The sequence below is a fragment of the Balaenoptera acutorostrata genome, chromosome 15, assembly GCF_949987535.1.
Source record: "Balaenoptera acutorostrata chromosome 15, mBalAcu1.1, whole genome shotgun sequence".
In the NCBI taxonomy this organism is placed as follows: domain Eukaryota; kingdom Metazoa; phylum Chordata; class Mammalia; order Artiodactyla; family Balaenopteridae; genus Balaenoptera; species Balaenoptera acutorostrata.
In genome coordinates, this window is record NC_080078.1 from 83573060 (window position 1) to 83694955 (window position 121896).

The following is a 121896-nucleotide window of genomic DNA, read 5'->3' on the forward strand; positions in this document are numbered from 1 at the left end:
AAATATCGTATGTTAATGCATGTATGTGGAACGTAGAAAAATGGTACAGATGAGCCAGTTTGCAGGGCAGAAGTTGAGACACAGATGTAGAGAATGGACATATGGACACCAAGGGGGGAAAACTGCGATGAGGTGGGGATGGTGATGTGCTGAATTGGGCGATTGGGATTGACATGTATACACTGATGTGTATAAAACTGATGCCTAATAAGAACCTGCAGTATAAAAAAACAAACAAAACAACTAATACTAAACTTTCATTGGGTTATTTGTATGGAAATATGTTAATATAAATGTTTCAGACATTACATGAAATTTCTAAAAATCTTATATTTGTATTTGTATGGAAATATGTATGGAAATATGTTAATATAAACGTTTCAGACATTACATGAAATTTCTAAAAATCTTATATTTGTATTTGGATGGAAATATGTATGGAAATATGTTAATATAAATGTTTCAGACATTACATGAAATTTCTAAAAATCTTATATTTGTATTTGTATGGAAATATGTATGGAAATATGTTAATATAAATGTTTCAGACATTACATGAAATTTCTAAAAATCTTATATTTGTATTTGTATGGAAATATGTATGGAAATATGTTAATATAAATGTTTCAGACATTACAGGAAATTTCTAAAAATCTTATATTTGTATTTGTATGGAAATATGTATGGAAATATGTTAATATAAATGTTTCAGACATTACAGGAAACGTCTAAAAATCTTATATGTTCTGGTATAATGTTATAAGTAATAATCCTAGTTATTACTTTAAAATGTATATCTCAGAAATAACTAATTTTCTTGTCAACTGCATTATTATGAACTTTCATCAAATCTTTAACCATGGTCATTTTTAAGTCTTTTGTCATTTACAGACAGTTCTGGGTGTACTCTGATGATTTTGCAAATATGTTCCTATAAAAGAGTTTCATCTTCAAGAAATTCATGGAAAAAGACTCTGACAAGTACAGGTTTCTGGTAACTGACTGTACTGCTGAACTGAATGAATAAGCATTTTCAGAACTCTAATGAAAAACTGATGAACTCATAAAAGTGCTAACAAAAGATCAAGATGAAAAAAAAGAAATTAATTACATGGGACTGAGTGAACTGATGAGGATGAGTATAATTTTTGTGACTTTCTGTCTGAATTAAAAAAAAAAAATCCCACAAGGACTCAGAGGAAAAGAATATACAAATCAATTTTCACTGCAAAGTAAAGGAGCTGTTACAGTGGAGGATTACTGGACTGAATGTCAATATTATGACATAGTATAAGTGTGTTTCATGTTTGGTAATTGCAATCATTGTTGCTTTTGTTGTGGTCATCCATGTACAATGCTTGGTGTCAGTCTATCTATCTCTTGTAAAAATAAAATACAGTGTGTGTGTGTGGAAAAAAAAAAAAAAAAAGAAAAAAAGAAAGGCCCTCCTTCCCCTGGCCCTCTGGGTACCAAGTTGCCCGGGGCTGTGGGAGGAGCATCCGAGAAGAAAGCCAGCATCAAAAAAGCAGGCGGAGATGCAAGAGGGAAGAGATACGGGAACATATGTGTATGTGTAACTGATTCACTTTGTTATAAAGCAGAAACTAACACACCATTGTAAAGCAATTATACTCCAATAAAGATGTTAAAAAAAAAAAAAAAAAGCAGGCGGATGAAAGAGACGGGATTCCTGCTCTTCTCATTTGATGCCTGCCTCCAGCTACGCCTGAAGCTGGTGCTAAGCCTGGACACTCGGTTACTGAGCTACTGCACGTGTAACCAACAGCATCCTGACAAACGCAGGGGACAATGGGGGGTCGGGGGGTGGAGCAAGAGGGGGGGCTGGTGGGAGGAAGAGGAGAAAAGAGGGGCTGAGACTAAGATGAGGGAAGGGCTCCAAGCTCAGGGAGACGGGCTCTCCCGTGACCTGGTTTACATACTGGGTTTAACACACTAAGATTAGATGTGCAAAAAGAATTAACTAGAAATGAAAACAAAAACTAACCCCTAGAGATGATTCAAGGAAACTTCTGATCTGCCACCCTATTTTACTTGCCTTACCCTCTACATTCTGAGGGTTACATTAGAAACGGAAACGTTTCTAATTAAGGTATGAAAAGGAAGTAGAAAACTAGACAACAAAACCGACGTTTCCAGGGCGGTGAGTCACCCATCCCCTCCTCAGTGACCCCTCCATCTTTAGATGAATCCGTACGGAGCACTTCTGGTCTGATATCAAACCAGAGAATACAACGATGCTAACGCAATCTTTCTGGGCAGCCTCATCCCGAGGGAAAGGTGTGCCTTTGCCAGCGATGGCGAGAAACTCAGTAGGCGGCTGGATCTCCAGCGCCTGTGGACCAGCAGGCAGAGAGCTGTGTCTGCAGAAGGAACAAGGAGGGTCGAGAAGTCTAGTGGGGACAAAATCTAACGTGCATGTGGTCACGGTGCTTGGAGCAATGCATCTCCCTTTGGGGGAGCAGCAAAGGGCTGAGTTCCCCCTCAGGGTTAGCCCAGGACACGAACTTGCGGTGCCTGTAGGGATGTGAACATTTATTCACGTCTCCTGCTCCTCCCCTTCCTCCTCCCATGGCCCCTCGACCTGGGAGCACCATGGGGAGGCGGGCTCCACCATCCCCCTCCAAGTCCACACCCCCCATGCCTGGTCCAAAGCAGGCACTCAGAAAACATCTGGGGAATGAACAAATGGAAGCAACTTGAGACCTCATCTTTCATTCATTCACACAGATGAACATCGCAGCATAGAGCCTGTGGTCATGAACTTTAGAAGCAGACTAGACCTGAGTTCGGTCCAGGGCCCTGCCTCTCACCAACATCGGCAGTTTATTTCTGTTTCCTTGCCAGGAAAAAAGGGAATAATGTTAGCACCTCCATCAAGTGTTGTTGAGAAGTTTCAATGAAATCATACATCAAAGACTCCTTAGCACGGTCCCGAGGGCCCCTTGACGTTATTCCTACTGTTATTATTATCATTAAAGAATGTTAGTGGGTCACTTTATTATATTCTGGGCTCACCCTATGGGGCTTCTTAAACAGAAGCCACCCAAAATCCCCTGGAGATCTTGTGGAAATGCAGATTCTGAATCACAGGGCTGGGAGCGGGGGCCCGGGACTCTGCATTCCTATCAGGTGCCAAGTTGCTGCTGCTGCTGCCAGTCTGAGAAGCCGCCCACAGTGGAGACTTCGAAACTGAGGACAAGACAATTTTCCACAGCTGGAAACTCATAGTTAAGGCGGCTTTTCTTGACAAAGCAAATGCATTGATCCCATCACATAAGGCCAAAGGAAAAGCCTGGGGAAATCAAAAGGGGTCATAATTAGGTAAAATCATCTTCAGTTTTCCGTCTTCAGAAACCATGTTCCATTAGCCCCCTCCTGGCCCAGGCGGCCGTTCCACACAGCAGCCGCTGTCTAAGACGAGGTGAAGCGAGCAGGTGAGTTATCGGTACTGCAGACTTGGGCATGAATCACCCTGCAGAAAAGTCCACCCTCTGAATCACCCGCCACTGAGACGATTCCATCAATACAAAGTCCCAGCAAACAATTCCGAAAGGAGTAAAAACGGGCTGAGAAGCAAGCAAGGCATGGAGCCTCCAGAAAGAGAAAAGGTTAGTAAGGGTGATGAAGGCTTCTAGAACCATCACTGCTGGTTCTAGGTGAGCCAGAAGCACTTAGAGCAGCGGTCCTCAAATTTGGAGGCAGCTGCAAAACTAAAAATTCTGATACCGGGTTATAGTCTTCAAAGAATTTAACTGGTAGGAATTGCAGCTCAGTTACAGGGATTTTTTTTTTTAAGCTCCAACATGATGTTTTGGGGTCAGGCGGGTTGGAATCAGAATGCTGTCATTGCTGGGTGATGATCACCCCTCCAAGCCTGGAGTTTCCCATCTGTGAAATGAAAATAATCACTAGCTTCAGGAAAATGGTGAGCATCACAGATAAAAAGTACAAAGACCTTACTCAGTATATGGTCCTCATTCCTAGGCATTTTCTTGTCAGAATAAGACTCATCTTCTTTAACTGCTATCTTACCTAAAGTCTCAAGCCAATTTAGTAATCACCAGCTTCACAACTGCTTAATTCTTTTCAGAAGATGTTACGCTTCGAATAGCCCACTCAGCACATAAAATGTGTACTCTCTTCCAAGTCTACCTTTCCTTCTTCTCCACGTCTGGGTCTTCTCTTCTGTCATCACAAGTATCTGTTGAGTGTTTAATGAGGACCAGGTACTGTGCCAGCTGCAGGGGATGTCACAGCGAACAAGACAGCCCTGTCTTCAGGAAGCCTAGCGGGCAGGTGAAGAAACTGCCCTTGGACGAGCAACGTCTAGATCCCCTTTCAAAGTGAAAGTTTGCAGGGAAAGGGACAGACAGCCCCAGGCAGTTTGATCTTTTCACTGTGTCTCCTTGACCCAAATGCCTAGCCATTCCGAGTCTCAGTTTTCTCATCTGTGTAATATGAGTGGCTCTTGTTCTTACCAGCTTCCCTGAGCGGGTAAGTGGGACAAGAAAGTAGGAAGGAGCACTGAACCAAGTAGACTTTAAATTGCTCAGGACTTCCCTCCCAATCTCAGATCACTTCCCCAGCAGGGGAAGAGAGAAGGAAGCGATGATCCAAGGAAAAGGCAAACAAATTGCTTCCTGTGTTCTAAAGCTCAGCCAGAAACACTTGAACAGGTAAGAATCTGGTCTACCTCACTTAGGAACAAGAGACAGCTTGTCACTCTCATGTTTTTAAATCAAATTCTGATGACCTCGATTTATTCCAAGCAGGAGCAGAGTCAAGACTCTTTCAATTGCAGACAACAAAAACCCATCTCAAACTGGATTAAAAAAAAAAAAAAAAAAAGGAGGGAGGAATTTATTCGGGCCCTGCTACATCTAGGTACTGAAGTGATGCCATCAGAAATCTCTGTCCCTTGAGACTAATTTCCCTTCCTTTGGCTTCTTTCTTGGGCAGCTCTTTTTCACATGCTGTACCCAATAGCACAAGACTTCTATCAGCTCACCAACTCCAGTATAAAACCAGCTTCTCTGTCCCAATAATCTCCCACCACCCAAAAAAAAGAAGAAAAACTTCAGGCCAACAAAATTAAATCATATGCCCATCTCTAAGCCAGTCACTTTGGCCAGTGCATTCACTCAGTCCTGGATAAAACTCCCACCTAGGAGCTGGGGCGGGGACATCAGCTCTGTGGGCGGTGAGAGGTGGGGAGGGGGTCCCACACAAGACACTTGGGTACTGTTTCCAAAATCACGAACTATCCACTCCCCTCTCGCCCTCCAGCCCTGCCCCAAGTACTTTTGTAGCCTTGATTTGCATAATCCACTCCTTCCTGATGGCTTCCTGGATTCTTCTCCTTCCCTTAAGATATAACTGATAATTTCTAAGTAACTCTTAGCACATTCATTCTAAACTTTTGAATTATCCTTAAAAGATCCTATGTAAAAACACAAATATACATGCTAGAAGAGAGACTTCATTTTGAATTGGGTCATCCTACAGTTTGGTTTCCTTGTCCTTTGTTTCCAACATTCGAGGGCTTACATAAGCTAGTCTGCTAAATTGTTTGTTTCTCATCCCTAGTCTTGTCCTTGGTTTCACAATACCACGAGAGGGCAGCTTTGAATTTTCTGGGCCATGGTACTCCTCAGAACAAATCAAGTGGGTGCGCGTTGTGAATCAGACAGAAATATACGTCAACAGCATCTTAACTTTTAAAACAGTAGTGTGAAGTAAAAATCAGTGGATCATTTCCTCAAATATCACTTGCAATTTGAAACTGTCCTCTTCCACTCCAACTCACATACACAGGTTATCATTAAAAATAAATAAGTTACTCTACTCAATATTCTGTAATAACCGGTATGGGGAAAAAGAATCTGAAAAAAATAAATAAGTTCTTCGTGTAAATGTTCTAGCAGCATTATTCGGTATAGCCAAAAATGGAAAAGCCCAAGTGTCCATCAACTGACAAAGGGATAAACAAAATGTGGCACAACCATACAATGAAATATTAGCCATAAAAAGGGATGAACTATGTTTATAACATGGATGACCTCAAAACTATGATGCTAAGTGAAAGAAGCCAGACGCAAAAGACTAGATTTTGTATTATTCCATCAATACAAAATATCTAGAAAAGGCAAATTCATAGAGACAGAAAGTAGATTAGTGGTTGCCTGGAGATGGGGCTAGGAATGAGGAGTAACTGTAAACAGGCACAAGAGATCTGATTGGGGTGACAGAAATGCCCTAAAACCGGACTGTGGTCTTACTGGATATGATATAATAAGAAATCAACGTTTCGTCTTTGTCCCTGGTTCTTGGCACACGGCTCCTAAAACCCTTGGAGTCTCTGGGTTGATAAGTGTGGTCTTTGTATGTTAATGGATGACTCACACTGGGGGCCCTTAGATGGTTTCAGGGCTGGTGGCCAAAGAGACCAAGACAGGACTAGAAGGTTGGAACTTTCGGCGCCACCCCCCACCCCCCCACCGACCCTCAGCGAGAAGAAAGGGACTAAAGAGTGAGTTACATCCCCTAGGGCAAGTAATTTACTCAATCACAACTACATAATGGAACCTCCATAACCACGCCTGAACGACAGGGCCCAGGGAGCTTTCAGGCTGGAACACACCAAGGTGCTGGGAGGGTGATGCTCCCAGAGAAGGCATGGGATCCAGCATCCCTCCCACACGCCTTGCCCCGAGCACCTCTTCCACGTGGCTGCTCCTGAGTGGTACCCTTTACAATAAACCAGTAAGAGTATCTTGCTGAGTTCTCTGAGCCCCTCTAGTGAATTATCACACCTGAGGGGGATACTGCAGGAAGCCCCAATTTATAGCTCGTCAGTAAGAAGTACAGGTAACAACCTGGGACTTGTGACTGGACGTCTGACATGAGGACAGTCTTGTGGGACTGAGCCCTGGCGTCTGTGAGGTCTGCACAAACTCCAGGGAGTTAGTGTCACAACTGAACTGAACTGTAGGACACCCTGTTGGTGTCCGGAGAGTGGGAGAACTGGTCGGTGTGGGGAGAAAACCCACTTATTTGGTGTCAGAAGTGTTAGGAGTAAAAACAGCGCACTGCACGACTCAGCAAAATTACTAAAAATCAGTGACTGTACACTTAACGTGGGTGAATTTTATGGTATGTAAGTTTTATCAAAATAAAGTTGTTTAAAAAGGGAAACCTGCAAAAGAACAGACAAGTAAATGAGATGCTACGCACGCTGTCCCAGATGCACTGCTCAGTGACCCAGCTACGTGGATGAGCAGGAGTCCAAACCACCCCGGGAAAATACTCCAGTACCTACACTTTTATTGGTGTCAGGGAGGGAGGACCAGTCCCACTTATAGCCAGCTCCAAGAACTCTTCCAGTTGGAAAGTTTTGCTTCGGGCGACTCCTTGGGCACCTGACAGGAGGAAGAAGCTGCAGATTCCAGATGACAAAGGGACCACGTGTCTCACAGCATCGTTGCTCATAAAGGGCTCGTCTGCTCCACTGGTTTGTATCCTCCTAGGGTCTGTTCCCTGCACAGCATGTACAGGACGTGGCAGAGGAAGGCACTGGGAGCTCAGAGCAGCTTTTGAAATGGATCAAAACACTGAAGGCAGAACTTCTCTGGCTTAATGGCTAATGGCTTGTGTGACAGTTTCACTGGGTAGGACAGCCTGACCTTTTGTTTGGGTGGAGAATGTATAATTACCTGAATTTTTTCCCCAGGCAGCAACAATCATGTCTTGTCCCATTTAATTTAATTAATTAATTTTTTTGGTGTACTGAACATCTAATCATTATCCAGTCACAGAAATGTACAGTCAGACAGACTTTGGTCTTTTTCTTTTCCAAAGTTTCGATTTATCCATTAAAGAGGTGTGTCCATCTTATTAAAATTGTTCTTGGATATTAGGCAAACATTTTAGACTTTGAGGATCGGTAACTTTCTTTTTTAAACAAATGCTAGCTTTTCCTTTTAAAAATGGTTTAAACCTTCAAATCCTTAACAGCTTATTTTTTATTATGAGGTGACTGAGATATTTTTTCCCAGCCCCATCTTAACAAATCGCATTACTGTGATGTGGTGGAAACATCTCAGGCTCCCGGCTCAGAGCTGGGTGCTCACCTTGGCTTTGCCACTTTCCAGCTGTGTGACCCTGGCGAAGTTACCTACCTCTCTGAGCCTCACTGTCAGCACTGATGAAATGAGGATGATTTCTACGCTGTTTTGAAGATTAAATAAAATTAAAGGAGGAAAGGAGGTCATCGTTTCAGATCTGTATAAATATGTTTAGTACAGTGACTGGCAAAGTGTCAGTTTCCAACAAGCAATGATGCTTACTGCATCCACCCTGGGTGATGTTTGGAAGATGCCCAGTCAGTGGGCGGTAGACTCAAGATCTAAATCCTCCATAATCAAAATCTGTAACACAAGCTCTTTACAAAGGATGATGTGTATGTACTTCCTAGACCAGTTTTCAATCAGCAGTTGATCCTTAGAACTTGTGTCATTGAGAGCTTGGCCATTCACTAGTTGCCTGTCTTTGGTATGGTTGCTTACCTACTCTGTGCTTCCGTTTTCTTATCTGTAAAAGGGGGATAGTAAATAGCTTCTACTTCCAAGGGTGTGAAGGGAATGAAATAAGCATTAAATTAAATAATTAGTACATTTAAAGCCCTTGGAATGGTACCTGGCACACAGTAAGCTGTCAGTGAATATTAATTCTCTTTCTTGCTGTGATCATTACTGTGTGCTGTGGTCCCTGACTTCACAGCCTAGCATAATGTAGGTGCTTTAGAAATTGTAATTATTAGTACAAACAGGTACTTTCCCCAGGCACAGATAGAGCATATGTGAATATTTCTTTTCAGCAAGAGAAGCTGTCAGTGGTTCTCTACATAGATAGAAAGTTACAAATACTCTTTGTTCTTTAAAGTTCCCGAGTTATACCAACGGAGGCAAGGAGGTGTCACTGGCTCCGGAGAAAACAAAGTGTAGGTTCCTTTGGACCTAGCAAGGTGCCCCGACCTCTGCAATGCAGAGCTTGGGGGAAGGAGGACCAATTGCATAAGAAGCTCTAGACTTTTCTGGAAGAAAAAAGGTTGATAACACAACGCTTCCCCCTGGGATTTTAGTTATAAAGACCTGCCATGTGTATGGGTTCAGGACCCCACAAAGACCCAGGAGCAGGGAAGAGAGAGAAAGGGTCCCCGGAAATAAGATAGCTGTGGTGGTAGGGTTGCCAGATTTGGCAAATAATACATTTCACTCATTCCCTATGTAGGGCTGCAAGACAAATGAGGAATAATTTTTATTATAAATATATCTCTTTCAATATTTCGGATAGACTTACACTGAAAAGTTATAAGTTGTTCATCTGAAGTTAAAATTGAACTGGAGGGGCTTCCCTGGTGGCGCAGTAGTTAAGAAACCACCTGCCAATGCAGGGAACACAGGTTCGAGCCCTGGTCCGGGAAGATCCCACAAGCCAAGAGGTGCGGCCATAAAAATAAATAAATAAAAGACAGCAAACCAGATGTGATCTGTAAGTTGGAACAAGGAGGAAAGCTGTGGACCAAGGAGGGAGAAATGCCAGGAAGGTGCTACCCCGCAGGTTCCCTCCCAGAACCTGAGAGACAGAAGATCTGTATTTGAGATTTCTGTAATAGAAAGAGTAGGCTGCAACCAAGGAGGCAACCCCACAGCATAACATTTGTGAAGATGTGTCTATTCCTTCGTAAAGCGGAAAGACTCACAAAGAACAGCGTATTATATTCTTTTTCAGAAAAAAAAAAGAAATATGGCAAGAGGATGAGCTGATGGACAGGCAATAGGAAAACAGGTGAGCTTTCTCACACGAGGGATGTCCTCTTACAGGAAAACCCAGACCAAGGTGACAAGGCTGGAAAACATGTTGGTTTAACCTCCACACTTACTTCTCCAAGAAATAAAACTCCCATCAATGTGACGCACTTAGAACGAATTTTAACCATAACCCAGACTTGGCTGATCATGAGGGAAATTGCACATGGATGAAGTCATCTGAGTGTAACAAGGATGGAAGATGGTTCTGCCCCAGGGCATCCAGGTTAGAGTAAAACCCTGAATGTAACCACTGTGTAAGAGCTTTGGCCAAAAGTCAAACTTCATCCTACACTTTGGAATTCCTGGTGGAGAAAACTGCTCTGAAAGTAATGAATCTGAGGGAGCAAAAAAAATCAATGATAGCTAATCTCTTACCCCAAACAGGAATCTGTACCAGAGTGAGAAACCCTGTGAGCACCATCAAAGTGGGAATCCTAGAGCCAGAAGTCACATGTCATCAAGTGTCATGGAATTCATACAGGGGAGAAGCCTTATGAACGTAATCACCACAGGAAACCTTTTTCAAAAAAAAAAACAAAAAACACACCTCATGGCACGTTGGAGATTTCATACTGGAAAAAATCCTTTTGGATGTAATCAAGGTGGAGAAATCTTTAGCTGTAATTCATCCCGCAAGAAACACCATCATGGATTTCATACAGAACAGAAACCCAGTGAATGCTTTGAATGTTTGAAATTCTCCCTTCACAATGCACATCAGAGCTAAGGTGGATGTTTATTATTTGCAACAGAATCAGGCCCCCAGCAGAAAACAGGTGGACCTTTCAAATTAAGATGACTCAAATAGGATTTAGTCGAAAAGGTTTTATTCAAAAGTGTAGATGTAAGGAAAGCACAAGGGATGGTGCAGTAACTCAAGGCCCTAAACCCAAAAAGGCGATGAAGATCAAACGGTTAAAAGTAGAGGAGAGAGGTATAGCTGATTCACTTTGTTGTAAAGCAGAAACTAACACACCATTGTAAAGCAATTAGACTCCAATAAAGATGTTAAAAAAAAAAAAAGCAGAGGAGAGAAGTTACAGAAAGACGATTTAGAAAGAGCTGTGGCCTTCTATCCGGGCGGGGAAGACAGCCAGAAGAATTCATACCCCCAACCTCACTCATCTCCCTCCCTCTGAGCTCTCACCAGTGGCCCAGTGGCTGAGCCCAACCAGATGCCAAACAGCGCGGGAGTCTGTGATGCGGTCAGCCTTCCAGGACAGGTGGAGAGAGGTGAAGACGGATATGAAGGGGAAACAGAAGATACGCAGCCCGGCGACCAGGAACCCTAGCTGACACACGCCTGAGAACCAACCTGGGTGCCCTGTTCCCACTGTAGCCCAGACCCCGGTACAGAGCCTGGCTCAGGTGCCCAGAACAGGCACTCAATAGAAATTGTTGAAATGAATAAAGGACCAGCGGAACCAAGGCAAACTTATCCAGCAGGAGAAAACTCAGAACTCCTCTGCCTGACCATCTTTTTCAGGGCCCTTCGGGAGCATAGGAACAAGACACTTTTATAACACACATTTCCTGTCACCAGACAATGACACAGCAGAAGACCGGTAACACAGCAAGAGCTGATGCCCTTAAAGAGAAGAGGGAAATGTAAAAGGGAATCTTTGGGCACTGGATTGGAAGCTTTAAGGGTAATATCTGTAACAGGGGAGACACTTTGTATTCTATCACAAGTTAATCACTAAAGGGATGTGGCCTATCAGCTTAAATTATACATAATGGCCCGTCTGTGGGAACCCTGCCTCCCAGGTAATGAGCATTCAGCTAACATAATACCTTTGTTTAGGGACTTCCCCGGTGGTTCTGCGGTTAAGACTCCACACTTCCAATGCAGGGGGTGCGGGTTCGATCCCTGGTCGGGGAACTAAGATCCCACATGCCACCTGGCCAAAAAAAATAATAATAATACCTTCGTTTAGCTCACAGGAAACATCGTGATCAGGCCCACCTGTGAATGACTGCAGGAAGGAAGAAATGAACACATCCCCTCCAGAGGCTGACTGGAACCAGGAAATGCTTGACTTTATTCCCTCCCCCTTTTAGTATAAAAGAAGCCAGAATTCTAACCCGGGTGAGATGGTTCTTTGGGACATGAGTCCACCCTCTTCTCGGTCTGCTGACTTTCCGAACAAAGTCGCTATTCCTCACCCCAACAACTTGTCTCTTGATTTACTGACCTGTCGTGCCACGAGCAGTACAAACTTGGACTTGGTAACATATCTCAGCAAATCCCCACAATTCTGCACAATAGTTGTTACTTCCCACCCTCAGTAGGTGAGAAAACTGAGGCTCTGAGAGCTTCGGTACATTTCCCCGGGCTACACAGTAAATTGGAGATAGGCTTTGAATCTGGATCTATCTGCAACCAAAGCCTCTGGTTTTCCCACACAGCAAGGCATGGGGTAAACAGTTCAGAATAACTTCATAGTTTTAAGGCAAAAATGCCTCCACTCTGCTGATGTATCACAAACAGCTATTAACATGTTTTCTTTTATAACCACGGATCAAAACATCTATTAAGTGCCACATTCGTGGCTACAAACCCTGCAAGAAGCAAGTTAAATGACTTATTTAGCAACCCCTGGAGTGTTCCTTAACATTTCAAATGAAATGGACAAAGTGCTTTTATGTACGATAAAAAAAATGACATCACAGTAGGTACATAAAAAGGCCATATTTTAAAAAGCATTTCTAATTATTGGCATCTGTGCTTTAATGGAAGATGAAAATCCTATAGCTTACCCCATCGAATACCTCTTGAGAGAGGTGGTAAAAAAAATCAAATCTCCCTTGAAAACCAAGCTACCTTTTCAAACAGTCTGAGTTTCCCAGTAGGACTCAAGTTCCCCTGAAATCTTGGAGGTGGTTTTAGACTGTGAACAGTTCCCTTCTTCTTAATTAAGACTAACTTTTTGGTTGAAATGTCCCCTCCTACAGGAAGCCTGAAGACTCCACCAAGCACTGGTGATCAAGGTCTCCTGGATGCTTTTAGCTTTTATTACACGTAACTCTTTGTTCCTTCATCAAACAAATAATTTGTTGAGCGTCTGCCCATGCCAGTTACTATGCTAGGTGCAGGGAGTAGAAGACAGAGAAGGGCCCTGCTCTCATGGATCTCATACAACCAAATAAATAAAGAAGATATTGTGACAAGAGTTATGCTGGAAATAAAGCAGTTGATATCACTGAAAGTGAATGGAGGGAGGGCAGTGCTGTGCTGGAATATGTTTAACAACCAGCTCTCTTGGGGAGGGGGGATGCCCTGATTTAGAGCATTTGCCCATTTCTTTTGTGTAAATGCTCCTACCATGGCTGATTTCAAGCTACCAACATGATATCATGGAACATGGACTTCGGAAGAGACGTGCAGCATTAGAAAACCATCATATGGGTTTTGTACCATACAGAGAGAGCAGATGCACGTAACTTCAAGAGCACAGACGATACTAAAATATAGTAAAATAATTAGGAAGCATTAAGTCTTGAGTATTATCTTTGTTTTTTGTTTGTTTGTTTGTTTTGGCTACGTTGGGTCTTCACTGCTGCACGCGGGCTTTCTCTATTTGCGGTGAGCGGGGGCTACTCTTCATTGCGGTGCACAGGCTTCTCATTGCAGCGGCTTCTCTTGTTGCAGAGCACGGGCTCTAGGTGCACGATCTTCAGTAGTTGTGGCACACGGGCTCAGCAGTTGTGGCTCGCGGGCTCTAGAGCGCAGGCTCAGTAGTTGTGGCACACGGTTTCAGCTGCTCCGTGGCATGTGGGATCTTCCTGGACCAGGGATCAAACCCGTGTCCCCTGCATTGGCAGGCAGATTCCTAACCACTGCGCCACCAGGGAAGTCCCTATTATCTTTGTTTTTAATGCAACTTACTTAATCATAAGTTTACATGAATGATGGTTATATTTGACGCACAGCTTGCAACATTCTTGAAAGTTAAACAATTGCCGCTCCTGAACCAGTATAAACAAACTCCAATGCACCACTTGTTAGGGGGTCAGGAAGGGCCTTTCTGAGCAAGTGACGGCTAAGATAAGACCCAAGAGAAGGGAAGGAGGCAGCCATGCAAAGATCCTGATGTGAAAAAGACCTTGGCATGGAAGGAAGAGGAGGCCAGTGGGGCTGGTGCACAGGGAAGAGAGAGGGCACATGGTGGGTGTGGCCCCAGAGGGGGATCAGAGGCCATGGTGCAGAGTCATGCAGATGATGGAAAGGGATTCGGTGACATTCCAAGGACAATGAGAAGCCACTGGAGGGTTTTATTAAAAACCTCCAGGAGAATGGATTGTAGGAGGAACAAGAGCAGGAAGACCACTAGGGCGGCTACAACAGTGGTCCAGGAGAGAGAGGATGACAGTTCCCAATATTTGTGCATACTTTTGCAAAAGGTAAGTTTTAAAAGAGCCATGTACATGTTTCTTGCCTGTGCCTCCACAAATGAATTACAATGGGCAGGATATTACTCCCATTTTAAAGAGAAGGAGAGATTTCCCTAGTGGCACAGTGGTTAAAAAATCTGCCTGTCAATGCAGGGAACACAGGTTCGAGCCCTGGTCCAGGAAGATCCCACATGCCGCGGAGCAACTAAGCCCGTGTGCCACAACTACTGAGCCTGCGCTCTAGAGCCCACGAGCCACAACTACTGAGCCCACGTGCCACAACTACTGAAGCCCACGTGCCTAGAGCCCGTGCTCTGCTACAAGACAAGCCACCACAATGAGAAGCCCACGCACCGCAACAAAGGGTAGTCCCCGCTCACCACAACTAGAGAAAGCCCATGTGCAGCAACAAAGACCCAACGCAGCCAAAAATAAATAAATAAATTTATTTTTTAAAAATAAAGAAAAGGAGACAGAACCTGAGGAATATCTGAGGGACTTTAACAAGGTTATGGGGAATGTGAATGGCCAAAGCAGGGCTTGAACAGTGAACTAAGGTGACCACATACCCCAATTTCTCTAGGACCATCTCAGTTTTGTCTTCTGCACCAGGGTAATTATCAATAGCACCCTCTTTCACTCTGGAAATTGTCCAGTTTGAGGTATAAATACAGAATGAGGGAAGGCAAGGACAAACTATGTGGGGTGAACTGGAATTTGAGGTATTGATAGGAACTCATGATTTCTAAAGTGTGTGTGTGTGTACATATACATGTGTGTGTCTAACCGAATGTCAGGATCAGGTGGTCACAAAGCACACTCTCCAACACGAATTTCACAGTGCAAGTTGTCACCGCTATGTAGCCTCCAGGGCTCTGTGGGATAACTGAGGCCCCTTCCTTGGCGGTGGCTAAGATGCCGTCTTGTCTTGAACACTCGGCATCAGAACATAGTAAGACTTCACATATTCCCTTCAGTTAATCTAAAAACTATCAACAAGTGAGATTTTTATTTTGCTTTTTAAAACTACTTTATTGAGTTATGACTGACATTTGGAACACCATACGTATGGAATGTATACAACTCTATGAGTTTGGGGAGAAGTATATGACCATGAAACCATCACTATCATCAAGGCCGTTAACATTTCCATCACCTCCCAAAGTTCCCTCACACCCCTTTATCATTATTATTGTGTGTGTGATAAGAACACTTAATATAAGATCTACCCTGTAGCCAATTTTATATATACAATACATACTGTTAGCTCCAGACACCAGGCTGTACATTAGATCTCCAGAACTTATCCTGTATAACTGAAACTTTGTGCCTTTTGACCAACATTTCTCCTCTTCCTCCTCCCCCCAGCCCCTGACAAACGCCATTCTACTCTCTGCTTCTATGAGTTTGACTATTCTATATCCCATATATAAATAAGATCATATAGTATTTGTCTTTCTGTGTCTGGCTTCCAGGACCATTCATGTTATTGTAAACGGTAGGATTTCCTTCTTTTTTAAGGCTGAATGATTTTCCATTTTCAAATATCCTGTATAATAAATATATTATATGTAATATATTAATAACTTATATAATATGTAAATGTATATATTATTTACATAATATAATTATGTATGTATGTATATCACATTTTCTTCATTTTCTTTATCCATTCACCTTTCAATGGACATTCAGGTTGTTTCCATATCTTGGCTATTGTGAATAAGGCTGCAGTGAACATGGGAGTGCAGATCTCTCTTTGAGATTTTGATTTCAATTCCTTTGGATAAATATCTAGAAGTGCTATTACTGGATCATATGGTAGCTCTATTTATAACATTTTGAGGAACCTCTATAGTGCTTTCCGTAATGGCTGTACCAATTTATATTCCCACCAACAGCACACGAGGGTCCCTTTTCTCCACATCCCTGTTAATACTTGTTATTTGTTGTCTTTTTGATGACAGCCATTCCGACAGATGTGAAGTGGCATCTCATTGTGGTTTTAATTTGTGGCAATTTTTATATCAGACAATTCGCTGCAGCCTTTAAAAATGGGGTATATCTGTTTGTTGACATGCAAAGGGCAACAGTTTGGCTGGTTGTCAGGGACATGGGCTTTGAAATCACACAAAGCTGGGTTCAAATCCCAGCCAGGTCACTTGTAGGCTGTGTGCCTTGGGTAAGTTAAGCCCAAATGTCTTTATCTGAAAAACGGCGATAAAAGTATTACACATCCATGTACAGGGCCATTTTATGATACTACTTTTTTTTAAGTGTAAATATATAGGAAAAAAAGTTGAGAATCTGTTTTTACAAACTGCTTCTGTGTATTTTCCATATTGATTATACATTACTTTAGAAAAACCATAACTGCAAAATGTAAGAAAACTTGCACTTTTTGCTTTATACATTTGGGTAATATTTGAATATTTTGACAAGCATGTACATGTTATTGCTTTTTTTTCATTTTATTGGAGTATAGTTGATTTACAATGTTGTGTTAGTTTCAGGTATACAGCAAAGCATACCTGAATCAGTTATACATATACATAAATATATATCCACTCTTTTTTAGATTCTTTTCCCATACAGGTCATTACAGAGTATTGAGTAGAGTTCCCTGTGCTATACAGTATTTATTGTTTTTTAATTCCAAAAAAATGAAGGGGCAATATTTAAAAATGTAATTAGCATCTTTGTCACTGGAGCTTCAGTGACTAAGGGCATTTGCAGCAAATGACGGCCTTGACCATCCTGCCTCCGCTAACTGAATTCTCTGAAAGGCTTCAACATCACTCAGGCATTTTTGTCCCTGAAATGCTCAGCTTTAACAAAATTCTAAGTTGAAGCATGACCATGAGTCACAATTACAGGAAGGTTTTATAAATATTATGTAAAAATTACCTAAGGCAACTTGGCTAAAACTTGAGCAAGTGGGAATGATTCACCCAAAACAATTATTGAGCGAGGGGAAAAGAGCAGAAACCCTGACAGGTCCTTTTGTTTGAAATCTTCCCACGTTGCCTACATGCAGAATGTTTGGATAAGTCTTCACTTTCTGATTAAATAAGCTTACATGCGTCACCACAGTCACGTTCAGTTCCAACAGCCCAGTGCCAAGACCCTTCCTGATTCTGACTTATTGAGGCCGCCATTTTGAAGAATGGTTTCTCCCTGCATCCAAGTGTATGTTTAAAGAAACTACATCAAGCACAATTTTGTAGGGTAATAGAAAAGTCCAGTGGATGACCGTCTGGAAGCATTTGCCAAGACAGTCATATTTATATCTCTGCCCATCCATGTAACCCTTCTCCTCAGTATTTTCAATAAAATCACATTACATCAGACTTCACCTTCAGCTTCTTCTTCTTCCTTGAACCTCTAACCAGACTCAGCCACTTTTCTCCCATCATTATTTACACCAACTGCCTCCGAAAAAACCCATCCAGTTTCAGCACAATATCAAAAACAAGCTGAAGACCATCCACATCTCCCCTAGAGCCAAGACTTCCTCAGGCATTCTGTACACTTTCAGCTATTATACATTAAACCTGCCTTTCCCAAATCTCAGTCATTTCTGTATCACCCTCATGGTGATTACCAGATCAGTTTACAACTTGTCCAAAAATTGACAACTTTTTTAAGAGGATATCTTTTTAAACTTAAACATTTTTCACAGAAAATGGTATCCATTCCTAAAAATGCAAGAACAGTAAGTACCACTTGCTGTATTCATTAGGGTATGCTGGATTTTGTGGCAGAAACAAGCAATCCCAAATTCTCAGTGTCGTTACACATCAGAAATTCATTTCATGATGGACCAAAGTCCACCACAGTCCAGACAATCCTCTCCAGGGCAGCAGTCCACAACACAAGTCTGTCTGATGCAGTCCCAGAACTGTAGGCTGCATCCGTCCATATCCACATAGGACTCTACAATCACGAATTGGGGAGTTGAGGACCAGCAATTGAATGCTTTCACCTCTAAGTGACAACTACGACTTCTGCTCACATTTCATTGGTCAAAGCAAGTCAGATAACCATACTTAACTTCAAGGGGACAGAGGAATACAACCCTCCTGTGTGTTCAGAAGTAGAGGAGAACCAGACATTGGTGAGTAGTAGAAATGCCCAGCCATGCACATCATGAGAGGATATAAATAAATATATTAAGAACGAGCAGTGTTATTAAATTCCAGCAAGACACGGTTGTCTGCCAAAGGGAGATGGACCAGGAATGCAGAAGTGCTAAAGAAATGTCAGCAGAATAACCTCTCTAAAATGCCAAAAAGGACAGTAACTCCAAAAATAAATACCATGAAACTGACACAATTGTATTTTATTTTTTACATATATATATATTTTTTTTAATTTATTTATTATTTTTGGCTGCATTGGGTCTTCGTTGCTGCGGGCTTTCTCTAGCTGTGGCGAGCAGGGGTTACTCTTCATTGCAGTTCGCAGGCTTCTCATTGTGGTGGCTTCTCTTGTTGCGGAGCACGGGCTGTAGGCGCGCGGGCTTCAGTAGTTGTGGCACATGGGCTCAGTAGTTGTGGCTCGTGGGCTCTAGAGCGCAGGCTCCATAGTTGTGGTGCACGGGCTCAGCTGCTCCGTGGTATGTGGGATCTTCCCGGACCAGGGCTCTAACCCATGTCCCCTGAATTGGCAGGCGGATTCTTAACCACTGCGCCACCAAGGAAGTCCCGCACAATATTATTTTAAAGAAGATTAAATGAGACGGTACATTTAAAGTGCCTTGCTCATTGCTTAAAGACTAAGGAGTGATTCAGTCACTTAATTATTATTATTACTTTCCATTCAGAGAAACACTGTGCAAATATTAATTGTGATAATAATGAAGACCGTACAGCAACACTGAAAATTCATAAACTAAATGGAAACATGCAAACTGCAAAAATGTGAGACAATTACTTCGTAAGAATGTATATATGGCAACAGAGTATTATTCAGCCTTTAAAAAGAAGGAAATCCTACCATTTGCAACAACATGGATGGACCTTGAGGGCATTATGCTAAATGAAATAAGCCAGACACAGAAAGACAGATACTGTATGACCTCATTTATATGTGGGATCTAAAATAGTCAAACTCATAAAAGAAGAGAGTAGAATGGGGGCTTCTAGGGGCTATGGCTTGGGGAAAACAAGGAGATGTTGGTCAGAGGGTACAAAGTTTCAGTTACGTAGAATGAATAAGTTCTAGAGATCTAATGGACAGCGTGGCTACTGTAGTTAATAACACCATACTTGAAATCTGCAAAGAGTAGATCTTAAGTGTTTTCACCACACAGTAAAATTGTTATTATGTGAGATGACGGATACATACTAGCTTGACTGTAATAATTGTTTCACAATGTATTTGTATATCAACACATCACGTTATACACCTGAAATATACGTAACTTTTATTTTTAAAGTTTAAAGATATAAAAATATGTGTATAAACAGGACTAGGAGGAAACTAGTCCTGAGTGTTGGGTGTCTGTGTGCCAGACTCCCAACTGAAAGCTAAGAGCTTTCAGCCTCACCATGTCATTCAATCCTCAGAATTACCACATGCTGGGAGTTCCAAACTCCAGATTACAAATGAGGAGACAGAGCCACAGAACAATTAAAAATCAACTCATGCTGTATAGCCAGTTACTGGAAGAGCTGAGATCTCAACACAAGTCTGTTCGATGCTCAAGCCTGGGCCAGAAAGAGATTGTTTTCATTTCCAGGGTGACTCTCCCCTCTCCAAAAACTCAGATATGCAAAACACATTGTACATCTTTATTTGCTTATATTGATTTTTGAATCCAAGCCCTCATTCTGCTGGGCTGGTAAAAAATTCAGCCCTGCTTATTCTTAGTGCTTCACTAAAATCACTACCATTAACCACAATTACCTGCTCTTTCAGGGTGGTGCACAGATGCTAAGAACCTTCTAGCACCAATTGGGAAGCTGCCCAGAATCTGGCCATCTATCCAGAGTAGGTGCAGCCAAGAAGACCATTCCTGGTATTCACTGCCTTCAGATTCACTCACTCTGCTTCTTCCATGCCAAGGGCCGCACCAGGCGCCTCTGGTGATGCCCATGGCCCCTGCCTCGGATGTGCTCCCCCTGTGGTAAAAATGACCATCCTCCCTAAGACCTGCTGACAGGTCCTGCCGTATTTGGGGGTTTTCCAGGGTACACGGCTCAGGATCCCACACAGGATCCCACTGAGACCCAAGGATTTCTTCCTCCTGCCCCAGCCTATGGCATTCCTTCTTATACCTGGGGAAATGCTCCCACCTCTTTTAACACCTCTCCTATCAGCTTTCCTTCTCTCCTCAAACCCCATTCTTCTTCATGGGCTTAGACCAGGAGCTATGAAGTCAAATGGCTTCAGGGCCCAGGAGGGCATGTAAATGAGTGAAATCCGCAGGGTATAAGGCAAAAGGGAGTGGTGAGAGTGTGGCAAACTGCAGGCCACGTGGTCCATCTAAAGAAGAGAGTTGCTATTCGGCACCAAGAGCTGTCATATGGGAATTTTAGGACCAGAGTTGCCTGATAATCTGATTTTCCTGGGGATCTCAGAAATCCAGATGTTTAGGTGAAATTGCCCAATTTTTAAAATACTATACAGGTCAACCAAAAATGCCCTCTAGGCCACAGTGGACCCTGTGAGGGCCAGTTACACCTGGTGGCAAGATGGCAGCAGCCTGTAGCCAATTGGCTTCCAGATTCAAGTATGAATGAGAGTCTCCTTCCCAGGATTCCCATCCCAAGCCTCCTTGCATTTGATTGGCTCTGATTGGGTCACATGTCATCCCTGAACCAATCACTAAGGTCAAGAGATTATGATGTGGTGATTGAACTCCCTCTGGGTGGCGGGCCACTGGATGAGTTATGAGCTACCCAAGCACATGGTGGGAGGGTGGAGGGAAGATTGCCAAAAGAAAACTGAGAACTGGAGAAATGGATGCTGAGAAGGCAGATGTTCACCATAAGACACTTCTAGAAGCCCTCACTCAGTACCCTGTTTTGCACAGCTGCTTCAGAGGAGCTTAACAATTCTGAAGCCAGTGCAGAAAGACAACCCCCAATTACTGACATTTTTTAGCATAATAATTCAAATAGGGCCAGCTATGTAATTTGCAGGGCCCAGTGAGGTGCCTTTTTCAAAGAGTAGGGGGGAAATGCTGTTAAAGGTACTAAAACATAAAGTTTTTTCCTTTTTTCCGTGGTCTCTCAACTTATCATGGTATCTTTTATTTGCTACGTAATGTCCTAAGTAAGGAAAAATTACAATTTTAAATTGTGAGCATGAACTTCACTGTTTATACTATGCAATGCCAGTTTAAATGCAAATGAAAGGGCATTTAACTCCTCTGTAGAATTACCAGAATTACACAATTTGTATTTTGTAGTTCATATGGGCATATGCAATTCATCCTTACCAGAACAGCAGAAACACTGCGCAAAACTAGCTTGGCTGTTTTTATTTCACTTTTTGATAAATGCACATTCTACCAACACTGTCTACCTTCAGCTACTGATGGGTAAGGAAGACAGAAAGGAAAGGATCTCTGGGGCACCCTCATCCTTCTCTTTCCTCCTGCAGCATCATTTTCTTTTTCTTTTTCTTTTCTTTTTTTTTTTTTTTTTAGCACAACACGGGTCTTTTTTTAAAATTTTTAAACAAAGTGCTCAAATCCAGGAAAAATCTCACAGATGAACTAGAAAAGGAAAGTGACCATTAGAGCCTAATTGAGGAATACATCCTTGGAATTTTTCATTCTTTCTTCGGTAAACATTGTTTACCATATATATTCCCCCATCTGAGAAAGCCTGTAGATGCCGATGAAATATCATTTTTCTTTCTAGTTAAGTGCCTTAAACTTTCAGGTGTTGAGATTAGATACGCGAGACATCATATCAAACTAAATGGCAGCAAAGCTGACATGATCAGCCCAAAGGTAAAACATGCAGCTTAATTCATCCAAAAATCCTTCCTTCCAGATGATTCAAAACCAGTAATGACACTAAACCTATACTGCATTCTAATGAGGCAGCATATTTTTATCTAATTTTAAAATTCTTCCAGGTAGTAGTTGTCTTGGTGTCATGAAGAAAAAAATTATAGTGAAAATCATCGGGTGCTTTTCAGTAATTCTTCAAAAACAAATGTGTCTCAAAGGAGAGAAATAACCAAGATTTCAAGATGCAGAGGAAACAAATAATTTGTACACGTATAGTTGCTTGCAAGCAAAAATTGAGACAATTAAGAAAACTGTATATGAAAAAATTAAGTTCAACACAGCTACAATCTAGTTTCTAATAGTATACCAAAGGAAATGTTAGTACATAATTTTTATTTTTAGAAAAAATTTTAAAGGGTAGACCCATCTAGAGCCCATGAGAAAATTTTGTTAATTCTTCATAAAAAGAATGGTCAGCTCATACAGGGACGTGAAAAAGGATAAGACAGGATCGCTTGGTCACTTGTGTTTCTTAGAACAACACTGTCTTCCTTCTGCCTTCAAAGCGGGTTCTGGTTTGAACAGAAAAATTGGCCTCAAGGATGTCAGTGTCCCTGCCTCTTCAGATGCACACTGCTTATCTTGTCCTCTGAGTCGTGCTGAATTCCCGTGCACTGGGTCCACTGGAATTCACAGGGCATCGTGGAAGCTGCGTGCAAATGGGGCAGCTAGGAACTGCAGCTACTATGCACATTATATGCGTCTCCTCTACTCATAGACGTGTGATTGTCCCATCAGACTTCACTTGCAAAACGAAAGCTCAAAGACGGAATTATTAAAGAGTTTCAAGATGGTGACAGCAGGGCATTAAAGTGAGCGCAGAGCCCCTCTGAACATGGGATCTGGACAGCTGCCCATGAAGCTGGCCCTGGCTTCAGGAGATACAGCATCTCTCATGTTGACACGGACACTGTATTATTCCCGATATTTCAACCCCATCATCACCACCCAAAACAACAGACTCCCAAAAGGTAGTAGTTTAAAATAGGTTGGCAAATAGACGGGAAAATAAAAGCTCTGTAAAAGCTGACGCTAAGTCCAACAGCATTGCCTCTGTCTAATTACATGTTGTTCTGCTCCCTAATGCTCCTTTTATATCCATCATCATCGAGTTGGTACAGACCGAGCTGTGCCGCCTGCTTGTTTTCTCACGGAAAAATGTCCAGAAATAAATCAAGCCACCATGTGTACCTTTGCTAAAGAAGTTTGCTACAGGAGCCTGGGTCCATGAATCAAGGCCCTGGGGATCTATCACTGACCGGTTGTCCACAAAGAAATGACTCACGCTGAGTGCATTTGGAACAAATTGTCTCTTATTTATAAAGCCTCTATGGAGCCCTTGATCAATGCCAGCAACTCTTTTAAAATTCTCTTACTAATCCCCAGGACAACTCTAAAAGGTAAGAAACTATTATCATGCCCACTGTATAGATGGGCAAACTGAGGTACGGAGAGATTCATTAACGCCTGGCAACACAGCTATTAGGCAGTTATCCAAAAGGTCATTGCAATGGTCAGAAAGTCCAAGGTCTAAGAGAATCATTTAGTCCTGTTTTTCTCACCAGGCATAACACAACCCAGCCCAAGAAAATAAACCTTTACCCAGCTTGTCTGAAGCTAATGGAGGGTCCCTCTAGCCCCCTGGTTCCCAGCCCTGACTATATATTGTAATAACCTGGGCTGCTCTTAAATATCCAGATGCCCTGGCTTTACCCCAGACACAACCTCTGTGGGTGGGGCGGACCCAGGCATCAGTATTCTGTAACGCTGCCCCCTGGTTCCAGGGTGTTGCCAAGGTTGAGACCCAGAGGGGCCTGGCCCGCTCTCCCTGGTCGGCGGAGAATGATTGGGCACCAGCACATGAGAAGGGCCACCATTTGGGAATGACATATTTTAATATAACCTGCCTACCTCCTCCTCTTCTTTTTTTTTTTAAGAAATTATTTATTGCACCAGTGATAGCTCTGACCCTAACACTGGCATGACCTAAGGCAAGAGTCCAAATTAAGGTCCACATACCATAAGTCTCAGTATTTAAGTTATAAATCAAGGTAATAAATTGTTAAATAAATATGTTCTATCCTCCTACCTTGACAAATATATCCACCTGACAACAAAATGGAAAAACAAAACAAAACGCGCGTAAAGCAACAGTTCATCCAAACAATCGCGGACATGGACAAATTTGAAATAAATTTCATTTTCTACCAAAGACTGTGATTTGCTCTGGAGCAGGCCTGGGAACAGGCAAGTGCATCACAAAGAATTTCTCCCTCCCTCGCTGGGCTGCCATCTGGCGCTCTCAACTAATCACACGTGCAACCCACAGACACCATTTTCTTTTTCTCTTTTTGAGAAGGGAGGTCTTTCATCCCCCACCAAGGCTCATCTGCTCTCCCAGCCCCACTGGTACCACCTGGGTACCTATAAAGGGCACCCAACATGGAAGCCATAAGGTTTCTCCTGACTTCCTTCTGCCCAGGCCTAGAATCTGTTGCCCTCGAGGTGCCCCAGCTCCCAACCCCACTGACAATACCCCTGGTCCTGGCCACCCTTCTTCCCTTCCTAGACTCAATCTTGTCCCCCGAAGGGCCTTGGCCACCCCTCAGGTCGATGGGGTACCCACTGATGGCACCCAGGGAGGGTGGGCCCGGGGAGAGACACATGCAGGCCCTGTGAGAAGGCCTGGGGACTCGTGACCAGGGTCCTGGTACCCCAGGGTGGTACAAAAGAGAGGGCATGGGCTGGGGTGGACCTGCCCCCTTGGCCCCATGGACTCCTTGCCCCAGTGCAGCCAAAAGTCCCCTCCCTTAGGATGAAAGGATGTTGCTGAGGACAGGGACCATCCTTTTCCCCTACTTGGCACGTGAGCAACAGAGGCTGATAAATGTAAAGAACTCCCAGAAGTCTATACCCACCGGGTGGAGCCAGGATTTGAACTGAGCTCTAACTCCAAAGCCCATGTTTCTAACCTATTCCTTTTCTCCCTCTCCCCACTGTCAAAATGCACCCCTTTTACACGGGTTCTGCAAAGCCCAGCTACCCCGACAAATGTCCTAAGTCCCCCACTGACCGTGATCTTCCCACCCCCCTGACCCGACACGGTCTCTAACAGGGATCAAACTAGGATCTGAGCACCTCAAAAACCCTGGGGTCAGCCTTAGAGGAGAGTTTTAAAAGAATCCATTTCCAAGCTCTCAAATGTCACGGGTGGTCTTTCCAAACCTGGATCTGAACACATTCCTGGTGCCCGCCCAGGGGTGCTCTGAGCGACCCACTCACCCCCTCTCCTACCTTGCCTGTCTTAACCACTCTTCTCCCACTCTACAGAAAGAAAAGCCCACATCTCCCCACCCTGAATTTCACTCTGGTGCAGCATCCCCATGTCCAAACCATCAGGGGCATCACACAAAAAAAGAACATTCTAAATACTGGAGCAAGTGTTGAGAAAACAAGGGACCCAAAAGTCTGGGGATAAATCCTTGCCCGAGTCCAGCAGCTTCCAACTCTCTGCTTTCAACAATATTACAGCAGGACTTAATTGAGTTGTCAGTTCGCAGATCATTAAAAATAAATTTTCTGACAAACCAGCATGTGATTTTTGGCATATAACTCAGAAGGAGTTTAAATAATTGAGTGACATTGCTGTAACAAAACCCTTTCATTTCCATCCACGCAGTGTGAACAAGTTTTCTCAGAACTTACATCTATAAAAAATGAAAACTAAGAACAGAATTAATGCTGAACTCTGTATCATTATAGTAATAAGTAATTTCCTCCTTCTAAACAGCCTTTCTAAAAAGCCCTATCCATCTTAAGAGATGCAGTCCAATAAAATGTTAGTTTTTATGCACAATAATTAGTTCTCATATTTTAAAAGGAATTTGTGTTATGTGGACCAATTATATTAATACTAATTAAAGTGCAAATTCAATCTAGAATTTTTTTTAAGCCCTAAAATCCTTAGGGTGCTAACAGACCATGATTTTGCTTCAGTGTATATATAAGTCTGCTTGCAGAGAACTATGATAATCAATAAACTTTCTGAAGCATAAAAAATATTTCATGACAATAAAACTCTGTGGAAATGAAAAGAAAGATTGTAAGTTCAAGGAGAAAAAGGGACAATGTAAAACCTTAAAGAACTGGTTCATCCATTTTTAAATAAATCATGGTGGGTATCAAATTGTTACGGTGTTTAGATTCCATTAGGTACAATTTTTTAAAACATGTAACATTTCTATTTTAGAACATCAATATTTATAATATGCCAGAAGGAATATTCTTTGTAACCATTCACGCGTACAAAGAAAAATTATGAATGTCAACCTCAAAATGTGCGAGGGGAATTCACCGTTTTTCAAAATGCTTTTGCGTGGCGTGCAAGCAAAAAACTACTGAAACCGCTGGCCTGTACCATTCACTTGGTCGCCAGTGCCACCACCTAGGCACATGGCTCGGTTTGAACGGCTACTTTGTGCTTTATTGTTTGAATTTCCTCACGGCAGCCTTGTTTCTCCAGCTCAACTAGAAGCGGAGTCACAGGATGTCTTGTCCCCCCAGTGTTGGCAAAGTATAGAATAAAGCTGAGCCTTGACGCCAGTGTCTCTTGATCGGCCTCTTTTAACTCACAAATGAAGATATGAGTTGAAATCTCAAGCCTGCGGGCTATTGCACAGGCTCCACGGTCACTTCATAAGCCCCTCTGGGTCTTAACTTCCTCATCTGTAAAACAGGGTCGAGGCCACACACCTACGGTATTGATGTTACAGGATTTTTACAAGGCTCAAATAGAATCATCTTCCCTCCTAGCTTTAACTCCAATTTTTCAAATATTACCTAGCAGCCTATCTGCTTGTACTGAACTCACAAACCCCTCCAAAATAGAAGAGCCAGGACTTCCCTGGTGGTGCAATGGTTAATAATCCGCCTGCCAATGCAGGGGACATGGGTTTGAGCCCTGGTCCGGGAGGATCCCACATGCCGCGGAGCAGCTAAGCCCGTGCGCCACAACTACTGAGCCTGCGCTCTAGAGCCTGTGAGCCACAACTACTGAGCCCAAGTGCCACAACTACTGAAGCCCGCACGCCTAGAGCCCATGCTCTGCAACAAGAGAAGCCACCACAATGAGAAGCCCGCGCACTACAACAAAGAGCAGCCCCCGCTCCCCGAATCTAGATAAAGCCAGTGCGCAGCAACAGAGACCCAACGCAGCCAAAAATAAGTAAAAAAGTTTAAAAAAATAAATAAATAAAATTGCAAAAAAATTTAAAAAAAATAAAAAATAAATAAAAAAATAAAAGAGAAGAGCCAAAAGCCCTCCCCCCCAAAACTCAATGTCCCTAACGACCACCACCCCAAACAAGGGAACCTGTTCCACCTTCCTTCCCCAATGAGCCAAACACGGCCTAAGATTCCTTCACAAAACTCCCAGCTCTCTAAGCCACGACCGACTGATCTGTGAGGCCAACTTCCCTCTGTTGTGTATGACTACTGATTGTTGAGTGTCGGGTATATTGATTATTGAGCTTTCGATGACACCTCCCTCCCGGGAATTCAGAGGTCTCATGGTCGAGCCCTTGGTTCTAGAGACCCACACTCTCTCCAGCACTGGCCTGGAGAGCAAGGAAGGCGTGAGGGTACCAGGAAAAAGGAAACCACAGAAGTGATGCCTCCCTCTCCCCTCCAAAAGAGAAGCTGGGAAATGTCTCCATGTGATTACAGACACTATGCAGCGTCTCTGTTCCTTTTGTGACTCTTCCCCTACAAAGCCCGTCAGTGCTATTTCGGATCTGCCTTCCTGTGGTTTGTTTCAAGAATCTGACTAGGGCAGAATCGCTGCCCTGCCTGCTGCTGCTGTTGTGCAAGAGGCTGGGTTGGGTTCTTTTTTCTTTTCTTTTTTTATAGAATTTTTAAAGGTTACTTTCTATTCACAGTTATTACAAAATATTGGTTCTATTCCCCGTGTTGTACAATACATCCTTGAGCTTATCTTACACCCAATAGTTTGTGCCTTCCACTCTCCCACCCCTCTATTGCCCCTCCCCCTTCCCTCTCCCCACTGGTAACCACTAGTTTGTTCTCTGTATCTGTGAGTCTGCTTCTTTTTTGTTATATTCACTAGTTTGTTGTATTTTTTAGATTCCACTTACAAGTGATATCATACAGTATTTCTTTCTCTGTCTGACTTACTTCACTTAGCATAATGCCCTCCAAGTCCACCCATGTTGTTGCAAACAGCAAAACTTCGTTCTTTTTTATGGCTGAGTAGTATTCCAGTGTGTGTGTGTGTGCACATATACATATATATACATACCACATCTTCTTTATCCATTCATCTCTTGATGGACACTTAGGTTGCTTCCACATCTTGGCAATTGTAAATAATGCTCCTATGAATACTGGGGTGCATGTATCTTTTCGAATTAGTGTTTTTGGTTTTTTTCAAATATATACCGAGAAGTGGAATTGCTGGGTCTCATAGTAGCTCTATTTTTAGTTTTTTGAGAAATCTCCATACTCTTTTCCACAGCGGCTGCACCAATTTACATTCCCACCAGCACAAGGGTTCCCTTGTCTCCACATCCTCACCAACATTTGCTATTTGTGTTATTTCTTATGATGGCCATTCTGACAGGTGTAAGGTGATATCTCATTGTGGTTTTGATTTGCATTTCCCTGATGATTAGTGATGTTGAGCAGCTTTTCATGTGCCAGTTGGCCATCTGCATTTCCTCTTTGGAAAAATGTCTATTCAGTTCTTCTGCCCATTTTTTAATCGAGTTGTTTGTTTTTTTGATGTTGATTGTATGAGCTGTTTATATATGCTGACTAATCCCTAATCAGTCATATCATTTGCAAATATTTTATACCATTCAGTCTCTTCAATAAATGGTGCTGGGAGAACTGGACAACTACATGTAAAAGAATGAAATCAGAACATTCTCTAATACCATACACAAACATAAACTCAAAATGGATTAAAGACCTAAATGTAAGACCAGATACGATAAAAATCCTAGAGGAAAACATAGAGAGAACCCTCTTTGACATAAATCACAGCAATATTTTTTTGGCTCCGTCTCCTAAAGTAAACAAAATAAAAGCAAAAATAAACAAATAGGACCTAATTAAACTTAAAAGCTTATGCACAGCAAAGGAAACCTTTGACAAAACGAAAAGACAAGAGGTTTGTTTTATTAATGAAAAGACCTCTCATCCTGGGAAGCCCCAGGAAGGCAGACAAGAGAAGCAGAGTAACTCAGTCAATAAGCCAGGGAAGGGTCTTGGCAATTGTTCCAATTCACCCAGAAAATGAAGAGCGCACACCAACCTGTGTTTCAAGAAGACAAAGCTGCTCTGGTTGTGGGGCTGGTCCTCAAGTCCACAGCTGCCACCCACAGGTGAAAGTCAAGACAGGACTGGGCTTCAGCGCCAAATCTGCCACGTCTCAGCATAACCCCAGTTCTCTGTCCTGCTGGTGAAGAACAGGGCTGTACTGTCCTCCCTAGATGGTCTCACTATTTGCAGAGTCCAGAAGGACTTACACACTGGGCTTTACTGTAATTTGAGTCTTAGTTCTAATCAATACAGAAACCTCAGGGTAGAGGGAGGTTAAAGAGCCCCCAGGACCAGTTGGGAAGCTGCCAACCCTTGTTAGGCCGAAGCTATAGAGCTGGTTACACTGCAGCAAGCTGCCTCTGAGGCTCAGACCGTGAGCCTCCCCAGGCCACAGCCTTAGAAGGCATGGAAGAAACCAGAGGGTTCCTACACTGGAGGGTGCCGGCTCCTCCATGCCAGGCACTGGTCTCGGTGCCAGGGATAGAGCAGTGAACCACAGACAGAAGTCTTAGTGGGGGCTTCCCTGGTGGCGCAGTGGTTACGAATCCTGCCAATGCAGGGGACACGGGTTCAATCCCTGGTCCGGGAAGATCCCACATGCTGCAGAGCAACTAAGCCCGTGCACCACAACTACTGAGGCTGCACTCTAGAGCCCACGAGCCACAACTACTGAGCCTGAGCTCTAGAGCCCGCAAGTCACAACAAGAGAAGCCACTGCAATGAGAAGCTCGCTCGCCACAACTAGAGAAAGCCCGCACGCAGCAACGAAGACCCAATGCAGCCAAAATAATAATAATAATAATAAATAATAATAATAAAAGAAAGCCAACTCCCTTGCTGAAAAAAAAAAAAGTCTTAGTGGGGATGGGGACTTCCCTGGTGGTCCAGTGGTTAAGACTCTGCACTTCCAATGCAGGGGACATGGGTTCGATCCCTGGTCGGGGAACTAAGATCTCACAGGCCACGCGGCCAAAAAAAAAAATCCTAGCTGGGAACACAGATAATAAACAAGCCAAACAAAATATATTATATATCCAATAGCAAAAAGAGAAAAGGAGAAGAATACAGCAGAGAGGGTATATGGGTAGGGAGCGTGTGTGTTGCCATCTGACATCGTGAGGTCAGCAAAGACCGTACTGAGAAGTTACTGAGTCAGACGTGAAGGAAATGAGGGCGGGAGCTATGCAGTTACCTGGGAAAAGAGCAATCTGGACAGAAAGAACATAAGTGTGAAGGCCCCAGATAAGACCCTTCATGCATTTCTCGGGTACAAAACTTAACACAGCGTCATCAGTTGAGAGAATGATGATGAAAATTGAAAGAATCTTCCTCTCTTAGGTCCCACAATGCATTTATTCACTGTTTTTCCAGAAGATATGGTATCACAGTCATCATTCCAATGGTGAATATTTGCCTCACTACTAAGAAATGTACACCCACCGCGCTGTGTCCAAGCCTTTCTGTGGATACAGTAACTTTTCATTGCCATATGCCAAATTATGATGATTTCGAAGACATTTTAAATGGCAATTAAACCTGCGGTAACAACAATGCCCATCACTCAATGCCCATCATTCAAGTGACAACAATATGAACAGTTATATAGATCATATATAATTTCATTATTTTATTCAAAGAAATCTGATATGCGCTATCCTTTCCTGACACATAAATTGAATAACTCGTTTTTTAGCAGCTGTTTTTTCAAGTTTAGTCTAGAAACAAATTGCATCAAGCTTGGTGCTAAAAGTCTATCTGATGAGGATCTTTCCACATTCAGACAATAACAACCGCGTCATATCTGTTGCCAGCAACCCTAAATCTCCAGCTCAAGACTGCAAGACTCATGTTTTCAGAGCTTTTCTAATGAGATGTGACTGATTAGCATGAAGACTGAATAAAAGATTAGTGTACAAAAGCCAACCCTGGTCTCAACAGCAAAAACCTGGAAACAACCGAAATAATTGGCCACCACCTAGAGAATGGATGAGTAAACTGTGATGTACTCAACACAATGTGATACGAGACGAAAGTAAAAATCTATTCCTTATAGCAACATGTCATGTCGTTACAGCACGAAGCATGGCATAGGCAAGTGAAAGAAGTCCAGAAAGACTACAAAAGGCATGATACCCTTTTATAAAGTTAAAAATTACCAAAATAATTAATAAACAAATAAAAATGGGCCATGATTGGACCAATATGAGGGTGTTTCATGAACTAGCTCTAGAGCTGTAACTGTCTCTGGTAGTTGCTACCTCTAAGATACCTTAATATTCCCCCTTTACTCTTCCAGGTACCTAGTTAGTTATTTTACACCTGGTTAGCTTTTTTCGTTTATTTCTAATTGTCTCTGTTCAAATAACTGGTATGACTTCTATCTCCCAACTCTGATTGGTACAGGCCCTCTCTGCCTGCTGTTTGAAGTCTATGACAGCCTCGAACTCTGCAAAGGTCCAAAAGCTTTTCTTTCTTTTTTTAAAAAAATTAATTAATTAATTTATTTTTTCCTGTGTTGGGTCTTCGTTGCCGTGCGGGCTTTCTCTAGTTGCGGTGAGCGGGGGCTACTCTTCGTTGCGGTGCGCGGGCTTCTCATTGCGGTGGCTTCTCTTGTTGCAGAGCACGGGCTCTAGGGTGCATGGACTTCAGTAGTTGTGGTTCGTGGGCTCAGTAGTTGTGGTTCGCAGATTCTAGAGTGCAGGCTCAGTAGTTGTGGCGCAAGGGCTTAGCTGCTCTGCGGCATGTGGGATCTTCCCGGACCAGGGCTCGAACCAGTGTCCCCTGCATTGGCAGGCAGATTCTTAACCACTGTGCCACCAGGGAAGTCCCAAAGCTGAATTTTCTGTCCCAAGCTAAGGTAAGCGTGAGCAGAGACCAGCAGGCATCGATCATGGCGGAGATAAATACTGAAGCCCCTGCCAAATATCTCCTCCTATTCTGCACTCCTTGTCTGGACGTGGAGACAGTTATACTCAAATATAAGATGTATGTCACTCCCCTACAACATGGAGAAGAAGACAAACTATAGTTTCCATAGATTAGCCCTCCGCTCTTACACAGTGGGACAAGGGAGATTATCCCTCCCTTCCAGGTCCTGGGTGGTTATACCCAGATCTTCATGGAGTCCCAGTGAGCTGAGGTCCAGATGTCAGTCCCTGAGGTACCTGTCAAGCCCTCCTTGGCTGGGATCTCTAAGTCTGTGGTCCTGCCCCCCACATCCTACATGACACCGTCCTGAGCCTCTAAGGCAACTGGACACCCCAAACCCAGGCAGGAAGTGCAGTGCCTCTTTGGTTGGAAAGCTACCAATTCTGGGGCCGCAAGGATACGAGCCTCATCCCATAATCCTCCAAAAGCATGTAAGACTTCCCGTGGGACTTACCACAGGACGCCCTGCTCTCCAGCATGATGTGCATACCCAGGTCATCTCCTTTCCACCCTGTATATTTCATCTCCTGCTTAGCTAGCTATGCCTGCATAACAGATTACCCTCAACACTTAGTAGCTTAAAACAACAAACAGTTTCTGCAGGTCAGAAATCTGGTGAGTGGTTCAGCTGGACGGTTCTGGCCCAAGATCTCTCACGAGGTGGCAGTCAAGGGAAGCCATCTCTGATGGAGGGCCCACCACCAGGCTCACTCTCAGGGCTGTTGGCAGGAGGCTTCAGTTCCTCCCATGAAAGCCTCCCCATAGGGCTCCTCAACACTATAACTTCTTCCCTCCGAGTGAGTGAGTGATCCAAGAGCAAAAGATACCCAGATGGAAGCCACAGTGGCTTTTGTAATCTAAGGACAGAAATAAGGCACCATCACTTCTACCATATTCTGTTGGTCACACAAACCAACCCTAGGATAACATGGGAGAGGGCCATACTGGGCTGAACACCAGGAGGAGGGCATGATTGAAGGTGAGCTACCATACCTGGCTACTTGTCTGTACCCTCTACCTAACGAGCCCCTTGAGGGTGAAAGCTGGGTCTTGTCCACCATTGTGTCTCCCGCACCTGACACATAGTCTTATCCTCTGGGTCAACAAATACCAATTTACAAGGGCAGGTATCATCCTGTCAATCTTCACAGCCACCATGGTGCCTTGTCTCCAACGAGGGCAAGGTGGCAGGAAGGAAAGCAGGCAAGAGCCAGCTTCTCTACTTAGGACCAGGAAAAGAGAAAAATCAAAATAGGCAAGAGAAAAACCGAACACCTTCTCCAAAGGAGACGTTGTGAGCAGCTTCCTACCGCGGAGAGATCCCCATAATTGTGGAAGGACATGTGGGACCATCATTGTAGCCAGAAGACAAATTCAAATTCAGGATCTCTGCCCTGTTGGGGGCAGGGCAGGGGTCCTCTTTGATAGAGAAGCTCTTACAGAAGATCATCCAAATTATTACTAATATTAATAGCTGTAAAATGGGGATAATAATATCACCAACTTCACAAGTTGTTGTACAGCTCAAATGAAATAAACGTTTGTGACCGGCTTAGCAAGGTATCTGGCAGTCAGGGCAAAAATCAATAAATGATAGATACTTTTATTTGGTGGATATGAGTACCAAGTCCCAGACAGCTACAACCTCCGCCAGCCATCGAAAGGAGCAACATTGTCTTCTCCGAGGAGTTCTGCTAATCCTTTCAGACAAATGAAAAGGAAGGAAAAAGTATTTCCACTAGAGCTGGCTGGCTATGGGGAAACAATGGGATTATTTTCTAATTAAGTGGCTGCTAGAGAGATAATTCCTCTGAAACCTTTTGCTTCTCGTCTTCAATGAAATGTAGCTGCCCAGAAAGATAATTCAAACATTGGAATGTCACACAAGCAAGTCATCCCATTTATAAATTTACAAGACATTTTTTGTGGGGGAGGGGATTTTCATCAAAACTGAAGATAAGGGTATCACATCCATCAGGACCCAGGCACACTCAAGTTGAGTCATTTGAAGAGGCAATAATAAAACACCTATCTACAAACGTTAGGGAAATCACAAAAGACAGGGAAGTATCCCAGCTCTAGAAAGAGTACACAGATACCACCTGTAGGCTCAAAGGAACATAGGGAAAGAATGGTTATCAAAACCTGGAAGGAGAGCTGCATGTGGAGAGGGCTGCCCAATGCCTGATTGGAGCCATATTCTTTAGCCAAGGAATGCAAACATCTCAAGTCAAACCTGCAGGGAATGAGGCAGGGGAACAGACACCCAATCTCATTCCTCACCCTCATCCCTCCCTCCAGTCTCCTGATGTAGATCCCCATTGGTCAAACCCAACCTGAAGCCAAGAAAAGAGAGCCCAATGTGTTTCCAGGGGTAGAGAACAAGGTGGAGAAGAGTGGAGAGGGGATCTGGAAGGTCAGATAGAAAATATCCAATACATATATTTATGAATTTATCAAGAAAAATAGCAGTAACACATGTAACAAATACATATGTTTACATAAGTACATCATGCAATCTTTTTTTTCTAGAAATAAACAGCATAACCACTGAGAAAAGATCAGAAAAGACAGAGATCAAATAGCTAAGCATACAAATTCAGGAAGGGCAAAAATACTACTGTAAAGGTGTAACAGATTATTATAGGTTGAGTGTAAGGCTACTCCAGAACTTCGTTTTTAAATAAGATGCAGTTAGGACCCTGTAAACCTATCCACAGTATTCTTTTTCATGTTTCTGCAGCTAGGAATTTTATGCTTAAACAAGATGCACTAGCACCAGATACAATGGTTTGCCACTTAATTTAATTCATAACATCCTATGTTTTTATAAAACTCAATTAAGTCCCAACAAAATACAGATCTGTTTTATTTCTGACATTTGCTTTTACCTCAATGGTCAACTTGGCCAACTGCAATCTTCATGTTTTTTTTTTCAACTAAACTTCTCAAGCCAACTGACAGAATTTTCATAACCTCTTAATACTTTGAAATTCAGAATACATAAGATATAAAAACCTAGATGCTCTCTTGTCAAATATAAACTATCAATGTCAACTGAAAATTTCTGATCAGCACCATTTGATTTCATAAATTATTCTTGAAAACAAGCAATTTTTTTAACAATTTTGAACACTATATTTAGAGAGCAATGATCAAAAATATACAGTTAGTGGAACATTCTATCTTCATAAGGCTGACAAGGAAATGGAGTAAGGAAAGGTTCTCTCACACTGTGTTGGTGGCACATGTAAAATGTGCCTATTTTGCCATTTGGGTCCGATTTTTTCAAATTTATTAATAGGCTAAAATATACATGCCTTTTGACCTAGTTATTTTACTGATAGAAATCCATTCCAAAGAAATAATCAGATAGAGACTCCACCTCAAAGAACAGTGTACAAAGCTCACAGTCTCTGGGTTTAACTCTCTAGACTTGGGGGTGACATTTATTCATTCACTCATTCAACAATCATTTATTGAGAAGCTTCTTTAAGCTAGGACATTGTCTGAAATTCTTTGGGGAGTAAAAGAAGACAAAAATAGGGCTTCCCTGGTGGCGCAGTGGTTGAGAATCTGCCTGCTAATGCAGGAGACACGGGTTCGAGCCCTGGTCTGGGAAGATCCCACATGCCACGGAGCAGTTGGGCCCGTGAGCCACAGCTGCTGAGCCTGCGCGTCTGGAGCCTGTGCCCCGCAACGGGAGGGGCCGCGATAGTGAAAGGCCCGCGCACCGCGATGAAGAGCGGTCCCCGCACCGCGATGAAGAGTGGCCCCCACTTGCCGCAACTAGAGAAAGCCCTCGTACGAACCGAAGACCCAGCACAGCCAAAAATAAAATAAATAAATAAATAAATAAATAAAAAGAAAGAGCAGGGTAACTTTAAAAAAAAAAAAAAAAAAAAGAAGACAAAAATAGTGTCTTCCCTGAAAAGAATTTATTATTAAAGCATTGGGATAATATTTAATTTAATTCTATCCCTTTTATTTAATTAGTTATAATTTATTTAACCAATCCCTTGTTGTTGATTATTTAGAAGGAAAATTTTTTTTTTTTTTTTTTTTTTTGCTATAAAAGGCCTGTGTTGAACAACTCTGGTAATAAATATTTGTCCATATTTCTGATTATTTCTTTGGAATGGATTTCTATCAGTAAAATAACTATCATGGAATCTTTATAACAACTTTCTAATTCCTCATTACCATCATAATCTTACAGATGGGGTAACTGAGATTCAGAAATGTCAAAACTAGACACTAGTTTCTTATACACCGCATATCAGTCAAGTACCTTGCTGTGCCACCCACAGTCAAATCTAGGCAGCAGTGTCCAGAACAGAACTCTTGACCAATGCAGCCCTTACACAGCCATGTTTTACATCACATGACCTCTATAGCCACAGTTGATTGGACCACTGGCAAGAAACATCCACAAGGGCAGCCAATCCATAAGCTGGCCAGCAGTCCACACCACAATCTGGCAAAACAAAATGAAGTGAACCAACAAAAGACCCCTTCAAGAATATTAATCACAAAATAGAGAAAAAAATGTAGCAATTAATAGACAAAGACAAAGATTAATAAGCCAAGTTCCTACATAAAAAGCTCACCCTTGCTTCTCTTACTTTTCCTAAAGGTCTTCTATTCTTAAAGACCCTTGAGGAGGAATATTCTGCACTAGTTTTGCCCATATGTGATCTGTGACACATACACTTTTCCGTTTTTGCCACAGGGAAAAACATAACAGTCTCTGATCAGACACATTTGAGACAGATATCATATAACATCTTTCTCTAGAACTGCCCTGTCCATCATGGAAGCACTAACCACATGTGGCAAATTTAAGTTAATTAAAATAAAGCTTAAAATTCAGTTTCTTGGTCTCACCACACTTCAAGTGCTCAATAGCTACATATGGCCAGTGGCAACTGTATTGGACAGTGCAGAGAACATTTCCATCATCACAGAAATATCTACTGGGCAGCACTGCTCTAGATAATTCATGAGGCACATTGCCATGTTAAAGGCTCTGAGAAACCCAGAAGTAAAATAATGTGCTGAAATTTGTAACTGTCTCTCATACTTATTTGGTGCTATCGCCCTGAAACAGTACACAAGGTGACACCTCACACAGCCATATTTTTGCGTGACATGATTCTTAGATGGGAAACTGATCGGTGCCTGGCCATACTGATCCCAGTAAGCTCTTCTTTCTACTGAGCTGACTTCCTACTTGCTCATTTTCTCTGGCTGTCAACTCTGCCATTTGATGAATGGAATCAAAATCCCAAGAAGTAATTTAAGAGAAAATGCACAAAGATTATATTGGCAAGAGTTCTTATATTGGGGAGGGGGGAAGTAGGGGACAACTGATCTACCCAGAGTAGGGAAAGGAATAATAAAGTCAGTTCTCATACATTCATTGGGTAGAATATTATCCTCTTCCTAAAAATAATGGTTCCAAAGTATGTGTGATGTTGGAAATGTTTACGATCTAATATGAGTGGAAAATGGCACTGAATAGCTCCTATGTTATGATTCTGATTGTGTAAAAACCATCTATGCTTGGAACAGAATATGCCAAAAAGTGAGCATATTTGTGTTTCAGTGGTGGAATTTGGGGTATTTTTTCTGCTTTCCTTTATTTCTCAAACACCTGTTAAAAGCACCTAGTACTTTCAGGACAACAACAACAAAAAATACTGATGGAAAAACAGCCAAGATATGTGTGTGAGGGTGGGGGAGGGGTGTTGTTGATGATTCACTTTGTCCCCCGAGTTTTCTGAAATGCCTATTCTAATCAAGCAACTTGGAAAGTGTCAGCTCTTGACAGCATGTTGTGAAAATGTAAACATGGTGGTCTCCCCTTTGGCTCCAATGGTTCCATCATCCGCGGCACAGCTGCCAGAGAAGTAGCAAGAGACATTTGTCTCCAGGCTTCTCCAAAGGTCATCTCTCTGTGCATTCTCTTTCCCATATGAAAGCCACTACCAGCACAATGGACCCTCTCTCCCAGCACAGGGTCCCACACCCTAATCCCCTCTCACACCTATTCCTCACTCAAGAAATCTTTCCCTTCCACCCGTCTAGATAAAATCTCACTGTGATAGGGACTTTCCTGGTGGTCCACTGGGTAAGACACCATGCTCCCAGTGCCGGGGACCCAGGTTTAATCCCTGGTCGGGGAACTAGATCCCGCATGCATGCCACAACTAAGAGTCCACATGCCACAACTAAAGAAGATATACAGGTTGCCAACAAACACATGAAAGGATGCTCAACATCATTAATCATTAGAGAAATGCAAATCAAAACTACAATGAGGTATCACCTCACACCGGTCAGAATGGCCATCATCAAAAAATCTACAAACAATCAATGCTGGAGAGGGTGTGGAGAAAAGGGAACACTCTTGCACTGTTAGTGGGAATGTAAATTGATACAGCCACTATGGAGAACAGTATGGAGGTTCCTTAAAACACTAAAAATAGAACTACCATACGACCCAGCAATCCCACTACTGGGCATATACCCTGAGAAAACCATAATTCAAAAAGAGTCATGTACCACAATGTTCATTGCAGCTCTATTTACAATAGCCAGAACGTGGAAGCAACCTAGGTGTCCATCGACAGATGAATGGATAAAGAAGATGTGGCACATATATACAATGGAATATTACTCAGCCATAAAAAGAAACAAAATTGAGTTATTTGTAGTGAGGTGGATGGACCTAGAGACTGTCATACAGAGTGAAGTAAGCCAGAAAGAGAAAAACAAATACCATATGCTAACACATATGTATGGAATCTAAAAAAAAAGGTTCTGAAGAACCTAGGGGCAGGACAGAAATAAAGACACAGACATAGAGAATGGACTTGAGGACACGGGGAGAGGGAAGGGTAAGCTGGGATGAAGTGAGAGAGTGGCATGGACATATATACACTACCAAATGTAAAATAGCTAGTGGGAAGCAGCTGCATAGCACAGGGAGGTCAGCTCGGTGGTTTGTGACCACCTAGAGGGGTGGGATAGGGAGGGTGGGAGGGAGATGCAAGAGGGAGGGGATATGGGGATATATGTATACGTATAGCTGATTCACTTTGTTATACAGCAGAAACTAACACACCATTGTAAAGCAATTATACTCCAATAAAGATGTTAAAAAAAAAAAAAAGATCCCACATGCCACAACGAAGACCCAGTGCAGCCTAAATAAATAAATAAATATTTTTAAAAAGAAAAAGAAAATCTCACTGTGATAAAGTATGTGCTCAAACACCTAGCCCTAATTCTGGCAGATGACAAATAATAATTTCCTTCTCTTCCCCTCTTCTTTTTCAAATTAACAACTATTTAATTTAACAAATAGAAAATAATTTCTTTGCAAATGTCAGCCTGCAAACCTTCTTTGACAGATATTTTTCAGCCAATTCTTCCCTAATTTTCTCCTGGAACAACCGCAGTTCGTGCTCCCTATTCCACCCGCTCCCACATCCCTCAATTCCTATGATTTGGTCATAATTTGGAGGTCAGCACCAGGCTGAATTTATTCAACACTCATTAAGCAAAATGCAAAAGTTAAACCAGAGCCCTGCTGGATAACACAGAGGTTTCTACAGTTGCATAAAGAGCAGCTTTTATTAAATTATGCAGCCAATGGTCCTTTTATTTCTTCAATGAGAATGTGGCTCATAAACTGTTATGTGGATTACTTGAATCAGTTAATTTCAATAATCTATATAGCCTCGGGGCAATTTCCCTGTGTTATGTAGAGTGGATTGAGCATTTCAGCTTTTGAAAGGATGGAGATTTGGTTTTTGAGCCCCGGACATTTGGGGGGCATTTGTACCTGCTCAGCCCCTTGGAGGCTTTCTCTTACTCTTGCTGGGTTACTCCCTTGGGATGAGGATTCACAATGTCCCCCTCTGAAGAATTCCAGTTGTGCCTCCTAATCAGAAAAACTTCATGTGTTCCGGGAAAAAAATAATAATAATTCAAATAGCTTCCTGGTTAGACCCACCAGAATAACGGGAAATGGGCTTGAGAAGGGACTGCTGATGGCAGGGGCTTCGGCAGCAGACACTTTTCTAGAAAGGGTTTACTTTGATCATATGTGAGTAGCTGGGCCAGGCCATGTGACCTGTGAGAAAAATTCCTCCAAGGCCAATAACGAAAAGTCACCACCTGTGAGTCTGATAAACATTCCTTTGGGCCTACGATGTGCTGAGTGCACCGTGAGGAGGAGTGAGACCCAGCACCTGCCAGGCCTCGAAGGGCGCAGAGTCTCCCAGGCACAGTGCTTGCCACTAACCAGGCTCCTATTAGCGCCTGAGTGTAGAAACCCCACAGTTCAATGGGATCGCACCGTGAGAGAGACTCCGAAGATGGCAGTGCAGGTTGGTGGCCTGGCTCCCCTAGCTCTGTGACCCTGGAAAAGTTTCTCAGCCTGTTTCTCAGTGTCCTCTCCTATAAAATGGGGATAATAATAGTGGCCACTTCATGAGGAGCAAATGAGTTAAGGTTTTCAAAGCGCTTAAACCGGCGTCTGGCTCATGGTAGGCATTCAATGGATATTTCTTAATTTGTGTTCTACTTAATGACTGGGAGATAAACCGAGCCTGATACTGGTCTCTCAGTTATCACCAGGTCCCGCTTACTGATGAACTGCAGATGCTCCCAGAGAAAACTGCAGAGGAAATGGCAGAAAACAACAACAACAACAACAACAGTCAAAGACCTTGTGCAGACTGGCATTTGCAAAGAAGCTGTTTTCTATTTATGTTATCGATATTTGAGGCACAATTTAGAAATAAAGATGTATCATATAATTGAGAGTTCCATTTGATAAATAAGATACAAATATTAACCACCACTATTTTGACAGTCTCCAAGAGAAGGATCTTCATTATTAAGGTAGCTCCCACTTCCAGGACTTCTCAGGTCACAATTAACATCAAATCATGAAACTAACATCAAAATATGGGTAAGACACTTGGGAGAAGCAGCTACTGGGGGAAAGTCTGCTGTTGTATTTTTTCCTAGTGCCCTTTGCTCTAATAACGGCCACAAGTGTTATTACATAGTACTTGTGGGATTTTTAGTATTATCCTCCTTTGCCTCTATAGACTACAAATTCCATGAGGGCAGGAATAATGTCTGCCTTTTTAACTTTCAAATCTCCTTTGCCTAACACAATGCTTGCCACATGGTAGGCATTCAATGGATATTTCTTGGATGGACAGATATAAGGACGAATGGATAAAAGAAAAGATGAACACATCTCAGGACCAATCTTTGTAGGTTTTACCCTCTAAATGGAGATATCCGCATGTACCATAGTACAACAGTTAAACAGTTCTCAGTGCTTAAGGCAGGTGATCACACATCAGGCAGGTGATGTGTCTTGATCAGTTGTGAGGTAGATTGTAACAGCTCCAAAGTTTGTGTTTGATTTATAATTTTTCCCAAATTACATCAGATGCAAGATTTTCCTTATAAGAACATCTCCCCTTGGTGCTGGGTATCCACCTCTGGGAGAGTTCATATGGATGAGTACTCCCCAGTGCGCTTGCCACCAGCTTTTGTGTCCCCAGGGGGGTGGGTCATGGCTGCCCACACACACACACTGACTCCCCAGGAGGCCCTCCAAGACCAGCAGAATACTGAGTTGTTTTTCAAAGAAAACAGAGCAAATACATAAATCATGCAGCAAGCACACATGCAGAGGAGAGAATTTTCACTCAACACCCGCAACCAAAGTTTCATCCCTCCCATGGAACCAAAGAACCTGAATATGACCAGAACTTGAATGCCAGATCCCTCTCAGAAGCAAAGTGTCCCTTGTACAAGAAGATGCTGTCTTGCAGAAAAACAAATATCATATGATATCGCTTATATGTGGAATCTTAAAAAAAAAATGGGGGTACAGATGAACTTATTTACAAAACAGAAGTAGAGTCACAGATGTAGAAAACAATCTTATGGTTACCAGGGGATAAGGGTGGGGAGGGATAAATTGGGAGATTGAGACTGACATATACACACTATTATCTATAAAATAGATAACTAATAATAACCTATTGTATAGCACAGGGAACTCTACTCAATATTCTGTAATGGCCTACATGGGAATAGAATCTAAAAAAGAGTGGATGTATGTATATGTATAACTGATTCACTTTGCTGTACACCTGAAACTAACACAACATTGTCAATCAACTATACTCCAATAAAAAATTTTTTAAAAAAACAGAAGATACTGTGTAGAAGCCCCTTTACTACCTTACCATAAATGGCTGGGTTCCAAAGGCGTCCAAACGAAACCTGCACCACCAGCACTTCAGCATAACAACCCCTCCTCCCGAACTCATGAAAGTTTGAACAAACTCTCGATCAGGGAGATGAATTTGAGCCCTGCCTCCTGTCTTCTTTCCTGTCTACCTTGCAATAAAGCTCTTTCTTTTCTAAAAAAAAAAAAAAAAATCTCCCATCCTCACTTGCATTCAAACATGCTTCCTCAGATAGGAAAAGGGGGAATGACATGACAGCAAGAGTCCCTCAAACAAAACATAAACCCTGTGATGGAGCAGAGACCTTCATTCCCCACCGAATATCCACGTCCTTTTCCTTACTTCCCAGCCCCCTCGCAGTAGGTTAGAGCAATGTGACCGGTTCTGGACAACAGACTGGTAGCAGAGGTGGCGTGTGGCACTCCACAACCAAAGTATGTAAGACCCTCCAGATGATGCAGCTACAAGACCATGAGACCCCTCTCAGCCTGAATCACCAGGGACTACAGAAGCAAAGGCTCCCCACCAACCTATGTCGGACACGTGGAGCTAGAGAAAAATCAACTTTCACGGTGTCGAGCCATCGAAACAGATAGTTGCTTGTTCCCTCAGCACAGCCTTGCCTATCCTGACTGGTACCATGATCTGGGGATGCCCCGGAAGAGGCTCAGGCACGTGGTTGACATCACCCCCTAACTACGAATGTTAGGAATTGTTTTGCCAACAATCTTGGGTTTTAGGAAACGTTTCTTTAGAAACATTTTGTAATTATGAGAGATGTTCTACATGCAGAAAATAACATAACAGGGTACCAACCACACAAATTTGAAAAAATTTCACATTTTGCCATATTAGCTTCAACTCTTTTAATTAGTAAAACATTACAGCTATAGCTAAAGCCCCACTCCACACCCATCCCATTTCCCTCCCAGAGATAACCACCAACCTATGTGTCTGTGTGTGTCCTTTGAGGAAAATTTACTCTGCTCATAAACAGAGTAAACTTGGCATAAACATAGCAATCTGATACCTGAGCTTTCTGCTTCGGGGGAAAAAGTGAGAAAACGTTATGCTCTTACGCTTTTCTTTTACAAAAGAAGGATTTGTGACATTAACTACCCTTCCTCTTTTTCCATTTCTTTCCTTCTTTCTCCTGGTTTGCAAAACTATTTTAAGGTAAGAAATATGTGACTTTTATTTTTAAAATAAAAATAAAAACTGGCCTCTTAAATCAAGGATATTTTATTAGTTTTAGTTTTTGCGAGGAGAAAAAATACCAGTTTCTGTTTTTGTTTTTGTTTTAGATTTTAGTGGAACCTCTATTTAGTTTTTTTTTTTTTTTTTTTAAATTTTATTTCTTTATTTATTTATGGCTGTGTTGGGTCCTCGTTTCCGTGCGAGGGCTTTCTCCAGTTGCGGCGAGCGGGGGCCACTCTTCATCGCGGTGCGCGGGCCTCTCACTGTCGCGGCCTCTCTTGTTGCGGAGCACAGGCTCCAGACGCGCAGGCTCAGTAGCTGTGGCTCACGGGCTTAGTTGCTCCGCGGCATGTGGGATCTTCCCAGACCAGGGCTCGAACCCGTGTCCCCTGCATTGGCAGGCGGATTCTCAACCGCTGCGCCACCGGGGAAGCCCTCTATGTAGCTCTTGAATCAACTGCTTCTGTTCTAATCCCCACACGGCCTCCTATGAGCTGGGTAACCTTGACCAATTCTCCTAACCTCTCTGTGCTTCAGCTCTCTCGTGTATCACTCAAGGTCCAGGACGAAATAAATGGCACACTGGAGAGAGGCCACTGAAGAGAACTTAATAAAGGATCAACTGACGAAGGCACAGGCATGACGAAGAGAAATCCGTAAGAAATGGGAAGATCCCCCAGAGCTGGTAATAGCAGAAAGCCATCATTAGCCTGAACAGAGGGGCAAGGGAAAGCAGTGGGGTCCAGAATCTGCTGTGACCCTCGGCTGGACGAGAGAACCACTTGCCAGGAGCTGTGGCCTTAGGTGAGGAGCTCGGCCTTTGCCCTCTTAGGACATTATGGCTTAACCTTCAGTCTCCCGAAGGCCGCCCTTGGACAAACACAACTAGAATCCAGAGGACAAAGGAGCATGATGGATGCCGCCCCACGGGCCACGCTGCCACAGCACCAAGCGTGGTAAGGAAGATCTGAAGGGCACACAGAAAATCGAGCCCAGCCCACCTGTACAATTAGGACAATAAGAGCACCTTTGTCATAGAGCTACTCTGATGATTACATGAAAAAACATATAAAGGACAGTTTCTGGCACATATAAATGCTCAACAAATGATACCTTATAGCAGAATTATTAACTAGCCCACATAATCAATATATATCTGAAGTACTGAATATGCCTACTGATATTAAATAACTATAGAAGTGAATTCTTTCTGAAAACCTGGGGGATTTATTTGTTTGTTTATATATTTGTAGCAAGAAATTTGCCAAAGAAGTCATTTCCAAGCTGAATGTTTTCACCACACACTCAAAAAGAAAATCTTCACTTACTTTCACTAGGTCTGTACTGTGATCTAATATCCATTGCCCTTCAGGAAAAAAACAGCTCTTACAAAATGGAGATGATTTTTCTTCAAAGAAATGGCCACTCCAGATTTGTTGAAAGCGACTCAATATTTGGTTCAATATTTGTCCCCATGCCTGTGTCAAAATCTGGTTAAAAGAGAAGTTTTAGGTTTAACTATGGCCTGAGGGATGCAATGCTGGCAGGCGTTTCAGTATAAAGGATTGCTGCAGAAAGTTTCACTTGGTCTTCTCCCCTTGAAAGCAAAGGATAAGTTTTCAAAAACCAAAATACTGATCAAGATCTCAACCCTAAAATGCAAAATGGAAGACCGCTATCAATATCAATATATAATATATATTATGCTATATTATCTAGAATATATAATCCAATATTAACTCAACATATAAAACATATCATCTCATATGTAACATATAATCCAATATTAAATATTGGAGGGTTGTCATATCTTGTGGCCAATGACTTTGTACCAGGCATAACCAGTGATTTGTGTAAGCCTGTAGCAACTCTAGTTATACAGCTTGAGCAATTCATTCATAGCACTCAAACCCTAGTTGTGTAACTTTACTCCCTACTTGTCCTTGGGCAAACCACCTCGATTCTCTCCACCTCCCTCTGGATTGCGGGGGGGCGGGCAGAGTGCCCACTTCAACCTGTAGCTCTACCACTTATTAACTAAATGACCTTGAGCAAATTATTTAAATTTGAAGTGTGACAGAAAGAGGAGTTGGGAGGATTCTGAGGTTTTTCTCTTGAATAAGTATAAAAGATGGTGTTTTCCCTTTCCTGTGTCATTGAGTCAACAGCCTGTTCTTTTTTATTAGTTTATAACGAAACGTTCCAGGCCTCGATCTGGACTCTCATCTAATGCCAAAGCCTGTGCACTTTGGTCCTTTATACTATGTGCCCGTCGTGATTTGGCAAGTAAGCCTGGACACTGGGCCTGAGCTAATAAGTCAGTCAACAGCAAGCTCTGAGGACACTCCCCACTCAGCATCAATTTCTGGACTCAGCAAGATTGAAGTGACTTGCCAAGGGTCCCACAGCAAGTCAGAACTGGTGCTTTAGGCTTGTACAAACTTATCCTGCTTGCCCTGGGTGAAGCTTCGCCTCCGAAGCAGCAATTATTAACCTTCTAGAGATCCTGGACCACTCTGAGAATCTGATGAAAATGATGGATCCCATCCCCTTTAAAAAGCTAGGCATACACAGCTACACAGACAATTTCTGGAGGTTCACAGACCCTCCCTTTAAAGCTCATCTGTAAACCCACTCGGGAACCCTGGGCTAAGAATCCCTGCCTTAGAAGCAAAGTTGAAAATAAGTAAATTATTACCAAGATACTTTAAATTATTTTGAATAGGTAATAGACACACCTGGGGAAAAACACTAAAATAAAAGAGTACAAATGAGTATTAGACCGTCTCTCTCCTAGTTCTATCTTTTAGCATCTCAATTCCCCTGACCGGATGCATCCACTCCTAACAGATTCTCCTATAGACATCCAGAGATGGAGTGTGTATGTGTGTGTGTGTGTGTGTGTGTGTGTGTGTCACCTTTCTTTTCACACACAAAGTAGCATACTGTACACATTATTCTGTTTCTTGTTGCCTTACCCTCCTATGCTTGCACAGCTGGCTCTTACTGATGAACACTTAGGGATGTTTTAATCTTTTCCCATAAAGAAAATGCCGCCCTGGATAACCTTGAGCATCCCTGTTTGTGCTCACTTCGGAGTATATCTGTAGCAAAAGCTCCCAGAAGTGGGATTGAGGATCCAAGGACATGTGCATTTTACATTTAATAGACTTTCCAAATTGCCCTCCAAAGGGATTCTACCAATTCACACTCTCACCAACAAAATCACCAAGTATTTTAATAACACTGCCACGTTTTCCCCAGGACTGGAAGTATTAATTTTTCAATTTAGAAAAAGAAATCCACTACATGAAATGCTTTCTGGCTTCTCTTGACTAATCCAAGTTATTCCACAAATTATTCTCACAAACAAAAACAAATAATCGAATCCATATGTTCACATTTAGCACAGGCCAAAAAAGCAAAGGCAAGCCACAGGTAAGCCTTCAGAACCCTTATCTATCAATGTGGGGCTCTTTCTTGATAATAACCCTTTCATCCCATAATTAATGGATAGACAGACCGATGTCTTATCAGAATCAAAATCTGTTTCAATTCCAAAGGAACCTCATATGAACAACTCAGAACAGAGAGAAAAGTTTAAAAGATCAAAATCCCCAGGGAAATTAAAAATGTCAAGGCCAGAATCCATTCTCATTTCAATTAGTTCCAGCAAAGAACTACTGAATCAGAGTTTCCAATGCTGCTAAAGCAATTGCTCATTAAGGCAAATTGAGAGGAGGCTCAACCTTGCCGTTTTCCCTTCATGACGAGCAGAACATCCCATGCATTCCGAATTGGACACACAGTACCAAGTACGTATAAAAATGAACAAGAAATTTTATTAAAGTACAATATGGGGGAGAAAAATAAACTTGAAACTGGATATATGGGCCAAGATTCTGTCCACGAGGTGCAAGGGACTGAAGCTCAAACTGGCTTCAGGAGAAAAAGTTTAAAACTCAGAAAGAGAATGTGCCCCCTCACCCTCTATTAAGGCCCTCTGACATTGCACCGTTGCCCAGTGGGGTTTATGACTTCCTGTCTTGCCCCAGGGTTACTTCCCTGGGATCCCTTGCCCTGGGTGCTGTCTCAACAGGACACACACTCAGCTACCTTCCGCAGCCTCCTCTTGACCCCTGTCAATGTGCATTGAGTCCCCCCAAGCTCAGCAAATATAGTCAGCTTCCTCTGCTGCCCCTGCCTTCAGGCTCTTCCAGGCCAGAGAGGGGCACATGTCCAAATGCCTACATGGCAATCTCCCCCAAGCCCTCCCTTGTGTTCTGCTGCTGCAGCATTCCGGGGGTTGGGAGGAATGAGGGTGGTCTACAGGTTTGAAAGCTCAGCAAGGATCCAGCCAGAGATGAGATGCCAGGATCCCTCGAGGATGCACCATTTAGCAGATACTGTCAGTGCCCTGCCCGCATCCCCCCAGCCTTTCCATTTCTGTGCTCTCTGGTATGACTCTCTGGTATGACTGCACACTTCCAACTCTTTTGTCTGTGAAAGCCTGCTCAGCCTGCACATGGCATGCTGGAAATTTATTAAAGAATTAACATCCCTGGGAAGCAGACTCCAATCAACAACTGACAGGGGTTGGTGGATAAGTCCCCCATCCCCCTCAGCCCTCGGGTGGATAACTCTGAGGTGCGTGGTCTGTACTATCTCGTGGCACTGCCCACAGTGGTAACTTGCTTGATGACACACCCTGTATTGACTGTCTTTTCTTCCCTGTTCTACCTCCCCACCCCCTACCAACGTTTTCTGAGATGACCTCTCAAATAAACTACTTGCACTTGAATCTGTGCCTCAGGGTCCGCCTCTAGTAGAGCCGATATCAGGAAATCAAAACTTTCCCAGAAGACCCCACAGGCAGAATTCTGCTTATGTCCCACTGGCCAGAAGTGAGTCACATGACCACCAGCTGCAGAGCAGTCTACACACACTCACCATCTTTATCCATTCATCTGCTGATGGACATTTAAGTTGTTTCCATATCTTGGCTATTGTAAATAATGCTGCAATGAACATGGGAGTGCAGACAGTGATTTCATTTCCTTTGGATAAATACCCGTAAGTGGGATGACTGGATCATAGGGTAGTTAATTTTAATTTCGTGAGAACCCCCATACTGTTTTTCATACTAACTGTATCAATTTACATTCCCACCAACAGCGCACTAGGGCTCCTTTTTTTTCCACATCCTCATCAATACTTGTTGTCTCTTATCTTTTGGGTAATAGCCATTCTACCAGGTGTGGGGTGATATCTCATTGTGGCTTGGAGAGGTTGCCTGATGGCTCTGTGCGTCTCTGAGCTCCCAGTCAGCTGAGGAGGAGAGGCTGCGTGTTGGTTAGGATGAGCCTGGGAGAAAGTGCCTGAGCTCAACATGCAATGGACGCAGCCACCACCAACAGGATGAAAATGGAGACCACCGAGCCACACAGCCGGTCAGGTGACACAAGGAAAACTGTAAGCTCAGATGTACTGCACAGGCTGGAATATCCAGATCCTCCCCTGTCTTTCTTTTGCCTCTAGCTTATTCTAAGGCAAGATTCCTTACCATGCCCACAAGCCCCTGCAAGGGCTTACCCTGCTGACCTCCCTGACCTCCTTCCTCTCCACACTGCCCCTTCACAGATATATTCTTTTTTTTTATTATTATTCTTTTTTATTTTTGCTGCGTTGGGTCTTCATTGCTGCGTGCGGGCTTTCTCTAGTTGCGGTGAGCCGGGGCTACTCTTGGTTGCGGTGCGCGGGCTTCTCATTGCAGCGGCTTCTCTTGTTGCAGAGCACGGGCTCTAGGTGCAGAGGCTCAGTAGTTGTGGCACGCAGGCTCAGTAGTTGTGGCTCGCGGGCTCTAGAGCGCAGGCTCAGTAGTTGTGGCACACGGGCTTAGTTGCTCCACGACATGTGGGATCTTCCTGGACCAGGGCTCGAACCCATGTCCCCTGCATTGGCAGGCGGATTCTCAGCCATTGCACCACAAGGGAAGTCCCCACAGATACGTTCTTATCTCATCAGCTTTATTTCAGTGCCTGGAACATACCAATCTCTTCCCACATCTAGGCCTTTGCAATGTATGTTCCCTCTGCCTGGAATGCTCCTCTTCACTCTTGCTTTGAGTGGCTCCTTAGTTAGGTCCGGCAGAAATGTCACTTCTCTTATTAGAAGGCTTTCAAGAAGCCTTCTCTAAATGCTCCATCCAAAGGAGGTCCCTCCATCTCATACTCTATCTCTGCACCCTGTTTCTTTCCACTGCAGCACTCATGAGAATTTGCATTTAGATTATGTATTTGGTTGTTTGCTTTTTCACTGTCTATCTTTATCACTAGGAAGTACGCACCTGTGGCCGCTGGGATTGTGTCTGCCTATTTAATCTCTGCTTCCCCAGGACCTAGCAGGGTGCCAGACCCTAGAAGACACTCGATCATTTTAAGTGGACAAATGGCCTTCCTATCTGAGCAGAAGTGCTTCCCTGCCATCCCTTTTCCCCTCCTCTCATTAGAGCAGCAAGGCCCAGACCCTTCGAAGTTCTGCTTTCCGAATCCCAGACATGTTCTTCCCAAGTCTTGATGATTGTTCACCAAGGTAGAACTACTGATTAGCCCCATTTTACAGATGAAGAAAACAAGTCTCAGAGAAAGGAAGAGACCACAGAGCACCTGAAATAGCAGACCCAAGACTTGGACCCACTTCCGTCCAACTCCAAAATCCGTGTTCCTCCCATGAGCGCCTGTCACCTCCAGTTTTCCAGAGAAGGCTTCTCGAGAAATCTTAACATCCCGAGTACTCACAGCAGCCATTCCATGCCAACCCAGGTGGAGGAGAAAAGGGTAAGAGAAATCTGGCTGAAAGGAATTTGAGGCAGGTTCCAAGGCAACAGGCAGAGAAGGAGTCCCCACCAGAGGAAAGCGCTCCCTGGAGACTGTGGGCTCCGTACACACACTGGCTTGGTCTTGCTCACAGCTGCACCTTCGGAGGTAAGAATAGTGCCTGGTATGTGGTGGGCATTCAGTAAATATGGCTGAAAGAACTTAAAATGCTAATATCAAACTGTTAGGAGTTCATAGGTAGGTACATAGCAAGGGTCTTAACTTGAGTAGAATCCCCACACATACGGGCAGGCTTGCCAAGCATCTCAGTTATACTGGGGTTTCTCAACCTTGACACTACAGACATTTGGTGCCAGATCATTCTCGTCATGGGGGCTGCCCTGTGCACCACAGGAAACGAGCAGCATCCCTGGCCTCTACTTTAGAGGCCAGCACACCTCCCCCTCCACGTGGTAACAACCACCAATGTCTCCAGACATTCCCAAAAGTCCCCTCGGAGGGCAAAACCACCTTCCTAACTCATGAGAACCACTGACTTACGTGCAGTTGAGCCTAATCCTTATTGAAACATGGGCTCAGACCCTCAGAGATTTTTGCCAGAACAAGGAAATAAGCTACCAGGATGCTTGGCTTACCTTCCTTTCTTGTATAAAACTGACAATCTCTGTTTCAGAGAAATAAGGGGAGGGAATCAAGAAGACTCTGCAGGTCACCACGAGGCAATTCTGACTCAGGACACTGCTGGGGCTAGTGGGGGGCTTGGAGCTGTAGTCACGTTGATTCCTGGAGAAGCTGCCAAGGTAAATTTTCCAAGTGTATGGCTAGGTAACATCTGGACTTAATCTGAAATGAGGTTTCACTGCCTCCTCTCACCTTGGGATAAAAAAAAAAACTTCTGGGGCTTCCCTGGTGGCGCAGTGGTTGAGAATCTGCCTGCCAATGCAGGGGACACGGGTTCGAGCCCTGGTCTGGGAGGATCCCACATGCCGCGGAGCAACTGGGCCCGTGGGCCACGATTACTGAGCCTGCGCATCTGGAGCTTGGGCTCCGCAGCAAGAGACGCGGCGATGGTGGGAGGCCTGCGCACCGTGATGAAGAGTGGCCCCCAATTGCCACAGCTAAAGAAAGCCCTCGCACAGAAACGAAGACCCAGCACAGCCATAAATAAATAAATAAAAATTTAAAAAAATTAAAAAAAAAAACTTTTGTTCAGCCTAAATCGGAGTCTCTAACACTTAAAATGAGTGATTCTTGAACAGAAGGAGTAAGCCATACTACAAACCACAAAAAGATAGTGGGGGAAGGATACTTCCTCCATCTGAAATGCTGCCGGGTTAAAGAAAAACAAAGATCAAGGTTTCTCTTACTTTGGGGGTGTGATCTTTCTAGGAACAAGCAGTGAAGAAAACAGGGATAAATCAAAAGTTTTCTAAGTGGCACCGTGAAAGCTCTGCGCACTTAGAATCTCATTCTCCCAAGAGTTTCTTATCTGAATTGTTAAATACGCTAATCAGTCCAGCAGAACTGATGCCACCCTCCTCGTGAACCTTGAGGAAAAGCACAGACTCTGAGTCCCAAACAGACTTTCACACCTGCCCTTCCTCCACTCTTTCGAATGTAAAAGGGGAATGAACATGTTTTCATCTTAAATGTCAGGCCTGCTCCGTGGGGGGCATCTCCTGGGCAGAACATCAGAGGAAAGACCAATCACAGGAGGGTTTTCTATTCCAGGTTGTGAAAGAAAAGCTCAGGTTGGATGGAGTTCACGGAGCATTTTGCTTAAACGTGACCTGTTACTTACAGACAAGGGAGCAGGTGGCGGTGGGAGGGCTCTCGAGAGTGATTTTTAAAATAGGCTTCTGATATCTGGAACATTTTCTTCTGACAAAATCTTAAGGAGGATCTCAATAAAAAGCAGATACAAGCGGAGCCTCTGGGACTTCCGTGGTGGTCCAGCAGTTAGGACTCTGCGTTTCCAATGCAGGCGGCGAGGGTTCTATCCCTGGTCGGGGAGGAAGTTCCGCATGCCACACAGTGCAACCAAAAAAAAAAAGGAGGTAGGGCTTCCCTGGTGGCGCAGTGGTTGAGAACCTGCCTGCCAATGCAGGGGACACAGGTTCGAGCCCTGGTCTGGGAAGATCCCACATGCCGCGGAGCAACTGGGCCCGTGAGCCACAACTACTGAGCCTGCACGTCTGGAGCCTGTGCTCCGCAACAAGAGAGGCCGCAATAGTGAGAGGCCCGCGCACCGCGATGAAGAGTGGCCCCCGCTTGCCGCAATTAGAGAAAGCCCTCACACAGAAATGAAGACCCAACACAGCCAAAAGTAAATAAATAAATAAATAAAATTTAAAAAAAAAAAAAAAAAAAGAAGGCTTTTTCAGAGAAATGGGAGGTCTAGAAATCCACCCCAGGCAACACTTCGCACCAGCATCTTCCCCAAAACCTCACCATGATCTGCCAAAACAACTTGGAGCTCTGTGCTCTGGGGGACTGGGTTTTCCCTTTGGCACTGGGTTGCCCCATGGATGTCCAATAAACTGTCCTTGCATCTTGAGCTCGTTTCTCTGCCCACCTGCTCCTGCTTGGCGGCCTGGGAGCTGATTCTAGAGACTAGCTTACGAAAGTCCCCTGTCGCAGCCAATGGGAGGCAACAACAGGAGGTCCGAGGGCAGGAGGAGAGAGCAGTCAGGACATTTCTCCCCCACGGGCTCCCAGGATTAGTCAGCTCGGGCTGGTTTTGAACATGGCTAGCTAAGCCCAATTTTCTGAGTCTGTTTCCATTTCAAACACCGTGGTTTGGATTTGGGGCTGAGAAATGTGGTCCCTGATATAAATGTGCCTTAAGTTCGATCCTTCCCTGAAGAACAGTCACATTTTTTTACCTGGAAGTGGAATCTACTTTGTTGGTTGCCTGAGAGACAAAATGCACTGCTCTGTACCATTTAAATGTTAAGAGGGCTCAGACCTTTTTCTGCAAAAAGCCTATTTACCTGGCACTGAGTTCCCCAGGTCCCGCAGTTTCACAGGTTAGGGAGTTCTCTTTCATTAGAAAGTTTTTTAGAAAATGTTAGGGATGGATTTCATTTATATCAATTTCTTGCTGTGCTTTCTACTAAATTCCAAATTAATGCCAGCCCAGGGTTTAATAGATCAGATCCCCGAGGTCACCGTGACTTTATATCTTACATTAAGCCTGACCGCTATTAACTGAGCACTAGCTTTGTGCAAGGCATGTTCTATTCACTGTCTCTCATGCTCCTAAAACCCCCAAGGTAAGCAGCATTCTTCCCAATGGAAAAACTGAGGCTTCAGAATAAGTGAAGTCACTTAGAAGAGCTAGAATTTCAACTTTTATGGTCCTGAAGCCCGAATCTTTTGTACATCTAGGGAATGACTATTAAGGGGTATGAGGGTTCTTTTTAGGGTGATGAAAATGTTCTGAAATTAGATCGTGGTAATGACTGTACAACTTTCTGAACAGAAGAAAACCACTGAATTGTATACTTTAAAAGCGTGAATCTCATGGCATACAAATTATGTCTCAAAAAAATATTTTGAACAGCACTCAGAACAATGCTTGGCTAAGTGCTAAGGAAGTTTTCATTAAATAAATTGCAAAAACAATAAATTATTATTTCAGATTTTAAAATCTTAATTCATCAAATCCTTCGGCCACCCCACCACACGAGATTTTTCAGAATTGTCTTCAATCCTTCAGAGGCTTCACCCTCTTCCCCTCTTTCCCATATTTTCTGCGATCCCTCCCTCCCAGTTGGCTCCCTTCCAACTCCAAATTTCCCTCTTCCTGTTATATGAAGAAATCCTGCTTTATGTAAGTTGGTGCAGCCACTGTGGAAAACAGTATGGAGGTTACTCAGAAAACTAAAAATAGAAGTACCGTATGATCCAGCAGTCCCACTCCTGGGCATATATCCAGACAAAACTATAATTCAAAAAGATACCTGCAAAAGATGGCGGTGTAGAAGGACGTGCATTCACTCCCTCTTGCAAGAGCACCAGAATCACAACTAACTGCTGAACAATCATTGAGAGGAAGACACTGGAACTCACCAAAAAAGATACCCCACATCCAAAGACAAAGGAGAAGCCGCAATGAGATGGTAGGAGGGGCGCAATCACAATAAAATCAAATCCCGTAACTGCTGGGTGGGTGACTCACAAACTGGAGAACACTTATACCACAGAAGTCCACCCACTGGAGTGAAGGTTCTGAGCCCCACGTCAGGCTTCCCAACCTGAGGGTCTGGCAATGGGACAAGGAATTCCCAGAGAATCAGACTTTGAAGGCTAGCGGGATTTGACTGCAGGACTTCGACAGGACTTGGGGAAACACAGACTCCACTCTTGGAGGGCACACACAAAGTAATGTGTGCCTCAGGACCCAGGGGAAGGAGCAGTGACCCCATAGGAGACCAAACCAGACCCACCTGATAGTGTTGGAGGGTCTCCTGCAGAGGCAGGGGGTGGCTGTGGCTCACCGTGGGGACAAGGACACTGGCAGCAGAAGTTCTGGGAAGTAGTCCTTGGCGTGAGCCCTCCCAGAGTCCACCGTTAGCCCCACCAAAGAGCTGCATAGGCTCCAGTGTTGGGTCGCCTCAGGCCAAACAGCCAACAGGGAGGGAACCCAGCCCCACCCATCAGCAGACAAGCGGATTAAAGTTTTACTGAGCTCTGCCCACCAGACCAACAGTCAGCTCTACCCACCACCAGTCCCTCCCATCAGGAAACTTGCACAAGCCTCTTAGATAGCCTCATCCACCAGAAGGCAGACAGCAGAAGCAAGAAGAACTACAATCCTGCAGCCTGTGGAACGAAAACCACATTCACAGAAAGACAGACAGAATGAAAAGGCAGAGGGCTATATATCAGATGAAGGGACAAGATAAAACCCCAGAAAAACAATTAAATGAAGTGGAGATAGGCAACCTTCCAGAAAAAGAATTCACAATAATGATAGTGAGGATGATCCAGGACCTCAGAAAAAGAATGGAGGCAAAGATCGAGAAGGGGCAAGAAATGTTTAACAGAGACCTATAAGAATTAAAGAACAAACACTTAGAAGAATTAAAGAACAAACAAACAGATATGAACAATACAATAACTGAAATGAAAAATACACTAGAAGGAATCAATAGCAGAATAACTGAGGCAGAAGAACGGATAAGTGACTTGGAAAACAGAATGGTGGAATTCACTGCTGCGGAACAGAATAAAGGAAAAAGAATGAAAAGAAATGAAGACAGCCTAAGAGACCTCTGGGACAACATTAAACGCAACAACATTCGCATTATAGGGATCCCAGAAGGAGAAGAGAGAGAGAGAAAGGACCCAAGAAAATATTTGAAGAGATTATAGTCGAAAAATTCCCTAACATGGGAAAGGAAATACCACCCAAGTCCAGGAAGCACAGAGAGTCCCATACAGGATAAACTCAAGGAGAAACACGCCAAGACACATACTAATCAAACTGGCAAAAATTAAAGACAAAGAAAAATTATTGAAAGCAGCAAGGGAAGAACGACAAATAATATACAAGGGAACTCCCATAAGGTTAACAGCTGATTTCTCAGCAGAAACTCTACAAGCCAGAAGGGAGAGGCATGACATATTTAAAGTGATGAAAGGGAAGAACCTACAACCAAGATTACTCTACCCGGCAAGGATCTCATTCAGATTTGATGGAGAAATCAAAAGCTTTACAGACAAGCAAAAGCTAAGAGAATTCAGCACCACCAAACCAGCTCTACAACAGATGCTAAAGGAACTTCTCTAAGTGGGAAACACAAGAGAAGAAAAGGACCTACAAAAACAAACCCATAACAATTAAGAAAATGGTCATAGGAACATACATATCGATAATTACCTTAAATGTGAATGGATTAAATGCTCCAACCAAAAGACACAGGCTCACTGAATGTATACAAAAACAAGACCCATGCATATGTTGTCTACAAGAGACCCACTTCAGATCTAGGGACACATACACTGAAAGTGAGGGGATGGAAAAAGATATTCAATGCAAATGGAAATCAAAAGAAAGCTAGAGTAGCAATACTCATATCAAATAAAATAGACTTTAAAATAAAGAATGTTACAAGAGACAAGGAAGGACACTACATAATGATCAAGGGATCAATCCAAGAAGAAGATATAACAATTATAAATATATATGCATCCAACATAGGAGCACCTCAATACATAAGGCAACTGCTAACAGCTATAAAAGAGGAAACTGACAGTAACACAATAATAGTGGGGGGGACTTTAACACCTCACTTACACCAATGGACAGATCATCCAAACAGAAAATTAATAAGGAAACACAAGCTTTAAATGACACAATAGGCTAGATAGATTTAATTGATATTTATAGGACATTCCATCCAAAAACAGCAGATTACACTTTCTCTCAAGTGTGCACGGAACTTTCTCCAGGATAGATCACATACTGGGTCACAAATCAAGCCTCAGTAAATTTAAGAAAGTTGAAATCATATCAAGCATCTTTTCTGACCACAACGCTATGAGATTAGAAATCAATTACAGGGGAAAAAAACGTAAAAAACACAAACACATGGAGGCTGAACAATACATTACTAAATAACCAAGAGATCACTGAAGAAATCAAAGAGGAAATCAAAAAATACCTAGAGACAAATGACAATGAAAACATGACAATCCAAAACCTATAGGATGCAGCAAAAGCAGTTCTAAGGAGGGAAGTTTATAGCAATACAAGCCTACCTCAAGAAACAAGAAAAATCTCAAGTAAACAATCTAACTTTACACCTAAAGAAACTAGAGAAAGAAGAACAAACAAAACCCAAAGTTAGCAGAAGGAAAGAAATCATAAAGATCAGAGCAGAAATAAATGAAATAGAAACAAAGAAAACAATAGCAAAGATCAATAAAATTAAAAGCTGGTTCTTTGAGAAGATAAACAAAATTGATAAACCATTAGCCAGACTCATCAAGAAAAAGAGGGAGAGGACTCAAATTAGTAAAATTAGAAATGAAAAAGGAGGGGGCTTCCCTGGTGGCGCAGTGGTTGACAGTCTGCCTGCCAATGCGGGGGACACGGGTTCGAGCCCTGGTCTGGGAAGATCCCACATGCCGCGGAGCGGCTGGGCCCGTGAGCCACAATTACTGAGCCTGCGCGTCTGGAGCCTGTGCTCCGCAACAAGAGAGGCCGCGATGGTGAGAGGCCTGCGCACCGCGATGAAGAGTGGTCCCCACTTGCCACAACTAGAGAAAGCCCTCGCACAGAAACGAAGACCCAACACAGTCATAAATAAATAAATAAATAAATAAATAAAAGAACGCGAATTTCTTAAAAAAAAAAAAAAAAGAAATGAAAAAGGAGAAGTTACAACAGATACCACAGAAATACAAAGCATCCTAAGAGACTACTACAAGCAACTCTATGCCAATAAAATGGACAACCAGGAAGAAATAGAAAATATGAACAGAACAATCACAAGTAATGAAATTGAAACTGTGATTCAAAATCTTCCAACAAACGAAAGTCCAGGACCAGATGGCTTCACAGGTGAATTCAATCAAACATTTAAAGAAGAGCTAACACCCAACCTTCTCAAACTCTTCCAAAAAACTGCAGAGGAAGGAACACTCCCAAACTCACTCTATGAGGCCACCATCACCCTGATATCAAAACCAGACAAAGATACTACAAAAAAAGAAAATTACAGACCAATATCGCTGATGAATAGAGATGCAAAAATCCTCAACAAAATACTAGTAAACAGAATCCAACAACACATTAAAAGGATCATACACCATGATCAAGTGGGATTTATCCCAGGGATGCAAGGATTCTTCAATATACGCAAATCAATCAATGTGATACACCACATTAACAAATTGAAGAATAAAAGCCATATGATCATCTCAATAGATGCAGAAAAAGTTTTTGACAAAATTCAACACCCATTTATGATAAAAACTCTCCAGAAAGTGGGCATAGAGGGAACCTACCTCAACATAATAAAGGCCATATATGACAAACCCACAGCCAACATCATTCTCAATGGTGAAAAACTGAAAGCATTTCCTCTAAGATCAGGAAGAAGACAAGGATGTCCGCTCTCACCACTATTATTCAACATAGTTTTGGAAGTCCTAGCCACAGCAATCAGAGAAGAAAAAGAAATAAAAGGAATACAAATTGGAAAAGAAAACTGTCACTGTTTGCAGGTGACATGATACTATACATAGAGAATCCTAAAGATACCACCAGAAAACTACTAGAGGTAATCAATGAATATGGTAAAATTGCAAGATACAAAATTAATGCACAGGGCTTCCCTGGTGGCGCAGTGGTTGAGAATCTGCCGGCCAATGCAGGGGACACGGGTTCGTACCCTGGTCTGGGAAGATCCCACATGCCACGGAGCAACTAGGCCCGTGAGCCACAACTACTGAGCCTGCGCATCTGGAGCCTGTGCTCCGCAACAGGAGAGGCCGAGATAGTGAGAGGCCCGCGCACCGCGATGAAGAGTGGCCCCCGCTTGCCGCAACCAGAGAAAGCCCTTGCACAGAAACGAAGACCCAACACAGCCAAAACTAAATAAATAAATAAATAATAAAAATAAAGGAATTCCTTTAAAAAAAATTTAATGCACAGAAATCACTTGCATTCCTATACACTAATGATGAAAAATCAGAAAGAGAAATTATGGAAACACTCCCATTTACCATCACAACAAAAAGAATAAAATACCTAGGGAGACAAAAGACCTGTATGCAGAAAACTATAAGACACTGATGCAAGAAATTAAAGATGACACAAACAGATGGAGAGATATACCATGTTCTTGGATTGGAAGAATCAATACTGTGAAAATGACTATACTACCCAAAGCAATCCACAGATTCAATGCAATCCCTATCAAATTACCAATGGCTTTTTTTACAGAACTAGAACAAAAAATCTTAAAATTTGTATGGAGACACAAAAGACCCCGAATAGCCAAAGCAGTCTTGAGGGAAAACACGGAGCTGGAGGAATCCAACTCCCTGACTTCAGACTATACAAGCTACAGTAATCAAGACAATATGGTACTGACACAAAAACAGAAACATAGATCAATGGAACAAGAGAGAAAGCCCAGAGATAAACCCACGCACATATGGTCAACTAATCTATGACAAAGGAGGCAAGGATATACAATGAAAAAAAAGACAGTCTCTTCAATAAGTGGTGCTGGGAAAACTGGACAGCCACATGTTAAAGAATGAAATTAGAACACTCCCTAACACCATACACAAAAATAAACTCAAAATGGATTAAAGACCTAAATGTAAGGCCAGACACTATAAAACTCTTAGAGGAAAACGTAGGAAAAACACTCTTTGACATAAATCACAGCAAGATCCTTTTTGACCCACCTCCTAGAGTAATGGAAATAAAAACAAAAATAAACAAATGGGACCTAATGAAACTTAAAAGCTTTTGCACAGCAAAGGAAACTATAAACAAGATGAAAAGACAACCCTCAGAATGGGAGAAAATATTTGCAAATGAATCAAAAGACAAAGGCTTAATCTGAAAAATATATAAATAGCTCATGCAGCTCAATATTAAAAAACAAACAACCCAATAAAAAAATAGGCAGAAGACCTAAATAGACATTTTTCCAAAGAAGACATACAGATGGCCAAGAGGCACATGAAAGGCTGCTCAACATCACTAATTACTAGAGAAATGCAAATCAAAACTACAGTGAGGTATCACCTCACAGCAGTTAGAATGGGCATCATCAGAAAATCTACAAACAACAAATGCTGGAGAGGGTGTTGAGAAAAGGGAACCCACTTGCACTGTTGGTGGGAATGTAAATTGATACAGCCACAATGGAGAACAGTATGCAGGTTCCTTAAAAAACTAAAAATAGAATTACCATATGACCCAGCAATCCCACTACAGGGCATACACTCAGAGAAAACCATAATTCAAAAAGACACATGAACCCCAATGTTCACTGCAGCACTATTTACAATAGCAAGGACATGGAAGCACCCTAACTGTCCATCGACAGACAAATGGATAAAGAAGATGTGGTACATATATACAATGGAATATTACCCAGCCATAAAAAGGAATGAAATTGGGTCGTTTGTAGATATGTGGATGGACCCAGAGACTGTCATACAGAGTGAAGTAAGTCAGAAAGAGAAAAACAAATATCATATATTAACACATATACGTGTAATTTAGAAAAATGGTACAAATGAACTGGTTCGCAAGGCAGAAATAGAGACACAGATGTAGAGAACAAACGTATGGACACCAAGGGGGGAAAGCAGGGGGTGGGGGGGATGAACTGGGAGATTGGGATTGACATATATACACTACTATGTATAAAATAGATAACTAATAAGAACCTGCTGTATAAAAAAATAATACAAAATAAAATTCAAAAAAAAAAAGATACATGCACCTCTTTGTTTAGCAGCACTATTTACAATAGCCAGGACATGTAAACAACCCAAATGTCCATTGGCACATGAGTGGATAAAGAAGACGTGGTACATATATACAGTGGAATACTACTCAGCCATAAAAAAAATGAAATAATGTCATTTGCAGCAACATGGATGCAACTAGAGGTTATTATACTAAGTGAAGTAAGTCAGAAAGAGAAAGACAAATACCATATGATATCACTTATATGTGGAATCTAAAAGATGACACAAATGAACTTATCTATGAAACAGGAACAGAATCACGGACATAGAGAACAGACTGGTAGTTGTGAAGGGGGAGGGGGTGGGGGAGGGATGGAGTGGGATGTTGGGGTCAGCAGATGTAAGCTTTAATATACAGAATGGATAAACAACAAGGTCCCACTGTATAGCACAGAGAACTATATTCAACATCCTATGATAAACCATAATGAAAAAGAATATTTTTAAAAGAATGTATATATATGTGTAACTGACTCACTTTGCTGTACAGCAGAAATTAATACAACATTGTAAATCAACTATACTTCAATAAAAAATTTTTTTTAATTAAAAAAAAGAAATCCTGCTTTCCCGAGGCCCTTTGCTCCAATCCAGTACCATGCTCATTTTTGTGTATCCAAACCAAGAATCAAAGCGCTCTCCATTTAACAAGATTCCACCCTGATTAACAAGCAATTATGATTTATGTTTTTTCTCTTTTTCTCATGCAAGTTATTGTAATAGAGATAACACGTCTCCTCTTTTTCTTTTTCTGTTTTTTTTTTTAAGAATTCAGAGGATAGAGTGGAAAAGGAAAAAATGAGTCAGTAAGCCAGAGACTGAGGAAGCACAGATGGGACTGAAAAACTACAAACTTTTTTCTTCTCGTTCACCTTTTCTCCCCATCGATGACAAATTTCAGACACCTTTTGGCCTCAGGACTTTGTATTTACTGTTCCCTCTACATAGAATGCTTTTCCCACAGGAAGCCACATGGCTCACTACCATAATCCACGCAGATCTCTGATCAAATGTCCCCACTTTGTGACATTCCCAGGGTTCCCTGATTGCATCTCATCCCTGACACCCACGATCCCTCTCGCCTGCCTTCTTTCCTCTCAATAGCTTGCATTATGATCTGCCATCCTATGTATTTCAGTATTTGCTTGTTTAGGGTCTCTCGCCCCACTAAAATGTCAGCCCTCTCAAGGCAGTCTTTCGTCTTTCTTATTCACAACGGTACCCCCAGCACCGAGAACAGCGTCTGGTACATAGCAAGACGCCCAGTAAATATTATTTGGGTGAATGAATGAATGAACAAATAAATGAATGACACAAGAAGCTAATTTTCAACAGGTGTTCTAGACAAGGGGTCATATTTTGCACAGAAGGCAGGTATTACTCTATGTTGGGTGGTATTCCAGTTCATCTGTATTATTTCCCTGGGTACTATGGAGACCTCTAAGAAGCCATTGTTCTGAAATACAATTACAGGGGAAAATTAGTCACTTAATTCAAAAGTATTCATGCTTCTGTATAATAATTTGATGTGAAAAGAAAGACATGGAAAGATATTGGTCTTATTGTCAGCACACTTTTTTAAGTTTTTAAAAATCAAGTCTCCTCTGTACTTGTCTTGCCATTTCATCCATCAGGTTGAGAACTCCCCAAGGGAAGGGCTAGGCGGGAGGGGGTTTCAGGACAGCACTGAGTGTCTGGGGAGGGGGTGGATGTCAGCTTTTCCCTGAGTTCTGTGAGCTGTCCCAGCAAATTATCAAACCCAAGGAGGGGATCATGGCAACCCTGATTTATAGCCGGTTGGTCAGAAGTACAGCTGACAACCTGGGACTTGCGATTTGGCATCTGAAGTGGGGTCAGTCTTGTGGGACGGAACCCTGAACTTGTGGGATCTGACACTAACCCTAGGTAGACAGAGGCAGAACTGAATTGAGTTCTAGGACATCCAGTTGAGAATTGGTTGGTGTGCGGGGTGGGGGGAAATACCTACACTTCTGGACCCAGAGGTGAGTAGTAGAAGAAAAACATGATAGTCTTTTTCTCTCAGACCAGCCGGGACTACTGAAGCAGAAACAGGGCATGGGGCCCAGCAGTCTTGTTCTCACAAGCCCAACAGGTGACTCTGGTACGAACTCAAGTCTGAGACCATTGCTTGCTTCCCCCTGGGAAGTCCCTGAGCGTCTAACCCTCCTCCAGCTAGTCTAGTATCCACGACTCTCCCTGGGCAGCGTCGTCCCATCTGGGCTCACAGCACCAATCTCCAACAAACCCCAGTGTTCACCTCCAGAGCTCAAAATAGTATGTTGGTACCATTATTCCTGATTCAGGTAACACATATTACCTCCCCACCAAGAGGACTTAGCCCATAACTTCCCCTCTCCATCTCAATTTTTGATATTTATAGTTCTGTGACTCTCTTGAATTTTAGATGATACGCTCAATCCTCTATTTCTTGTTCCATCAACTTTCTGCGGGATCCTGGCCCCCCTGCTTTATAAGATGCTCATTAGCGCCCATCCCCTCCCCGCCCTTCTCCTCCCTCCAATCCATGTCACAACTTCTGCCCAAGACTCCTTGGCTTTTATGTTTCTAAACAGATCTTATTTACAGTTCATTCCCTCTCAAGGCAGTCTTTTGTCTTTTTTATTCACAGAAGTACCCCCAGCACTGAAAACAGTATCTTGTACATAGTAAGATGGCCAGTAAATATTTATTGGGTGAATGAATAAATGTACAAATAAACAAATGACATGAGAAGCTAATTTTCAATAGGTGTTCTAGACAAGGGGTCATGTTTTGCACAGATGGCAGGTATTACTCTACGTTGGGTGGTATTCCAATGTAGAGTAACACCTGCCATCAGGTACTACTAAACTTATAAGCTAAGTCTAAATACTGAAAACCAGTAAAGAGCCTTTATATTATTACGAGAGTACGTGTGTAAAGAGCACGGCACAGTGTTTGGCAAGAGTAAGGCCTCCATCAATGGTAGTTGATTATTATTTTTATGACAAGCTAAATATTGTTCAGGTTGGTAGCCAGACTCCAAAGTGGTCCCCAGTGATGCTCGCCTCCTGGTATTCACGTTTGTGTGTAATCTCCTCCTACACTGAATAGGGTTGACCTGTTTGACAAATGGGATGTTGCAGCAGTGACAGTGTGTAATTTCCAAAGCTAGGCTACAAAGGGCATCGTAACTTCTGCCTTGTTCTCTTGGGATTCCTTGGGCTGGGAAAAGCCAGCCACCGTGTTGTGAGGACACCCAAGCTGCTCTATGGAGAGGCCCATGTGGAGAGGAACCTCCAGCAGTCGACACCAACTGGCCTGCCATGTGAGTGAGCTACTTTGGAAGGGGATCACCCAGCCCCAATGAAATCTTCACATGATGCTAGCCCTGGCCCATGTGTTGACTGCAACCTCATGAAAAATTTTGAGTCAGAACCACCCGGTTATGAATTCCTGACCCAAAGAAACTATAAGCGATAATAAATGTTTATTATTGTTTTAAGCCACTAAGCATTGGGGTAACTTGTTACACAGCAATAGATAACTACTACACTTCACTGTAGTGTCAGCCATCCTATTGAAGGGCCATATTTCACAGTACATGACTAATTCCAAATGACATTATTCTAAATCAGATAAAAAGATGTGTCTCGGGACTTCCCTGGTGGTCCAGTGGTAAAGAATCCACCTTCCAATGCAGGGGATGCGGGTTCGATCCCTGGTCAGGGAGCTAAGACCCCACATGCCACGGGGCAACTAAGCCCGCATGCCACAAGTACTGAGTTCACGCACCTCAACTAGAGCCCGTGAGCCACAAACTACAGAGCCCATGCACTCTGGAGCCCACGCACCACAACTACAGAGCCGCCCTGGAGGCTGCACGCCACAACTAGAGAAAAGAAAACCCACACGCCACAACTAGAGAGAAGCCCACATACCACAACAAAAGATCTAGCATGCCTCAACAAAGACCCTGCGTGCTGCAACTGAGACCCGACGCAGCTGAAAATAAATTAAATAAATAAATACATAAACATAGGGGGGGAAGAAGAAAAAAATAAAAAGATGGGTCTCTTTCAACCAAAGTGGTCCTTTCAGCCTGTGCTAAGACATGGTTTTAATTATCTACAAAATTCTTTCTTGATCCTAGTGGCAAAAATCAAAGCCAATTCTCTAAGTTACAGGTCAGCATCTCACTGAGAGCTTTCAGCTTAGACATTTTAACAAAGGCGAAGGCTTTCCAGAGCTCAGCCTTGCACCACATTGCCTGCTCCCTCCCACCTCTAAAGCAGTGCAGAAAATCACCTAAGTATTGATAGCTTGCTAAACTATAGATCCCCAGACCCCATTCCCAGGGATTCTGAATCAGTGGCTGTAGCCTGGACCCAGGAATCCGCTTTATAAAGAAACCGTCCCCCAGGTGATCCCGATATAGGTAGAGATGCTCTGAGAGAAAAGATGATCTAAAGACTGGCGTCTCCTCTCCCCTGATCCATTAGCTGAGCCATCACAGCTGGTGAGATGGGAATAACACTGAGAGCATTTGCCAGCATGCTTTCGAGCCAGGCCTTCTCCAAGTCTGAAGTCAGGGGACGGCAAGCTGAGCGCCACTGTGTAAAACATATATAATCACAATCCTTTTCTCTGTCTCAGAAAAGATCCACCAGTGAATAAGTCAGAGAAAAATTCCTCTGGAAGAATCAGTAGCCATTCCTACCTCTTGTAGGCTTTTTATTTTCTTTCCCCGTTTTGCAAATCTGAGGGAATTACATCTGTTTCATTATATCAGATGTTTGGGACCAAGATTGTTTTTTAATAGCTCTTTAGAGTCTCATGGACAATGCAGGCAAAAAAACACGGAAACCTTGAAAATCTAAAGTGTGAAAAGAAGAGCTGGTTCTTTCCTGCTACCTTGCTTACCTCCCTCAGGGATGCTGATTCAAAATAATCATTTCCTGGCCCTAGTCAATACCCATTGATTATTCACCACTGCAGTTATCAAAGCAGGTTGATGTGAGAAAGCCAGAGCTCAGCTGGTGCGAAGCATAAAGATTCTGTTTTCAAACAGGACCAGAGATAATCTTGATCAAAGAAACCCATGGATACAAAACTGAAAGTCCACACGCCAAGAGGCAAGCCCGCATAGATGCAGGCCCTTTGAGAGTAGTCACAATAAATCATTCTCTACACTCACATTCAATCAGTATCTATAAATTCTCTAAGATTTACATGTGCCAAGATTGCTGCAAGCAGAAAACCAAGATTTGTTTCTATTCCATAGTCTTCATCGCATTGTTTGCAAACTGGTGATTCCTGAGGCCCCATCTGGAGCTCAGAAATATTTGGTTACACCTGTAGAGGTTCTTTGTTTGAATTCATTGCCAACGTTTTAAAATCAGGAGATTTTACACTCAATGCAGATGGCAAGCCTGGGTCAGTTAGTATTTTCTGTGTAATAACCATTTACTGTCCCATGATTCTGGGGTTCAGGAATTTGGGCTGGGCTCAGCCAGGCGGCTCTGCTGGTCTGGGCTGGCTTGACTGATCTCTGCCAGCCAGGTTCATGTGTTTGTGGTCGGCTGCCGGATCAGATGGGGGCTGGCTGGTCTAGGGTGGCCTCAGCTGGGACAATTGGCTCTGTTCCACTTTGGTCTCTTCCTCCATCAGGCTAGCCCGGGCTTGTTCACAAGGCAATCACGGGTTTCAAGGGCAAGAGCAGGCATGCAAGGTCTCGATGCCTGGGCTCAGAACTCACACACCATTACTTAAGCTGAATTCTATTGCCCAAAGCAAGTCACAGGCCAGCCTAGATTCAAAGGGTGGAAAAACGGACTCCACCTCTGGATAGAAGGGGAAGAAGTTGAGGCCAATTTTGCAATTTTACACACAGCTTATCTTAAGAAATCAACAGAGGGAACCACACCGTGTGCTAGAGTATAGAGGCAGCTGCCCCCGTAAGGGCTATGTCAGCCCCCTTCTGCACAATCCTTGCCCTTGTGATTCGTTTACACAACGGTCTGGCCCTGAGGGCATGGCAGGGTTTGCCATTCCTGATCCCGGAAGATGCTCCCACCCTGTGTATCCCAAAGATCCGTCCCCAGCCATGACTGCACCCACTGTCAGTACCCTGGAATCACTTTTCACTTCTCAGAAAACATCTCCTTTCTGTTTACCCTGTCTCCCTTCCCCCAATAAATATCCCATTTTCTGCTGGGAGAATGAATGGGGGAAGGGGATGAGAAAGGGGTAAGGAGGGTGACTCTTCAGTAGTTGGAAGACTCAGGAAAAGAGCAGCTTTAGAGCCAACAGACTTGGATTCTCCTTGTGGCTCCAAGACCCCACAAACTTAGTGTCTCTAAGCCTGTTTCTCGTCTGTCAAACCGTACCTGCTACGTTTGCTTACTTCTCCTTGAAAATGAATTATGTTCGTTGATCCATACATTTTGCATAAATATGGACCCATTTTTGATGTAACGAAGTTAGGCAAAAAAACAAAAACAAAAAGGAAGCAAAAGCAACGACGACCCAGAAAAGCACTCGGAGAAATGAGTGGTTAAGGTTATTTCCCGGCTCAGCCATGAGTTTACACCAGACTTCCTACAAAAACCAATTCAGGACTCACGTGCAGAAGCGATTTGCTGAAAGATCCAGAGACTTAATGGCCCAGAGGGCTGCTTTATGTCCTCGCATTTACAAACCGTAACTTGCCCCAAAGCTCAGAATCCCTGGCAATGCCTGCCTCTCCTTGGTGGGAGGCTTGGGAGGGCCTGCAGCGCCCCCTGCTGGGTGAGGACGCCTGGGACAGGGTCACCCGGGGCTCAGAGCAGGGTTATTGAGGTAAGTCCGGGACAGATCCTCACCCTAAGGGACCTGCAAGCATCACTCAGCTGCAAGCCGGTGAAGCCGGGGTCCCCTAATACCCACTTCCGAGGCCCAGCTCTGCAGCGCCTGCCACCTTCAGGGCCCCAGACCACCTTCCCCTTAACCTCCCTAAGCCTCAATTCCCTCATTTGCAAAATGGAAATGAGAATGCCGACCCCATGAGGTGCCTGTTAGGTGCAAATGTGACAATCCAGAGGAAGCCCTCAAAGCCTGGAAGCAGAGTGCACAACAAGTAGCAGCTATTAAGGTCAGGCCTGAATCTCCTCTGAATAAGAGTAACATAACAAGAATAATCTATAGCGGTCCCCTACCCACCCACCAGGAGTGTGGTAACAACACGTACCGGGGATTTACCATCTGCCAGGCTCCGAGACCCTTAGGTGTACTGAACGTTTTTAAACCTCAAGCATTTCCATAAAGTCCATGACATTATATTATCCCCATTTCACAGATAAGGAAAACTCAGATTAAGTAACTTGGCCAAACTCAGCTAGAAGCAAGTAGCAGGACTAAAATTCAAAAGCCAGCAACCTGTGTCTAGAAGTAATAAAAAATTTTCTTCCTGGATAGATATTAGCAAGTCAAAACTCTCCCCACCTCCCCCCTTTTTTCCTTGATAATCTATTAAAAAACGGAAACTAAGTGAATCAAATGGCTTTGTTTTCCCCCAAAGACCCTCTGTGGCGCTTTTACTACCTGTGGAACTCCTCACTGGCCTGGCGGCCCTGGGTATTTGTCCTCATCTTACAGAAAGAAAATGGAGAAGCCGGGTCAGGCTAAGCAGTTCCAATCACTTGCTTGTCACCCCCAGAAGCCAGTGACGGGTGCCCAGGCCAGAACCCCGTGGTCTCGGCCGCACAATGCACAAAGCTTGCCAGGGCATTAGCTTTCGTAGCCTCATTGAAGCCAAGTGAGGGAGGCTGAGGAGAAACGCCTCCAAATTGCCGGGGGACAGATGAGAGACTGGTGAGCACACACACAGACACACCACACACAGCACACACACACCACACACACACAGCCCTCACACACATACCTCACACACACACATACCTGGTCAACTAAGAATCAACATCACTTTTCAACGCCCCTGCGTGCTTAAGTCCGAGAACTGGCCCAGTGTGCTGAGACAAAGGAGGCTCTGAGTTCCCACAAGGTCTCAGGCAGAAGCTTGACTCACCCCGCACGTGGGCGCTTCCCCAGCTCGCCCGGCTCGGCTCGGCAGATGCCTGTCGGTCTGTCCATCCGCCCTGAGCGTCAGGACCGGCATGCAGCCCTGGGTTCGCAAGCGTGAGAGCTGCGGGGTGAAATCCGAAACTGACCCCTGTGGACCAAAGGCCTGGGGAGGCCCAAGAAAGGGGCGGACCCTCCAGATGGGTGGGTGGTGCTTTCAACACGCGGGGAACTTATGAGGCTTGAAAGTTGTACCAAGCAGTTCGCCCCGCGCCCGAGAATCTTAAAAGTTTACATCGGGGCCTTAGCGGGCCTTCGTCATCCAGACCGTCTCAACAACACGCGACTCTAAAGGCTGCGTCGTCCTAATGGCTCCCACTGTGGGATGGTGGGCGGAAGGTATATTTCAAGGCCGGGGGAGGAGCCTCCAATCGTCGGGGCCTAGTTCAAGGGTCCAGCAGAGGTCACGTCCTCTCGGTGACCTCCTCCGACAACCCCGAGCCCTCCCTCTCTTCACCCCACCTCCAGGCTTCGCTCGTGTCTCCCAAGTCCTCCCACGCGGCGTCTCCCAAGTCCTCCCACGCGGCGCCCAGAGTTCTGCAGACGCCACCCGAGGCGGAAGACACCGCCGTCTTCCGTCTTCCTCCCGGACTCCGACCTCCCGGGGCCAAGCAGAAGGGCCTGTTTAACGTGGTCATCAGATTACATGGCTCCGGTGATTAAGATCCTTCAATGCTTACCCACCGCAGCTAGAATAAAATTGGCTGATCTGGCCCCTGGCAACTTTTCCCAAACCCCTCGAGCCCCTCACTCCTTGCACACCGGCCACTCAGGCCTCCTCTGACACTCCCGCCCCCAACCTGCCACTCACACTGCTTTCTTCCTCCTTTGGACCTGCACCCAGTTGTCCCTCTGCTTGACCCCTCTTCCCCCTGGAAGCTCCACGTCTGCTCCTGGGCACCTTCCCGATGTCCAATGCCTCCTCCTCCGGGAAGCCTTTCTGATCACCCCTCGCCCAACACAATGCATGATGCCGTCCTCCCCTGGCTATCTGTTCTCTGTCCATCAGGCCCACCCAACTCGAAGCTCCCTAAGAGCAGGGACCATTTGCAAGCCACCCACCTGCATAACCTGGCAGAGTAGAGGGCAGATCATAGATGTTCAAAAAATATTGGAGGGAGGGAGGAAGGGAGGGAGAAAGGGAAGGAATGAGAAGACAGACACCGGAGAACAATCAGTCATTATTAACGTAATTTGTGATAACAGCCAACACCAGGATGGGCCTGCTCTGAGCCTGGCGCTACTCCATGCACTTCACATGTGTTAATGCATTTAATCCTCACTGCGAGTCCCCATCTTACGTGTGCAGAGACTGAGGCTCAAGTGAGGTAACTTGCCCAGTGTCCACAGGAAGCAAGCGGTATGGCTCAAGCTTGAACCTGGGCTTCACTCCAGAGTTCATGCTCTCAGCCTCCAGGAAGGAGGCCCTACATGTCCATCGCATAGGGGAAAGGACAGCCCCTCCGCAGGGAATACAAGGCAGCCGCTTAAAGAAGGATTTCTGTATTTACTGACATGGACAGGTGTCCTTGATGGGACACTGGGTGGAAAAAAAAGCAAATGAAGGACACGTTATAATCCCATTTTTTTGGAAAACATCAAAGAAAACAACAGCCAGATGTGGTTGTTCACACACAGAAACGTGGCTGGAAGGACACACAAACCTGGCTGACGCTGGCTACTGCTGGGAGGGCTTCCCCGGTCTCTCGCCCCAGGCTCTAGGCACATGGAACTCTCCCTCGAGCCCTAGCAGGCTGCCCTATCCACAGTCACAGAGCCCCAACTCCCCAGCCCCCTACTTGGCTTCCACGCTGCATTTGCTGCTGCCTGACACCAGAGGGCACACTTATTTGTTTGATGCCCGTCTCTGTAAGGGTAAGAATAAATGGAAAAAGAAAAAAGTTGATTTTCCCTGGTGCAAAAAAAAGAGGAGAACCTTCGCATTCCCACTCTCTTTTTCCTAGAGCATGTGATTCTTTCTCTGCCCCTTTGAGATGTATGTAAATCTTTTTAAAGGCGAAATAAGCCGCTTGCAGGTTTTTAAGACCCAGAAATGTGTTAAGAGTCTGAGAGCTGTCTCCTTGAAATGTAAACGTCAAGGAAGATAGCAGCCTATCTCCTAGGCCAGGTGAGGGTTTAACTTCGGTGACTAGCTCTGTGCTATAATTACATGCTTGTCACAGAGGCACGGGAAGTGTATTATTCCTTTGGATAAAGACAATTAGCAGGTACAAACGAGGGTGAACTATGTGTGACAAACGGTGCCGTCAAGTCCTCGTACCTGAGAACTAGTTACTTTTTGTCTTTGGATGAAGCCATCTGCTTAGCTGCATAAAACGAGGCGCTTTCTTCCTGTCTTTGAGATCTCTTTAGTGAATTGCCTGTGATCTGCCTCACGTTCTAGCTTAATGTTTACTCAGTAATAAAACTCTTTTCTTTCTCTTCTTTTGTGGAAAGGTTTTCTGGGTCAGCAGGTTTTGTTCTGAATTCTCCCCACCACCCCTGCCCGCCTGGCTTCTCTTCCCCAGTAGAACATAAGCCCCAGGGGACCTTGTCTTCCTACTTCACAGCTGTGTGCCCGGCACTGAGGAGGTGCTTAAAACCTGTTTATTGAATGAATAAACGAAGTTGCTGGCTGTGTCCTTTGAGTTTTCATTTTTTACAATGATCAAATGTTACCTATGACAATAGTTTTGTTAAAAAACAATTAAGCTGGGCTTCCCTGGTGGCGCAGTGGTTGAGAATCTGCCTGCTAATGCAGGAGACACGGGTTCGAGCCCTGGTCTGGGAAGATCCCACATGCCACGGAGCAGCTGGGCCCGTGAGCCACAGCTGCTGAGCCTGCGCGTCTGGAGCCTGTGCCCCGCAACGGGAGGGGCCGCGATAGTGAAAGGCCCGCGCACCGCGATGAAGAGCGGTCCCCGCACCGCGATGAAGAGTGGCCCCCACTTGCCGCAACTAGAGAAAGCCCTCGCACGAACCGAAGACCCAGCACAGCCAAAAATAAATAAATAAATAAATAAATAAAATTTAAAAAAAAAAAAAAAAAAAAACAATTAAGCTTTCTCCACAGTTGTGCAATACAAAAGGCAGCCGCTGGTTTGCTTAACAGATATTGATTTTATTTCCTGTTTATCTCCATGCTTCTCAGGCATGAGTCAGTAGTCTTTAAATCGTTATTACCAAGTACTTAAGACATTCTTATTAGCAACATATTGAGACATCGAACGAAGGAGAAAATCTTCAAACATCATAGTTCCAGCTAATCCAGATCCTTCCCGGTTACCGAGAAGTGATCGTTTCTATCTCCAAGGCAGTCGAGAGGAGATTCTTGGAAAACCCTATCAGCACGTTCATCCTCAACAAGCTACCGCTTTTCTTGGTGGTGGTTTTACAAGTAGCATCTCTCTCCCTGAGTGGCCTCACTGGACCGCACAGCTCAGGTTCTACGCCCTGTGCCCCCCACCCCGAAGCTTTTATTTGTGTCCAGCCCACACCATTCATCCTCTTCTCGGAACAAATGAATGAAAAGGAACAATAATAATAATGGCCACTGTGCTCACCACGATCAGCTTTCGGGAAGGCGCTGTATGTGCTGGTCCCTGTGCCGAGCATACACATGCATGAAATTTCTCTTATTCTTCACAGCAACCTTGTGATATGGTGCTATTATTATTCCCATCTTACAGATGAGAAAACTGAGGTCCCAAGATGTTGAGTGACTTGACCCATCACACGGTCAGTGCACCATAATGAGGGGACACACCCCCAGGCAATCTGACCCCAAAGCCCCAGCTCTTGGCCCCAAGCCATAAAACACCATTTGTTTCAAAGCGTTGGACTAATCTTCTACCTTATTTGTGGAAACAAGAGAAAACCCAGCCAGGCAGTAACCTGGGGCAGGAGGAACCCGAATTCCTCTTAATAACTCACATTTTCTGAGCGCCTGCCATCAGCCGGGCACTAGGCACAGCACTCAAAAGGTGTCATCCCACTTCAGCCTCACACCAAACTAAGAGGGGTTCACTCACTGTCCGCATCCCAGAGGTGAAGCCTGAGAAACACAGAGAGGTGTCGGGACTTGCCAAGGTGCCACAGTCACTCAGTGGCTGAGTTGGAATCATATCCAGGTCTCTCCGCTTCCACGGCCCATGTTCTTACTGACGATTTTTTCCCCAAATGATGAAGAAAAGCAGAGATGATGATCCAACGTCAGCCCAAGTTCAGACAAGGACAGAGCTCCCACAGGGTGGGCCACGAGGAGAAAGAGGTCGCTCAGAAGTGGGTGGTAGCAGCTACCACTGGTGACATTCTCCACGCCCCCCTTGGTGCCTAGCAGAGCCCCGAGCACGACGCGGATGCTGAATTAATAGTGACTGAACAACTGAGAGCGAATGCACCTCTCCCTACAGACACCTACAGCGCGTGCCTCCATGGTTCCCAGTTCAGACGTGGTCTGTGGGGCGTGGAAGCCCGTTTTCTCCTCAGCTCTCCTCCTCCCTTCGTTGTGCCCCACAGGCCATCTGTGCCGTGATGGAGGGAAGGGGGGTGGGGAGTGAAGCCTTTGTGGGGACTGATACCATGCCCGTCGTGCACACATGGGATTGCTCTTCACTTTTTCAGGAAGTCACAGACACATGTGTCGTTATTCCCATATCACAGGAAAAGAAATCTGAGGTTAAAGCAGGTTACATACTTTCCTTGGGGCCACACGGCTAGTGTCAACGAGCTCCCAAACTCCACCCTGACCCGTTTGCCTCCGAAGACCCTGCCTCACAGAGGGAGAAGAATCAGTAGGTGCCACACGATGGAAGAAAATGTGCACACGTGGTCGGCACCCCGTAAGTGCGTGTTGATAAGTGAATGGGTGAGACTCTTTCAAGGAGAGGGTTACTAACAGGATCTACTGCTACAAGATGTCGCTAACGATAGTTCAAGTTATAATAGAAAAAAACCTGGAAATCACATATATATTTATTATAACCTATATTAGTCAGCTCGGGCTCCCATAACAAAATACCATAAACTGGGTGGCTTAAACAACCGAAATTTATTTTCTCACGGTTCTGGAGGCTGGAAGTCCAAGATCAGGGTGCCAACATGGTCCGGTTCTTGTGAGCATACTCTTCCTGGCTTGCTGATTGCTTCCTGCTGTGTCCTCACGTGGCAGAGAGAAAGAGTTCTGGTGTCTCTTCCACTTCCTATAAGGGCACTAATCCCATCATGAGGAACCCACCCTTACGACCTAATCTAACCGTGTTTACCTCCCAAAGGCCCCATCTCCAAACACTATCATACTGAGAATTAGTGCTTTAACATATGAATCTGGGGGGAGACGCAAACATTCAGTCCATAACACCCATTACCAGGACACTGGATTAAATAAATCATGGAGCACCTATACTATAGAATGCTCTGCAGCTTTTAAATAATAATATTGCACAATTATGGTTTCAACAGGAAAGACATTAGTGACAGATGAAGTGAAAAAGTCACATTATGATGCATATATACAACATCACCCCATTCCTACCAATACTAGGGGCGTGGGGTACTTTGGCAAGACCTGGATCTCACACCCATCCCCTGACCGGAGGGCCACCAACCATTGAGATTGGACAGCTTCATACAAACAACAATAGGGAAGGAGGGGGCATCTCCAATAGAAAGAGGGAGCTGGGCAGACAAAAAAGATGGAAACGCCAGCCACACTGCCACGTCTTGAGTCCTCACTGTGCCACGCCTGGTTCTACAGGCACTGAAATACATTATCTCCTTTAACTTTCACAGTAACCCTTTGAGATGGGTATTATTACTCTCACTTCTTGCAAGTCAGGAAACAAGAGACTTAGACGGTTGGAGTCACTTAACAAAGATTCTAAACGGGGCCTGCACTGCACCAAAGCTGTGATGCTAACCAACAAATCATGAAACCACAAAAGCCTTACTTTTACTGCATCGCCCGCTGCTAGCACATAGCAGGTGTTCAGAATAATGAATGCTGATTGGAAATGAACAGAGAGGAGGCAAGAAGTGATGTATGGGCACGGGTAGTTGGATTTGCTTTGGGAAAAGGGACAGAAGCAGGAGGTGGGGAATGGTGGAGGGAAACAGGGAGGTGGGCTGGAGCCATCAGTTAACACTCAGGCTTCCCCTGAGAAGTAGGAGGCCAGGGTATGTGCCAGGAGAGAAGGCATCAGGGCAGGAAGGAGGACTCCAGGTGGGCAGAAACTGTTTAGAACAGGCACTGCAGAATCTGACAGAGAAAGAGAACTGGAAGAAAACTGTTCTCGTCTTCAGGAAGACTCAGGTACAACCAGAGAATATGTAATGGGAGGAAACGCAGCAGTGTGTCCCAAACACTGTCCAGTTTCTATTTTAACACAGTTTATCTCCTTGTGCTCCAGAATCTACCTTCCCACATTCTTATAGAAATGAGCCACAGTGAGTAACCCCGAGGCCCTGGACCCCTGAGCAGATTAACCATGGTTCCCTTGGAAACTGGGAAGAAGTAGTTCCTCCTCCACCAGAAGGGAAAACTCCTTTTACTTCCTCCAGCACCCCGGCCCCCTTTAGGTTTCAGCCCCCTCACACACACACACTGATGTGTGCCCCTTCCCCCGGTACACGTGCACTTCCCGTGTGACACTCACTGCCACACACGGGTGCACAGCCCTGTCGCACTGCCTGGAGTTACCACCCCCCGTCCCCCGGCAGCCACCCCCTCTACGTCCCTGCCAATAGAACCCCGACGGTGCTCAGGAAGACGATGTGCCTGCTCTGACCTAAGCCAGGCCTATTTCTTTTGCCGGATCCTCAAATTCCAGACTCCCTTGCAGCTAAGAGTGTCCTGTGACTCAGCTGTAGCCAGTGAGACAGAAGGGGCTTCTCAAGGTGGGGGAAGGGCCCTGAGGTACTGAATTTGGGCACATCGATTCCCATCTCTTTCCAGGGTAGAACGGCTGAACGGCTATAATTTCCCTTTGCACCTAGGTTTCTGGATACGAACTCATTTCTGCCAGTTGAATGCACTCGCAGAATATTTCGAAGGCAGAAAGGAGGCGGAGGCATCCTCCTCCTGCGGTTTGGGCTGTTTGCTGCTGGTAAACAAGTGTGAGGAGACGTGGGGTTTTCTGCAGCAGAATTCAGGTGTCCAGTCGCCAGCCCATGGGTGTGGACAGTTAGTTATGGCCGAGGCAGCCGCCTGACCCTGCTTTCCGGTGTCCAGTGATCTGTTCTGTAGAAGCTGGAAAGCAGCTGCAGTGGCAGTTTCCTGATCCTGGGGTCACGGCTCTGGCAGTGTGCTCTAGAATTCATTCATTCCACTGGCCGACCCCTGACACCCACCTAACGGCTTGTGGCTTGTGTCCCCCGCTCTTGCCGGCCCGTGTTGCTCTGTCCAGAGAGCCTTTCCTGGGGGGCCAGCCTAATGTCCACTCCTACAGCTTTTCCAATGGTTTTCCAAGCAACCGTTCCCTGTGGTAAAAAAAAAAAATTTTTTTTCTGTTTAAAATAGCAAAGATGTAGAAACGTTCTGGATCCTCTAGTTTGAACCAAAAAATGCTACCGGGGGGTCAGGCATGACAAAAGAATGAGGATAAGAGGCCTCAGGGAAGGTTTCATTTCTGTGAGCCTCAGTTTCTTCTTCTGCAGAATGGAGATCAAAGACTATTATCTTTATTACAGTTAATAGTTGACTACTGTGGTAGATTGCATTTCCCAAACATGGTCACGACAACATTTCCCATTCCACAAGCCCTTCCACACGTGACCTTGTCACTTTCCGTCAAGTCGGAGGAATCTAACCCCCTCACTCCTGAATCAGGGCTGGGCTGGCATCTGACTCGCTTGCAACCAACATGATGAGTCAGGATCCGCCGGCTGAAATTCGCAGGCTGTCGGAAGGGGTGCACGTCTCCAGCCCCGCCCATTTCGCGCAGGGCTCCAGCTCCGGTCCCGCCCCGGCCGCGCGAGGCTCCAGCCCCGCCCTCGCCGCTCAGGCGGCGGAGGGGCGGGGGTCGGTGGGCGGGGCCAAGGACGGCGGGCGGCCCCGGCCCCACCTCGCCGCTCTGGTCTCGGGCTCCCGCGGGCCCCGCCCACCGCGCTGCTCCCTCTGCGGTCCGCTGTGCGGGCGGCGGCGCAGGGTTGCGCACCATGGCCGGGCTGCTGGCGCTGCTGTGCCCCACGGGCAGGGTGGGCGCCCGGGTCCGGTCTCGCGCCACCTGGCTCCTGGGCGCTGCCGCCCCCCGCGCCCCGCCGCCCGTGTTTCTGCCGCTGCTCGGGCCCGGGCTGGACGCCCCGCTGCTGCGCGCGGCCCGCGGGAACTGCCACGGCCGCCAGGTAAGCCTCCCCGCCCCCACCCCGAACCCCGGGAGCCCCGATCGTCGGCCCACCTCCGCCGAAGGAGAGCCTGACTCGCGCAGCTGCCCGAGACCGAGCACCTCCAGGGTCCCCAGGCCTCAGATCTCTACAAGTCAAGGAAGCGAGTTCCCAGTTGACAGCCGGGGAGACTGAGGCTCAAGGAGGTGTGGTGACTGCCCAGGGTCACAGCCTCCAGGGGATCCCAGGATCCCAAAGCGTCAGGCTGTACTGTGGTGGTGGCCGAGAGGATTGGAGATGGGGCCTGGGCTTGGTATGGACGTTCTCACTGGGCGGTAGAGTTGTTCCCTTCAAAGTCGCGCCGGGGCCTCCTCCCTGGGCCGAGGAGAAAGGCTTGGTGGGTGCTGCGGTCTCTAACACCCCCCAGCACTTGCTGACACTCCCTTTTTATCTAACCCAGAGGGCAGGCCTCCCTGTCGGACTGCAGGCAGGACGCGCGCAGGAAACTCAGTGTTACTTCATGGCATCAATATTTCACTTCGGTCGCTTCTGTGTATGCTAACTGAAAACTGGTTTCCATTCAGAATGGTACTGCAGACTATCCCTTTTTGAAAGTTTTGAAGTGGGTCTCCTTAAAGAAAAAAGGGGGTAAGCAGTGAAGTCTGGAGATCCAGAGCTAACAAGTTGGGAGAAGCAGTGCCTGGAGCTTTGCACCTTCGGCCCCTTTGCCTGCCTGCATCCACTCACCAGCGGCGCAGCCCTACCCCAAGTGCTGAAGGCCTCTGAGCCTGTTTGCTGACCGTGCAGGCGTTTAAAATAGCACCTTCCCAACAGTAGTTTGGGGAACAGTTCCATGAGCTGATGTGGGCCTCAACATGGTACCACCGGGAGCCAGTGCTTCCTGAATGTTGCATAGGCATTTGACCCATGACCTTTCCATGCCTCTGCCACAGGTGGAGAAACTTCCTTCCCTGCCTCTGCTCCCCCATCGGACAGACGGTAGATCTTGTCTCTGCCTCCTGAGCCCAGTTAGGGGATCCTTATGCGTCTGGCACCCTCCGCGCACACCCAGCTGTCTCCTGGTGATTCTTCGTGGATCAGCCCAGCTGTCCCTTCCTCCTGGAAGCCTTCCCTGACCACCAGTGATACCTTGGGTGCCTCCACTGGCCCCCCCCTCAGCCCCATGAGTGTGGATCTTATATGCGCTATCATATGGAATGTCCTCCTGACTTGCTGGTCTGTCTTGTGAGCCTGGCACTGGCGGGTGTGTGTGTGTGTGTGTATGTGTATGTGTACTGCTCCCCCACCCCATATTTATTAAAGTAAGAAGGCTGTATTAGAAGGGTCAGGAAGGTTTGAGGAGTGAGCCAAATATCTTGCTCACAAGTTCAGATTGTTTAGAGTGACACCTGTTTTCATTCATGCAATAAGTAATATTAATAATAAACACTATATTGTGTTTACTTCGTACCAGGCACTGTTCTGAGTACTTTGAAAATATTAATTCATGTAATCCTCACAACAACCCTGTGACGTAAGCAATACTGTCATCCCCCCCTTAAGCCCAGAGAGGTTGAGTAACTTTCTGAGAATCACACAGAGGTTACCTGCCAGAACTGGGATCCAAACCAGTCTCCTTCCAAGGCTTCTGCCCTCAACAGCTGTGCTGTGTTCCTCACTTATTCGTGAGTGTCTGCACTGTGCTAGGCACTGCTCTAAGGTGGGGGGTGGGGAATAGAGCAATGAACAAAACAGACACAACCCACCCTCAGGGAGCCTAACATCTGTCTAGTGGGAGGGGAGGGACAATAAACAGAATATATATACACTATATATATACACTGTATACACTACCGAATGTAAAATAGATAGCTAGTGGGAAGCAACCGCATAGCACAAGGAGATCAGCTCTGTGCTTTGTGACCACCTAGAGGGGTGGGACAGGGAGGGTGGGAGGGAGACGCAAGAGGGAGGGGATATGGGAACATATGTATATGTATAACTGATTCACTTTGTTATAAAGCAGAAACTAACACACCATTGTAAAGCAATTATACTCCAATAAAGATGTTAAAAAAAAAAAAGAAAAAGAAAATATCAGGCTTGTTGATGTGACAGGTGCTACTGAGAAATGCCAAGGGGGGAGGGAGGGTGCAGATGGGCAGGGCTGCAGGGAGGGATGCTGCCAGTTTAACAAATAAGGTCATCAGGGAGGGGCTCCCTGAAAAGGCAGCGTGTGAGCGAGAACTGGGAGGTGAGGAGGACGCTGGGGCTCAAGAGAGCAAGCCCTCCGCAGGTACATGAAAGCACCTATCTAAGAATAGACACCGGGGAGATGCGATGTTGTCTGCATCCAGGGCAGCGACTAAGGATACATCACAGGTTCTTAAGGTGATATTTCACGAAGAAATGCATGTCTGAAAAGTTTCCATTCCTTGCAGGTCATCGCCTCATAAATTCCTTTATTTCAGTCTCTTTATTCTCCTCCAGGGTTAGGAAGAAAAATGCGTGACCTACGATGATTAAAGAGATTTGCAGGATAAAAGGAAGAAAATTGTCCATAGAAGATTCTAACTCTAGAAAGTTAAAAACTAACCGCAGCACCGGCTAACAGGAAATTGTCCGTTGTGTCTGAATATTTTGTCCCTCCCATTGTCTTGCAATAGATGCTGGTTATTCTGTAGCTGGAAGTCTAGCTGCCTTTTTATTTTTCTTTTCTGGCCTAAAGGCCTTTTGCCAAAATAGAGGTCGTACAGCAAAGGGCTCTCAAGAGAGAGAGACGGTTCCGCCCGGTCCTGGCAAGTGGACAGAGGGGACATAATGAAGTCTGGTTGGGCCAGGTGTCCAGGGTGGGAAGTGAAAGGGGCTTTCACCCGTCATCAGCCGCAGGACGTTGTTTGGCTCTTGGAACCGGGGGTTGTCCACTGCTCCTCCTATCAGGGCCTGGCAGATCTCCCGCCTGGGGCACTTCATCCGCAGCCAAAAGGCGGGTAGGGAGCTGTTTATCAGAAGGAGCCTGAGTTCCCAGCAGCCGTTCTGGCTGCTGGGCGTCAGGGAACAGGGAGGGCGCGGCGCCGGCCCAACCGAAGGGTACTGGTGACAGTTTTCCTTCCCCCCTCCAGAGCCTTGACGTTCTGGAACAGGATCTTCCTTGAGGAACGTTCAGCTCTTGGGGGACATGAAGGGGAACCTGCAGCACAGAACTCAGTCCGGGCGCTGCCAGCCAGCTCATAGCTTTGCCCCAAACCTTGGTCTCCCATCTGTCGAAGTGGGAGCGACAGAGGTGCCCACGCCGTGGGGTTGTGGGGTTTTATGGGACGGCGCCTTTCAAGTGCTAAGCCCGGTACCTGGATCAACAGAAGGGGCCTCTCTTGAGGACACCGGTGCTTTTCCTGAAACCTTTCAAAAAATGTTATGCTTTCCTGCCTATCAGAACCAGTCTCTGGGACCCCATAAATGGATACTGGATTTTAGTAGCCACTCCCCTTTTTTTAAGTGTTTGTTTTCGTAAGTCTGAAAAAAGCCCGCAGAAGTCAAAGCTAAAGGTAGGGAGGAAATACAGTTCATCCCCCGCCTTAGGACCTTAACACTTAATTCCCAGGGACTGAGCAGCCTTTAATGAAACAGATTTAATTTTAATTTAAGCTTTAATTTAAAGCTTCCAGGTGTTTTGGGGTTTTGTTTGGTTGGTTTTTTTTTTTTTTTTTTTCAGTCCCAACTGCAGTTTGGGAACAAAGAGATGCTCTTCCAGTTGGGAGGTAATGAAAAAACTCTTTCAACTAATAAATCTGAGTTTTGTACCAACTTTTTTGGGAGCAGAGGCAAATGAGTAGCTGCTGTGTATGATTAAAAATCAAGGATGATTCTGGGAAACGTGTTTTTTTTTTTTTTTTTTTTTTTTTGGCCACGCTGCGCAGCTTGTGAGATCTTAGTTCCCTGACCAGGGATTGAACTCGCACCCTCGGCAGTGAAAGCGCGGAGTCCTAACTACTGGACCACCAGGGAATTCCCAATTCTGGGGAAGTTTTAATCCAAGACTGAATTCCACCCCCTCCTTGCCGTGCGTGGAATGTGGCCCTTCACTGAGCCTTACTTAGTTCTTCTGGGGACAGTAGGAGAGTCTGCTTTTGTGCTTTCTTATCTTCTACGTACGTGCAGCACCCACGGTTTACCTTCCGTTCTGGCGGCTGGTCCAGAGCCAATCCCTCCTGTCCTGCATGAAACCAAGCTGAGAGGCTGCCCCCGGGGTCACCAGACACAACAGGGCTGCAGACACTGCAGACGTTCTTTGTAGGGCAAAATGGACTGTGGCTCCCACCTTGCCCTGGAGAGTAAATTTTAGAATCTGTACTTTGTGTTTCAGTTGAATCAAATTCTGCCTCATAAAAAGGAATGAAGTTTGATACCTGCTACAATGTGGATGAACCTTGCAAACATCATGATAAGTGAAAAAAGCTGCCGTAGTCTGTTCGGGCTGCTGTAACACCATAGGCTGGGCGGCTTAAATGGCAGACATTCATTTCTCACAGTCCTGGAGTCAAGAAGTCCAAGGTCAAGACACGGGCAGATTCAGTGTCTGGTGAGGAGGGCCTGCTTCCTAGTTCATAGCCAGCTGTCTTCTGTCTTCTTGCCATGTCCTCACATGGTAGAAGGTTCAAGGGAGCGCTCTGGAGTCTCTTTTATAAGGGCCCTGATCCCATTCATGAGGGCTCCACCTTCATGACCTAGTCACCTCCCACCTCCAAATACCATCCTGGTGGGGATTCAGTTTCAACATACGGATTTGGGGCAGGGTTGGGGGGAGATTTCCACAAACATTCAGTCTGTAGCAGAAGCCAGTCACAAAAGGCCCCATGCTGTATGTATAGCCCCGTTTACATGAAATGTCCAGAAAGGGCAAATCCATAGACAGAAAGGAGTTTCGTGTTTGCCTTCCCCCATCAGGATGGGGGAGAGAGGAATGGGGAGTGACTGCTAATTGGGTGACAAAAATGTTCCAAAGTTAGATCCTTGTGATGGTTGCACAATTGCAAACACACGTAAACCATTCGACTGTATGTTTTAAACCTTAAGATGGACTTTATGGCCTGTAATCTATATACCAGCAGAACTGTTACCAAAGTGGATGGGCCTCCCTGGGGAGGAGGAAGAAACGCACGTGGGGCGTTAGGTGGTGATGTCCTGATGGAGGGAACTGCACAGGAGCGGCTGTGTGAGGGTCTCGGTTTTAAAGAGGGTGCTCCAGGAGGGCCTCCCTGAGGTGAGGTCGGAATAAAGACCTGGAGGCGGGGCTGTGAGGACGTCGGGGAAGAGCATTCAGGCAGAGGAAGCAGCAGATGCCAAGGCCTGGAGCGGGCCTGGCCTGTCCTGCTTAAAGCAGCAAGAAGGCCGCGTGGCCCGAACGGGTAGCAGGAAGGAGAATGGGGGGGAGGGGGGCGGGCCTGGAGGGCTGAGGGGCTGGTGCTTCCAGGAGGCCTCTGACGGGGGTGGTGCTGTAATCCCACCTCGGCTTTTACAGGCTCCGTCCGGCCACTGTGTTGAGTGGTCAAGGGTGGGATTGGGGGACCAGCTGGGAGGGAGGCCATCACAGTAACCCAGGGGAGAGATGAGGGGCCTGGGCCAGGTGGTCCTGAAGCAGCGTTCCCTAAACCCACCTAGGCTGGCACCGCGCAGCGCCCCTCCGGTCAGTAGCCCCGCCTGCTGCTCTGTAGGGTCAGCCCCTCATGGGAGACCTGCGAGGTCAGGCCCCGGGCCCCTGGTCTCTCATGTTCCTGCCCACAGCCTGGGCAAGAGTAGCTCGGGAGGTCTGGTCCGAGTGCCCTCAAAGAAAGAAAACAGCCCAGGAGGCCGACTGCAGTGGGCCTGGTGGAGGGCGGGGCAGTGGATTCTGATGGGCAGACACCGCCATGTCCTGAGGATGGGAGGGCAGGGGTGGGCCACCAGGGCTGCTGGCTCAGGGGACAGCACGGATGAGCACGAGGGATGGAGGACGCAGCGCGGGCCTGGCGTGCGATGGGGGGACGAGGCTTGGGTGGGCAATGGAAGTATCTGAGGAGGAAGGGGACCTGCTGCACTTAAAACTCTTTATCAGGGAGTTCCCTGGCAGTCCAGTGGTTAGGCCTCCGCGCTTTCAGTGCCGAGGGCACGGGTTTAATCCCTGGACGGGGAACTAAGATGCCAAGGCACAGCTGTGTGGCGCGGCCAAAAAAATAAAAAAGTAAAAACTCTTGATCACATCCTAGTACCTGTGCGTGCGATCCAGCTCGACCCCTCATACACCGGGCAGAGATGGTCCCTTCACCCTCCCAGTGCTAGGAGCTGGGCAAGACGACCAGGTCCTCGCTCCCTGGAACCACACATTCCGGGCCTCTGGCCAACAGCAAACAAGCGAAGAACGGAATGCTTACATACATGTATTTGTTCTGTTTGTTACATTATAAGCAGGACAACTCCTGAAGATGGAAATCTCAGAGAGGGAAGTAGAGATGTGATAGCGTGGCTGCCACTGAGGGCAGGCGGCTGAGGTGGTCAAGGAGGGCCTCTTGGAGGAGGTGACGTTTGTGTTTCCAGCTTAGGAAGTGGCGTCACTCCAGTGTGTCGCAAGGCAGGTACATCTGAGAAGGGAAGGCCGTGTGGAGAGTCTGCTGAGGGCGGGCAGGAGCAGGGCAAGGGGAGGCGAGAGTGCTGAGCAGGCGTTTACCTGGCAGCGCTGGCTGATCACTTAGAAGCACCAGGGGAACTGATACCTCATGGCAGTGCCCAGGCCTCACCCCAGATCTGTGAAATCAGAGGCTGGGCGCCTGGGCGTAGACAGACGGATCAGCACCATCTGGGTCCCCTGGGAGCTCTTGAGGAAGGCAGCGTCTGGGGCCTCCCCGAAGACGTGCCTGGTCAAAGCTCCCACCTGCCCGCCTGCCCGGCAGGGGCTCCGAAGCAGGGCAGGGCCGGGAGGAGGACCTGTGCCTCGTTGCGTTTGGAGGCTGCTGCCCTGGGCACCTGTGTCATTTCACTTTCATCCCTGGGGGTGCCACGCTGCATGTCATGTGTCCCCACCCCCCCACCGCAGCCTTTGAAGCGGGGCTCCACTGCAGCATGTTCTAAAAATACAAGAAAGCAGCCGTCCCGCTGCAGAGTCAGTAGCCGGAGCTGACTGACCCAGATGCTGTCAGAAGAGCTCTGACGTCTGTCGTTAGAGCTGAAGAAATCCTTGGATGAAAAAGGCACTCTCCATATTGAGCAGTTTTGTCTTTTTTTTTTTTTTTTTTTTTTTAAGGATTTTCTTATTTATTTATTTATTTATTTTATTTATTTATTTTTGGCTGTGTTGGGTCTTCGGTTCGTGCGAGGGCTTTCTCCAGTTGCGGCAAGCGGGGGCCACTCTTCATCGCGGTGCGGGGACCGCTCTTCATCACGGTGCGCGGGCCTTTCTCTATCGCGGCCCCTCCCGTCATGGGGCACAGGCTCCAGACGCGCAGGCTCAGTAGTTGTGGCTCACGGGCCCAGCTGCTCCGCGGCATGTGGGATCTTCCCAGACCAGGGCTCGAACCCGTGTCCCCTGCATTAGCAGGCAGATTCTCAACCACTGCGCCACCAGGGAAGCCCAGTTTTGTCTTTTTAATCCAAGGTTTTTATTTCTCCCAAACATTCCAGGCCTTGTAGATGCTCAGTAATTGTTAACAAACACCCCACGCAATGAATACTTTCTGTACTAACCCTGCCGCTGCATTTATGGCCCAGGAACTAGCCCTCCCTTTCTCCGTTCAGATCTCAGGGGTAAATCTTGATTCCAGAAGTAAATATGTCACGGCTTCTGCTCCGTTTTATTTCGTACCCACTGTCTTGTAGAGTCTAGCATGGTTGTCACGTCACCACAGACCTGGTGGCATGAGACGACACACATTTATTCTTTTACGGCCCTGGAGGTCAGAAGCCCAAACGGGGTCTCACAGGGCTAAAGTCAGTGTGTGGGCAGGGCTGGTTCCTTCCAGCGGCTCTCCGGGAGAATCCATTTCCTGCCTTTTCCAGCTTCTAGAGGTGCCTGCATTCCTTGGCTCGTGGCCTTTTCCTCTGTCTTCAGAGCCAGCAGCACAAATCTCTGCAAATCTGACTCTGCTTCTGGCCTCACATCTGCTTCTCTGACCCTCCTGCCCGCCTCTGTCCACTCACAGGACCCTTATGATTAAGGTCCCACTGGTCCCACTCAGAAAATCCAGGATGATTTGCCCATCTCAAGATCCTTAACTTAATCCCACCTGCAAAATCCTTCTGCCACGTAAGGTAACATATTCACAGGTTCTAGGGACTAGGACCTAGACATCTTTGGGGCCATCGTTCTGCCCATCGTACCTGGTACCCAGCCCTTCACTGCACTCAGTGGTTTAGCGGGCATTAGCCTCAGCTGACAAAGAAAGAGAGTAACTCATCTCTCACTGGACGGGAAAGAGCAGAACGCTGCCTGCGTCTGAAGCTGTTGACGACACTAACATCCTTGCTCCTGCCCTAAAGTGTCTCCCCTTCTTTGACTTGTGCGCAGGACACCAGCAAAATCACTGTGACAACAGGCGGCAACAGCAGCAGCACAGAGGAGAAAAAGCAAAGCAAGTCGCAGCAGCTGAAAAAGATTTTTCAAGAATATGGTGCCGTTGGCGTGTCAGTGCACATTGGAATCTCATTAATCTCTTTGGGCATGTTTTACATGGTTGTTTCAAGGTAAGATTTTGACAGTAATACATATTTGTTTTTCGCTGTCACCCAAGTGTCTTTGGGAATAAGAACTTTTTTCTTAAGACTTTATTTTCATCTAGCTACTTTCATCACATTTTTTAAAAATACTGTAAATGTCATAGCCAAATTGATCGGTTAACTCTATCCCTTGCTGTAGTAAACATCTTTTGTGTTTGTCTGTTTGCCTCTCTCCCCTCCAGTGGTGTGGACATGTCAGCCATCCTGCTTAAACTCGGGTTTAAAGAGTCACTGGTACAGTCGAAAATGGCAGCAGGCACAAGTACTTTCGTGGTGGCCTATGCCATCCACAAGGTGTTCGCACCCGTGAGGATCAGCATTACCTTAGTTTCCGTGCCCCTGATTGTCAGATATTTTCGGAAAGTGGGAATTTTTAAACCTCCAGCTGCAAAGCCTTGATGAACTCTTCAACTGTGGGCCTGAAAACCTATTTCTTTGAAATGACACATTTTGGACTGGTTTTATGATGTAGGGTTTATGGTGGGGGTGAGGCAGGGGCTAGCTGCTGTCTTCTCGTGAATAGGATTTACTTTTGCCAGCAAAAATTCAGGGTTTCAAATCACTGTAATTTTTTTGCTTTATAAGTTTTGGTAATGCTGTTCATCATAGGGCTTGTCTGCATCATCTAAAATGTCAGCAAAGCATCACCACTGCGTTATCACCTGAAACAAAACTGTCAGCCAGGAAATGTTCCTTCTGGAAGATCATTGGTGAGGGTCTGCGTGCAGAAGCCTCAGGGGTTAATCTTTGCTCAAGTTCTTAAAGGGCAGTGATTCATTAAGCTGGTTTTTAAAATTCCCCTTCCTCCCATATTTGCTGTCAGGCTGCCTTAGTTTTAATATGCAGTATTGTGCAAAACAGCTGCCAGTGCTACAATTAATGAAGCAGAATTTAAGACTTCACAATATGGAATCAGGATCTTAATTATCATCAACACTTTGACATTCATTACACTTGTTTGGGGGGAAAGAAAAACAAGTATTTCTGGTACGTTTCACTGATCCCAAGACACCTTCAAATCTGGACATGATGGGGCCTGCCTCAGCTGATTTTTCCCAAACTTCATTAAAGTGGGTCAGAATCATTTGTCTCTGTTTTGGTAAAATACGGAAACTTCATCCAATAGTAATGGCATCAGTTGGCCCCGGACGCCTGTGTCCTCAGAGGAATCTGGATACTGCACATATACGCAAAGCTGAGACGATCTTGGCCTAACTAACTCTGTCTCAGACTTCAGACATTCCAGAACTAGTGTCACAGTGTTTACATTGTGTTGCTACTTATATTTTTTAATTGAGTTAAAATTATGTAATGTATGCAAAAAAAGATTTTGTATCACTCTCTAAAAAAGGAAAATTACTAGCAGTTGCTGTAAATGGGAGACAACCGCAAAATAATAATACAAGCCGGGCAGGGACTGAGCTAGTTTACCAGATAAAGGGTGTGTGACTTTAGGCCCCTCATTCCCTGTTTGGGACATTGGTTAAGAATAGAAATGCAAGCACACAGATCCCAGTTGAGACTTTTTCCTTGAGACAGTCAGGCGCAAGCGACGGAGAGGGAATATATTCCCGTGGGCTTCGGCATCACTGACGGGACACCTGCTGCACACCCCAGGAACCCCAGTGTAACCAGTCTGCCCTGCCACCATGGTTGAGGGGTTGCATTTATCTTTCTGGCTCCCAGATTTATTTTTTATTTTAGTTTTTTGGTTTGATTAACTACATTTGTGACAATCAGAAAACTCAAGGAACTATAAACTGATCATCCTGGATTTACTGAGATCTGACTATTGACAGTTTCCTAGTTAGCCCGTAGTAACCCATGTCAATCAGTTATTTCAGTTAACTTTTAAGAGAATCTTTGTGAGACAGATTCTCCACTTGCAAGATCTTTAAAGTGGATCCGTTATTCCACCCCCCCACCCCCCCCTTTTAAAGCAGTTAGCCCACTGCCAAAAGGTTTTAGCAATTTAAAGTTGGAATTAGACTGCCTTTCTGGGGTCTAATTCCCAGGACGCATCCACAGCAGAGAGAGACGGCACCAGTGCTAGGTAATTCCTCATGAGGGCAGGACCAGCACTTTTGTGTTGCTGTCTGTGTGTGAACAGTTGGCTTTGGGCTCCTAACCACCTTCCTCACCGGCCTCCCAACCATTCAGATCGTGAGTAATGCCTATGCAAAAAAGCCGATAGGGATTCCTACAGGTTTAAGGGCTTGAATGGGAGTGGAATGAAAGGGCAAGCAATAAAACAAATTATCATACCAAATAGCCATAGCGTTCTCTTGTAAGCCCCAACTCCACTCCACTCCAGTGGCCAGTTGTCAGAACAGAACAGAGTAACTAGAGAGGCAATCAAAGGATCAGGGAGTTAGAGCATTATGTGAATTCACCAGCAAGATGTACAGATCACTTGTATTTACATTGTTTTTATGGAACTAGGGGAATAAAACTGATGATCTATTTTAAACACGTAAGCCATTGTTCACCTCTAATTTTTTATCTGACAAAATGAGCAGCTTAAATTCCGTGAAACAAATAAACATCTTTGTAAAGTTTATGAAGAACTTTTTATTCTTAAAAAGCCATCACTGCTGCTGATTATGAAGCAGCAGCATGTGTGACTAGTTTATTAATGCTGTGCTGCTACAGTGAGCTCTCTTCTGTGCTTGTGTGGGATTGCTTGGGGAAATGACAGCATAGCTAGTAGTATCACTGGTGGGGTTATTCATGTTGTGTTGACTACAGCCGGGGTGGATGGATGAACTACTACTCTGGGATGTAAAAGCTTAAGACTGTGGGAACCAAAAGCTCCTTTGTCCCAAGGGGACTAACTGGACACGGCAGTTTTACTCAGTTCTTAAGTTTCCACGACGACTACGGCAACTCTGACATGGAAGCGTATAGCCACGTCCTTCTGTGTAGACATTTCTGAGCTCTGTATGCCTCTTGCACTGAAAGTCGGCCATGAAAGCATATTTCCTCTCCTAGTTCTCAGTAAGTTCAACACTCCCACCTTTGCCTTCCTCATGGTCAAGTTCACCATCTTTGGTTGATGCACAGATGTTGGCAGCTAGAAATACGTCATTTTACGTGATAGGAACACACGGAACCTGAGACCAGCTCCTCTCATGGCACCTCCTCATTTCTAGGCCAAGAGTGAACAGGTGGGAAAAGAATTACCCATGCACTGCAGACAGGTGTACTTGTGGACTCAGGTTTCAAGTTCACACAGATGCCACAACTCCAGTGTGTCCTGTGGGAACCAGGCGACAAGAGGAAGAAGGGAAGCCTCTGCCAGCTGTACTCAAGGGGCAGCAGGCGTCCACTTTATAAGCCACGATGAACACTGATAGCGCCCAGATCCAAGTACGGCTGGGGAGGAGGGATTCCGTTTAGGCAAACACTCCTTCACCAGAGAATCAAGACAAAAGCCACACTTGGAAAATCTGTTTGCCAAGAACTGGTTCACCCCACGTGTGAAGCTCTTTGCCACCCTGTTGAGAACACGGTCAGAGGCCAGAGGTGGGCAGGTGTGGATGTGGAGGACCCCCTCCCCTCTGTCCTGACCACCTGCAGCTCTGGTGGTCCCCCAGAGGCCCCCGCTCAGTCTCACCAGGAGCTAAGTGGCTGAGGACCAACAAGCAGGCTCGGCGGGGGCACTGGACAGACAGGAGGGCGGTCCTAAAGGAATGCCATGGACGTAAAAATACACGTCTATACAAATGTCTTTATTTTAACATTTAAAAGAAAGAATCACATGTTCATTCCGACAGCTTTACCAGACCGGGCCACCCGATAAGTTACACGCACACAGGGACTTGGAAAGTTATTGCACAGCTTTTCAACGGGTCGAGTCAGGACCAAGCAGCCGCCCTTCCCCACAGCCAGGCGGCAAGTCCATCTTCCACAAGGACACCTTACTCGAAACAGGCTGCGGGGTGGCTGCACTTGAACCTTGCCTCCAGATTGATTACATAACCGCGGCTACTCCCGCTGCAGAGTGTCGTGTCTGCGGAGGTGGAGCTCTGAACTGGGAGGCCGAGCACTGCCTGCTCATAAACAGTATTTCCTGTAGCATCTCGACGGCGGGCAGGCAGCAGGGAGATACGCCAGCAGCCTGTTCCAGGCAGGTAATCAGCAGCCCTGTCTCGAGGATTTCTGCCCCCAAAGATTCTTAAGATTGTTTGCTAGCTGATTCTTTTTTTTGACTACTCGACGGTTTTGAATTTGCCGTGATCCAGGGGTGTTCAAGTACTTCTTTGAGGGTGGGCCGCTGGCTGGGATTATGCTTCAGCAGTCTGGAAATGAGGTCCCTGGCTCCCTCTGGCACAAAGTCAGGGAATGTGAATTCCACCTGGGTAAGTGTACAATAAGTGACAGAGTCACAAACGTGGCTAAGAACAGGATAAATATTCAGATGGTAGCCTAAAGTCAAGGCTGATAAGGAAGGAATTCTAACAGAATGATGGGTCCTTTCTAGTGATGTCTTACCCGTGATATTCTTTTGTAGGTCTCTTGGTATGTGTTTGCCTCAAAAGGAGGCTTCCCAACTAGAAATTCGTAGCAAAGCACCCCAAGGCTCCAGAGATCCACCTTCTCGTCATGCATCCGGCCTTCAATCATCTCAGGCGGCAAGTAGTCCAGGGTGCCGCAGAGGGTGGTTCTCCTAAAAACGGAGGCAGGTTCAGGTTGACGTGCTTCTGTTTCTGATGCACAACAGCTGCTCAGAATCACCAACCACTACACTAACGTTGAGCGCTTTTCCTAGGCTAGATCCTGTGCTACGAAGCAGGTACTGTTACAAATCCCCACTTTTAGACAGGGAGATGTGCAAGATCTCACAGCTAGCAATCAAGCTGCACTCCAAATCTGTCCAACTCCAGAACTTCCTTAAATGATATAAAATACAGGATTTAAAGTATCACCACTATAAAATTTTGTGGACAACTAGGGAAATTTGAACATGGACTAAATGGTAGATATTAACAAGGCTGTTAATTTTCTTAGGCGTGATAATGGTTGTGATTATACAGGACAATGTCCTTATTTTTAGGACATGCACACTGAAGCACTCAAAGGACGAAGCACGCTGTCTGCAACTTATAAGCAGACGACACACCCAACATGGCAAAATGTTAACAACTGTTTGAGTCTAGGCACTGGATACACAGGTGACCAATTCAGCACATCTGTATGTTGTTTTTATAACAGAGGTTGGAAACAAACATCAAAATGGGGGCAAAGACCACACAGGTTTTGCTGGTTTATATCAGTTACTCTTTGCCTGGTGCCCAGGGAGCGCACAAATGCTCGCTCGGCTGCATGGCGGCCCAGGATTAAGGAGCCGCCTCTCCAGACATCTAGCCTCTCATCACCACCGAGATTCAGGAGACGGCCCAAATCGGGGGTTCTCAAATGACAGCACAATATCACAGGAGCTCTTACAGTTATCAAGGTACGGGAGGCGAGGACAAGTGACCAACACTTACACAGTGTCCTCTTCAGAAAAGGATCGGCTACCTTTCCTGTCACGATGACACCACTGGGAGGGTTAAGGTACAGTTTAGCCCTGCAATGCCACGAAGTCAGGTGCCAACAGCTCCCACCCGCGGCAGACCACCAGATTTTTTTTTTTTTTTTTTTTTTTTTTTTTTTAAACAGAAAGAGACCGCAGCAGCAGATTCAGTGCCTTGCTGGAAACAATTAGGAGTGGTCTGTAACAAAAACAAAGCTCCCCACACCCAATGGCATCTATTTTAGACTATACAATTTTTTTCAACTGGCTTTAAGGTAATCTGGCTAAAACTTTTTAAAGACCTACCCCAAAGCTGACAAATTCTTACTGATGGATGTATGCTTTTAAATGCCCTACTTCACACGTGGTTCCAAAAGCTCATTTAAACTCCACTTAAATTTTAAAAAGGAGAAAGCATTTTAGCTCTGTTGGCAAAGTTCACTTAAATTGTTTCATTAGGTTGATCTCTCCACTTTAAGAGGAGACAGGAAAGGACTGTTATGTTGACAAACAGAGGACGAAAGAATCTTTGCCCCCCACCCTGAAAGCTCCATCCAAACCAGTTTGGTTCCTTTAAGTTCCCTGAAGAACTGTGCTCTTGGTTCTAGATCTTTGCAAGTGCTGCCCTCAGAAACTTCTGTCTCCTGGTCCAGGAAGCAGTGGAGTCTCCCTCACACCAGTCAGTCAGGTGTTACTGCCCCTGTACACATGCTGCACTTCACCTGTCATACAGTTGTCATATCTTTTACTTATTTGTCCCCTTCATTAGCCTCTAAGGACATTACGCATCTTTTAACCCCAGGCTTAGGACAGGATAAACAGCGCAAAATGGCTGCAGAATAAAAATGTTCTTGAAGACACTAGTTTACTATCAGGTTTAAATTACACCAAAGTACGTGTGTCAGTTACCTGCCCCAACTCAGCACAACATCTATACTTTACATTTTTTACTATTTAGCTCATGATTAGCCCCTGGGCTTTTGCTAAACCAAACAAACAAGTTCCACATCTGAAGTTACATACCTGGAGGATGGGGCATGTACTGACCACCCAAAATCTGCAATCTTAAGCTCTCCAGATGATCCAAGGAGCAGGTTCTCTGGCTTAATGTCTCTATGAATAACTCTCTTTGAATGACAGTAAGACAGGGCATTTGCCAATTCTGTGATATACTATTCAAAAAAAAAAAAAAAAAGTATTGAAAGTCTGTGTTTCCGATTTATATAACACAACTTTAGACACCTCTTCTGAAAGGAAACCCGACATAGATTTTAACATGTTTCGTAGATTTTTAAAGCCAAAACTAGAGACAATGGATGACTCTACAAGAAAACAAACCAATTTAGTGTTCAGCATGAAGTACAAGTGATTCTGTGCTACGTTATTTGCTAACACAGCAGATGTGATATTGAAAGACAGGAAAACACCGAGACAGCACTACATCCCCACGTGGCAATATATGGCCCAGCAGCAATGAATTAAGACAATATTGAAAAACTGGTATAAATTAGGGAGTCAGACGTGTAAACGGTTTTTAACATTTAAAACAAAAACTCTTAAGTACAGACAATTCCCATTTTTAAACCAAGGCCAATTTATAACAAAAGGATTTGTCTGAAGCTAAAACTTGAAGAGCACCGGAGGAAAAAAATCCTGAGCAATAAACTAAGAGCAGTTGTCCTGGCATGTTAAGTAGTGGGCTGAATTTGGGGGCACACTACATAGTAATTCATTAGTCAGCTTCAAAGTACACAAGCAAGTCAGTCCTTCGTTTTGTTTCCATTTCAACTAAAAGATCTAGCAAGCAAGTCCAGAATTTGCTTTAACATATAAATAAGAATTGTTTTATAGTATACTGAAAGAATGTATTTAGCTCTGACTTAAGTTAGAGAAGTGTGTTTCCCAAAAGTAATTCTAGACAGGACTAAACATTATTTTATACCAAAAAATGTTTACTAAACAAATGGGTAGAAACCAGATGTTATCGTCAGAAAGGACATTTTTCATTTTTTTCAGCCAAAAGCCAGAGACCAAAATTTAGACCATAATAAACTGAAAGTGAAGGCAAAGAAAGCTCGTCGCCTGCACCAAAGCTGGGTTGATGATACTCTAGGAGCACACGTTACAATTCCGGAGGGCAACAGGCTGTCCCTGCTCAAAGCTCGGCAAGAACCAGAGCCCTCTGGCACCAACTCCCTCCACACCTCCCACATTAGATTGTGGGTACACGTAAAGGTCCCTAACACTTCTCTAGAATTAGTTTTATTTTAATTAATCAGAAAAGAAAAACAGGTGCGTATATATATATATCTCCGAACTACTAAGGAATCTAGAAAGAACCAATCTTTTCTTTCAAATAGCTATACGTTTACACCAAAGTAAACTCCATCTGGACTGAGGAAAACTGAGTACTACAAATATTAATTGCCAACTAAATAAGAAACTAGTTTGGTTAACTAATATTTAAAAAGCAAATAAAATAGATTTCTACTTATCCAAAGGGCAAATATTTAAGTTTAAAATAGTATGTCCTCGTTGCACAGACAGGACCAGAGGGTCATTCACCAACAGTGCTGTGATTTCATCATAAGATAAAAGTAAAACCACCTGAACTTAATGCCATTTAGATCAATGCCAAAAAGAAAATGTGTACATACTACCCAGAGACCTCCACCAGGAAACAGAACAAAGTAACCACCATTCAACAGGCCCATCCTCGGCTATTTCAACAAAAAACAGCCCAAATTAAGACTCAGCTTCTTCAAACAATTTTCACACAATAAAGGAGAGTAGAATTCGTGGGGGGGACAAAACAAAAACCTGATATGTTGAACTTTATTAAGATTAAAAACGTCTGCCCCCTGAAAAACAAAGTTAAGAGAATGAAAACACGAGCCACAGACTGGGAGAAAATGTGATAAAGGACACATATCACAAATACACACGAACCCTTAAAACTCAGTAAGACAACAAAAGTTTTTAATGGGCAAAAGATCTGAAGAAGCACCTCAAAGACGATATACAGATGGCAAATGAACACATGAAAAGATGCCCAACACTGTACGTCATTAGAGAACTGCAAATTAAAACAGTGAGGCGCCACTGCACACCGACCGGAACGACTGAAACCCAAAAAGCTCACCGCCACCAGCTGCTGGTGAGGAGCAACAGGACCTCGCAGTCACGGGTGGGGGTGCCGAGATGGTATATCCGTCTTGGAAGACAGTTTAAGAGTTTCTTAAAAGCTAAATGTAGTCTTACCATACAAGCCAGCAATCGCACCCCTAAGTATTTACCCAGCCAATTTGAAAACCTATGTCCCACAAAAACCTGCATGCAATTGTTTATAGCAGCTTTACTCGTAATCACCGAAAACTGGAAGAAACCAAGATGCCCTTCAGTAGATGAAGAGATAATAATGGAATAGTATTCACCAATAAAAAGAAATGAGCTATCAAACCCTAAAAAGATACAGATGAATCTCAAATGCATACAGTTGTTTCCCACAGGGTAACTGGTTAACAATGCTACCACTACACACGAACACTGGAATTGAACAGATAAATGGATGGCGGAGGGTGGAACCCAAGTTTCTCAATGTTGGGGTGGAGGTTACAGATAAGCAAGGGAGGAGGGTAAAATGATCCACGTGATAATGGACTCATGTTTTGCTTAATATAGATACGGATGGATAATATAGAAATACTTTTAGATACATGCATTTACATGGATTACTATACACATATTTCCTTGCTCTCTGTCAGCTGAAAGCCTAGAAGTAATAACACTCAGTAGCAATGATCATATCCAGCGCCCAGATCTTGGTTTCTAATAACATTTTCCAATAAAAGGAACCAAAGCTCCTTGGAGAAATAACGAATTCTAAGACTGGGATAGGAAATGTACAAGATGAAGCTGGAACATCTTATAGCACCAGAAAACAAGAAAGTGCTTTTACGTGCACACACACACAATAATAGGGACATATCCAAAGGACACAGGAACCACAAGAGAGCTCCCAGTGGCCAAAGCTGGAACAATGAGAGCAAAGTGGTATTAGATTATACTCAAAGTATAAAATAATCCATGAGTATATATTAATAAATGATTGACTACATTTTCTGACTATTTTAACATCATTTTGCCTTTGGTGTGGATATTTGTTGTTATATGTCTTTTATGTCTATGGACTAATTTCGTCTGCTGAATCAAAGGATTTATACCATTTATCAAATTTGGAAAATTCCCAGCCATTATCACTTCAAACATTACCTTCTGCCCAATTTCTCTATTTTTTTTCCTTCAGGATTACTAAATTTATTACTAAATTTATATAAGAAGTAAACATTACTTCCAAATGTCAAAAATAAATAAATAAATAAATAAATAAATAATGGAGAATAGAGAAATATCTGGTACAGAATTCCAAATACCTTATGTCGATACCCTGCCCTATAGGAGATGAAACATAACCCCCCATGGGCTGGTCCTCTGAAACGACACAGCATGCAAACGGAGAAAAAGAGTAACTTTACAGTGGAGAAAACTGACAAACACTACCTCAGCCAGCTGATCAAGGCCGACACTCAGGGATAAGGAGTTAGGTTAATAGTATGTATCCTTGATACGAGAATGCATTTTCCCTCTGATCTTCCTCTCAAAAACCCATGACCCTGGGGCTTCCCTGGTGGCGCAGTGGTTGAGAATCTGCCTGCCAATGCAGGGGACACGGGTTTGAGCCCTGGTCTGGGAAGATCCCACGTGCCACGGAGCAACTAGGCCCGTGAGCCACAATTACTGAGCCTGCGTGTCTGGAGCTTGTGCTCCGCAACAAGAGAGGCCACGACAGTGAAAGGCCCGCGCACAGCGATGAAGAGTGGCCCCCGCTTGCCGCAACTAGAGAAAGCCCTCGCACAGAAATGAAGACTCAACACAGCCAAAAATAAATAAATAAATAATAAAAATAAAGGAATTCCTTTAAAAAAAAAAAAAACCCATGACCCTAATCTAATCATGAGAAACTAAAGAAATCTGAATGAAGTATGGATTTCAGTCAATAGTTATGTACCAATATTGGTTCATTAGTTATGACAACTGTACCACACTGATAAAATATAAATAGGAGAAATTAGGTGTGTATTTATAGGAGAAAGTAAGTCTGTACTATCTTCAGTTATTCTATAAATCTAAAACTAATCTAAAACAAATTTTTCTTTTCTTTTTTTCTTAAAGAGAGCAACTATACATTTCCACAGAAACAGCTGTGGAAACCAACCACAGTATTCCATTTGGTACCTGATTTTATCTGTATATAAAAGATACACCTAAGCTATTTTGATTTTTCCATTTCAAATACTTGATCTGATTAAGCTATCTTCCCATGAGACAAAACCCCCTCTATTATATAATGAAAGGTACACTGCTAGGTAGGACAGGTATAGAGGAAACAGAATTAGTCCAGACAACAAATGAAAACTTACAGTAGCAGTTCTCTGCTCATCAAACTTTGACAGTTTCTGAAGTTCTCTATAGACAGCTCCGAGGGGTGCATATTCCAGAATTAGGTAGACTCTGGTAGCATCATGGAAATAACCATACAGCCTGAGAATATTTGGATGCCTGCAACGAAGGACGAACACTCTAACACCTGGTTTTGGAGCTGATACGTACTGAGTATCAAACAAATCCTCATGTGAAACCAGTGGTGAAAACTGCTGCTGGCCACAGACCCCACCTTCCACCCCCCTTGAGAATTTGAAACTACAGACCCACTGTAAGAAAAAGATGTACACTGCTATCAATTTACATGCATTTCAAGGTGTTAATGGACCTTGGGTTTAGTTAAGACTATTGCCTTCCTTTAGGCCATCTATATTCTTAGGTGGGGAAAGAATTCAGATAAATGTTAAGTCTCTGCAAATTGGAAAAACAAACAAACAAAAAAAAGACATGGCACTCCCACAGTAGTTGAAACCCAAATACCATGAGACAGACAACACAGGCAGTGTTCACTAATGGCAGGGGATTTGCTGCTGACAACTTTGGACAGCTGAGCACAGGCTATCTGTTTTTTTGTTTTGTTTTGCTTTTTTTTTTTTAATTCACTGAAAGCAAAAAGAAAAAGATCCACTGGCCAAAGTCAACCTGTAGGCTGCCAGTTTGCAACCTGAACTCAAAATAAAAGGTATCATTCCCTTTAATTATCCACCAAAACAAAACAAAACAAAAACACCTCCGGTAAATTACTCCATCAACAAAACAAACCTTCAAGCAATTTTTCAGGACCACGGCACTGAAGTCTAGTGAATTTAGTCACTCTCTGCAGTACCATGGAGCCAGCCTTCTACAAAGAAGTTTACAATCATTTAACTCTTAAAGTTCTGTACACCACTCTCCTGGACATCAATCTGAAAACTTACCTAAGGTGGGACTGTATTTCTACTTCCCTCCTCAGCTGATGCTCAACTCCTGCTTTCTCCAACTGAGCTTTAAATAATACTTTAAGAGCCAGGATAAACTTGCTTTGTTTTTCTCTTGCCAAATAAACATTACCAAACTTTCCTTTACCCAGCGGGCGACCAATTTCAAAATCTTCCAAAGCCCACTGCCTTCTAGGGGAGAAATGAACATTTTAAAATGTGAAGAAAACACATCTTTTCTAACAACGTATATTAGTGAGTAGTAGACATCCTATAAATTTTATATCCAAAGTTGTATTGAGTATGTACCCTCTGCAAGAACCAAACCAATAACCACAATTAATGAGTCACCACAGACATTAAGCCCCGCATGCCCCCACCTGCCGTCAGCTGAGTGACTCTGTGACAAGGAACAACCTGGACTGTTAGAGCTGAAGCGCTCACTGAGAAGTGTCCCAAGGCAGTACTATGCTCTGGAGCACAGACCTATTAACAACAGCACTTAGGACCACAAGAAGGATGAGGTGAGTAACTGGAGAGGGAAAAATGCTGCAGAACCACCTGCGAGCCTCTTTCAAACCAAGCACAGCCTCCTGCAGCCCCGGAGGTGCCAACATTCTCAGCTGGAGAGCAACCACTCCGGTTAAGCGAGCCGGATGGAGCCCGCAGGGCAGGGGGGTGAGAACCACTGGATGTAGATTCTCAGAGAGCCGCTGGTAGGCGCTAGAGCAAAAAAGGCTGTGGGTTCATTCCTGGCTCCTATCACATTCTAGAATCTAGACAGTTCAGAGATTGAGAGCAGGGGAAAATACAGCCAAGCTTTATTATGAGAAACAAGTATAATAATTGTATCAATACTTTCAAAATACTCAGACAGTCGTGTATTAGTCCATAGCTCTGCAATAGGACCAGATTTTGTCGTTTTTTTAACTTCCACCTCTTTACTAGAATAGAAAAAAGTATAGAAGCATATATAAACCATATGTAGTAGTTACTTCTGAAGGTAGAGAGGAACTTTTACTTCACACATTTCTGTAACAGATTCATACAAGCCATTTCTAAATTTGGAAAGCAATAAGAAAAACTCGAGTCCCTAATAAACATCCATCATTAAAATTCCTTCTCCCTTTTTTAAAAGATTGGAAATTTGAAACATCTATATTTCCTAAGTGAAAATACAGTATAAAGACCTATTTTAAAAGTGTTCCCATAACTAAATTTGCAATTAAATGGTGTATTCTAGTAGAGTGATGGCACAGAACTCTGTAAACAAGATAAAACTTACCTTTTTGATTCTTCATTTTTCTGTTTTGATGCCGCTTCCTTTTCAGGATTATTTCCTAGATAGAGTAAGTTAAAAACCTGTTGTTAGGGCTTCCCTGGTGGCGCAGTGGTTGAGAATCTGCCTGCCAATGCAGGGGACACGGGTTCGAGCCCTGGTCTGGGAAGATCCCACATGCCGCAGAGCAACTAGGCCAGTGAGCCACAACTACTGAGCCTGCGCGTCTGGAACCTGTGCTCCGCAACAAGAGAGGCCACGATAGTAAGAGGCCCGCGCACCGCGATGAAGAGTGGCCCCCGCTTGCCGCAACTAGAGAAAGCTCTCGCACAGAAACGAAGACCCAACACAGCAAGCAAGCAAGCAAGCAATAAATAAATAAATAAATAAATAAATCCTGTTGTTAGAATAACTATACAGAATAAGTTAAAAATCTTTGATTAGAGATGAATCAAAGAATAGCTACCAAAATATTAGTGTATGTCCAGAATGATAGATCTGAACTATTACTAGTTTTATTTTATTTATTTTTTTTAAAAAAGGGATGTCCCTGGGGGTCCAGTGGTAAAGAATTCGCCTTCCAGTGCAGGGGATGCGGGTTCTATCCCTGGTCGGGGAACTAAGATCCCACATGCCACGGGGCAACTAAGCCCATGCGCCACAACTACTGAGCTTGTGCACCTCAACTAGAGAGCCTGCACGCCACAACTACAGAGCCCATGCGACCTGGAGCCCGTGCATCACTACTAGAGAAGAGAAAACCAGCGTGCTGCAACGAAAGATCCCACCTGCCTCAACAAAGATCCCGCGTGCCAAAACTAAGACCCAATGCAGCCAAAATAAATAAATAAATAAATAAATAAAATATTTTTAAAAAAAAAAGACTACTACACTGTAACCTGACTCCTGCCATTTGAAGTCTTTATAGAACTTCGAGAGTAAAGACAAGCAGATACATACAGCTAGGCCCTTAGATAATCTCCCTGAAGCCTCAGTTTCTAAATGAAGAGCTTCTAAAGCAGAATTACCAATCTTCCCATCCATCACAAGCTCCCACCTAGTCACCTTTTCCCCAGGAGGTGGGCCAGCCAGCTGTCCATTTGCTACAGACAACGTGCAACAAAACATAAGCCAACCACCACCCTCCTTCCACTGTATTAGCGGCCAAGGGGAAATTACATGGGACATTTCCACTTGTCTATTTCCAGCACTTCAAACTCTTAACAGCAGTACATTTTGCTCTGGTCAGATATTTGAATTCAGGCCTCACCTGGACTCTTCCCCTCCCTGGTTCACAATCTCAGTTAAGGCCACCAGTACAACCACCATCCCCACGTCCGGTTTATTGCCCAGTTCTGTCAAGTCTGCATCTTAAGTGAGCTCTCGCATTTGTCTGCACCACCCCATCCTGGCTGTCTTCGAGTAAGTTAACACTTCGAAGTCTTAGCTTCCTCCTCCACGAAACCAAGTTAAAACCTGTGGCTGCCTTTGCGGAGCGGTCACGAGGACAGAACGACGCAAGGTGGATGAAGGACGCCTGCCGTGTGAGCACTCGCACCTGGCAAACGACAACTGTCAACACCGACCCCACTCCACCTAGTCAGCTCACTGCCATACTGGCCCCAAACCACAATGGCTTCCCTCCTGCCTGGTACCCCTGGGTCCAGCAATGCTACTCTCCAATTCATGCCCCACATTCAGATGAGCCTTCTATAAAGGCAAGTCAGCCCGTCCTCCGCTCAAAAACCTTTCAGCAGCTTCCCAGTGCACACGGGATGAAGCCCCACTCACGGCGGCCAGCAGTGCCCACCTCGACCTGACCTGGCCCGCCTCCGTCCACCCACTCCCCACGCCCGGCACTTCCCTCCACGCTCCAGAACCCTGGAGTTGTTCAGCTCCAAGAGTACCTGCTACGAGAACCCCGTCCCTCCCCTCCGCCCCTAATATGCAATCAAAGAACACGGCACTGGTGCTGCGTCCTCCCTGGCTGCCAACTCTTCCACGAGGGTGGGAGTCCGGCCTGGCCCACAGGAGACACTGGTACTTCACCCGGACACCAGATTTTCTCCCCATCCTCAGTAGAAAATGACGTAAAAGCTAGGGTTCCAAACAATAAAGACACGTCTACACACTTGCTTTTTTAGCAACTAAAAAGAACGGCTCTCCAATGAGCCTCAGAGCGCTGATTACCAGGTGCTGGGAGCTGGGGCTGCTCGCTCTTCTGGGTATTACTCAGCGGCCTGGACACAGCACGAGGGGCGCTGGCTGCCTGCGCCGGCTTCTGCTTCAGGGGCTGTACGGGTTTTTGGCTGGAGACAAGCTTTTGCACTTGTGAAGGAAGACGCTGCGAGGAATTTGAAGGACACAAGACCCGCTGAGCCTGGCCACTGTTCGCAGACACCGGATTCTGAGAAGGAAATTGCTGAGTCACCGGAACACGTTTTGGGCCATCACCAAGTGGAACTGTAGTCTAGATTGGGGAGGAAAAAGGAACTTTATGGTCTCCATGAAAAAAAGCTGAATATCATGAGAATATTCCAGAAGTTTGTTTTCCAATATAAGAAAATGAGTGTCACTCACTGATAAGGCATGGAAGGGGAAAGCGATTTTAATCAGCACTTCCAGAGGATACAGTTAGTATGTGGCTGAAATACCTGAATGATACCTCCTCCCCTTCCCCAACACCCCACCCCTGAAAAGCACGCTCCCATAGACAAATGTTCATTAACAAACTTTCATCTAAAAAGGGAGGCATTAAACACTAAGAATTCCCAATGACTTGGGAATTATTATTTAGCAAGAAGCTGCAATTTGGAAACTTTATACCAAAATCCCAATTCCAACGACATTTCTTTGACAATACCTATGTTTAGAAAAAAGACTGAAAGAAATACATCAAAATATTCAACAGTGATTATCTTTTTTTTTTTTAATTAATTAATTAATTAATTATTTTTGGCTGTGTTGGGTCTTCGTTTCTGTGCGAGGGCTTTCTCTAGTTGCTGCAAGCAGGGGCCACTCTTCATCGTGGTGTGCGGGCCTCTCACTATCGCAGCCTCTCTTGTCGCGGAGCACAGGCTCCAGACGCGCAGGCTCAGGAGTTGTGGTTCATGGGCCTAGTTGCTCCACGGCATGTGGGATCTTCCCAGACCAGGGCTCGAACCCGTGTCCCCTGCATTGGCAGGCAGATTCTCAACCACTGCGCCACCAGGGAAGCCCTCAACAGTGATTATCTTTGAGTAAAGAAGTTTTGGAGAATTTCTGTACTTGCCAGATTTTCCACAAAAGCTAATTACTACTTTTTTTTTTTTTTTTTTTACAATAATGACCGCAGTTTTAATAGTCCAAAAAGCTAATTACTACTGATTTAGTAGTGTTTCAATTTCCAAGTGTTCAATACTGACAAAATGCATCTGAGGCAAAAGACAAAATAAACATAGGCTCTTCAAAAAGTTACTACTGGGCTTCCCTGGTGGTGCAGTGGTTGAGAGTCTGCCTGCCAATGCAGGGGACACGGGTTCGAGGCCTGGTCTGGGAAGATCCCACATGCCGCGGAGCGACTAGGCCCGCCCGTGAGCCACAATTACTGAGCCTGCGCGTCTGGAGCCTGTGCTCCGCAACAAGAGAGGCCGCGATAGTGAGAGGCCTGCGCACCGCGATGAAGAGTGGCCCCCACTTGCCGCAACTAGAGAAAGCCCTCGCACATAAACAAAGACCCAACACAGCTATAAATAAATAAATAAAATTTAAAAAAAAAAAAAGGATTTAAAAGAAAAAAAAAGTTACTACCAAAATATATTATTTACATGCCTGTAAGTTGGATGTCACGAGTTTTTAAAATACTTAAATTCTAAGGCCCTGAGCTAATCAAACACAGGGCAGGGGGCACTTCCTCTAGCTTCAGTGGAGGAAATTTCCTCATAAACGAGGAAACAGTGCCAGAAGAAAAGCCTCACAATCCATCACCAGCTTGCTGGTACAAGTGCTTTCCAAGAGAGGGTTTCCAACTTGCAGGAAAAAGAGATTGCTTCTGAAACTAGCAGCATCCACAACACAGCAGACATTCAGGCAGCAAAAATCATTTTAAACACCGAGCAATTTTTTTTAAATATATATTTATTTATTTATTTTTGGCTATGTTGGGTCTTCATTGCTGCGCATGGCCTTTCTCTAGTTGCGGTGCACGGGTTTCTCACTGTGGTGGCTTCTCTTGTTGTGGAGCACGGGCTCTAGGCGCGCGGGCTTCAGTAGTTGCGGCACGAGGGCTCAGTAGTTGTGGCTCGCGGGCTCTAGAGCACAGGCTCAGTAGTTGTGGCACACGGGCTTAGCTGCTCCGCGGCATGTGGGATCTTCCCGGACCAGGGCTCGAACCCGTGTCCCCTGCATTAGCAGGCGGATTCTTAACCACTGTGCCACCAGGGAAGTCCCTAGAGCAAGTTTTTAAAATGATTACCATCATCAGAATTGAGAATCAAATACAGTGAATCAACTTAGCCTTTTTCTGGTTGGTCATTTTTACACTTTCAGCCAGTAAAAAAGGCTAGTATCCATTTTTCGAAGATGAAGACTTATAAAAACAAACCCCTCCCCTCAAAAAAAAACCACAAAAAAACAAGCAGTGTTTATATTCTTCTAATTTCCTAGAAGGAAAAAAAACCCCAGGTATTACTTATATTAGAAGGATCTTTCTGTGAGAGACCCATTCACCTAACTGCTCCACAAATATTCATCAAATGCTAAGTAAGGGCCAGGGGGTCTCTCCTCCTGGATTCCAATCTACCCCAAGCTGAACTGAGCACCCCTCCTAGGAATTACTCAGGTTATATGTATATATAGTATGGCACTGGCTCACACACCTACCCAGAAGGGCTCTAAGTTCTTTAAAGTCAAAGACCACGTGCTTTTCACCATTGTGATCCCTGCACCTGACACAGAACCTGGCTCCAAGTGGGCTCCCAGGAAATGCCCACTGAACTGCTGCTCGACATTCCTCTAAAGCGTGAGCAGAACCAACTATGGCATCGAAATTAATTTCTGGCAAGCAAGGAAGTACGGGCAAGTATTAAGCACCTACTATGTAGGTCATTATCCTGCATGCAATGGAGCAATAGAGATACTTAAACAGCTAACTGTAAGACAAAGCAGAGGAAATAAAACTTACGGTGAAAGAAGCAACGAAGTGTTATTGAATTTGTAGAAAAATGACTAATTCCCACCCAGGAACGTGGTAGAGGGATCTAAAGTTACAACGCAAAGTAAAGGTAAAAAGAATTCTAGATTTAAAACCCAATCTCAAACAACTATACCCCAATAAAAAAAAATAATAATATAAATAAATAAATAATAAAAACCCAATCTCCCTTTGGGTTTTATAAATGTGACTTGAGATTACAGATTATTGGATTTACCTTAGGCCCCGAGATGCTGTTTTCTTTACATTTGTCCATGATGCCTGAAAAGAAAAAAGAACCACCTTTAATTTGTAAAAATCCACCTGCTTCCAAGTGTTATGCTGGATGAGGGTTATAAATCCTGATGAAATAGCCTCAACATCACACAGAATTTTACATGTTTTGTCATCCAAATGAGGCTGATAAGGGAGCAGTGCTTTCTCGCCTGATACCACGTGCAGGCGTGGGGCATTCCTCCCCCCTCACACACTGCTCCCCTCCCCGATACTCAGACTTCACTCCTGAACGGCCCTGTCCTGCCCCATCGTCTCTCTAACGGACCACTTCCATCACTGTACAAGCCAGCTTCCACACCTGCTGCCTTCAGAATAAAAAAGGTCCTCTTTACCCCAGAACTGACTCCAAAGCTATGGCCACATCTCTGGTCTCCCCTTTCAACAGCAAAGCTCTGCAAGTCTCTACCACTTCCCTCACGCTGCCACAGCTCCCTCCCACAGGGCTTTTATCCCCACCGCCAGCCCAGCTCCAGACTGACCCCTGCTGTTGCTAAACTCAAAGGTCAATTCTCGGCCTTCCTCTAACGTGCATTCCCCGCATTCCAGGGGATCCTGCACTCTTTTTCCACTCCTTTCTTCGCTTAGCTCGCAGATTTGTCTTCACCTGACTGCTGTCCCACCGCGACCGCCTTTGCTGATCAGCCTCACCTGTACCACCAATCTCAGTGTCTGGGGTGACGCCGGGATGGACTCCTCAGGTCTCCATCTACACCTGCCTAGGGCCCCAGGGCTCTAAACATATTTATCAAGAGAACTCGAATTTGTGTCTCCTGCCCTCCCCTCTCCTGCGACTGCCAGGCTCTCTAACAACCTGCTCAGGATGCCCCAGGAAGGTCTGCCAGGCGTCTCAACCCAACACACCCAATGAAACCTCTTCTCTCCCGCACACTTCTTTTCCCTTTTGCCATGGGGGGTGCCCAGAAACACTTCTTTCCCAACTACACTCACTCCCTCGGTGAGCTCATCCCGTCTCCTGGCTTTCAATACCATCCACAGGCTGAGGATCCCCAACTTTCCATCGAAACTCTGACCACCTGGTAATCTGAGAGGCATCTCAATCTTAACCTGTCCCAAACTGAAGTCCTGCTCCCTTCCCCACGCCCATCTCCGACAACCCGCTCTCTCGGACTGCGGGCTGGGCTGCCCCCATCTCAGTAGACGGCAAATCCATCCTGCCAGTTGCTCAAGTCTAAAGTCTTAGCACAATCTTTTACACGGTTCTCCCTCAAACCCCATATCTGATCCATCAGCATATCTTACAGGCTCTATCTTCACAATCACTGCTCACAGCCTTTACTACTCCCACCTCATCAAACCACAATTTTCTCTCCCTGCAATTATTTGCAGAAGGCTCCCAATGGTCACTCTGCTTCCACCCTTCTCCCATTAAGTCCATTCGCAACACTGTGCCCAGTGATCCCATTAACAAGTCAGATATATGGTCCTTGGTTCAGAGGCCCCTCATGGTTCCTCAACTCAAATTCAAAATCTTACTTGCACAAATAGGCCTATAAAGTCTCACAGAATGTGGATCTTGACCACCTCTGTGACCGGATCTCCTCCTCTTGTCTATTGCACACCAGCCATTCAGGGCTCCTCCCTTTCCCTGGCAGAGAAGCCCCCTGCCACAGGGCCTTTGCACTTCCTGTTCCCTCTACCTATGAGGCTCCTCCCTATAACAGAAGTGTGGCTGTTCCTTCATTTCATTCATGCTGAGAGGCCCCTTTCAGATCATCTCTCTTTTATTTTTACTTAACACCTTACATAACATTATTTGTACTTGTTTACCATCTGAGTCCCCAGACTCAGACACCCAGCTACCTGCTCAGTATCTCTAAATAAAGTAAGCTCCACAGGAGGAAGAGCTTAGTCCCATTTTGTTCACTGTTACCTCCCCAGAACATGCCTGGCACATAGTATGTACTCTCATCTTTTGGGAATGAATCAATCCATTAACAAAGCAGATCAGTAATAAAAACACAGTTTCTAACACTTAGGAAGTGTTAGAATCACTTCCTGTGAGTCAGGCACAACAACCTATCCAGTAAGTAGAACATAAACTCCAAGAGAGCAGAAACCTTTCTCTATTTCTCTTACTCAGATGCTCCCTATATTCTAGAATCCAATCAGAAAGCACTCCTCAGCCCCACGCTTTCACATCCACTTTATAAGTAATCAAATAACTCCACCTCGAAGACGGGACCAGGCTAAAGAGCCTGGAGTCCTTATATCAAACAGCCATTTAGACATAACAGACAAAAAAGAAAAGGAAATACATTCTCCTATTATGTGAATTTCACACACGCTCTGATGCTTTCTTCACTCTCCCTAACAGTTACAAGCAGCAGACTCAGGAGAGCACACAGGCCAATGAACACTGATTCAACAGTCTTCAACTGAAGCTACATGCACTCACTCCAATGTAATGCACTTTCCTTCTCAGGAAGAACAATAACAGAATGGAACATGATTCTGATCCAGAAATTCTGGAGAAAGCCGCAAGAAGACTGCTTCTCAGGTGATTCTGGCCTGCAGCCGAGTTCAGGAGTCACATGTCCAGACGACCTGCACAAGATCCCTGCAGTTCAAACCAGAGATCCTACTAGTATAAACAGCAAAACAGATTTAATAGCACTGTGGGTTGAGACTTTTCCTTCCTTTGTTAAACCTGCAAATGTCTGCACAGATGCAGGAGAGTGGAGAGGAAATGAGTATGTTGCTGAGAAGCATTTAATTCAAAGAACTAGGAAGGTTAAGGACGAGAAGGAAACAGTGAAAGTCAAGGGTGATGGTTACATCTACATCAGGAGGACATGTGCTAGAAATGGAGACTTTCAGGCCCAACCCCAGACCTAACAACTAGATCTTGCATTTCAAAGACACCCCCAGATGACCAGCATGTGGCTGGGCTAGACCACTAGTTCTCAACGAAACATCAGAATCACCTGCAGAGCTTGATGAAAATACAGACACCTGAGTCTTACACCCAAGCGCTTCTGATTCTTTCGGTGGGTTCACATTTTTAACAAGGACGCTCAAGTAATCCCGTTAAGGGTAGTCCAAGGTCTACGGTTTGAGAAGCACTGGCCCAGGAAGGCCTCTTCGAGGAAGTTAGTTATTTATTCACCCACTCATCCATACCGCCCGGACAAGGCCCTTCCCTGGCTAGTCAATCCAAAGTAGCCCCCGGTTCCTAGCGCTCATCCCTATTGGAAGTTATCTTGCTAGTTCATCGTCTGTCTCCCCACCCCCCAGAACGTAAACTCCAAGACAACAAAAACCTTCTGTACTTCCTTACCCAGGTGCTCACTGAACACGAGAATCCCATCAGAAAGCACCCCCCAGACGCCCCACCCCCCGACGCCACACAACCCAACTCACTCCAAGTGTTTAATAAACACCAGGCGGCATGTTACAGGGCGTCTGGGGACCCAGGAGCTGGTGGGAGGGCGCTGGAAAAGCAGGGGGTGGGGGACGCAGGGAGGAACTGGGGGACCAAGGTAGGCTTTCTCGCCCCGACCCTCCCCTCGCCGGCCCAGCGGCCCCAAAGACCGCTTCCCTCCCACCCACCCCCAAAAGCCACCCAGGGTCCTCCCGCCCGCCTCACAGAGATGCCCCAGGTCTACGTACCTACGGCCTCCCACCTCCGACCCGAAACCTCCGAGTGCTCCCGAGAGCTCAACCGTTAGGGGTCAAAGTCTTCATTTTAAATAGGAGTTAAACCCTCGAACCCGAAAGCTGATTGGTCGGGGCTAGAGAGGCGCTGCCTTTTCATTGGTTCAAAACCAACTCGACGGCTTGAGTCACGGCCCGGCGGAGACGGCGCGCAGGCGCACTTGCTTCGTAAGGCCCCGGAAGTGATGGAGGCAACGGCCCGCCACACCCGCGGCCGTTCTAGCGCCCGCGGTGCTCTCCGGATCTGACATTTGTCCGTGAGGCAGCAGTCCCTTGGCGTCAGGGTTGTCGCGTCGGAGATAAAGTCGGAGGAGGTGAACGAATCTCTAAAACGCCCCTGTAAGATGGCGAGAAGGGCAGGAGCGAGTGGGGTCAATCGATAGCGCAGCGCTCGGCGCGATGCCCTTTGTGCGTGCGCAGTGAAGGTGCGCCCGGAGCGATCGATCGGGCAGGATTCGCGTCTCCATTTTTCTAGGAGAGAGCAGGAGACCGAGAGAGCGGGACGAGCCGGTATGGGGGAGCCCGGGGTGCGTGGAATGGCGGGTGCGGTCGGCTAGCGCTTTTGGGGCACCACAGGAAAGACGCGGGCGAGGCGGGAAGAGTCAATAGTGAGCGGGGCGGCATGCGCCCTGAGTTGCCAGGCTGGGCCTGCACTGATCCTCCTCTTCCTCAAAGGCCTTTCTTTCACCCTCACTCCATCCTTCGCTGGCCTCTAGCTCGGGATCATAGCGGAGCGTACGGTGAGGGGGCGTTTGTGTTCTCGCCCTGGTCTTCCTTCCAACTACGGGTACAACCAGTCCTGCACCGGGTTCTTCCTGTCTTCGGGCCGCAGACCCTTCACCTGCAAACTGGGGGCGGTAATTAGGCGCTTTCTAGCCCAGCGAGCGGACGTTCTATGGGAGTTGAGAAGCAGGGCTCGTCCTCTCTTTTCCTGTTTTAATTTCTTGGTAGCCCTATGATGCGCCTGGCACGAGTGAAGGATGGAATAGTGGTTAAGCTCTGGTCTCTGGGGTGGGTAGTCCTGGTGGCCACTTTAACCTTGGACGAGTTACGCAGCCACGTTTTACTTGCGGTGTTTCCTAACCTCTTTGAGCCGGTTTCATCATCTCTGTTGTGTCCTCGTGTTGTCCACACAAGCATGGATTTATGTATATTTGCTTAATACCCATCAGTAGAGCACAGTGAGAGCTTAGGCTCTGGGTTAGGATCCAGGCTCCGCCATTTACAAGCTGTTGGATCCTGGGTGAGTTAACTTTCCTGTGCCTCCGGTTGCCCACCTCTAAAATGGGATAAGCTGAAGATTGAATGACGTGATGCATATTAGTTGCTTACACCATGTGTGTTATATGCGGAATGTCTAATGAATTTTAGCTAGTTTATCATTAAGTCTTTAAGGAGCAGTACACGCAGCGATTAGAACAACACTATCTCTGGAGTCAAACCGCCTGCGTTCTAATGCTGGTTCCTCCAGGCACTAGTTCTGAGATCTTGGGCAAGTTATTTCCCCTCCTCACCTGTAAACAAGATTACTGGACCTCCTTTATAAGATGTTGTTGAGGATTGAGATGAAACATGGTAAACACTTAGGAAACATTGGCTATTCTTATCAGTAGCCTCAGTAATTCTCCAGAGAGCCTTGGGTAGTTAAAAACACTGTTCCCTGCCCCTTTCCTACAGCACCTCCCACTTTCAGAATCACCCCTGTGAAGTGGTGTTAACTGCCCACTCGCCGCCCTTCTTTCTTACATTTTTCTCTCTCTCCTGTGCTCTGCCTTCCAGTTTTCTTCTGTGCCACAGCTCCCTGTCTGCCTGTGACTTTTATTCTTTATGGCTGTTCCCCAGCTCCTGCAGCCTTCCGATACCTGTACAGATCTACACGTGTACAGACATCGATTTTTTAAAAAATTTATTTATTATTTATTTTTGACTGTGTTGGGTCTTCGTTTCTGTGCGAGGGCTTTCTCTAGTTGCGGCAAGCGGGGGCCACTCTTCATCGCGATGCGCGGGCCTCTCACTATCGCGGCCTCTCCTGTTGCGGAGCACAGGCTCCAGACGCGCAGGCTTCAGCAATTGTGGCTCACGGGCCCAGTTGCTCCGCAGCATGTGGGATCTTCCCAGACCAGGGCTCGAACCCATGTCCCCTGCATTGTCAGGCAGATTCTCAACCACTGCGCCACCAGGGGAGCCCCAGACATTGATTTTTATAATCAGATGATCTAATCATGCCAACCAATTGGAGTTCTTTTTTTTTTTTTTTTTTGCATAAACTGGAAACCATCTGTAATTTTCTCTTTTGCTTTCTGAGCCTGAGAGAGAACTTAAACACTTGTAAATCAATCTAAATGCACAGTCCTTCCAATTTTTCCATTTTTTATAGTTATTTTGGCCATATCCTATTTGTCAATATTTTATTCAGCAATGCTTTCCAAAGTATTCTGTAATTAAATTATGTAATGTAACAAGCTCGGTTGCCTTGAAACATGTTTTAAGAATGACCATAACTGACATTAGTAAACATAACAGCTTAGCTGGTGGAAACAGTAGTGTCTAGACATCCAACAGTAGCAGCTGTTGTACCTATTGCAAGTATTAGCCAGGGTTTCATTAACAGAAGAAATGGACGATTCTGGGATAGCAGTAAAGAATAAAAATTGCAGGTGGGTAATTTAGCAGAGAAAAAATGTTCATGAAGAGAGGTTCTACTGTAAATATTGGCTAACGTGATTTGAACCATTTCTGTGTGCCACTGTGCTCAATGCTCTACATGTATCATCTTGTTTAGCCTTCACTGACTTATTTAACAGCTGAGGACCCTGATCTCAGAGAAACATAGTTGCTGACCAAAGGTAATGCTGATAGAGCTGGGATTTAAGCCCTGGAAAGGCTGACCAGATTCCTGTGTTGCTTCTGTGGTTTACTAGTGCCTCTGCCCCTCATCATCACCTGTTTTCTCTCTTGCAGCTGGCAGGGAAATTATCTTCCTCTTCTCCAAGATGTACAGAACCAAAGTGGGCTTGAAGGATCGCCAGCAGCTCTACAAGCTGATCATTAGCCAGCTGCTCTATGACGGCTACATCAGCATTGCTAATGGCCTCATCAATGAAATCAAGCCTCAGTCTGTCTGTGCACCCTCGGAGCAGCTCCTGCACCTCATCAAACTAGGTAACTTGTGAATGCAAATTCATTGAGCCCGTGACAAGGCTTCAGATGTTTTTCAAGATTACTGCCCTTTAGTTTTAGTGCCTAGTATGTGTCGAGCACAGTGCTAGATACTGCAGGAGAAAGCAAAGTCCAGATTGTGAAGGTTTTGAGCTGGTTCTAGCCTCAGGATCTTTATATGAATTATCTGGAGCTTTCTGCCATTGTATTATTGACTTCAAGTCTCAGCTCAGATGTCGTCTGAGAGTCCTCATTTCTTCTAAGATAACCCGAACATCTTCCCCGTACCTCCCCAAGTGCTCTAAAACAACAATCCCATTTCCTTCATAACAGAATCACTGTCTGAAATTTTCTATATTGTTTTGAGTTTCCCACACAATCCATACCACCTGCCAAAAGACTGCAAGTGGTTTTGGTTTTAGTTTTGGTTTTGGTTTTCTTTATTTTTTTGGCTGCGTCAGGTCTTAGTTGTGGCACGCAGGCTCTTTGTTGTGATTTGCAGGCTTCTCTCTAGCTGTGGTGTGCGGGTTTTCTCTCTCTAGTTGTGGCGCGAGGGCTCTGTAGTTTGCAGCACGTGGGCTGTCTCGTTGCGGCTTGTGAGCTCAGTAGTTGTGGTGCCCAGGCTTAGTTGCCCCGCGGCATGTGGGATCTTAGTTCTCCAGCCAGGGATAAACCCTCATCCCCTGCATTGGAAGGCAGATTCTTTACGACTGGACCACTGGGGAAGTCCCAGACTGCAAGTTTAATAAAGATATTGAACCTTGTCTTGTTCAACAGTGCATCCAGGTGCTTGCCTGTGTCATAGAAAGCACTCAGTAAAATACAGAATTGCCAAACATATTTATACTCTTTGACTTGGCAGTGTAAACTGTTAGAATTTGCCTGAGGAAATAAAATGAATTCCACTGAAATGCCCAACAATATGGAATTGGTTGTCCATGTTCTCATATTCATAAAGTTAGATCCAACAACATGATGTGGGTGAACGTTTATTACGCTGGCAAGGGGTTTATTCCATATGAGTAAATGACCGAGTATGTCACACCACGTTACATATTGTGATTTTATTTGTGTTTTTTTTTTTAATTATTTATTTATTTATTTATGGCTGTGTTGGGTCTTCGTTTCTGTGCGAGGGCTTTCTCCGGTTGTGGCAAGCGGGGGCCACTCTTCATCGCAGTGCGCGGGCCTCTCACTATCGCGGCCTCTCTTGTTGCGGAGCACAGGCTCCAGACGCGCAGGCTCAGTAATTGTGGCTCACGGGCCCAGCCGCTCCGCGGCATGTGGGATCTTCCGGGACCAGGGCTCGAACCTGTGTCCCCTGCATTGGCAGGCGGATTCTTAACCACTGCGCCACCAGGGAAGCCCCTATTTGTGTTTTAAGAAATGAAACAACTGTGTGCGTGGAGAAAGGTCCAGAAGAATTCATACCACCGTGTTAACAGTAATTATCTCTGGGTGATATAATACAAGGTTATGTTTATTTTTTTGTTTATCTGCATTTCTGATTTTTCCTATACTAATAAAAATTGTTTATATATGTCAAGTTATTTTTCAATTTAAAATGCATTTTCTTGATAAACTTCAGTTTGTTTAAACCTCAACATTCTTTCAGAGATGTTTCACTAATGTTATTATTAACAATATATCTGACTTAATGAGCTTCAGAGCTGCTACTAACAGATCTCAACACTAAAAATATGAAAATTCGGAATGGCGAAAAATGGACAATTTAACTACAGAACTGCTGTTTTTCAGTTTCTGTGGTTGTGGTTAAAGTAGAAACTTTTGGAGGCAAGTATCTGGGGAGGTGACTTTACCTGCTGGAGCCTAACCTGCCACAACGCCTGTTGCCTTACAGCGTTGTCACTGTGCGTGCACCCAGGTCACAATACATAACTTTGTACGGTATTAAGTACCGTGCAGCTCCGGGAAAGAGTAAGTTGACATCTGCAAACACCTTTCCCAGTTTGGATCCAGAACTTTGTCCTGTCTTTTTAAAATAACGTTTTTTCATGCCCTTAATTTTTATTCCTTTCAGGAATGGAAAACGATGATACTGCAGTTCAGTATGCAATTGGTCGGTCAGATACAGTTGCCCCTGGCACAGGAATTGACCTGGAGTTTGATGCAGATGTCCAGACTATGTCCCCAGAGGCTTCAGAGTATGAAACATGCTACGTCACATCCCATAAAGGACCATGTCGTGTAGCTACCTATAGTAGAGATGGGCAGTTAATAGCTACTGGATCTGCTGACGCTTCCATAAAAATACTTGACACAGAAAGAATGTTGGCCAAAAGTGCCATGCCAATAGAGGTAAAAATCCTGGTAATATACTTACCATTTGCCTTTTGTTGTTCATTCTTGGGAGAATGAGAGCATAGTTTAAACCAGTTTTAACTTAGCATAGCTGTAGAATGTGTACTTTGAGCCAGACAGATTTTACACTTTGAGATTCTCTTCTCTTCTTGCTGGCCTAGGTCATGATGAATGAGACTGCACAGCAGAACATGGAAAACCACCCAGTGATTCGAACTCTTTACGACCACGTGGATGAAGTCACGTGTCTTGCTTTCCACCCAACAGAACAGATCCTTGCCTCTGGTTCAAGGGATTATACTCTTAAATTATTTGATTATTCCAAACCATCTGCAAAAAGAGCCTTCAAATACATTCAGGTTAGGAATGTTTGGAAAGGAGCTGTATGCATTTTTTTTTCCTAAATACAATGAGCTATCGTGTGGCTCTTCTCTTTTTAAAAGTCGTCTCAGTGGTCATCCTAGAAATAAAGAGGACGCAGCAAGGACGCGGCGCCCGCCGCAAATGGCACGGCTCTCGTGCTGTCACGCGCCCACTTCCTCTGGCCAGTCAGGACGGCTGCCGGTCACAGATACGGTTCATAATCCACATCACTCTTTAAAGGTTGCAGATTCCTATTTAAAGACAAAACACAATGAACTTCTCTAACTTAGGGGAATTAAAAAATTATTCAGTTGAAATTCTCGGGTGTTTGCTGGAAAAGCGACATTTGGTGCTCTGTTTTGAATATGCAGTTCAGAAGTACTAATGTTTTAGTAGTGGCTTCCACCTCAGTATTTGGAGCCCTGGGACAAATTAAAGAAACTATTCTTATAGTTTATTTTTATTCATTAATCATATGTGAATGTGTCATAGATTGATAGTATTCCCTTCTGAGTTTACCCGCTGTTTATGTGCAAATGATGAAGCTCACCTGGGATCTTCGGAATAATCTCACCAGTAGATAGTTTCGGAAATCTGTGTTCAGATGGTCCTTTTGTGTATTCCAGAAAGTTCTTTGTTCTTCTCTTAGCTGCGTCATATCTAGTCACTGTTTTATGGATTCTTTGCATCAGCCAAATATTCTCCACATTTCCTCTGGGTTTAATTGTTCACCACTTGGTGTCTTTCCCAACAGGAGGCCGAAATGTTACGCTCCATCTCTTTTCATCCTTCTGGAGACTTTATACTTGTTGGAACTCAGCATCCTACTCTTCGACTTTATGATATCAACACATTTCAGTGCTTTGTCTCTTGCAATCCTCAAGATCAACACACTGATGCCATATGTTCCGTTAATTACAATCCTAGTGCCAATATGTATGTGACTGGCAGCAAGGACGGCTGCATCAAATTGTGGGATGGTGTTTCAAATCGATGCATCACAACTTTTGAGAAAGCACACGACGGTGCTGAAGTTTGTTCTGCCATTTTTTCCAAAAATTCAAAATACATTCTGTCAAGTGGAAAAGACTCTGTAGCTAAACTTTGGGAAATATCAACAGGACGAACCCTGGTCAGATACACAGGTATGTGAGAAGTTGATATTACTTCACATTTCTGAGGCATTTTAGTTTCCAGAACTCTCTTTTAGATCCTCGAACTAGATCCACACAATCTATGTGAATCAAACAAGAGGCAGAGCTGGAAATAGAACCACAGTTTCTTAACTTTGCCCTTCTCAATATGTTAACAGCTAAAATTAGACCTGATTCCATTCAAGTAACACTTGAGAATTAGATGGTCTGTTTGTAGACCCATGGCCTGCCCACTTCCCACAAAAACATGAAAGCAGTCCAGAGAAGAGACTCAGTAAGTGAGAGGAAAGATCTTGGCTCAGGCCTGAGAGAGGAGAAGGAGCCCCCAAAAGAGACCCCAAGTGTTCTGAACCTAGATATAAAGTGGGCCCTTCAGACAGAAACACAAAATTGTTAGTCTGATTGTCTAATTCATGTTGGTCTCTAATTGCAGCAGTTGTGCCTGTGAGCTCTTTTTATGAGATCTGTTTAAATTTATCCTATCACTAGTAGTCAGTGTTGGTCTAATTATTTGATAGTAAGTATTAAGATATTGTGTTTCATTCTTCTGCTCCTTGTAGCAGCAAAGGCTGTTTGGTAGAAAACTTCAGCTTAGCTTCCTCTGTTGTGAGACGTTTGTGTCATACACTGAAATTGCCGTGACCAGAACTTTACAACTCACAAGAAAACGACACTATTGTAAGGGACTGCTGGGATGTTAGTAAGTGAAGAAAATTGAGGAGTTGGTGACGTCTGAACCACTAGGGTGCAGCATAACCTACCATAGATTTATCTCATTGTAACCAGAGTCTGCTTCCTGCCATCTCTCTGGCTTCTGGTGTAGATGGTATCGCTAGCAAGTCTTTGGAAGAGTCACTTTTGTTTTATGAAAGTTTGGGATGCTTTATGGTTATATGTGGCTGATTGGTTTGTTTTTCTGGAGAATTGGGATTTGATTTAAAAATGAGATTATAATGAATTTATATGCAGATTCCCTCTTTTTCTAGTTCACGGTTAAACAAAATTAAATGCTGGCTAGGGAAAAAAAAAAAAATTCTTAGCATAGGTAATAAACATAGGTCAGACACTGCTCAGTGAACCCCAGAAAAGATGACCAACTTCACTATAAACCTAAGAAATGAATATGGAAGTATCTTTTTGCTCATCAGATTTCAGGAATTTAAAAGATTGGTATTATATAGTATTGATAAACGTTTCAGGAAATCACATATTGTTAGGAGTATGATTGGTAAAATATTTCTGAAGGGCAGCTTGGTGTCATATTATCAAAATTTTAAATATATATATTTTTGACTTGCTAAATTGTTACATAGCCTTTCACGGCATGCAGCCTTTAAAAATAAATACTTGGGCTTCCCTGGTGGCACAGTGGTTGAGAGTCTGCCTGCCAATGCAGGGGACACGGGTTCGAGCCCTGGTCTGGGAGGATCCCACATGCCGCGGAGCAACTAGGCCCGTGAGCCACAACTACTGAGCCTGCGCGTCTGGAGCTTGTGCTCTGCAACAAGAGAGGCCACGACAGTGAGAGGCCCGCGCACCGCGATGAAGAGTGGCCCCCGCTCGCCACAACTAGAGAAAGCCCATGCACAGGAACGAAGACCCAACACAGCCAAAAATAAATAAATAAATAAATAAATAAAATTTTTAAAAAACCACTCAGTAATGTTTGTTGAACACTTATACTGCAGAGCTGAATGGGCATTACACCTCATTTTAATCCCTGCAACATCTTGTGGGCAGGTGCTGTAATTATCCCTGCAGAGCCAGAGGAGACAGTTAAGGCCTAGGGATGTTAAGTCATTTGTTCAAAGTCACATCGCTAATAAGTACTGAGTCCAGATCCAGCACCAAAGTGTGTATTTTTATCTGTTAAGCTATATTCCCTCTTTGTAGGTCTCCACCACAAACTGTTGAATAAAAACTGTATGCCGTATGCCCTGATTTATATAAATTACAAATGAGTATACAATGCACGGAGATATTTGGAAAAGATATTCATCAAAATGTTGACTCTGTGTAAAATTATCAGGCAGTTTTTTTTAATAGTTCATATAATACTTGAAACATAAAATATGCTTTTTTTAATTCATGGTCAAAAAAAAAAGCATAGAGTTTCCTCTTGGAGAGCAGCTGTTCATCCATCCCAGTGATTCTGGGCCTAGGAAGTTAGTCCTAAAGAAATAACGTGTTCTGTACCAAGAATGTTTGTCACAATAGTACAGTTGGATACAAACTAACTGCCTAGCAGGAAAAGAATCATTACCTAATGGTGCTTCCAAACAACAGGATCCTTTGCAGCCAGTAAAAACACAACATATCCAACATGAAGTTAGATAATGTGGCAACACTTGTGTATTTTTTTAAGGTGTTTTTATGCCTAAAAATACATCAGAACATTAACAGAGTTGCATTAGGTGGCGTGCCCAAAGGTGATTTTCTTTTTCATACTTTTTTTAGAGTTACCAAAATTGCACAGTAAATGTGTATTACTTCAACAATTTTAAAATGCAGTTTTTACGTCAACAGAGCTAATAACAAAAGTAGAACAGTCCGGGCTCTAAGGTGTGAACTGGAAAGCTAGCCCTGGTGCCCAGGCCTTAACCTCTCGGTCTCTGCACAGGCGCTGGCTTGAGCGGACGGCAGGTGCACCGGACGCAGGCCGTCTTCAACCACACGGAGGACTACGTGCTGCTGCCCGACGAGAGGACCATCAGCCTCTGCTGCTGGGACTCGAGGACGGCCGAGCGCCGGAACCTGCTCTCACTGGGCCACAACAACATCGTGCGCTGTATCGTGCACTCGCCCACCAACCCCGGCTTCATGACCTGCAGCGACGACTTCAGGGCGCGGTTTTGGTACCGGAGGTCAACCACGGACTAGAGCCGCTGCCGGCGTTCAATAGGGTTCTTTTCTCGAGGACTCTGCCCCTCCTTCCCCTTGTGTCCCGTCATCAGCTTCAGTAGTAAGTCATTGTACCATCTTTGGCAGTTGTGCTGCCACCTCTGCGTCCTTCTGGGATTTGTATGAAAGAATCTTTTTTTACCTTGATGGAGAATCATGGTGGAAAAAGTTGGAATCACAGATCTGTGCGGTTGTTCTGCAGTCACTGATTATTACAGTGTGATTTTCATCGGTTTTGTAAATACAGGACTTGCTCTTTCCCTTGATCATTTGAAGAAGGATAGAGTATTCAAGTGCTTTCTAGATCTCAAGTGGATCTGTCATGAGGAATGTTCATTTGGATATTTTGTCAACTTTTGTGCCTGTTTTACATCCCCTTTGTACGTTTCCTTTCAAAATACATTTTGGCAGATATGGGGGCATATGGCTCTGAGAATCAAGAGTTTTATGCCATATTAAAACCATTTTAGAAAATCAATAGTATCAGTTCTATCCTAAAGTGACGACGTTCTGATAATCAAGTTCAGATCTGCGACGTTACTGTTGACACATTTTTCACTTCAGTGAAAGTAGTGGCCAGCTTTTCCTGAAGATTTATAGGAAGTATATCTCCCATCACACGTCCCACGTTATCCTTTCACAACCTAAAATGCTTGTCTTCAGTAAATGTGTTCTGATGAGATGATTACCGTTTGATAGGAAACATTGAAAATACATCCAGTGTAATCACAATTTGGTGAGCCCGCTGTTGCTCTCATCATCAGGAATGATGACTATCGATTGACTTTGTTCTTAGGTAATTTTAAATCTTATTTTTCAGTTCCCTTCAGCATGAGCCATAGCTACTCATCGTGGATGCACCCAGCAGTTGCATTCTCAGAAGATTTTTTTTTTTTTTTTTTTTTGGCAATTAACGAACTAATACAGGTTTTCTTGTTCTTGAAACTTTTTAGGCAGTGACAGTAGTTCTCTGGATTCAACTCTAGCTAGGTCAGAGAGCCCTGAGCTCCCCTTACAGAGAGAAACTTTAGTTTATCATTATCTCCCACTACAAATACCCCATGGTCTGGGTAGGAGTACCTAGAAATACAGTCTGAGATCATTTGATAAAGATACTAAATATATTAAAGTAATTGGTTTATGTTACAGGAATTTTATAGTCTTCTGAAGTTTATTGTATAAAAATTGTGCTTTAGACATCATCCTTAAGGATCATTTTAACTCTTTGGTCTATAAAACCATTTTCAGCATTCTTAACATGTTAAGTCACAGGTTTTAGTTCAGACTTCCAAAGAGCTATATTATTTGGTCCGTAGTGAGTTTAAATTTATTTTGTGTTCTCATTCTGCGGTATTTGAGCTTGGCCATCTGTGGGTGCTGTTCTTGTACGACCGAAAGAAACCTATTAAATAGAAACAAGGATAACCGGTTCTACCCCAAAATTACCAACCAAAACTACCCACATTTTCCAACTTTCAGCCTATGAAACTGTAAAGCAAAGGTTCAGCTTTTCTGCTTGTTCTCTCTGGCACATGCACTGGGATGACCACACTGCACTCCTGATACAAGTTCCATTGGACCTTTTTAACTGCTCATGAATTCAGATGATACTGCCTACTTCTTCCAGCTTTTGGAACAGTCTCAGCAATAGAGCTGTAGTTTCAGGACTTCTGTTTACAAGATCAAGATGCTTTTGTGTGTTTCCAAAATAGACTTCTTTTTAAATTTTTTTTCTTTTAAAAATCACATTAATGTTTGAAAATGGTGTAAATGCCAGGGATATTACATGGACTTGGTTTCATCGCATCATTAATTGTACCACTTAATTATCCCACATAACACCCTGACATTCAGATGGTGAGTGATATCCAGTTAAGATAAGAACTTATAACTTCTATGTTATTTTTTAAAGACGTGATTTCTAAAATAAACTTTTTGTATATAATGGTAATTTAAAGCTAGTTTTTTTTTTTGTTTTTTTTTTTTTGGAGCTTGCCGTGAATGTTTCTGTATTTGAACATAAGCTCTCGAACAGCAGTTGTGACTTTGGACTGACACTTTTCACACTGTTTCTTTAGTGCTTTGTTCTAGAAGCCAGATTTTCGTAGCTTAATCACCTTTAGCTGTATATCTTTGCTCTTCTACGAATGTAAAATTTTTAGTATAATTATTTCTTTTTTTTTTAATGGAAGTTTTTTTGTTTTTTTTTTTTTAATTTATTATTATTTATTTATTATTTATTTATGGCTGTGTTGGGTCTTCGTTTCTGTGCGAGGGCTTTCTCTAGTTGCGGCGAGCGGGGGCCACTCTTCATCGCGGTGTGCGGGCCTCTCACTATCGCGGCCTCTCTTGTTGCGGAGCACAGGCTCCAGACGCGCAGGCTCAGTAGTTGTGGCTCATGGGCCTAGTTGCTCCACGGCATGTGGGATCTTCCCAGACCAGGGCTCGAACCCGTGTCCCCTGATTTGGCAGGCAGATTCTCAACCACTGCGCCACCAGGGAAGCCCTAGTATAATCTATTTCTTTAGATCATTCAGAGAAATCTGGGTTTTGCCTTAAGCTTTGGTTTCTCTTAGGAAAGGAGATGTTGGGGTTATCTAAGTCTCAGCTCTGTTGAGGCAAGTCATTTCCAGGCGATAGCTTCCTTTTCTGTGATTGAAGAACTTTATCAAAATCATCCCCAACATGCACTTCAATCACTGAACATCCTTTTTTAAAAACACATGATACAAACAGAATTGGGGGGGAAATATTTACTTCTTGGGGGACACTTCTGCTACTGAAAAAAACAGCAGGCCAGACACTCTGAGAACCCTTTCAGTACGAACCTGGATAGAATTTGTTTTTAATCACTAAGTAGATAGCTGAGCTAGCAAGAAAGGGGGTTTCTGAGGCAGACCCCACACAAAGCACCAATCCAGAGGATTAACAGTGACAGAGCTGCCGGTTGCACCAAGGACATTTGTCAGTCCCTTGTAGCCTAAAGATTTCTGGGCTCTGAGTCTTCACGGGGTTTGGAACTTTGATCAAGACCCAGAAA

The 121896-nt window shown here is 44.6% G+C and overlaps 3 protein-coding genes across 6 annotated transcripts; 2 read left to right on the forward strand and 1 right to left on the reverse strand.

Annotated features, from left to right (window-relative positions):
- Positions 1-77567: 77567 nt before the first annotated feature.
- Positions 77568-89157, forward strand: FAM210B (family with sequence similarity 210 member B). Its single transcript, XM_007185443.3, has 3 exons — positions 77568-77878; positions 86391-86566; positions 86782-89157. The coding sequence occupies exons 1-3, from the start codon at positions 77693-77695 to the stop codon at positions 86996-86998; spliced, it is 579 nt and encodes a 192-aa protein (XP_007185505.2). The 5' UTR covers positions 77568-77692; the 3' UTR covers positions 86999-89157.
- A 1158-nt stretch (positions 89158-90315) lies between these two features.
- AURKA (aurora kinase A) lies at positions 90316-109024 on the reverse strand. The gene is made up of 9 exons (XM_007185271.2): positions 108913-109024; positions 105224-105267; positions 102006-102285; positions 99822-99876; positions 98537-98728; positions 97598-97736; positions 93141-93289; positions 91094-91268; positions 90316-90956 (listed from the first exon to the last, which is right to left on the reverse strand). The coding sequence occupies exons 2-9, from the start codon at positions 105260-105262 to the stop codon at positions 90777-90779; spliced, it is 1209 nt and encodes a 402-aa protein (XP_007185333.1). The 5' UTR covers positions 105263-105267; positions 108913-109024; the 3' UTR covers positions 90316-90776.
- A 99-nt stretch (positions 109025-109123) lies between these two features.
- On the forward strand, positions 109124-120801 carry CSTF1 (cleavage stimulation factor subunit 1). 4 transcript variants are annotated; one of them, XM_007185270.2, is made up of 6 exons: positions 109124-109271; positions 111919-112119; positions 114158-114435; positions 114600-114797; positions 115556-115946; positions 118576-120801. In XM_007185270.2, exons 2-6 carry the CDS (start codon positions 111951-111953, stop codon positions 118833-118835), a joined length of 1296 nt encoding a protein of 431 aa, XP_007185332.1. In that variant the 5' UTR covers positions 109124-109271; positions 111919-111950; the 3' UTR covers positions 118836-120801. The 4 variants fall into 4 exon arrangements, with proteins under 4 accessions (XP_007185332.1, XP_057384414.1, XP_057384413.1 ...); XM_057528431.1 differs by having other exon boundaries at positions 109126-109484; XM_057528430.1 differs by having other exon boundaries at positions 109126-109467.
- The last annotated feature ends 1095 nt before the right edge of the window (positions 120802-121896 follow it).

What these genes read in the sequence shown, in the direction of transcription:
- FAM210B (XM_007185443.3), top strand. Translation starts at nt 77,693, where the DNA reads ATGGCCGGGCTGCTGGCGCTGCTGTGCCCCACGGGCAGGGTGGGCGCC. An exon ending in GGAACTGCCACGGCCGCCAG is followed by an intron (nt 77,879 to 86,390) that starts GTAAGCCTCCCC and finishes ACTTGTGCGCAG; the next exon opens with GACACCAGCAAAATCACTGT. An exon ending in TTTTACATGGTTGTTTCAAG is followed by an intron (nt 86,567 to 86,781) that starts GTAAGATTTTGA and finishes TCTCCCCTCCAG; the next exon opens with TGGTGTGGACATGTCAGCCA.
- AURKA (XM_007185271.2), bottom strand. Translation starts at nt 105,262, where the DNA reads ATGGACAAATGTAAAGAAAACAGCATCTCGGGGCCTAAG. An exon ending in ACAGCATCTCGGGGCCTAAG is followed by an intron (nt 102,286 to 105,223) that starts GTAAATCCAATA and finishes TCCCCAATCTAG; the next exon opens with ACTACAGTTCCACTTGGTGA. An exon ending in AAAAATGAAGAATCAAAAAG is followed by an intron (nt 98,729 to 99,821) that starts GTAAGTTTTATC and finishes TTTCTCCCCTAG; the next exon opens with AAGGCAGTGGGCTTTGGAAG.
- CSTF1 (XM_007185270.2), top strand. Translation starts at nt 111,951, where the DNA reads ATGTACAGAACCAAAGTGGGCTTGAAGGATCGCCAGCAGCTCTACAAG. An exon ending in AAAGTGCCATGCCAATAGAG is followed by an intron (nt 114,436 to 114,599) that starts GTAAAAATCCTG and finishes TTGCTGGCCTAG; the next exon opens with GTCATGATGAATGAGACTGC. An exon ending in GAGCCTTCAAATACATTCAG is followed by an intron (nt 114,798 to 115,555) that starts GTTAGGAATGTT and finishes CTTTCCCAACAG; the next exon opens with GAGGCCGAAATGTTACGCTC.